At 68.1% G+C, this 130,242-nt stretch overlaps 12 protein-coding genes across 20 annotated transcripts in view; 7 read left to right on the top strand and 5 right to left on the bottom strand.

The window, feature by feature from the left end:
* The window catches only part of RARRES2 (retinoic acid receptor responder 2), a 3,093-nt gene extending 777 nt beyond the window's left edge, over positions 1 to 2,316 (bottom strand). The window contains exons 1-3 of the mRNA XM_051806181.1: positions 2,058 to 2,316; positions 549 to 650; positions 1 to 81 (exon numbers count right to left, since the gene is read on the bottom strand). The exon at positions 1 to 81 is cut by the window's left edge and continues 24 nt beyond it. Coding sequence (XP_051662141.1) covers positions 1 to 81; positions 549 to 650; positions 2,058 to 2,231 — 357 coding nt within the window. The 5' untranslated portion in view covers positions 2,232 to 2,316. The remainder of the gene's footprint in view (positions 82 to 548; positions 651 to 2,057) is intronic.
* A 1,560-nt stretch (positions 2,317 to 3,876) lies between these two features.
* LOC127479316 (zinc finger protein 271-like) lies at positions 3,877 to 10,540 on the top strand. Of its 3 annotated transcripts, none has more exons than XM_051806122.1 (6): positions 3,877 to 4,059; positions 5,028 to 5,231; positions 5,965 to 6,238; positions 6,611 to 6,724; positions 7,475 to 8,131; positions 8,982 to 10,540. In XM_051806122.1, exons 2-6 carry the CDS (start codon positions 5,208 to 5,210, stop codon positions 10,406 to 10,408), a joined length of 2,496 nt encoding a protein of 831 aa, XP_051662082.1. In that variant the 5' UTR covers positions 3,877 to 4,059; positions 5,028 to 5,207; the 3' UTR covers positions 10,409 to 10,540. The 3 variants fall into 3 exon arrangements, with proteins under 3 accessions (XP_051662082.1, XP_051662081.1, XP_051662080.1); XM_051806121.1 differs by having other exon boundaries at positions 6,130 to 6,238; positions 7,475 to 8,981; positions 9,092 to 10,000; XM_051806120.1 differs by lacking the exon at positions 3,877 to 4,059 and having other exon boundaries at positions 5,022 to 5,231; positions 7,475 to 8,981; positions 9,092 to 10,000.
* Positions 10,541 to 12,414: 1,874 nt separating this feature from the next.
* LOC127479317 (S-antigen protein-like) lies at positions 12,415 to 17,079 on the top strand. Its single transcript, XM_051806123.1, has 4 exons — positions 12,415 to 12,442; positions 12,938 to 13,073; positions 13,801 to 13,896; positions 14,104 to 17,079. Exons 1-4 carry the CDS (start codon positions 12,434 to 12,436, stop codon positions 16,305 to 16,307), a joined length of 2,445 nt encoding a protein of 814 aa, XP_051662083.1. The 5' UTR covers positions 12,415 to 12,433; the 3' UTR covers positions 16,308 to 17,079.
* A 9,259-nt stretch (positions 17,080 to 26,338) lies between these two features.
* Positions 26,339 to 31,609, top strand: AOC1 (amine oxidase copper containing 1). Of its 2 annotated transcripts, none has more exons than XM_051806127.1 (5): positions 26,339 to 26,374; positions 27,286 to 28,829; positions 29,357 to 29,645; positions 30,314 to 30,446; positions 30,728 to 31,609. In XM_051806127.1, exons 1-5 carry the CDS (start codon positions 26,355 to 26,357, stop codon positions 31,004 to 31,006), a joined length of 2,265 nt encoding a protein of 754 aa, XP_051662087.1. In that variant the 5' UTR covers positions 26,339 to 26,354; the 3' UTR covers positions 31,007 to 31,609. The 2 variants fall into 2 exon arrangements, with proteins under 2 accessions (XP_051662087.1, XP_051662088.1); XM_051806128.1 differs by lacking the exon at positions 26,339 to 26,374 and adding an exon at positions 26,559 to 26,604.
* Positions 31,610 to 33,199: 1,590 nt separating this feature from the next.
* Positions 33,200 to 59,282, bottom strand: KCNH2 (potassium voltage-gated channel subfamily H member 2). 2 transcript variants are annotated; one of them, XM_051806116.1, is made up of 14 exons: positions 59,168 to 59,282; positions 57,720 to 57,950; positions 54,031 to 54,195; positions 53,193 to 53,690; positions 51,977 to 52,191; positions 41,881 to 42,306; positions 40,744 to 41,131; positions 37,929 to 38,128; positions 36,782 to 37,034; positions 35,509 to 35,702; positions 35,042 to 35,141; positions 34,690 to 34,935; positions 34,156 to 34,333; positions 33,200 to 33,697 (listed from the first exon to the last, which is right to left on the bottom strand). In XM_051806116.1, exons 1-14 carry the CDS (start codon positions 59,241 to 59,243, stop codon positions 33,454 to 33,456), a joined length of 3,414 nt encoding a protein of 1,137 aa, XP_051662076.1. In that variant the 5' UTR covers positions 59,244 to 59,282; the 3' UTR covers positions 33,200 to 33,453. The 2 variants fall into 2 exon arrangements, with proteins under 2 accessions (XP_051662076.1, XP_051662077.1); XM_051806117.1 differs by lacking the exon at positions 59,168 to 59,282 and having other exon boundaries at positions 54,031 to 54,191; positions 57,748 to 57,895.
* Positions 59,283 to 63,004: 3,722 nt separating this feature from the next.
* NOS3 (nitric oxide synthase 3) lies at positions 63,005 to 76,550 on the top strand. Its single transcript, XM_051806112.1, has 26 exons — positions 63,005 to 63,513; positions 64,521 to 64,623; positions 64,994 to 65,142; positions 65,310 to 65,472; positions 65,550 to 65,641; positions 65,711 to 65,852; positions 66,123 to 66,262; positions 66,804 to 66,978; positions 67,404 to 67,505; positions 67,893 to 68,087; positions 68,628 to 68,701; positions 68,786 to 68,930; positions 69,069 to 69,173; positions 69,259 to 69,326; positions 69,417 to 69,533; positions 70,149 to 70,323; positions 70,804 to 70,933; positions 71,456 to 71,534; positions 71,869 to 72,056; positions 73,230 to 73,408; positions 73,682 to 73,892; positions 74,146 to 74,233; positions 74,480 to 74,601; positions 75,010 to 75,158; positions 75,759 to 75,953; positions 76,032 to 76,550. Exons 1-26 carry the CDS (start codon positions 63,116 to 63,118, stop codon positions 76,152 to 76,154), a joined length of 3,807 nt encoding a protein of 1,268 aa, XP_051662072.1. The 5' UTR covers positions 63,005 to 63,115; the 3' UTR covers positions 76,155 to 76,550.
* A 95-nt stretch (positions 76,551 to 76,645) lies between these two features.
* On the bottom strand, positions 76,646 to 85,137 carry ATG9B (autophagy related 9B). Of its 3 annotated transcripts, none has more exons than XM_051806124.1 (15): positions 84,744 to 85,137; positions 83,046 to 83,209; positions 82,732 to 82,775; positions 82,542 to 82,606; positions 82,305 to 82,463; positions 81,752 to 81,893; positions 80,591 to 81,339; positions 80,329 to 80,482; positions 79,684 to 79,863; positions 79,239 to 79,484; positions 78,961 to 79,169; positions 78,190 to 78,292; positions 77,452 to 77,548; positions 77,209 to 77,324; positions 76,646 to 76,913 (listed from the first exon to the last, which is right to left on the bottom strand). In XM_051806124.1, the coding sequence occupies exons 2-14, from the start codon at positions 83,179 to 83,181 to the stop codon at positions 77,224 to 77,226; spliced, it is 2,385 nt and encodes a 794-aa protein (XP_051662084.1). In that variant the 5' UTR covers positions 83,182 to 83,209; positions 84,744 to 85,137; the 3' UTR covers positions 76,646 to 76,913; positions 77,209 to 77,223. The 3 variants fall into 3 exon arrangements, with proteins under 3 accessions (XP_051662084.1, XP_051662085.1, XP_051662086.1); XM_051806125.1 differs by having other exon boundaries at positions 83,046 to 83,184; positions 84,744 to 84,886; XM_051806126.1 differs by lacking the exon at positions 84,744 to 85,137 and adding an exon at positions 83,960 to 84,169 and having other exon boundaries at positions 83,046 to 83,184.
* A 196-nt stretch (positions 85,138 to 85,333) lies between these two features.
* ABCB8 (ATP binding cassette subfamily B member 8) lies at positions 85,334 to 90,706 on the top strand. Its single transcript, XM_051806130.1, is given in 17 exon segments — positions 85,334 to 85,505; positions 86,275 to 86,287; positions 86,289 to 86,582; positions 86,897 to 87,052; positions 87,131 to 87,225; positions 87,297 to 87,402; positions 87,482 to 87,643; positions 87,732 to 87,817; positions 87,889 to 87,986; positions 88,070 to 88,175; positions 88,283 to 88,316; positions 88,402 to 88,538; positions 88,634 to 88,728; positions 88,921 to 89,054; positions 89,136 to 89,283; positions 90,100 to 90,350; positions 90,426 to 90,706. Coding segments are annotated over 17 exon segments (2,073 nt in total). The 5' UTR covers positions 85,334 to 85,428; the 3' UTR covers positions 90,507 to 90,706.
* A 1,164-nt stretch (positions 90,707 to 91,870) lies between these two features.
* ASIC3 (acid sensing ion channel subunit 3) lies at positions 91,871 to 99,457 on the top strand. The gene is made up of 11 exons (XM_051806147.1): positions 91,871 to 92,876; positions 95,143 to 95,293; positions 95,369 to 95,496; positions 96,569 to 96,719; positions 96,799 to 96,855; positions 97,137 to 97,290; positions 98,202 to 98,293; positions 98,380 to 98,459; positions 98,538 to 98,609; positions 98,711 to 98,757; positions 99,312 to 99,457. The coding sequence occupies exons 1-11, from the start codon at positions 92,322 to 92,324 to the stop codon at positions 99,388 to 99,390; spliced, it is 1,566 nt and encodes a 521-aa protein (XP_051662107.1). The 5' UTR covers positions 91,871 to 92,321; the 3' UTR covers positions 99,391 to 99,457.
* Positions 99,458 to 99,802: 345 nt separating this feature from the next.
* CDK5 (cyclin dependent kinase 5) lies at positions 99,803 to 103,098 on the bottom strand. Its single transcript, XM_051806176.1, has 12 exons — positions 102,994 to 103,098; positions 102,802 to 102,890; positions 102,659 to 102,726; positions 102,402 to 102,462; positions 102,240 to 102,296; positions 102,054 to 102,149; positions 101,403 to 101,477; positions 101,182 to 101,278; positions 101,045 to 101,114; positions 100,719 to 100,779; positions 100,570 to 100,650; positions 99,803 to 100,369 (listed from the first exon to the last, which is right to left on the bottom strand). The coding sequence occupies exons 1-12, from the start codon at positions 103,028 to 103,030 to the stop codon at positions 100,283 to 100,285; spliced, it is 879 nt and encodes a 292-aa protein (XP_051662136.1). The 5' UTR covers positions 103,031 to 103,098; the 3' UTR covers positions 99,803 to 100,282.
* A 97-nt stretch (positions 103,099 to 103,195) lies between these two features.
* SLC4A2 (solute carrier family 4 member 2) lies at positions 103,196 to 120,122 on the top strand. 3 transcript variants are annotated; one of them, XM_051806028.1, is made up of 24 exons: positions 103,196 to 103,441; positions 104,226 to 104,280; positions 108,914 to 109,057; positions 112,188 to 112,356; positions 112,460 to 112,695; positions 112,843 to 112,967; positions 113,116 to 113,339; positions 114,070 to 114,206; positions 114,283 to 114,463; positions 114,546 to 114,681; positions 114,814 to 114,997; positions 115,073 to 115,187; positions 115,261 to 115,445; positions 115,888 to 116,101; positions 116,180 to 116,401; positions 116,615 to 116,763; positions 116,894 to 117,088; positions 117,168 to 117,410; positions 117,569 to 117,658; positions 117,919 to 118,085; positions 118,162 to 118,415; positions 118,747 to 118,916; positions 119,200 to 119,373; positions 119,479 to 120,120. In XM_051806028.1, the coding sequence occupies exons 3-24, from the start codon at positions 108,998 to 109,000 to the stop codon at positions 119,557 to 119,559; spliced, it is 3,711 nt and encodes a 1,236-aa protein (XP_051661988.1). In that variant the 5' UTR covers positions 103,196 to 103,441; positions 104,226 to 104,280; positions 108,914 to 108,997; the 3' UTR covers positions 119,560 to 120,120. The 3 variants fall into 3 exon arrangements, with proteins under 3 accessions (XP_051661988.1, XP_051661987.1, XP_051661989.1); XM_051806027.1 differs by lacking the exons at positions 103,196 to 103,441; positions 104,226 to 104,280; positions 108,914 to 109,057 and adding an exon at positions 109,142 to 109,546 and having other exon boundaries at positions 119,479 to 120,122; XM_051806029.1 differs by lacking the exons at positions 103,196 to 103,441; positions 104,226 to 104,280; positions 108,914 to 109,057 and adding an exon at positions 110,831 to 110,945 and having other exon boundaries at positions 119,479 to 120,121.
* Positions 120,123 to 120,150: 28 nt separating this feature from the next.
* FASTK (Fas activated serine/threonine kinase) lies at positions 120,151 to 130,096 on the bottom strand. The gene is made up of 10 exons (XM_051806030.1): positions 129,959 to 130,096; positions 129,022 to 129,625; positions 126,170 to 126,640; positions 125,477 to 125,625; positions 125,064 to 125,280; positions 124,803 to 124,962; positions 124,158 to 124,249; positions 123,239 to 123,857; positions 122,822 to 122,936; positions 120,151 to 120,730 (listed from the first exon to the last, which is right to left on the bottom strand). The coding sequence occupies exons 2-10, from the start codon at positions 129,578 to 129,580 to the stop codon at positions 120,644 to 120,646; spliced, it is 2,469 nt and encodes an 822-aa protein (XP_051661990.1). The 5' UTR covers positions 129,581 to 129,625; positions 129,959 to 130,096; the 3' UTR covers positions 120,151 to 120,643.
* Between the last annotated feature and the right edge of the window lie 146 nt (positions 130,097 to 130,242).

The following is a 130,242-nucleotide window of genomic DNA, read 5'->3' as shown; positions in this document are numbered from 1 at the left end:
GCCGCAGTTGTGGTACTTGTCCAGCACCTTGGGGACGTCGCCGGTGTCGAACTTGTAGCAGGCCAGGCAGGTCGGCTTCCGCTGGGGACACGGTGGGATGTCACCCCCCCTGGGGCATCCCAGCCCCTGGCACCCACCGTTGTCCCCTCTGTCCCACCCTGGCACCCGCAGCAGTGTGGTGGGGGGAACGGGGGGTCCGGGGGACGTCCAGGGACTGTGTCACACCCAGGATGGGGCCCAAGGGAAGGGACACCCTGGGATGTGCCCTAAGGGAGGGGGGACACTCCAGCACGTGGCTCGAGGAATGGGGACACCCCAGGATGTGTCCCAGGGGAGGGGGAATGTTGCCCAAGGGAGGGGGACACCTTGGAATGTGCCCTAAGGGAGGTGGGGGGACACCTGGGATGTGACCCAGGGGAGATGGGGACACTCGCGGGATGTGGCCCAAGGGAGGGGGGACACCCCAGGGTGTGGGCCGTGCACCGAGGGATGGGAGCGCCCTGGGACGTGGCTCAGGGAAGGGGGACGCCCCAGGCCGTGCCCCTCACCCGGTTCTCCACCACGCGGCACTGGCGCTGCGGGCCCCGCTTGCGGCACGAGGTCTGCGCCAGGCCCAGCCGGAGCTGCACGAACGTCCCCGAGGGATCCTCCTGTGGGAACGCGGGGGGAGGCCGTGGCAGGGACCCCAGAGCCCACAGCCTCCCAGGAAATCCAGCCCCCGGGGGAATCCCAAACCCTGGGAGCAACCCAAAGCCCCCAGAGGGACCCCAAATGCCAGGAGGGACCCTGAGCCCCACAGATCCCAACCCCTGGGAGGGACCCCAAACTCCAAAGGGCCCCTGAATCCTGCAGACTCCCAGGGAAATCCAGCCCCGGGAATGACCCCAGGGTGACTCCAAGGTGGGTGAGTGGCCCAAAGGGGGGTGCCCAGAGCTCCTGGCTCTTCCTGGACGTGAGTGGTGCTCCAGGGGCAGCGGGGTGGACCCGGATCCATTAATGAGTAACCGAGCTCAGCCAGGCCCAGCCAGCGGGGCCAATCCCGGGCACTCCAGGACACCCTGGCACCCACTGCCCACCTGTTCCTCCTGGGACACCCCACCCCACTGCCCTGACCCCCTTGTCATTCCCATGGCCATCCTGGATCCCAGTCCCGAACCCTGAAATCCTGGTGCTCATCCCCATCCACCTCCCACTCCCTTGGGGACACTCCAACCCCTTCCCCATTCCCTCTGGGACACCCCAACACCCTCCCATTCCCACGGCCATCCTGGATCCTTAATCCCGGATCCCAATCTCGAATCCCATTGCTCAGCCCCTCAGTGATCCTCTCCACCACCTGCTCCCTCTGGGGCACACCACCACCCTCCCTGTTCCTGTGGCCATCCCAAACCCTGGATCCCGGATCCTGAATGCTGTTACTCACCTGCTCGATGATCCTCTCCACCGACTGCTCCATCCGGGACACCCCAAATACCTCCCCATTCCCTCTGGGATGCCCAACCCTCTCCCCATTCCTTCCAGGACATCCCAACTGCCTCCCCAATCCTCTCCCCATTCCTTCCAGGACATCCCAACTGCCTCCCCAATCCTCTCCCCATTCCTTCCAGGACATCCCAACTGCCTCCCCAACCCTCTCCCCATTCCTTCCAGGACATCCCAACTGTGTCCCCAACCCTCTCCCTGTTCCTTCCAGGACATCCCAACTGTGTCCCCAACCCTCTCCCTGTTCCTTCCAGGACATCCCAACTGTGTCCCCAACCCTCTCCCCATTCCTTCCAGGACATCACAACTGTGTCCCCAACCCTCTCCCCGTTCCTTCCAGGACATCCCAACTGCCTCCCCAACCCTCTCCCTGTTCCTGTGGCCACCCTGAGCCCCAGATCCTAATTCCAATCCCTGCTCCCCCATTCCATGACCCCCCAGCCGCCTGCTCCCTCCTGGACACTCCGTCCCCCTCCCCACTCCCTCTGGGACACTCGACCCCCCCCCCTGGCCCCCTCCCCGTTCCCGTGGCCATCCCAGCCCCGCTCCCGGTCCCGCTGGGTCCCGCCGCTCACCCTCTCGACGAGCCCGTCCAGCTCCCTCTCCCTGAAGAGGAAATGCACGTTGCTGCGCCCGTGGAAATATTCCAGCACGTCCCGGACCACGCGCCGCTGGAGCGGGGACTGCCCCGCGGCCACCGCGGCCACCGCCAGGGCCAGCGGCAGCCACAGGGACACCGGGAGCCTCATCCCGCCGGGAATGGCCTCACCGAGCCGCCGGCCGCTGGCGTCGGGCTGGCATGAGCCGATTTCCTGGGATCTGCCCCCAAATCCGCCCCCGGGACGGCCCCGCGAGTGACCGGGAGGAGGGGCTGGAATGGGATGGGGGAGAGACCCCGGGAATGGCGGCGGGGCCCGCGGGAATCACGGCCTGCCCTCGGGAAAGGGCTCCTGCCCTCGGGAATGGGCTCCTGCCCTCGGGAAAGGGCTCCTGCCCTCGGGAGCGGCTCCTGCTCCCCAGGAACAAACTCCTGCAGCCCCGGGAATGGGCTTCGGCACCCCGGGAACAACCTCCAGCTCCCGGGAATGGCGTCATGCTGGGAATGACATCCCGGGAACCAACTCCAGCCCTCTGGAATGGCTTCATGTCCCACTGGGAATGGCATCCCGCCCCCGGGAGCAACCTCCTGTGCCCCAGAAATAGCTTCGTGTCCCACTGGGAATGGCATCCTGCCCCCGGGAACAAACTCCTGCCCCGGGAAATGGGCTCCACCCCTGGGAACAGGCTCCTGCCCCCCGGGAATGGATTCATGTCCCACTGGGAATGATACTGTGCCTCTGGGAATGTCTCCTGCCCCCAGGAACGGGCTCCTGAACACCAGGAACGGGCACCAGCCCACTGGGAATGGGCTCCTGCCTCTGGGAACAACCTTCTGCCCCCCGGGAATGTCATCACATCCTGCTGGGAATGACATCCTGCCCCCAGGAACAGACTCCTGGCCACTGGGAATGGTGTCATGTCCCTGGGAACAACCTCCTGCCTCCGGGAATGGGCTCCAGCCCCTCGGGAATGGCTCCTGCCCCCGTCCCAAGTGTCCTTGTCCTGGATGTCCCCTCCTGGGAGCAGGAGCGGGGGGATGATGAACGCCAGGAGATGGGGGGGCACCGGGAGAGATGGGGGGTGTCGAGGTGGGGGACACAGAGGGGACCGGGGAACACTGGGAGGACATGGAGAGGCTGAAGGGGTGAGGGGAAGGGACAGGGGGGACACGGAGGGACACAGGGTGGGCACCGGGGGGAGCGGGGGGCACTGGGGGGGCTGAGGAGTCGTGGGGAGACACCGGGGGGGGACAGGGAGGCACAGAGGAGTCACTGGGGGACAACGGGGGACAATGGGGGCACCAGGTGGGCACCAGCAGAACACTGGAATTACTGGGGGGCCACTGGAGGGGCACTGGGGGGCACTGGGGGTGACACTGGGGGGCACTGGGGGTGACACTGGGGGGCACGGGGGGCACTGGAGGAGCACTGAGGGTGACACTGGGGGGCACTGGGGGCACTGGGGGGCACTGGGGGGCACTGGGGGTGACACTGGGGGGCACTGGGGGCACCGGGGGCACTGGGGGTGACACTGGGGGGCACTGGGGGCACCGGGGGCACTGGGGGTGACACTGGGGGGCACTGGGGGCACTGGGGGGCACTGGGGGTGACACTGGGGGGCACTGGGGGGCACTGGGGGGCACTGGGGGTGACACTGGGGGGCACTGGGGGCACCGGGGGCACTGGGGGTGACACTGGGGGGCACTGGTGGTCACCGGGGGGCACTGGGGGGCACTGGGGGCACTGGGGGTGACACTGGGCGTGACACTGGGGGGCACTGGGTGACACTGGGGGGCGGGGTCTCTCCGGCCCCTCCCATCCCGTCGCAGCCCGGTGATGCCGACAGGGGGCGCTGCCCCAGGCCCCGCCCCCGGCCGGGCGCGGCCACGCGGTGGGCGTGTCTTTTCTAGATGACATCATGGACGCGTTAACGTCATCGGACGCGTGACGTCATCGCGTCGCGGGACAGCGGCCGCCCGTGAGTTTCCCTGGGAGGGGGCTCGGGGGGGGGTCACGTGACCCCGGGGACACGAACGGGGGGCTTGGGGGGGGTCGGGGGGGTTCGGTGTGTCAGGGGGTGGTTTTGGGGGTCTCAGGGCGGTCTCGGGGGTGCCGGGGGTGTTTGGGGTCTCAGAGGGGGTCGGGGCGTGTTTTTGGGGGTGTTTGGGGGTCTCGGGGGGACACGCGGGGCAGCGGCGGGTTCGAGGCTCCCGCAGGAGCTGCTGGGGGGGATCCGGGAGCGCTGGTGCTGGGGGGGCCATCCCGAACCCCCCGAGCCCGGGATCGGGGCTGGATCTGCTCCCGGCTCCAGGGGCTGTTCTCGGTTAACGAGTGATTCCATATTTCCGGCTATTCCATATTCCCTGGGGCTATTCCCGGCTGGACAAGGCCGGGCTGTCCCGGGGCTATTCCTGCCTGCCCAGACGAGGCTGTGCCGGGGCCATTCCCAGCTCCCGGGGCCATTCCTGGCAGGACGAGGCTGCATCGGGGCCATTCCCAGCTCCTGGGCTATTCCCGGTTGTCCAGGAGATGCCGTACCGGGGCTGTTCCCGCTCCCGGGGCAATTCCTGACTCGGGGGCTGTTCCCGGCTGGATAAGCCGTTGCCGTGCTGGGGTCATTCCCTGCTCCGGGGCCATTCCCGGCCCCGGGGCCATTCCCGGCCGCCGCTCCCGCAGTCTCCCATCCCCTCCGTCCCATCCCATCCCGAACTACAACTCCCAGCTCTCCCGAGCTCTCTCGGCTCGCAGTCGGATCCGGCCCCGCTCGGCCCTTCCGCGCCCCAAATTCCGGGGGGAGGAGGAGGAGGAGGAGGAGGAGGAGGAGGAGGAGGGGCGGGGGGAGGCCGAGCCCGCTCCGGGGCTGCCGAGCTCCTCGGGCCCGGCTCCCGCTCCCGCTCCCATCCTGTCCCCATCCCCACTCACATTCCCGCTCTCCCGCTCTCCCAGGACCCCGCTGCGGCCATTTGAGCGAGTCGGTGGCGGAAGGAGGCCAGGAAAAGGACGGGAAGAGGCCGGGAAGGGGCTGCGAAAGAGCCCGGGAAGAGGCTGAGGAAGAGCCCGGGAAGAGGCTGAGGAAGAGCCCGGGAAGGAAGCGGGAAGGGGCCGGGAAGGGGCCCCGGGGGAGCGATGTCCGCGGGGGGAGCGCCCCAGGTACGGGGGGATTCCCGGCGGGATCCCCCGCTGCTCCGCCACCCCGGGACTTTTGGGGGGGACGCTGTGGGGGATTCCCGGGCCCGGGACTCCTCCCGTGCTTTTTTTTTCTCAACCCCTGGAACCCCCCGAGAGTTTTTCCGGGAAATCGGCGCTTTGGGAAGTCCCGGAGCGCGGGGCCCCCTCCGGCTCTGCCCTCCACCAGGCTCTGGGGTTGGGAACATGAGAGGAATCCCGGGGGACACGGGGGGGTCAGGGCTTGGGGGTTTCGGTGTCCCTGGAAAAGCAGGATCGGCTCCTCAGGGAAGGTTCCTCCCCCAGTGCGGATCCCGGGGGGGGGCTCAGGGAGGAGGGGGGGTCAGCCCCCAGCTCAGGGGGCAGGAATCTGGTTTGGAGGGACAGGAACCAGGTTTAGGGGCAGGGGTCGGGATGGGGGAACAGGAATCTGCTGGGGGAGCAGGGATCTGGTTGGGGGGGCAGGGATCTGGTTTGGGGAACAGGGATCTGGTTTGGGGAACAGGGGTCTGTGGGGGCTCATCCCTCAGCTCTGGGGGCTCTGCCAAGCCCTGCTTGCTCTGATGGGGTCACAGGCACGGGGCCGCAGCTTCCCTACACTGAGGGAAATTCCAGTGGGTCCCAGTGCTGGGATTTCCTGTGGGAATGAGCCCACCCGGAGCTGGGACCCCCCGAGGGGACGTGGGAGAGTGGGGTGACATCCCTGTTACCCGGGCAGGACATGCTCCAGTGCCGTGGGCTCCATCCTGGAGCGAGGGGCCTGGCCCTGGGATTTGGGATGCAGGAACAAGGGGATGATCCCTGCCTAGGGAAGTGTCCCAAACTGACACAAAGAGGCCCCAAATGGCCCCCAAATGCCGCTGAGCTGCTGCCCCCTCCCCAGCCCGCCCACGCCCTGGATCTGCTCCCGTATTCCCGGCTGAGCCCGGCGCCACGGCCCGGATCCCAGCTGGATGCTGTCGGCGCCGAGATCCCGTCGGATCCCTGCACAGGTGGGTGGTGGGGGGCACGGGCGGGGGACCCTGTGGGACGGGGGTGGGGAATTCTCCGCTCAGAGCTCGGTGCATTTTTGTGGGAGCTTTGAACTGGGCCGATGAAAGTGTTCCGGGGGATTCCCGGGAGTGGGAGAGGCTGCGGGAAGAAACCAGAGCCCAGGAATGGCTCCATCCCACCCCACCTGGAACCTGGTTCTCCAGGAGCGGCTCCATCCCCCGTTCCCAGAGCCCAGTTCTCCCAGGAGCGGCTCAGTCCCACCTTCCCGGTTCTCCCAGTGGCAGCCCCACCCCTGCTCCCGGCTCTCTGGGTGACAGCCGTGTCCCCCGGTCCCCAACCCCGGCTCCCCAGTGACAGCCGTGTCCCCCCAGGGTACCGGTTCTTCAAGCCGGTGGGGTTGTTTGGGATGAAGCCGCCGGAGGAGCCGTTCGGAGCCGCGCGGACGGGCCCGGAGGACTCCAAGGCCCTGGGCAGCCCCTGCGCCGGTGAGTCTGGATCCTCGGGAATGGGGGAGCCTGGGACTGGGGGGAAGGGACGGGCTGGCACCGTGTGAGGACATTTGGGACCTTCAGAGACGCTTTGGGGCCGTTCTGAGCCAGTGTAAGGCAGTTTGGGACTGTTCTGGGTCAGTTTGGAGCCGGTGTGGGGCTGGTTTATGTCCATTTTGGGCCAGTTTTCAGCCATTTTGGAGCCATTTGGTGGCCATTCTGGGCCCGTTTGCAGCCATTTATGACCAATTTATGGCCATTCTAGGCCAGTTTTGGCCAGTTTTGTGGACCAGTTTTTGCCGTTTTGGACCAGTTTATGTCCATTCTCAACCAGTTTTGGCCATTCTGGGCTGGTTTGGGCGGGTTTGGGCCAGTTTTTGTCATCCTGGGCCATTCCGAACCAGGTTGTGCCAGTTTATGGTAATTTAGGGTCAGTTTTGACCAGTCTGGGCCAGGTACTGGCAGTTTTTTGCTGGCACCGGCCCAGCACCACTGTGGGTGAGGGGTGCAGGAGGTTGGGGGGGTGTCACAGGCTGGGGAGTGCAGTGGGTTTTTGGGGGCACTTCGAGGTGTCACAAACTGGGAGCTTCGAGGGGGGTTTGGAGGCTGTTTGGGGGGCCACAGACCACGGTGATTCCATGCTGGGGGTCCCACATGGAGCAGGGGGGCTGGATCCAGGGCCTTCCCACTCGGGACAGCCTGGAATTCCCCGAGGGCCGGGCTGACTCCGGGCTGTCTCCGGTGCAGTGGAGCCCGGGCGGGTGAGCAAGGTGGAGCCCGAGGAGAAGCCCGGGATCGGCGCCGGCTCCCTGGAGCTGTTCCCGGCCGCCGGCAGCAGCTCCGGCCGCTGGTTCCCCGGCGGGCAGCGTGGCCCCGAGCCCCCCCGGGACCCCCCGGCCCCCCGTGCTGGCTGCTGGGGGGCCCAGGGGGGCGTCCCCGGCCCCTTCCGCTGCGGCCAGTGCGGGAAGGGCTTCCGGCAGAAGCAGAGCCTGGTGACGCACGAGCGGATCCACACCGGGGAGAAGCCGTTCCGGTGCGGGGACTGCGGGAAGAGCTTCAGCCAGCGGCCCAACCTGCTCACGCACCGGCGGGTGCACACGGGCGAGCGGCCCTTCCCCTGCGCCCAGTGCGGCAAGAGCTTCTCGCAGAAGGCCAACCTGCTGGCCCACCAGCGCATCCACGGCGCCCACCCCGACGAGGGCAAGGCGCGGGCGCGGCCGGCGCGGGGCTGCGCCGAGGACACGCCCTTCGTGTGCCCCGAGTGCGGGAAGAGCTTCCGGCAGAAGCCCAACCTGATCACGCACCGGCGCATCCACACGGGCGAGCGGCCCTTCTCCTGCTTCCTGTGCGGCCGCAGCTTCAACCAGAAAACCAACCTGGTGACGCACTACCGGGTGCACACAGGTGAGCGGCCCTTCGCCTGCGCCCAGTGCGGGAAGCGCTTCACCCAGAAAACCAACCTGGTCACGCACCAGAGCACCCACACCGACCTGCGCCCCTTCCCCTGCGCCCAGTGCCACAAGTGCTTCAAGGACAAGGTGTCCCTCAAGGCCCACCAGAAGACGCACGTCCCCCGCCAGCGCCGCTGCCTCGCGCGCGGCCCGGCCCCCGCCGCGCCCTTCGGGGCCGCGCCCGCCCTGCTGCCCCCCGCGCCCGCCCCGCAGGACCCCCCCTTCGCCCCGCTCCCGCCCGCCCCGAAGGCCCCCGAGGGCGCCGAGCTGTTCCCCTGCGAAGAGAAGGGCTTCCCCCCCCCGCCCCCGGGTGAGCCCCCCTTCCCCTGCGCCCACTGCGGCGACGGCTTCTGCCCCAAGGTGCCCCTGCTGCGGCCCCCCGAGGCGCCCCCAAACTTCTCCCCCGGCCCCCCCCCTCCTGGGGCCCCCGGGGGCACAGCCGGGGCTGGGGGACGCCACGGCCCCCCCCGAGAAGCCCTTCATCTGCAACCAGTGCGGGAACAGCTTCGGGCTCTGGCTCGCCCTCGTCGCCCACCAGAAGAGCCACGCGGGGCACAAGCCGTGCCCCGGGGCCCCCCCCGAGCCCAGTCCCGGCGCGGAGCTGCCCCCCGGGTCCCCCCCGGCACGGGCGGGCGAGGCCCGGCCCTGGCCGTGCCCCGAGTGCGGGCGCAGCCTGGCGCAGTGCGAGCGGCTGCTGCGGCACGGGCACGGCGCCGGCGGGCGCGGCCCCTTCCGCTGCGACACCTGCGGGAAGCGCTTCAGCCTCAAAACCAACCTGGCCACACACCAGCGCATCCACACAGGTGAGCGCCCCTTCACCTGCGGCGTCTGCGGCCGCCGCTTCAACCAGAAGGGCAACCTGGTGACGCACTACCGGGTGCACACGGGCGAGCGGCCCTTCGCCTGCGCCCAGTGCGGGAAGCGCTTCGCGCAGAAGCCCAACCTGCTGGCCCACCAGAAGACCCACCTGGGCCGCCAGCCCTTCACCTGCCTCGAGTGCCCCAAGCGCTTCAAGAGCAAACTGTCCCTGCGGGTGCACCAGCGGGTGCACGCGGGGCCCCCCGGCACGGCCCCCGGCACCGCCGACCCCGCCGGGGCCCCCTTCCCCTGCGGGCCCTGCGGGGAGGCCTGCGGCGAGCACGGGGGGCCGCCGGCGAACCCGCGCGGGCGGCCCCACTCCTGCCCCGAGCAGCGCCGGGCCTGCGCCGAGCACCACCACCCCTGCCCGGAGCAGCACCGCGCCTGTGCCGAGCAGCTGCACGCCTGCGCCAAGTGCCCCTGCGCCAAGCGGCTGCACCCCTGCCTCGAGCAGCCCCGGCCCTGCGGCGAGCAGCCCCACGCCTGCGAGCGGCCCCACGTCTGCGAGCGGCCCCACGTCTGCGAGCGGCCCCACGGCTGTGCCGAGCAGCTGCACCCCTGTGCCGGGTGTCCCCACGCCTGCGCCGAGCGGCCCCACGCCTGCACCAAGCAGCCCCACGGCTGCGCCGAGCACCCTCACGCCTGCGTGGAGCAGCCCCGCGCCTGCGGCGAGTGCCCCCACGCCTGCGCCGAGCGCGCCCACCCCTGCGAGCAGCCGCTGCCCTGCGCCGAGCAGCCCCAGCCGTGCCCCGAGTGTCCCCACGGCTGCGCCGAGCGGCCGCACGCGTGTGCCGAGTGCGGGAAGCGGTTCCGGCAGAAGGTGAACCTGGCCGTGCACCTGCGCACGCACACGGGGGAGCGCCCCTTCCGCTGCGCCGACTGCGGCAAGGGCTTCAGCCAGAAGGCCCATCTGCTGCGGCACCGCCGCACCCACGGCGCCGGCCTCGCGCCCGCCTGCTCCGCCGGGGACCCGCTGGGCAAGGGCCCCGAGCCCCCGGCCCTGCTGCTGCCCCCCTGCTCCCGCGGGGCCCCCCCGGCCCGGCCCGACAGCCCCTCGGGCGCCGCCGACATCCTCCTGCAGCTCATGCAGGACGAGCACCCCCCGGGCCCCGGAGCCCCCCCGGTGCCCCCGTGCAAGTGCCCGGGGGAGGGTCCGGGCCCCAGGGCGCCGGGGCTGCCCCCCCCGTGCTGCTGTGCCGCCTGCCTGGCCCCCCGCCCCCCCGAGCCCCCCCGGGGGCAGCTCTGGGCCAAGGCCGGGGGCTGCGCGCGGGCCTTCGAGGAGAAGCGCGTGCCGGGAATGCCGGGAACGCCGGGAGCGCCGGAGCAGGAGCACATCGAGGAAAAACCGGCCCCGTGTCCCGGCTGTCTGTAACCCCCCGGGACCCTCACGGCGACGTGCACCAGGATGCACGCTGGGGCCCCTGCCAGGACCCCCACCCCTGCCCCCGCACTGGGACCCTCACTGGGACCTGTCCAGGCCGCCTGTGACCCACAGCAGGACCTGCACTGGGACCTGCCCTGGCTGTCTGGGACCCCCCTGCACTGGGACCCCCACCAGGACCTCCACAGGCAAGGGCTCAGCTCCCACACTCGCCCACGCCGGACCCTGACGAGGACAGAGCCGAGGGGTCGGAGCCGAGGGGTCAGAGCCAGGGTGATCCCTGGCTGGACGTGACGCTGGGACTTGGAGGAGCCTTGGGGGGATTGGATGGGGCAAACCAGAGCCAGACTGGGCCATGGCCCATTTCTGGCTTGGGAAGACACCAAAGGACTGGAGGGGGTGCCACTGGACCTGGATCTGCCATGTTGGCTCAGCCACACAGACTGGGAAGAGCTGGATCCAGTGGCTTAAAAGTTGCATCCACTTGAGGCAGCCATGGGGCGAGAGGGCTCCAGCTGCTTCCAGAACCTTCCAGGCTGTTCCAGACTGGATGGCATTCCACAAGGACATGGTTGGGATGGAAGAGCCAAGCCCTGCCACTGCAGGAGTCTTGAGGCCTTTTCTCCTGTTGGATGACCTGGGATCCCCAGTCCAGCTCCACAGAGAGGAGCTGGGAGAGCACTGGGAAAACAGCCAGGAAAATGGCCTGGAAAGGGTCAGCTCTGCTTCCAGAAGGGACCCGGAGATGCCTCTGGTCCGGGGGGGGCGGGGGGGCAGCTTGTGCTTCTGCTTGCTCTGGATAACTGTGCTTTGGGACTTGATATTGGTGGGGGCTGGGGGGGCTTCCAGGGGCATGGGGGGCATGGGATGCTTGTTGGGCTCTGCTTGGCATCTCTGTGTCCCCCCTGGTGTGACAGAGCCAGTGGCCAGGGGGCTGCAGCCTCGGGCAGAGCTTTGGCCATGGGCACCGGGATCTGCCATTGCTTCATCCCAAAGGGAATAGGATCTTCTGAGGGGACCGACACGGGGCAGCCACCACTGGAGCCCCAGCCGGGCAGGGGGTCCCGCCCCAGCCCTCTTCTTCCCCCAGCTCTGCTCTCTGCAATTCTATTTTTTGAGGTTATTTAAAATAAAAGCTTCTGATGGCTCCAGCAGCTCTGGGTGCTCTGTCCAGGAATGGGGGGACACGGGGGTCTCCCTAGAGCCTCAGTCCCAGCCTGAGTCCCGGCAAAGGCTGTGCCAGCTGCAGCCCCCGGACCGTCACTGTGACAAGGGGCCACCGGGACAGTGACAGTGCCGGGACCCTCCAGCGCGCCCGGTGGCCACCAAACCTCCCCTGGACACCAGGTGGGAGCTCAGGACCAGCGCGGCCACCCAGCCCACCCCGGGGTCACCGTCACATCCGCTGGGGTGGCACTGAACCCCCCGAGCTCCTGGGGACGGACCGGGGGTCTCACACTGAGGGCTGTCGCTGAGGGGACACGCTGGGACACAGACCCCCCCCTGTCCCGGCTGGGGGCACTTGGAGTCCCCCCGGGTGGGTTCTGGGGGGATCGGGCACAGGGGCTGCAGGGGCAGGACCCGGGGGGGCTTTGGTTGTTCCTGCCCTGGTGTGGGACCCTCCAGTGTGGGACCCTCCGGTGTGGGGGCTCCCAGACGCCCGGAGTAGCCGGGCTGGTTTCTCGGGATTTGGGGGGGTGGAAGGTGGTCTTGGAGAGCAGGGGGGTGTCCCCGAGCAGCCCCGCTCGGGGGGTGGCCGATGCTGCCGGGGTGGGCGATCGCGGCCGCCATCGCCCGGGCAGAGCCCCCCAAACCACGCGGGGATCCCCGGCCCGTGGGTGCGGTACCCCACACCCCTCCCGGTGCCCCACACCCCTCCCGGTGCCCCCCGCTGCCGGTGCCCCCCGCTGCCGGTGCCCCCCGCTCCCGGTACCCCACACCCCTCCCGGTGCCCCCCCTCCCGGTGCCGCCCCCAGCCCGGCCCCTTCCGCCGCCGCCATCGGGCCCCGCCCGGACATGCAGAGGGTGAGGGGGGGCCGGGAGCGCCGGGAGGGCTCGGGGGGTCCCCGGGGGTCCCGCTGTCCCTGCGGAGGGGCCGGTCCCGGGATTGGGGGGCTCCGGGGGTCCCCGCGGGGGGGTCAGTGGGGCCGGACAGGGCGGGGCGGTCCCGGCGCCTCCGGGCGCGGGTAACGGGAGGGGGGAGGCGGGCTCGCAGAGACCGGGGGGCGGCACCCGGGGGTCCCCACGGCCCAGGGGTCCCCACGGCCCAGGGTATCCCCACAGCTCCTCCGGGGGGTCCCCACAGCCCCAGGGAGCCCCGGGGGTCCCCACTCCTCCCGGGGTTCCCCACAGCCCTGGCAGTCCCCCCGGGCCCCCTGTGCTGACTGTGGGGGCCGGAGCAGCCCCAGGACAGGACCCTTTGGGTCCCGGGAGGTGCTGCAGTCCTGGGGTGCCCAGCGAGGGGTGCCCAGCGAGGGCTCGGTGCTGCCGGCTCCCCTGAGCCCCCCGCTGTCCCCCCAGGGGGTGCCCCCCGACGCGTCGTTCGAAGAGGTGGCCATTTACTTCTCCCCCGAGGAGTGGGCAGAGCTCCTGCCCTGGCAGCGGGCACTGTACCGAGAGGTCATGGCTGACAACTACGACCTGGTGGCCAGTCTGGGTGAGGGGCCGGGGGGGCACCGGGCTGGGGGTGTCACAGGGCTGGGGGCATGGAGATGGGGGGGTCACAGGGCCGGGGGCATGGCCGGAGGCTGAACCGGGGGTCCGGAGGCTCGGCCGGGGGCAGAGGCTGAGGTGAGGGTCCACAGCCTCAGCCAGGGGTCCGGGGGCTCGGCAGGAGTCCAGGGCTTGGCTGGGGGTCTGGAGGCTGAGCGGGGGGCCCAGGGGCTCAGCCAGGGGTTCAGAGGCTCAGCTGGGGTCTGGGGGCTTGGTCAGGGATCTGGAGGCTGAGCCAGGGGTCTGCATCCCCAGCCCCCTGGCAGAGCCGACCTGCCATCTCTCGATGGGAACAGGGCCGCGAGTGCATCCGCGGCTGTGAGGAATAAAGGCACCAGACAGACACCCCGGCCCTGCTGCCCCACAGCCCCCCATGCGCTGTGCCCTGGCCCCACAGCCCCCACAGCTCCCACAGCCCCCACAGCCCCCAGGGCAGCCCCCACAGCCCCCACAGCTCCCAGGGCAGCCCCCACAGCCCCCACAGCTCCCAGGGCAGCCCCCACAGCCCCCACAGCCCCCAGGGCAGCCCCCACAGCCCCCACAGCCCCCAGGGCAGCCCCCACAGCCCCCACAGCTCCCAGGGCAGCCCCCCGGCCTGGTGGCGGTGACAGTCCCCCAGTGACACTCACCGGGCATTTTGGGGGGCACTGAGGGGTCTCTTTCCTGCACAGGCTCCGTGTCCAAGTTCGCTGCCATGAAGGAGGAGTCGCCCGGGGAGGTCCCCTGTGCTGGGGGGGACAGCAGAACCTCTGACGCCTCCAGCACCGGTGAGTGACTGGGGACATCCTTGGGGACATCCTTGGGGTCGCCCTGGGCTGTCACTGTGCCGTGAGGGGCTGGCCGGGGCCAGAGCCCCTGTCTGACACTCCCCTGGACTGGGTGGGAGTCCCTCCAGCCCCCCGGGTGTCACGGGGGTGGGTGGGGGGCCGACGGTGGGTCTGGGACCCCCTGTGGTGACACCCTTTTCCCAGCAGTTGCCCAGGACGGTTCTGCCAGTGAGGATGATGACGGGGGGCACTGGGAATTGGGGTTCAGTGCCCCCCGCTCCGGCTGGAGCGACACCACCCCGGGGGGCTGGTCCGGGGCCCCCCCTCGGGAGGAGCCGGGGCCGCCCCCGTGTGACGGGCTGGGGCTGAGCTGCGGGGCCGAGCCCCCCGCCCCGGGCCCGCCGTTCGTGTGCGGGACCTGCGGCAAAGCCTTCCGGCACCGCCGCAACCTCCTCACGCACAAGAGGCTGCGCGGGGGGAACCGGGCCCGGCACGGCTGCCCCGAGTGCGGCCGCGCCTTCTGCCTGCGCGGGGACCTGCTGCGGCACCGCGGCTCGCGCCGGGGGCGGCCCGCCTGCCACCAGTGCCCCCAGTGCCCCCAGTGCCCCCAGTGCCCCCAGTGTCCCCAGTGTCCCCAGCGCCACCAGTGTCCCCAGTGTCCCCAGTGTCCCCAGTGCCCCCAGCGCCCCACGGGCGCGGCGGGGCCGTGCGAGGACCGTCCCTTCGTGTGCGGGCGCTGCGGGCGCGGCTTCGCCTGGCGGGAGAGCCTGGAGCTGCACATGCGGGCCCACCCGCCCCCCGAGCGCGCCCACCCCTGCCCCGAGTGCGGCCGCACCTTCCGCAGCCGCGGGCACCTCCGGCTGCACCGCCGGGCACACGCCGGGCACCGGCCCTTCCCCTGCGCCCGCTGCGGCCGCGCCTTCGCCTCGCAGGCCAACCTGAGCACACACCGACGGCTGCGCCGCCGCTGCCGCGACCCCCGAGCACGGGGGAGCAGGGACCCCCAGGGGAGCAGGGACCCCCAGGGGAACAGGGACCCCCAGGGGGAGAGGGACCCCCAGGGAGAGAGGGACCCCCGAGCACAGGGGAACAGGGACCCCCAGGGGAACAGGGACCCCCAGGGAGAGAGGGACCCCCAGGGAGAGAGGGACCCCCAGGGCAACAGGGACCCCCAGGGGAACAGGGACCCCCGAGCACAGGGGAACAGGGACCCCCAGGGAGAGAGGGACCCCCAGGGGGAGAGGGACCCCCGAGCACAGGGGAACAAGGACCCCCAGGGGGAGTGGGACCCCCGAGCACAGGGGAACAGGGACCCCCAGGGAGAGAGGGACCCCCAAGCACAGGGGAACAGGGACCCCCAGGGAGAGAGGGACCCCCACGGAGATGGGAACAGGGACCCCCAGGGGAACAGGGACCCCCAGGGGGAGAGGAACCCCCACAGGGATGGGAACAGAGACCACCCCGAGGATGGGAACAGGGACCCCCAGGGGGAGAGGGACTCTCTCAGGGATGGGAACAGGGACCCTTCTGGGGAGAAGGACCCCCACAGGGATGGGAACGGAGACCCCCAGAGGGAGAGGGTTTCCCCCGGGGATGGGAACATGGATCCCCAGGGGGAGAGGGACCCCCCCGGAGATGGGAACAGGGACCCCCAGGGGGAGAGAGACCCCCGTGGGGATGAGAACAGGGACCCCTCCAGGAATGGGAACGTGGACCCCCAGAGGGAGAGGGACCCCCACGGGGATGGGGAAAGGGACTCTCACGGGGATGGGAAGAGGGACTCCCCTAGGGAGGAGAACAGGGACCCCTGCGAGGAGAGGGAGCCCCACAGGGATGGGAACAAGGACCCCGCCAGGAATGGGAACAGGGACCCCTCTGGGGAGAGGGAGCTCCACGGGGATGGGAACAGGGACCCCCAGGGGGATGGGAACAGGGACCCCCAGGGGGAGAAGGACCCCCACAGGGAGGAGAACGGGGACCCCTTTGGGGAGAGGGAACCCCATGGGGATGGGAACAGGGACCCCCAGGGGGAGAGGGAGACCCCCAGGGATGGGAGCAGGGATCCCCGGGGGGAGAGGGAGACCCCCAGGGATGGGAACAGGGACCCCCGGGGGGAGAGGGAGACCCCCAGGGATGGGAACAGGGACCCCCGGGGGGAGAGGGAGACCCCCAGGGATGGGAACAGGGACCCCCAGGGGGACGGGGACACCCACAGAGAGAGGGACTCCCTTGGGGACCAGGTCACCCGTGGGGACAGGGATCGCCAGGGGGACAAGGACCCCCTTGGGGTTGGTGATGCCTGTGGGGTCAGGGACCCCCTTGGGAACGGGGACCTCCTCAGAGACAAGGATACCCTCAGGGATGGGAACCCCCTCGGGGCGGGGGCTGACCCAGGGGGTGACCAGCAGTAGCCACAGGATGGGATTGTCCCGGTGCTCCCATGAAGGTGATGCCAGTGCCACGGCCCATCCCGGGCACCCCGGAACTGTGAGCACCTGGGGACCCCTGAAACCACCTGGGGGGCTTCTCCGTGTCCCTTTGGGCCTCAGGAACCCCCTGGGATGTGTCTCCGTGTCCCTTTGGGCCTCAGGAACCCCCTGGGATGTGTCTCTGTGTCCCTTTGGACCTCAGGAACCCCCTGGGATGTGTCTCTGTGTCCCTTTGGACCTCAGGAACCCCCTGGGATGTGTCTCTGTGTCCCTTTGGGCCTCAGGAACCCCCTGGGATGTGTCTCTGTGTCCCTTTGGGCCTCAGGAACCCCCTGGGATGTGTCTCTGCGTCCCTTTGGACCTCAGGAACCCCCTGGGATGTGTCTCTGCGTCCCTTTGGACACGGAGACACATCCCAGAGGGATAGATCAAGATACATCAAGGTGTGTCTGGACCTTGATATATCTTCAAACTTTGGGAAATCCCTCTGGGATGTGTCTCCATGTTCCCTTTGGAGTCTGAAGTATCTTCAGACTTTGGGAAATCCCTCTGGGATGTGTCTCCATGTTCCCTTCAGGCCTTGAAGTACCTTCAGACTCTGAAATGTCTCTCCAGGGTGCTTCCCACTTCTTCAAGACCTCGGAAAATCCCCCTGGGACGTGTCTCCATGTTCCCTTTGGGCACTGAAGTGCCTCCAGACCTCGGAATGTCCCTCCAGGGCACTTCCCAGTCCTCCCAGTCCCACCAGTGCCCTGCCCCAGGTCTGTGTTTAAAGCCAGGAGTCTCTTTATGTCTGTTTATTCTGATTATTGTCGTTTATTTATTCTTTTCTATTTTTCTATGTTATTAAATTCTATTTAGGTTATTCCAGCTGTTCTCCTCCTTATTCTAATTCTTCTCCTCGTGTCCCTCCCGCTCCCTCCGGACCCACCAGCACCTACTGGGACGGAGCCCCCCAGTCCTGGGGGTGCTGTGACAGTGGGAGCCACCACGTGTGCCCCCAGTGCCCCCCCCCAATAAATAACCCCCCAAAATTGGGAGGTTAATGTAGAAACGAGTAAAAAATGCAAATGAGGCTCAGGGGGTGGTTTGGGGGCACCTGGGGGGGCACCCACGGACTGGGGGGGCACCTGCAGCCCCACAGCCACCCCCAGTACAGCCCAGTACATATGGGGCAGCCCCAGTACAGCCCAGTACATACAGACCAGCCCCAGTATGGCCCAGTATGGCCTAGTTCACATGGACCAGCCCCAGTACAGCCCAGTACATATGGGGCAGCCCCAGTACAGCCCAGTACATACAGGGCAGCCCCAGTACAGCCCAGTATGGCCCAGTTTACACAGGCCAGCCCCAGTACAGCCCAGTACATACAGACCAGCCCCAGTATGGCCCAATTTCACACAGACCAGCCCCAGTATGGCCCAGTACAGCCCAGTTCACACAAACCAGCCCCAGTACAGCCCAGTACAGCCCAGTTCACACAGACCAGCCCCAGCACAGCCCAGTACAGCCCAGTACAGCCCAGTTCACACAGACCAGCCCCAGCACAGCCCAGTACAGCCCAGTACAGCCCAGTTCACACAGACCAGCCCCAGCACAGCCCAGTACGGCCCAGTTCACACGGCCCAGCCCTGCAGTGATTCCCAGTATGGGAATTCCCTCCCCTCCCAGTAAGCCGGCGGCTGCTCTGCACTGGGAGCACTGGGAGTGTCCCCGAGCTGGATGTCACGAGCAGCAGGACAGATGGTGACATTCCCACAGGAACGGGGACAGACCCCCCCCCTCCATCTGCCCCCGGAGCCGGGAAGGAGGATGGGAATGCACTGGGGAAACTGGGACACCACGGAATCGGGGAAGTGCTGAGGTGGGAAAACTGCAGGACACTCCCCCGAGTCTGCCTGGCCCAGAGACCACCACTGACCGTGTCCCCAAGTGCCACCACTGACCGTGTCCCCAAGTGCCACCACTGACCGTGTCCCCAGGTGCCACATCCCCAGGGCTGCTGAGCCTCCCAGGGCTGGACAACCCTTTTCAGGAGGAATATTCCCAAAATATTCCCAAAATCCCACCTGCAGCCCACCCCCCTGTGCCACCCGAGGCTGTTCCCAGCACTCCCAGCCCAGCGCTGGGAATGTCACCCTGTCACCTCCCTGTCACCTCCCTGCCACCCCCGGCTGTGACAGCACCACGGCCCCGGGGGCTTTTTTGGGCTGTCCCAGTTCCACGTGCCGGGAGCACACGTGGAGGATCCTCGGGAATCCAGGCCGGGAGGACGGGGCACGGCGAGGGAGGTGCCGGACCACGAGTCCTTTGTGCTCCAGGCCTCAGATAAAATCCCAACCTTCCCTCCTCGGTGTTTGCCTTTCAGGTGAAGTCACGAGGCCGGGAGACATTTCCCCAATTAAATCCTGAAACCAGAGCAGAGCTGGGAGCACGGAGGGGGTTGGGATGCTGAGGTGTCCGTCACCCTCCTCCAGCACCCTTGAGGATGCGGATTTTTGGGACCAAACCTCCTTAGTTTTCCATGCCTGGAGCTGAGCTCTGGCAGGATGGGGGGTGGATGTGGCTCATCCCGGGATCTGCAGAGCCTTTGGCACCCGGAGGGCCTCGAGCTGCTGCAAGGGATGGGACTGAGGTCCATAAAGGACATTTCCTCCCATTTTTCCACATCCTCGGGGGTCACACGGTGCCTCTGCCCCCACAGCAGCTTTCCCAAGGGAAATACAATTCCCAAAGCAGCCGGTGTCCCGGGATGCTGGAATTCCACTGGCCCAGGCCTGCTGAGCCCTGGGTCGGATCCCCTGAGCCTGGAACCACCCCAGGGCTGGGAAGGGCCCATCCCTCCCCCCTGGGTTGGTCCAGACTGGGCTGGAACGGGGGGAGGCTCCGGAATCCCTGTGGGCCATCGGGGACATCATCGAGTCAGCAGAGCTGAAGGGTTTGGGAAATTGGAAAAAACAACCCAAATCCCACTAAAATTGGAGTTTTCCACAGAACAGAGTGAAGGGACCTGCAGAGGAGATCCAGTTTTTAGGAATGAAGGGGCAGGATGGGTGTGGTGAGATCCCAATGGATAACGGGATAACGGCGACATCCCCACCAGCTGACAAGGAGGAAACACGAGGATTTTGGGACCCTGTGGGAATTTGGGACCCTGTGGGATTTTGGGACCCTGTGGGATTTTGGGACCCTGTGGGATTTTGGAGCGTGCACATTCCCGGTTCCAACCTGGTTGTCCCCCCTCCTTCCCCATGGACCCTCAGCAGGTTCTGTGCAATTCCAGCAGATTTCCCCCACTGTCCTTGGGCCACTCCAGACAGGGACAATGGTCCCTCTGGAGCCTCTGGCCCAGAGCACCGGGACACTCCAGCTCAGCCTTCGGGTCAGGGCTGGAGAGGATCCCAAACACACAACGTTCCAGCTGGGGAAGAGATCCCGAGGCTCGTGGAGGAGGTGGTTGGAGCCGGATCCTGCTCCTGCTGTCCCTGCTGGGGAGGGCGTTCAGAGGGGGGGTCTCCACGGCCACAGAGAGCTCGGAGAGGAACCCTGAGGAAATCCAAGAATCTTGGAAGGGACTGTGGACTGGCCAGGAGGCCAGAGTTTGGAATGGCACCGGACCAGGAGGTGGCACGTGCTGGAGGGGCCTCTGAGCAGAATTACCGGGAAGGGGGGAGCCACATCCCTGTTCACTGATGGATCCTGTGCGGGGGGACAGAGTCGGGCACGGAGGGAACCCCCCCCGACAAGTTATGGGAATTCCTGAGGGAAAGGGGCAGTGGAGCCAGTGTGCAGGGGAAAAGGGCTCCAGCTGGCCCTGGCCACTCCTGGAGGAGAGAAACGGCCAGACCTTCATCCTGCACTGACCAGGGGTGGGGGGATGGCCTGGGAGGGGGCAGAGAGGGAATAACCGGGAATGTGGGGGGAAAACAGAGGGAATAACCAGGATAAAACCAGAGGGAATAACCAGGATAAAACCAGGGGGAATAAACGGGAATGTGGGGGGAAAACAGAGGGAATAACTGGGAACAAACCAGAGGGAATAAATGGGAATATGGGGGTAAAACAGAGGGAATAACTGGGATAAACCCAGAGGGAAGAACCGGGAGCCCGGGGGGAAAACAGAGGGAATAACCAGGATGAAACCAGAGGGAATAACCAGGATAAAACTAGAGGGAATAACCAGGATAAAACCAGAGGGAATAACCAGGATAAAACCAGAGGGAATAAACGGGAATATGGGGGTAAAACCAGAGGGAATAACTGGGATAAAACCAGAGGGAATAACTGGGAACAAACCAGAGGGAATAACCGGGAACATGGGGGTAAAACAGAGGGAATAACTGGGATAAAACCAGAGGGAATAACCAGGAACATGGGGGTAAAACAGAGGGAATAACCAGGATGAAACCAGAGGGAATAACCAGGAACACGGGGGTAAAGCCCCTGGGCTGGCCCAGGGTGGGAAGGTGTCCCTGCCCGGGGAAGAACCCGCTGGAATATTCCCTGTATCCCCCCCAGCCCCCCACGACAGGAGCCGGGTTTTCCCTGCTGGGAACCGGGACAAAGCTCCTGCAGCGCCCGCTGGAACCACCCGGGAGCAGCGGCTGGGATTTCAAACACCCCCCACCCCGCCTTGGGGGCTCCTGGAACCTCCCTCTGGGTTGTTTCTAAAGGACTTACCCCTGGGCAGTTGTTTTACCTGTAAAACCACCCATCCTGCTCTTTTTCTTTTGGTCTCTAAAACTGCTCATCCCATTTTGGGGGCTCTTAAAAGCTCCTATCCCATTTTTTGGGGGGGCTTTCTAATCCACTTAGCCCGTTTTTTAAAACCACTTGGCCCATTCTGTTGTGACTTTTAAAGTGACTTTTCCTGTTGTTTTTTTTTTTTTTTGGCTTTTAACCAGTTTTGGGGGCATTTTTAAGCCACTTACTACCATTTATTTTTTGGCTTTTAAAATTACTTACCCCGGGGTGGTTTTTCTTTTTTTTTTTTGCTTTTTAAGCCTCTTATCCTGTTCTTCTGGAGCTTTTAAAACCCCTTTTCCCTTTTTTTTTTCAGGGGTTTAAAAATGACTTTTCCCTTTTTTTTTTTTTTTTTTTTTTTTTTTTTGGTGTTTTTTTTGGTTTTTCTTTTATTTTTTTTTATTTTAACCCAACTAATCCCTATTTTTGGGGACTCTTAAAACCACTCGTCCAATTTCTTGTGGTTTTAAAGGCACTGAACCCATTTGGGGGGGGTTTAAAACCGCTCATGCCATTTTTGAAGGGCATTAAAACCACTTATCCCAGTTTTTTGGCTTTTAAAACGATGTCTTGGTGGGTTTTTTTTTTGGCTTTTAAAACCACTCATCCCATTGGGGTTTTTTGCCCTTAAAAAGATTTATCCCAGGGTGGTTTTTTTTTTTTTTTTAATTTTAACCCCACCTTGTCCCATGTTTTGGAACTTTTAGACCCACTTATCCCATTTAGGGGCTCTTAAAACCCTTTACCCCATTTTCTGGGCTTGGAAAATTACTGATCCTGCTTGGTTTGTTTTTTTTTTTTTTTTTTTGCTTTTAAAATTACTGATCCTGGTATTTTTGCCTTTTTTTTTTGTTTTTATTTTAGTCTTTAAAACTGCTCATCCCATTTTTGGGGGCTTTCAAATCCACTCGACCCTTTTTTGGGGCTTTTTAACCCACTTATCCCATTTTTTGGGTCTTTTAAAATGACTTAGCTTAGGGTTTGGGGTTTTTTTTTTTGCTTTTTAACCCACTTATCCCATTCTTTTGGGTCTTTTAAAACCACTTACCTTTTTTTTCTGGGGGGAGGGGTGTTAAAAGTGACTTATCCTGTTTTGTTGGGTTTTATTTCCTTTAATAGCATTTATCCCATTTTTGGGGGACTTTTACATTCACCTGAACCATTCCTTTAGGGCTTTTAAAATTATATATCCCAAGGACTTTTTGGCTTTTAAAACCACTTATCCTCAATTTTAAGGCTTTTAAAATTACTTATCCTGGAGTGTTTGGTTTTTTTTTTTTGCTTTTTAAACCCATTATCCTTTTTTTTCTGAGGAGGGAAAGGGGAGTTTGTGTCCAAAGGGGCTCATCCTGGGAGGGGTTTTTTTGGCTTTTAAAACCACTTGTTCCATTTTTGGAGCTTTTCAAACCACTTCTCCAATTTTTTAATTTGTTTTCCCTCCTCAAGCCACTTATCCCAGTCTTTGGGCCCTGTAAAGCCCCTCATCCCCCTTCTGAAGGGCATTAAACCCACTCAGCCCAGCGGTTTTATTTTTTGGGGGTTTTTTTGTGGGGGGTTTTTTTGGTTGTTTTTGTTTGGTTTTGTTTGTTGGGGGGGGGGGGGTTGTGGGATTTTTTTTTTTGGGCTTGTATCCCAACTTTTGGGACTTTAAAAATATCTTGGGGTTCTTTTTGCTTTTAAAACCACTTATCCCATTTTTTTTAAATTTTAAAACCACTCATTCCAGGGATATTTTCAGATTACAAAACCCCCCTTGTCCCACTTTCTTTTCTTACTTTAAAACTCCCTTATCCCATTTTGGGGCTCTTAAAATCACTTACCCCATTTTCTGGCTTTTCCAATGACTTTTTGTTTTGGTTTGGTTTGGTTTTTTTTTTTGTTTGTTTGTTTGGGGTTTTTTTGGTTTTTTTTTTTGTTTTTATCACCACTTTTCCCATTTTTTTGTGGCTCTAAAACCCCCTTAACCCAGTTTTTGGAACTTTTAAAGCCACATAACCCCCCCCTTTTTTTTTTTTCTTAACCCCCTTGTCCCGTTTTGGGGCTTTCAAAGCTGCTCATCCCCTTTTCGAGGGGCTTTAAACCCCCTGAGCCCAATTGTTTGGCCTTTAAAATGATGTCTTGGTGGGATTTTGGGTGGGGGGAGTTGAGTTGTTTTATTTGTTTGGGGTTTTTTGTGTGGTTTTTTGTGTTTGGGGTTTTTTTTTCCTGCTTTGGTTGTTTTGCTTTTTGTTTGGTTGGGTTTGGGAGGTTTTTTGTGGTTTTTTTTTTGTTTGTTTGGTTTGGTTTAGGTTTTATTTTTTTTTTCCTTTTCTTTTCAAACCACTTCTCCCCCTATTTTTGGCTTTTATTTTTATTTGCTTTCAAAATGACTTTCCCGGGATTTTTGACCTTTAAAACAAATTATCACTCCCCTTTTTTAATTTTATTTTTATTTTTATTTGGCTCTAAAAACCACGTCCCAGTTTTTGGGGCCTTTAAAATTCCTTTCTCTGGGTGTTTGTTTGTTTTTCTTTTAAACCCACTTATCCCATTTTCAGGGCTTTCAAAACCATTTACCCCCTGGGGTTTTTTCCTTTATAAATTATTCATCCCGATTTTTGTGCTTTAAAACCACTTATCCCGATTTTTGGGGCGTTTACTAAACCCACTCATCTCTATTTTTGTCTTTTTAAAGATCTTATCCTCTTTTCTTTCTTTTTTTTTTTTAATCCTGGTTTGATTTTTTTCTTTTTCTTGCATTTAAAACCACTTATCCTTTTTTTTCTTTTTGCTTTAAAAATGATTTATCCTGATGGGTTTTTTTTTTTGTTTTGGTTTGGGTTTTTTTGCTGGTTTGTTTGTTTGTTGTGATTTTTTGTGTGTTTTGGGTTTGGGTTTTTTTTGCTTTGCTTTTTTTTTTGCTTTTAAAACCAATTAATCCATTTTTGGGGGGCTTTTAGAACAGTTTATCCCTTTTTTTTGGCTTTTAGAATGACATATGCTGGGGGATTTTATTCTTTAAAGCTCCTTGTCACATTTTTGGGGCTTTAAAACCCACTTACCCCATTTTTTCCCTTTAAAACCAATTCTCTTGTTTGTTTTTTGGGGTTTTTTTTGGTTCTTTTCAAACTGCTCATCACATTTCTGTGGCTTTTAAAACCACTTGTTCTCTTCTGAGGGGTTTTAAAAACTGCTCATCCCATTTTGGGGGGGCTTTAAAACCACTTGTCCCCTTCGAATTCTTGCTGCCTTTAAAACCACTTACCCAGTTCTTTTGGGGCTTTAAGGACATTGATCCCCTGTTTTTCTTTTGCCTTTAAAAATGACTTTTCCTACTGGGGGAGGTTTTGTGGGTTTTTTGCTTGGTTTTTTGGTTGTTTTTTTCTTTTAAAGATATTTATCCTGCTTTTTAGGGACTCTTGAAACTGCTTTTAATATTCTTTTGCACCTTCAAACCCCATTCATTTTATTTTATTTTATTTTATTTTATTTTATTTTATTTTATTTTATTTTATTTTATTTTATTTTATTTTATTTTATTTTATTTTATTTTATTTTATTTTATTTTATTTATTTATTTTATTTATTTTATTTTATATTATTTTATTTTATTATATATTATTTATTTTATCTTATTTTATTTTATTTTATTTTGTTTTATTTTATTTTGTTTTATTTTATTTTGTATTTATTTATTTATTTATTTATTTATTTATTTATTTATTTATTTTACTTTATGGGTTCTGGCACTTAAATCCACTTGTCCTGTTCTTTGTGGCTCTTAAACCCACTCATCCCATTTTGGGGACCTCTAAAATAACTTATCCTGTGGGTTTTTTGCTTTTAGAACAAGTTATTATTATTTTTTTTTCTTTTAAAACCACTCATCCCAATTTGGGGACTTTTAAAACCTCTTATCCCATTTTTCTGACTTTTAAAATAACTTACCCTGGCATTTTTTTTTTTTTGCTTTTAGAACAAGTTGTTGGTTTTTTTTTTCCTTTTAAAACCACTCATCCCATTTTGGGGGACTTGTAAAATTTCTTATCCCTTATTTTTTCGTCTTTTAAACCCACTTTTCCCATCTCTGGGGGCTCTTAGAACCAATCATCCCACTCTGGGGGCATTTCCCACTTATCCCCCTCTCCGAGGCCTTTAAATCCTCTCACCCCAGTTTGGGGGCTTTAAAAACCACTTATCCCGGGGGTTTTTTTGCTTTAAAAAGCGCTTTTCCAATTTTTTTGTTGGCTCTTAAACCCACTCATCTTATTTTGGGGGGCCTTTCAAAACCACCTGTCCCAGTTTTCTGGCTTTTAAAATGATTTATCCCTGGGCTTTGGGCCTTTGGAACCCCTCATACCATTTGGGGGGCTTTTAAAGCCACTTCTGCATTTTGGGGGGGCTTTAAAAACAGTTTATGACGTTTTTTGGCTTTTAAAATTACTTATCCTGGGTTTTTTTGTTGGGGTTTAAAACGACTCGTCACAATTTCGGGGCCTTTTAAAACCATTTATCCCAACATTTTGGCCTTTAAAATGACTTATCCTGAGGTGTTTTTGGCTTTTAAAACCTCTCGTTCAATTTTTGGGGGCTTTAAAACCCCGTATCCCGTTTTAGGGGCTTTTAAAAGAACTTTTCCCGGGGGTTTTTTGGCTTTTAAAACCCCCCCATCCCACTCCTCGGGCTCGGAAATTCGCTATTTCCGAATTTTGGGATCTGTTCAAACAACTTATCTCGGGTTTTTTTGGCCTTTAAAGATCAATTATCCCTTTTCCTTTTTTCGCTTTTAAATCCATTTATTTCGGGTTTGTGGGGGAGGAGCGGGGGGCGTGACCAGGGGATGGGCGTGGCCAGGGAGGGCGTGGCCGTGGAGAGGCGTGGCCAGGGATGCGTTGCCATGGGAACGGGATGCAGCCGTGGGGGTGGGGGGGCCCAAACCCCCTTTCCGCGTGGATTTCGGGGGTCGGGGCCCCGTTGCCATGGGGATGGGAGGGTCAGGGAGGCGTTGCCATGGAGACGGGAGGCAGCCGTGGGGGTGGGGGGGTCACAAACCCGTTTCCATTTGGATTTTTTTTGGGGGGGCCCCACACCCCCCCTCGAGCCCCCCCCGGCAAATCTGGGAGCCCGCGGTCTCCCGTGGGATATTCCCGGCTCTTATCTCGCCTCATCCCTGGAATTTGATCGCTCGGAGCCCCCCCAGGCGCGGGGGGGCAACGACCGGGCGGTCCCGGAGCTCTCGTGACCCCCCCGGGTGATCATTAACCCGCGGGGGGGCCGGGGGGGCTCCCCGACCCTTCGGTGGGCGCGATGCGGCCGAGGGAGCGCAGGTAGGGGGGCGGGGGGGGGGAACCCCCGGGGGGGACACACATGGGGGTCGCGCTGGTGGCCTCGAATCGGGGCGGGCCCGTGGGAGGGGGCGGGAGGGGGCGGGAACGGGGGCGGTGACCCCCGGGGGGGCGGGCAGGGGGGTCAATGCCCCCGGGGGGCGGGCAGGGGGGGTCAGTGCCCCGGGCCGGGGCAGAGACGGCCCCGCTGCACCGCTGCAGAGCCCGGGCAGGTGAGGGGGGCGCGGGGGGGCCGGGGGTGGTCCCTGCGGGCACTCCTTGGGGGCACGGGGGGGTCTCCCCTTGCCCACCCCGGGGGTTCAGTGCCGGGCTGGGGTTCAACAGCCACCCCGGGGGTGCACGGCCCCCATCCCCGGGCCTGGGGGGCTCTGCAGGGGAGGGGGGGCAGGTTTCCGGGGAATCCCCCCCCCCCGGTGCCCTCGGTTTTCCTGGCGGTCATCTCATGGTGTCCCCACTTGGTCTGGGGTCACCCTGTGGTGTCCCCAGTGTCAGCGGGGTCAGCCCACAGTCCTCCCCATTTTCCTGGGGGTCAGCCCACGATGCCCCCCCAGTGTCCCTGGGAACACCCCCTGGGTTCCACCGGGGTCCTCTGCGGTGTCCCTGGTTTTCCTGGGGGTCACCCAGTGGGGTTCCCAGTTTTCCTGGGGGTCACCCAGTGGGGTTCCCAGTTTTCCTGGGGGTCACCCAGTGGGGTTCCCAGTTTTCCTGGGGGTCACCCAGTGGTCTCCCTGGTTTTCCTGGGGGTCACCCTGTGGTGTCTCTGGTTTTGCTGGGGGTCAGCCCGTGGTTCCCCCAGTTTTGGGGGGCTGCCGGCACTGCCGGCGGTGGCACCGGAGCGGGAGGGCTCGGCTGTCCCCCCCCCAGTGCTGACCCCCCTGTCCCGTGTCCCCCAGGATGTGGTTTCTGGGCGTCCCCTGGGCACTGGCCCTGCTGGTCGGCGCGGCCCCCCCCGGCCCCTCGGCGGCCCCCCTGGACCCCGCGTCCATCTTCTCGGACCTGTCCCCGGGGGAGCTCCGGGCCGTGCGGGCCTTCCTGATGGAGCGGCCGGAGCTGGGCCTGGCGCCGAGCCGGGGGGGCCCCCTGGCCAAGAACTCGCTGTTCCTGGTGGAGCTGCTGCCGCCCCCCAAGCGCGCTGCCCTGCGCTTCCTGGCGCACGGGGGGCCGCGCCCGCGGCGCGAGGCTCGAGCCGTCGTGTTCTTCGGGGCGCAGGCGGAGCCCAACGTCACCGAGCTGGCCGTGGGGCCCCTGCCGCGGCCCGGCTCCTACCGCGCGCTGGGGCCCCGGAGGGGCCGCGCCGTGCCCTTCTGGGCGCGGCCCATGACCCAGCTGGAGTACGAGCTGCTGCACGAGGCGCTCGTGGCCGCCCTGGAGCCGCTGGAGCCGCTGCTGCGCGAGGCCACCGGCTTCGGGCTCCGGAACTGCTCCGCGCGCTGCCTCACCTTCTCCGACGTGGCGCCGCGCGGGCTCGGCCCCGGCGAGCGCCGCACCTGGCTGGTGATCCAGCGCTTCGTCGAGGGCTACTTCCTGCACCCCGTGGGGCTGGAGGTGCTGCTGGACCACCGGGACCCCGACCCGCGGCGCTGGGCCGTGCGGCGGCTCTGGTACGACGGGCGCTACTTCGGCTCCGTGCGGGAGCTGGCCGAGCTCCACGCGCGGGGGGCGCTGGCCCTGGCCCGCCTGCCCGAGCCCCCCGCCCGCCACCTCTTCTCCGGCTACGAGCCCCGCGGGCGCTTCTTCACCGGGACGCCCACCGAGGTGCACGGCGCCAAGGTGTGCGAGCCGCAGGGCCGGCGCTACCGCCTGCGCGGCAACCGGCTGGAGTACGGCGGCTGGAGCCTGGCCTTCCGCCTGCGCTCCTCCGCCGGCCTCCAGCTCTTCGACGTGCGCTTCGGCGGCGAGCGCGTGGCCTACGAGCTGAGCGTGCAGGAGGCCGTCGCCTTCTACGGCGGCCACTCGCCGGCGGCCATGCAGACCAAGTACATGGACGCCGGCTGGGCCATGGGCGCCTCCAGCTTCGAGCTGGCGCGCGGCGTGGACTGCCCCGAGACCGCCACCTTCCTGGACGCCCACCACCTCCTGGACGCCGACGGCCCCGTGCGCTTCAGAAACGCCCTCTGCGTCTTCGAGCTGCCCACCGGGGTCCCCCTGCGCCGCCACTTCGACAACGACTTCCAGGGCGGCTTCCACTTCTACGCGGGGCTGGAGGGGCGGGCGCTGGTGCTCAGGACCACCTCCACCGTCTACAACTACGACTACATCTGGGACTTCCTGCTCTACCCCAACGGCGTCCTGGAGGCCAAGGTCCACGCCACCGGCTACATCCACGCCACCTTCTACACGCCCCAGGGCCGGCGCTACGGCAGCCGCGTGCACAGCCACGTCCTGGGCAACCTCCACACGCACCTCGTGCACTACAAGGTGGACCTGGATGTCGCAGGTGAAGGGCCCCGACAGCTCTCGACACGCCCCGGCCGTGGGGAGGGCGCTGGGAGGGGGAGCTGAGCCCATGGGGTGTTCCAGGGACCAGGGGGCCTTGTCCCTGAGGGGGGTGGTGCCACCTGGACATTACCTGGACCCTCTGGTGATGACCACCCTCAATGGGGTCCCACCCCTCCATGGGAACATCTCTGCAGAGCCTCAGTCTTCCATGGTGGTGGCATCTCCTGGGGCCCCAACCCTCCATGTTGGTGGCATCTCTGGAGGGTCCCAGCCCCCCATGATGGTGGCATCTCCCTGGTTTCCCAGTCCTCCCTGGTGGCATCTCCACTGTGTCCCCCCCTCCGTGGTGGTGGCATCTCCAGGGGGTCCCAGTCCACATCCTTGGTGTCATCCCCACAGCGTCCCACCCCTCCATGCAGCACGTCCGTAGGGTCCCAGCCCTGCGCGGTGACACCTCCGCGGGGTCCCGTCCCCGCCCCGGGGGTCTGTGCCGCCGTGTCCCCCCACCGACCCCCCTCCCCGCAGGCACCGGGAACAGCTTCGAGACGATGGACATTCGCTTCGAGAACATCTCGAACCCCTGGAGCGCGGGGGCCCGCGTGGTGCAGCCGTGGCTGCACCGGGAGCCGCGGCGCCGGGAGCGCGAGGCCGCGCTGCCGCTGGGCCGGGCCCCGCCGCGGTACCTGCTCTTCACCAACCCGCGCCGGCGCAACCGCTGGGGCCACCGCCGCACCTACCGCCTGCAGCTCAGCTCCCACGCCGGGCCCGTCCTGCCCCGCGGCTGGCGCGAGGAGCGCGGCGTCACCTGGGCCAGGTGGGCGCGGGGCCCGTGGGGGGACGGGGCTGCCCCGTGGGCTCTGGCACCCGGCTCCGTGCCGAGTCACCGGCGTCACCCAGTGCTGTGGGCACGGTGCCTTTCCCCCTCACACCTTCCTCTGGTGGCACTTCCCCCTTGGTGACACCTTCCCTCAGTGGTACCTACCCCTGGTAGCACCAGACCTCGATGGCACCTTGCCTCACTGCCACAATCCCCTGGTGGCCCCTTCCCCTGGTGGCACCTTCCCTTGCTGGTACCTGACCCCGGAGCCCCCCGTTCCTGCCGTGGCCCCCAGAGCAGGCAGTGGCCTCGCCCAGGGGCTCTGCGGTCCCAGCCGTGAGTGCCCTGGCTGAGGGGGACCCCGGCCTGCTGCAGTGGGGACGTGTCCAGTGACACCCCCAAGCTTGAGAGCCCCTCAGGAGTCGGGGAACCCCCTGGAAGTGGGGTGTCCCCCGGGGCTGGGTGGACCCTTGAAGCTGGCGAGCACTCAAAGCCGGGGAACCCCCGAGCCCCCTTGCCAACCCCATGTCCCCATAATGTGACTGGGCAGGGGGTGGCACAGCAGGGGGGCCAAGGCAGGGGTGGGAGAGGGATCCCCCGGCTGGGACCCCCCCAGCACGGGTGGGTGCCACGCCCAGGCCGACTCCACCCCCTCACCTGTGCAGGTACCACCTGGCCGTGACGCGGCGCCACGAGAACGAGCCGAGCAGCAGCAGCATCTACAGCCAGAACAACCCCTGGGACCCCCCGGTCACCTTCGAGAGCTTCATCCGTGACAACGAGACCATCGAGGACCAGGTGACACTGGGGGCACAGCGCTGGGGGCACGGGGGGTCCCATCTCCGGGGGGGAGCCCAGCTTTGGGGGCTCCCCGGTTCCAGGGGGATTCCCAGCTCCAGGGTCTCCCCCACTCCCATGGGGTTCCCCAGCTCCAGCGTATCCCCAGCTCCTGAGGGGCTTCCCAGGTCTCAGGGGCTCCCCAGCTCTGGGGGGTCTCCCCAATTCCCACTGGTGTCCCCAGCTCCCGTGGGGGGGTCCACGGTGCCACGGGCCCCGCTGACTGCGCGGTGTCCCCCCAGGACCTGGTGGCCTGGGTGACCGTGGGCTTCCTGCACGTGCCCCACTCCGAGGACGTCCCCAACACGGCCACCCCCGGCAACGCCGTCGGCTTCTTCCTGCGCCCCTTCAACTTCTTCGACGAGGACCCGTCGGTGGCCTCGCGTGCCCCCGTCATCGTGCGCCCGCTGGACCCCCCAGCCTGCTCCCGCCTGCACATCCAGCGCTGGACCCCCCCCAGCCCCGGCGCCTGCGTCCACCCCGAGCCCTTCAGCTACAACGGCACCTACCGCCCGGTGTGACCGGGCACGGGACACCCTCACACCAGCCCTGGGACGGGCCACGGGCCAACACCCCCTCCGAGCCCGGCATCGGCACCACGGGACACCAGGGACACCGGGGACACCGGGGACACTGGGGACACCAGGGACACCGGGGACACTGGGGACACTGGGGACACCAGGGACACCGGGGACACTGGGGACACCGGGGACACCGGGGACACCGGGGACACTGGGACGCTGGGGTGTGGGATGTGTCACTCCATGTCACACGGTGCCATGTGCCAGGCCATCACATGGTGCCACGGTAACGTGTCACACACGTGTCACTTGGTGCCACGCGCGCCGTGCTGGGCTCGGTGAAGGGGATGTCACCTCATCTGACCCCCGCACCGGCACCGTGTGGGACACCAGTGCCTCTGGGACACCAATGCCTCTGGGACACCGTGTGGGACACCGGTGCCTCTGGGACACCGTGGCACGGGGCGTGTCACCCGGTGCCTCACAGTGCCATATTGCACCTGTCGGGCTCAGCAAAGGTGATGCCACCCCCTCCATCGCCACGTGGGACACCAGTGCCACCGGGATGTGTCACACGGTGCCCAGTAAAGGCCATGTCACCTCCTCTGTCCTGTCTCTGCCACCGCCGGGACGCCCCGCCCCGTCCCTGGCTGTCACCTTGTTTGATCGCAGTGACACTCGAGGTCATTGTGTGTCCCCCCCGCGGTTCTGTCCCCTCCCCCGGTGACACACAGAGCCCGGGGGTCTCTGTCCGGTTTATTGGGGACACCTACGGCGGGGGTGACATGCAGGGGTGACACGGGACAAACACGGCACACGCTATGGGGTGGCAGCCCCCCCGCCCCGTGTCCCCCTCCCTGTGCGTGGGGTGCCCACGATGTGACACCCGGCTGTGCGGGGGGAGCGCCCGGGGGGCTCGGGGGGCTCGGGGGGTCCCAGGGGCTCCAAGGGGACACGCAGCCAGGGGAGGGCACACACGTGCCCCCACCCCCCCAGCCGGGACACGGACGGGGACACGCGGGGGGACACACACGGACCCCCCGAGCCTGCCGGTGCTCACACACGTGTGCGGGGGGGCCCGGCAGGGGGTCCCGGGGGGGCACATGGCAGGGACACACAGACACACGGATGGGGGGGCGACACACGTGTCCCGGCACAGCGGGACCCCCGACACACACGTGAGGTGCTGGGGACACACGGGGACACAGCTGTGCACCCCCCCCCGCCGGCCCGGGGGGCCCGGGGGGCTCTAGGAGGAGGAGCAGGAAGAGCAGCAGAGTCCGGCAGTCCGGGGCAGGGGGACCCCGGGGGGGCCGGAGAGCGGGGGGTCCCCGGGGTGTGAACCCCCCGCCGGCACTGGGGCAGTGTCCGTGGGGGGCAGCGGCCGGAGCCCCCCGGCAGGTCAGGGCCCAGGGGTGGGGGCTCCGGGGGTCCCTCGGCTCCAGAAGTCCCACGGCTCCGGGGGTCCCAGCTCCCGGGACAGGGGAGTTCCATGTCCCGGGGTGTGGGGGTCCCACATTCCAGGGTCGGGGGTCCCAGGGCTCTGGAGGTCCCACGTCCTAGGCGTTGGGGGTCCCACATGCTGGGCTCAGGGGTCCTGTGGCTCCATGGATCCCACACGCCGGGGTCCGGGACTTCCAGGGGTCCCAGGTCCCAGGGTGTGGGGGTCTGAGGACTGTGGAGGTCCCAATGTTCCAGGGTCGGGGGTCCCAGGGCTCCGGGGGTCCCACGTTCCAGGGTCAGGGATCCTGTGACTCCAAGGGTCCCAGGTCATGGTGTCCAGGGGTGCCGGGTCTGGGGGTCCCACATTCTGGAATCTGGGGGTCCCGTGGCTCCGGGGGTCCCACGTCCTGGTCTTTGGGGGTCTCACGTGCCGGGGCCCGAGGACTCCAGGGATCCCAGGTCCTGGGGTCCGAGGGCTCCGGGGGTGCCACTTTCCGGGGTCGGGGGTCCCGTGGCTCCGGGGTCCCGCCGTGCCCCGGCGCTCCCATTAGCTGCCGGGGTCGGAGCAGTGTCTCTGGAGCGGGGGGGTCCCCGGGGGGGTCCCCGCGGGGGGGGGCAGCGCCCCGGGCAGCGAACGGCGCCGACTGGGGGGCGGCTCCAGCAGCAGCACCACGTCGGGGGGGTCCGGGGCACGCGGGGGGGGGCGGGACCTGCCGGAACCGGGGAGGGGGAGAGTCGGGGGGGGATCGATCGGGGGACCCACATCCGGCACCAGGAACTCCGGATATCCCCCCACCCAGCACCGGGACCCCCAGTGGGTGACCCCAACCCACAGAAGGGCTGGAGAACACGGTGATGGGCACAGGAGGGGGTTTGCCCCAAATCTGGGGGACTTGGGGTGTTCCCCACTCAGCACCAGGGATTTAGGGCGTCCCCCCAACCCAGCACAGGGCCCACCCGCAGCAGTGGGGAAGGGAAGGGGTACACCCCAAATCTGTGGGGGCTCAGGGGTGACCCCAACCCACAGAGACTGTGACAGTGGGATGCCCCCAGAGCAGGTGCCCCCCAACGCCGGGGTCCCTCACCTGAGTGAGCGGCCGGAGGGGGGTGATGGGCAGGGGGGGCTGCAGCGGCCCCGGGGGGGGCTGGTGGGGGGAGGTCACGGTGCTGTAGGCGGGGGGCACCAACACCTGGCGCTGCAGCAGGTGCACGATGGACGAGATGTCCGTGCTCAGCCTGGATTCCAGCCTGGAATGTCCATGGGGGAGCGTGGCCAGGCCGGGACGAGACGTGGGACCCCCAACCCCAGCCCCCCCCAGCCCCCCAGCATCCCCAGACTCACCCAGCACCTGCCCCTGCACCCCTGTGGGGGGGCACCCTCCATCCCACCGGGTGGTTTAGGCACCTCAGGATGGGGTGGGGATCCCCCATTCCCCCCCTCCTCACTCGGGGCTCTACAGACCCCCCAAAACTCCAGCACCCCCAACCCCATCCCTCCCCCAGCCCCCCTGGACCCGCAGCACCTCCCCCTGCACCTCTGTACCCCCTCAAGGTGTGTCAGAGGGCTCAGGTAGGGCTGGGGGTCCCTCGTTCCTCCCCTTGCACTCAGGGTTCCCCAGACCCCTTTGGGGATGCTCGGGGGGCTCCCTTGGGGTCTCACTGCCCTAAAACCCCCCTCGGGTCACACCTGAACCCCCCAAAATTACCTGTTGAGCTGTTTTTGGAGCAGATCCAAGCGGGATTCCAGGTCGGAGCGCTGGCGGCGGGTCAGAGACGGGCTGGGATTTGGGGGGGCCCCGTGGGAACAACGGGGGAGCTCCTGGTACTGGCGGGCCCGGGTGTCACCCCAAAAACTGAAGATGTTGGAGACCCCCGAGAAGGCGCCTGGAAAAGGTGTGGGGGGTGGGTTTGGGGGGTGAATGGGGTGGGACGCTTAAGGGGGACTGGGAGAAGGATGGGGAGGATGGGGAGAGGGTGTGGGGGCTTTTTGGGGGGGCTGTAGAGCCTTAAACAGGGAGGGGAGGATTGTCCTCCTCCCCCACCATGAGCCCCCCATGCCCTTCTGAGGGGGTGCAGGGGCAGGTGCTGGGGGAGGGCGGGTTTGGATTTTGGGGAGTGTCTGCAGAACCCCCAGTGAGGAGGGGAGGAATGCGGGACCCCCCAGCCCCGGCCTGCAGGACCCCGAGCAGGGAGGGAAGGAACGGGGGACCCTCCACCCCACCCCGAGCCCCCCGACCCACCTGAGAGGGGGTTGCACATGTCGCTGCCCTCGCGCTCCTCGGGCTCGGGGGGGGCCGGGGGGGCACTGCGGAAAGGGGACAGTGCGGTGGCCCCCGGGGGGGGCGCGGGGGGCTCCTCCTCATCGCTGGAGCCGCAGCTGGAGGGGCTGGGGGGGTCCCACTCGGCCGGGCCTCGGGGGGCGCCGGGGGCCTGACCCCCCCCATTGCCCTCCCGCAGCGCCCGGGGCTTCTCGGGGTTGGGGGCGTCTGCGGGGGACGGGGGGGGTCAGGGCCGGGGCCCCGGTGACCCTGGGGTCACCCCTGGGGTCACCCCTGGGGTCCCGGCGCCCGCCCGGCCCCCCCGACCCCCCACCTTTGTCGGGGCGCCGGCGGAAGGACAGTTTGCGGCGCCGGAGCCGGGAGAAGCCGCCGTCCAGCTCGTCGCTGCCCGGGGAGCCGGGGATCATGTTGGTCTGCGGGGACAAGGGGGCACGGTTGGGGCGCTGCGGGACCCCCCCGCTTTGTCAGGAGCCCCCAGCTTGCTCAGGACCCCCCAGGGGTTGCTCAGAGTCCTCAGGGTTGCTCAGGACCCCCAGATCACCTGAGACCCCCCAGATTGCTCAGCCCCCTCTAACTTGCTCAGGACCCCCCCCACATCTGCTCAGGACCTCCTGGTTTGCTCAGGACCCCCACCAGCTTCCTTGGAGCCCCCTTCTTTGTCCAGGACCCCCCAACTTTCTCAGGAACCCCCAGTTTACTTGGACACTCCAGTCGGCTCAGGACCCCATGACTTGCTCAGGACCCCCCACCTGCCCCCCCGTCCCCCCGGTCCCCCCTCACGTCGCGCAGGTTGAAGGTGATCTCGAGGGTGCCCCAGAAGCGGTCGGAGAACTCGGGGTACATGTCGAGCACCTCGAGCAGGTCCTCGCGCAGGATCTTGTGCAGGTCGCAGTAGGTGAGTGCCCGCACGTCCGCCCGCGACTTCCCCGGCCGCGCGTGGAGGTGCAGCGGCTCCCCGAAGGTGTCGTTCTTACCTGGGGGGAGGTCCCGGGAGGTGACTGGGGGGGTCCGCGGGGCTGGGGGGTCCCGGGGGCTCTGGGGGTGCTCGGACTGTCCCAGCCCCACACGCGGGTGCAGCAGCTCCCCAAAGGGGTTTGTGCCTGGCGGGGCACCCCGGGAAAGGGGGGGGTCTCTGGGGGGTCCCGAGAAGGGCAGGGGTGACTCTGGGGTCCCCGAGAAGGGGTGGTCACTGGAGGAGCACCTAGTGGGTGCTGGGGGGGATCCCAGGGGCTCGGGGGTTCAGCAGGTCCCAGCACTGCCCCGGCTGTTGGTCTTACCTGGGGGGGCAGGAGGGGCACTGGGGGGTCCCCGAGAGGGGGGACACCCTGGGAGGTGGAGGGTCACCCCAGGACAATGGGGGTTCACCAGGACGAGCAGGGTCAACGTGGGTTGCCCCCAGCACTGTAGGTCACCCAGGGGGCACCGGGGTTGTGTCCAGCACTGGGGGGTCACTGGGGCTGTACCCTGGGCTGGGGGGACCCCAGGAGGTGAGGGGTTATCTCAGAGGTACTGGGGGGTCCCCAGGAGGTCACCCTGGGGTGCCTCCAGCACAGGGGGTCCCTGGGAGCCTGGGTGTCACCATGGGGACACTCGAGCTGAGCACAGGACCGGGGGGCTATGGGGGGCAGTGGGGGGTCCCCAGGAGGTGGGGTGTCACACAAGGGGCACTAAGGGCTGGGGAGACCCTAGGAAGCATTTGGGGAGGCAGGGGGCCATCCCACGGGGTACTGGGGGGGTCCTCGGGAGGTGGGGGTGTCACCCACGGGGCATTGTGGGACCCACAATGCGAGGGGGTTCCCCGAGGGGCATTGGGGGTTCTCCAGGATTGGGCAAATGCCTCATGGGGCACCGGGGGACCCCGGGGGGGGGGTCACTCGAGGGGCACTGGGGGACCCCAGGCCACAGAGGGTCCCCCATGGGGCACTGTGAGGTGCCCAGGAGGTGGGGGCTCACCCTGGGGGCACCCAGCACTGGGGGCCCCTGAACACGGGGGTTGCCCCGGGGGACGCCCAGGGGACACCGCGGGACCCCCGGGCCGCGTCGGGGGTCTCACCCAGGATGGCGACGACGACGTCCCCGCGCAGGATCTCGATGGAGCCGCGGGAGATGAAGTAGAGCGCGGTGAGCACGTCCCCCGCGTGCACCAGCGTGTCCCCGGGGGGGGCGTGCGTGGTCTTGAACTTCATGGCCAGCGCCCGCAGGCAGCCCTTGGTGGCCCCCCGGAACGGGGCACAGTTCTGCAGCAGGCTGCGGTTCAGGTGCAGGCAGATGTCGGCCTGCAGGCACTCGGGGAACCCCTTCAGCACCTGGGGGGCACAGGGGGCAGGGGGGGTCACAGGGGCACAGGGGGCAGGGGCACAGAGGGTTTGCAGAGGAGGTCACCATGTTCATGGGGATGCTGTTGGTCCAGGACCAGGACTGCTGGAAGCACTTCCCGAGCAATGGGGGGCTGAGGGTCATGGGGGATTTTAGGGGTCCCCGGGAAGTTTTGGGGGTCCGCAGGGGTGTCCTGGGGGGGTTCACTGCATTCATGACAGTGCCACTGCTGTAGGGCTGGGCGTGCTGGAGAGCTCGAGGAGTGAGGGGCCAGGGGCCTGCGGGGGGTGCTGGGGGGCCCTGCTGGGTTTGGGGGGTCCCGGGGGTCTCACCATGTTCATGTCGATGCCGTGGCTGCAGGACCAGGACTGCTGGAAGCACTCCCTGAGGAGTGGGGGCCTGAGGGCCATGGGGGGTTTTAGGGGTCCCATGGAGGTTTTGGGGGCCTGTGGGTTTTGAGGGGTCTCACTGCATTCATGCCAAAGCCATTAGTGCAGGACCAGGTGTGCTGGAAATACTCCTTGAGGAGTGGGGGGCCGGGGTACCATGGGGGGGTTTAGGGGTCCTTTTGGGGGTCCCAAGGGGTCCTGGGGGTCTCACCACGTTCATGTTGAAGCTGCTGGTATAGGACTAGAAATGCTGGAAATACTTGTCGAGGAGTGGGGGGGTTGGGAGGCCATGGGAGTTTTGGGGGGATGCAGTGGGTTATGGGGGTCCACGGTGGGATCTGGGGGTCCTGGGGAGCCATGGGGGCTTGGAGGGGGTGCAATAGGTTACGGGAGTCCAGGGCAGGTTTTGGGGGTCCTTGGGGGATGTGGAGGTTTGGGGGAGATGCGGTGGGTTCCAGGGGTCCGTGGCGGGTTTTGGGGTGCCGGGGGTCTCACCGCGTTCATGTCGATGCCGTTGGTGTAGGACCAGGCGTGCTGGAAATACTCCTCGAGGCGCTGGCGCAGCGGGTTGGGGATCTGGTGGAAGCGGATGAACTCGCGGACGCGCAGCATCTGCGTGTGGTACCGCGCCGTGCCCGAGTACAGCCGCTGGATGATGGCCGACACGTTCCCGAAGATGCTGGCGTACATCAGCGCTGCGGAGGGGGCACGTCAGGGGGGCTGCACCCCAACACCCCCCCACCCTCCACTGCCACCCCCGGGGTCCCCGTGTCCCTGGGTGCGGGCGCTGGATGATGCAGACACGTTCCCAAAGACGCTGGATTACATCGGTGCTGGGGAAGGGGCAGGTCGGGGGGGCCCTGCACCCCCAAACCCCTCCAAACCAACCCCCCCCACTGCTGCCAGGGCTGAGGCTCGGGGTACCTGTTGGCGTGGGGGTCTTCATCATCGCAGGGGTGCCCATTGTCATGGGGAGGCCCATTGTCACCCAGGGCTCCCATCACCACGGGACCCCATTGTCACCATGGGATGCTCATCATCATGGGGGGTGCCCAATGCCATAGGGGTCTCTATCAGCACGGGGTGCCCAATGTCATGGGGTGCCCGTTGCCATTGGGGATCCCCATCATCATGGGGGGTGCCCACCATCCCAGAGTCCCCTTTGTCACAGGAGTGCCCACCAGCACAGGGGGGTGTCCCTCAGCACGGGGCACCCATCACCACCGGGGGTGCCCATCGTCACAGGGGTCCCCATCACCACAGGGCTCCCCACCATCACGGGATCCCCCTCATTGTGAGGGTCCCCATCACCACGAGGGTCCCCATCATCACCAGGGTGCCCACTGTCATTGGGGCCCACATTGTCACAGGACTCCTCATCACCACGGGGGTCCCCATTGTCGTGGGGGTTGCTCAGAGTCACCGGGGTCCCCGTCACCAAGGGACTTCTCAGACCCCCGAGCCCACCCACCCACCAGCACTGCCCATGTCCCCAAGTGCCACATCCACAGGGCTTTGAAACCCCTCCAGGGATGGGGACTCCCCCCCTGCCCTGGGCAGCTGTGCCAGGGCTGGACAGCTGTTTCAGGGAAGAAATTTCCCCAGTATCCAACCTGACCCTCCCCTGGCACAGCCTGAGGCCATTCCCTCCTCCTGTCCCTTGTTCCCTAGAGCAGAGCCCGACCCCCCCCGGCTCCCCCCTCCTGTCAGGGACTTGCAGAGCCAGAAGGTCCCCCCTGAGCCTCCTTTTCTCCAGGCTGAGCCCCCCCAGTTCCCTCAGCCCCTCCTGCTGCTCCAGCCCCTTCCCAGCTCCCTTCCCTTCCCTGGACATGCTCCAGCCCCTCAGTGTCCTGTTGTGAGGGGTCCAGAACTGCCCCCAGGATTCAGGTGGTGCCCAGCACAGGAGATGGTCACTGTCCTGGTCACACTGTGGTGACACAGGCCAGGTGCCCACTCTTGCCCACCTGGGCTCATGTCCAGCCTCTGTCACCAGCACCTCCAGGGTTTTTCCACCTTTCCAGCCACTCTGCCCCACACCTGGACTGTTCCATGGGGCTGGTGTGACCCCAGAGCAGGACCTGGCACTTGGCCTGCCTGATCCTCATGCAGGTGTCCCCAGCCCAGGGATCCCACCTGCCTGGATCCCTCTGTGGAGCCTCCTGCCCCAGCAGAGCCACATCCTACCCACGTGTGTCACCCGTGGACGGGCCGAGGTGCCCTTGGTCCCCTCGGATGGAGCATCGGGGAAGGTGTCACACGCACACGGGTGTGCACACGTGTACAGGTATGCACACACACACAGGTGTGCACACGTGTACAGGTATGCACACGCACACAGGTGTGCACACGTGTACAGGTATGCACACACACACAGGTGTGCTCTCACACACACACACACGTACAGTTGTGTTCTGACACCCACACAGAGATGCTCTCACACACACAGGTGTGCACACACACATGTACAGGTGTGCTCTCACACACACACATGTACAGGTGTGCTCTCACACGCACACGTACAGGTGTGCTCTCACACCCACCCAGAGGTGCTCTCACACACACACAGGGGTGCACACACACATGTACAGGTGTGCTCTCACACACACACACACAGGTGTGCTCACACACACACACATACAGGTGTGCTCTCACACACACACGTACAGGTGTGCTCTCACACACACACACACAGATGTGCACACACACACACATGTACAGGTGTGCTCTCACACACACACCCACCCAGAGGTGCTCTCACCCCCACCCAGAGGTGCTCTCACACACACACAGGTGTGCACACACACATGTACAGGTGTGCTCTCACACACACACATGTACAGGTGTGCTCTCACACACACACACACAGGTGTGCTCTCACACACACACATATAGGTGTGCTCTCACACACACACATATAGGTGTGCTCTCACACACACACATACAGGTGTGCTCTCACACACACACATACAGGTGTGCTCTCACACACACACATATAGGTGTGCTCTCACACACACACATACAGGTGTGCTCTCACACACACACATATAGGTGTGCTCTCACACACACACATATAGGTGTGCTCTCACACACACACATATAGGTGTGCTCTCACACACACACATACAGGTGTGCTCTCACACACACACACGTACAGGTGTGCTCTCACACACACACAGGTGTGCTCTCACACACACACACGTACAGGTGTGCTCTCACACACACACAGGTGTGCTCTCACACACACACACACACAGGTGTGCTCTCACACCCACCCCCACCCAGAGGTGCTCCCACCCCCCCGCTCACTCACATCCGATCAACATGACGCAGATGGAGAAGATCTTCTCGGAGTTGGTGTTGGGGGACACGTTGCCGAAGCCGACGCTGGTGAGGCTGCTGAAGGTGAAGTAGAGGGCGGTGACGTACTTGTCCTTGATGGAGGGCCCTCGCCGGGGGTCGCTGCTGTTGAGGGGCTTGCCGATCTGCTGGCCCAGGGCGTGCAGCCAGCCCGTGCTCTGCCCCTCCACGTTGCCGATGGCGTACCAGATGCAGGCGAGCCAGTGTGCGATGAGGGCGAAGGTGCACATGAGCAGGAAGAGCACGGCCGCCCCGTACTCCGAGTACCGGTCCAGCTTCCGCGCCACCCGCACCAGCCGCAGCAGCCGCGCCGTCTTCAGCAGCCCGATCAGCGTCGTCGTCTGGGGGGGACAGGGGGTCGGTGGGGGCAGGGACACCCCACGGGCACCCGGAAGGGCGAGGGGGGTCCCTGACCTAAGCCAGGCACCTCCGGCCCCCCATCCCCTCTCCCCACATCAGCAGCCCGATCAGAGTCGTCGTCTCAGGGGGTGTGGGGGGAAAGGGGGTTAATGGGGGAGAGATACTCCATGGGCACCCAGAAGGGGGCCCATCCCATCCGCACCAGCAGCCCCATCAGTGTCGTTATCCAGGGGACAACAGTGGGGAGACACCCCACAGAACCACCAAAAGACCAGGGGTCTCTGCCCCAGCCAGGCACCTCCATTCCATGTCTCTCTCCAACAGAGGGAGCCTCAGGTGCCCCGCAGGGCAAAGGTGGCCTGGAGAGGGAGGAAAGGGGACAGTGGTGCCAAAGACCCCCACAGATCCCTGGAAGGCCAAAGGGTGCCCTGGGTCCCTGCCCCAGAGCAGGATCCCTGTCCCCTCTCTCCACAAGAACCCCAGGTGCCCCCGGTGTCCCGGCCCAGAGCAAAGGTGGTTTGCAGAGCAGGACAGGGGGCATGAGGGTGTCCTGGGCTGGGGCACACGTGGGACCCCCAAGCACCAGCCCCTGGGAGGACCTGGCACCCATCCCCGGCCTGGGGGCACAGTAGGACCTCCAAATGCAACCCCCCAGCACCAAAACAGCACCACCCAGCCAGGGCACGGCCCGGCCGGAGCCACCACGTCCCCGTGTCCCCACGTCCGTCACCTCCTCGGAGCCGGAGCCGAAGATGAGCAGGTCGAAGGGGATGGCGGCCACCATGTCGATGAGGAACCAGCCCTTGAAGTAGTGGATGGCGATCTTGGCGGGGTGGCTGACCACCTCCTCGTTGGAGTTGACGTAGGTGGTGCGGAAGTTGATGAGGATGTCGATGATGAACATGATGTCCACGATGAGGTCCACCACGTTGAGGGGGCTGCAGGAGTAGCCGCAGTGGTGCCGCTGGGCCTCCTCGGAGTCGCTGAGCAGGAAGGCGGCCGAGTAGGGCGTGAAGATGGCCGTGTAGATGACGAGCAGCAGGATCAGCCAGTCCCACACGGCCTTGAAGGGGCTGTAGTGCAGGATGGTCCAGCGGTGGATGCGCGGTGCCTGCAGCTTGTACTCGGGGAGTACGTCGGCGCCCAGCGACAGCACCTGGGGGCACGGGGGGGTCAGTGCTGCACCCCCCCACCCCACAGGGCTCCGCTCCCCGGCCCAGGTAGAGGTGGCACTTGGAGATGTGGGTCAGGGGTGGCCTTGGCCACGCTGGGTGAACATTGGGCACGGTGGTGTTAAAATGAACAGTTTTGTAACTCTCTGGGGTGCAGAGGGACCCCAGCGCAGAGGGACCCCCGTGTGAGCCACAAGGGGTGCACGGGGGCCCTGACATGGGTGATGTGGGGTGAAGGGGAGTGGCTGGAGGGCACAGCTGGGACAAAGGTACCCCAACACCAAGTCACCCCACAAACCCCTTCTGCCCCACAGACACTGTCGGGGCACTTTGGGGACACTTCCCACCCCAAACACCCACAGACACGACTCTGTCCTGTGCCCCTCACCCTGTGCCACCCCCCATGCCCCTCAACCCCACTCCCAACATCTCCATCTGGGGGGGGCACAGACCCCCCCCAGCATCTCCATCAGGAGAGCATAAATCCCCCCCCAGCCACCCTCACCATCTCCACTGGAGGGCACAGACCCCCTGTGCCCCCCATTCCCTGTGCAGGACACCTGGCACAGCCCTTGGGTGTGACCCCAGGGGTCCCTGGGCATTCTGGGCGGTCCCTGGGGGGGTCCCTCCCCTCCCTGCCACCACAGAGACTGTCACCATGTGCAGCCCCACAGCTCAGGTGAGAGATGACAGGGGGTGACCCACAGCCCCCCTGCCCTGTGCCCCACAGTGGTCACAGTCCCCCTGCTCCCCACTTCTGCCCCCCCCCGCCCACGCCCACCGCGGGGCTCCCACCCACTGTGGCACTGCAGGGAAGGGAACGGGCACCATCACCCTGCACCCAGTCGGCCCCCCAACCCCGGGGACACCTCTGGGGAGCTGGGGGGGTCTCCTGGGGACCCCCAGTCATGCAGGGCCAGAGCTTTATGCAAGCCCCAAACCTCCCCAGACCAGCGCCGGGGACGCAGCCGGAGCCTCGTGTGGCCACCGCGGGTCACGGTGGGCACAGTGCCCCCCCCGTGCAGCACCACCCCCCAACGCCAGAGCCCGGGCCGCGGTACCGGTACCTTCTCCTCCTGTCCGTGCCCGGTGCCATCGCGGCGCAGCCCCAGGCAGGTGCCACAGAGGGGGACCCCGGGCATGGAGCTGGGGCCGGGGGGGGGGCCCGGACCGGGGCGGCGCGGGGGGGGGAGCCCGGGAACTCCTGGAGCAGCTGCAGGAGCGCGGGCAGCATCCTCGGGGCGGGGGCAGTGGGGGTCAGCTCCCGCCGGCCCGTGGGCACCGGGGACCCCCGTGCCCCGGCCCTGTGCCCATCGCAGTGCCCAGGGACCCCCGGCAGCAGCGGGGACCCTCAGGGGCAGGGGGGGCCCTCAGTGGCAGTGGGGCCCCACGGCATGGCAGGGCCCCCGGTGTGGCAGGGACCCCGGTGTGGCAGGGCCCCCGGCGTGGCAGGGACCCCGGTGTGGCAGGGCCCCCGGTGTGGCGCGCGCTGGCCACGCTCCGCCGGAGTCGACAGGAATTATTGGGGCGGAAATTTTTCCCAGGCTGCTCCGCTGCCGCCGCCACGGCCACGGCCAGGGCTGCCCCCCCCGGCCCCCCCGTCAGCCCCCCCGCCCCCCGGCACACGGTGACACACGGTGACACGCGGTGACACGCGGTGACACGCGGTGACACGCCGGAGGGGTCAGCGTGCGGCGGTGACACGGCGGCGACACCGGCGAGGCTGGGGGTGCCCACGGGCGATGTGGCTCGAGGTGGGACATGTCACACCCCCCCAGGCACCCCAATGGCACGGAGGGGGACAAGGTCAGCCCCGTGGCAGTGAGCAGGGTGTGACGGGGCACACACACGCCACAAACATCACGGGAACACGTCAGGAACACGCCAGGGACATCCCACACCTGCGCCAGCGCGGGGGCACACAGCCAGCCCTGCAGGGAGCAGTGTCACGGGGCACACCCACACCAGGAACATGCCAGGAACACGCCAGGAACAGCCCACACCCCTGCCTGGCATGGAGGGGATACAGTCAGTCCCATGGTGGGGAGCAGGTGCCATGGGGCACGAACATGCTACGAACACGCCGGGAACACACCAGGAACATGCCAGGAAAATGTCCCACCTGCGCGGTGCCCACGGGCCAGGACACGCTTCCTGTCCTGCCAGCTCAGCCCAAACGTGTCCCCTGCTGCCACCACCCCTCCCTGGGTCATAGGGCCAGGGGATGTCCCGGGGGGTGCAGGGGGGCCCTGTCATTTCCATCCCCAGGAGCCTCGGTGGCCTCAGGGGGCAGTGGGTACAGCCACGTCACTGCGGGGACAGCCGCGTGACAACGGGACATGTGGTGACAGCAGGACATGTGGTGACAGCAGTGGGGCAAAAGGTGATGGCACCGGGGTGTGCAGTGACACAGAGTGCCAGGGACACGCGGTGATGGCACCGGGACATGCGGTGACGTGCAGTGATGGCACTGGGACACACAGTGACACACAGTGCCAGGGACACGCGGTGATGGCACCGGGACATGCGGTGACGTGCAGTGATGGCACTGGGACACACAGTGACACAGAGTGCCAGGGACACGCGGTGATGGCACCGGGGTGTGCAGTGACATGCAGTGATGGCGCTGGGACACACAGTGACACAGTGCCAGGGACACGCGGTGATGGCACCGGGGTGTGCAGTGACATGCAGTGATGGTGCTGGGACACACAGTGACACAGTGCCAGGGACACGCGGTGATGGCACCGGGGTGTGCAGTGACATGCAGTGATGGCGCTGGGACACACAGTGACACACAGTGCCAGGGACACGCGGTGATGGCACCGGGACACACGGTGACATGCAGTGATGGCGCTGGGACACACAGTGACACGGTGCCAGGGACACGCGGTGATGGCACCGGGACACACGGTGACGGTGCTGGGACATGCGGTGGCATGTGATGACAGCAGTGGGACACAGGGTGACAGCTCGGGGACACGCGGCAGCTCCTGCGCCACCCGCTGCCCCCCCAGGCGGGGGATCCCCGCTGCCACCGCGTCCCCACGCGCCGTGTGACGGAGGGACGGGGCCACGCGTGGCCTGTCTGTGGGGTGGTCCCAGTTCCCACATCCTTTCCTGAGGTGCTGAGCACCAACACCCACCACGTGTCCCAAATACATCCCCCCAGGGGGGTGGCAGGTGTCACGGGGTCAGGTGAGGTCAGGGGACCCTGGGGACATGGGGGGTAACAGGTACTGTGGGCCACAGCCCCTCAGGTTCCAGTGCCCCAGATGGCAGGGGGGTCCCTGGGGGGGCTGGGGGAGTCCCTGGGAGTGTCCTGCAGAAGAAACCCCAATCCCGGAGCCCCAGATGGCCCCTTTGGCTGCCGTGTGAGTGGGGACAGGGAGGGAAGGGGGGACAGCAGGGGAGGGTGTCGCGGGGGGCCGGGGGGACACCCCAGCTCCAGAGCTCCTCGTGGCCCCCCTAACAACGGTGTGAGTGTGGGTGGGGTGCCGGGGCCAGCAGGGAAGGGGAGGGGGTGGGGGGACACCCCGACCCCGGAGCCGCCGGGCCCCTTTGGCCGTGGCTGTGCCGGGTGGCTGCGGTGTGAGTGGGGGCAGGGGGACCGGGGGGGGACAGGGGGGACAGCGGGGAGGGGGGGCCGGGGGGCGGCTGCAGCCACCAGCCGCTCCTGCCGCTAAATTTATCGCAGCTGCCACGGCAAAGTGGGACAAATCCCGGCCCGCGGCAAAGGGGAGGGCGGGGGGGGGCGACAGTGGGGGGCCCGGGGCCTGCAGAAGCCCTCAAGGTGTGTGGGGGGTCCTGCCGTGCACCAAGGGAGACCCCGGACCAGCTGGGACCCCCCCACTGGGCACCACCGGCCCCTTCCCTGAACCATGGGGCCCCCACGGGTGAGGGGGGGGTGGTGCCCACATCCCACCTGGACACCCCCCCGGGGCCCCCATTTGGGGACCCTCTGGCCCTGCAGGCAGCTGGATGGGGGGGCAGAAGGACCAGGACCCCGACCCAGTCACAGCCCCCCGAAACACACCCCCGACCCCAGCACTTGGTTAACCCCCTCAGGGCAGGTCCATGCCGCTCCGGGGGGGCACAGCCGGGGGGCACATAGTCCTGGTAACCCCTCCCTGAGCCAACCCCCCTGCACACACAGCCGGGGACCCCTCGAGCGTCCCACAAGCCCCAGCCGGGGGACCCCAGTCCAGCAAGGTGGGGACAGCTCCCAGCCCCCCTAGTCTGGGGACAGCCCCCAGCTCCCCCGTGTCCCCCAGCCACGGGGACAGCCCCCCCCGCCGTGCCACGCAGGGCTCAGGGGTGCGTGATCAGGGGCTGGGGACCCCTCCACACAAGTGGGACCCCCCCTCAGTGCGTGGGTCACGACGGGGCCGATACGCGGAGACATCCTGACTCCCCCCGGCGCCCCCCCGCCCCGACACCCGTCACTCACGGTGACACAGATGGCGGCGGCGCCGGTGACACGTTCGGCGACACGCGGTGACACGTCCCGCCCCGGTGACGCGTCCCCGACACCTGCGGTGGCACCGACACCCCCCGCCCCCCGGGACACCCGGCACCGCACCTGCCGCGACCCAGACACCCGGCCCACGGGGCACCCCAAATACCCCCCCCACCCCGCGCGGGGACGGGGGGCACCGACACCCCCTGGGGCAGCCATACCCCCCCCGGCATCCTGATTTACCCCCTGGGGGCATGGCACACCCCTGTCACCTCCTGGGGCATTCCCGAGGGCACCAACAACCCCCAGCACCCCCCAGAAGCCCAACACCCCCTGGCACCCCCACGGCAGAACAGCCCGGCCCTGACGCAGTGGGGACCCCCTGGACCCCCCAACACCCGCTGTGCCAGGTGACCCCAAAACAGACCCCCAACACCTGCCCCATGGACCCTCAACATCCACACCTACACCTGCACTGGCAGGTGCCCCACCTGCCCTGGTGCCCCACACCTGCCCAGGTGCCCCACACCTGCTCAGGTACCCCACACCTGCCCTGGCGCCCCACACCTGCCCAGGTGACCCACACCTGCTCAGGTGCCCCACACCTGCCCAGGTGCCCCACACCTGCCCTGGCGCCCCACACCTGCTCAGGTGCCCCACACCTGCTCAGGTACCCCACAGCAGCACCAGCAGGTCCCCAACAGCCACAGCCCCCCAACTCCTGCACCAGCAGGTACCCAATATTCAGAGACCCCCGACACCCACATGGGCACCCAACACTCGCCCTGGCAGGTGCCCCACACCTGCCCAGGTACCCCACAGCTGCCCAGGTGCCCCACAGCAGCACTGACACAGGCCCTTGCACCCACCCAGCCACCCCAGCAGGTTCCCAGACCCTCTGGACCCCACACACCTGAGCACCAACACCCACCTGCCTCACCGACCCTGGGGGGGCCAGGGGAGACCCTTGGGGACACCCATGGCCAGACAGACACCGACCCCCATGACACCTCGTGACCCCGCAGGTGTCACCCAACGTGGTCACCACTGGCACTGACCACTGGCCAGGTGACACCTGGCTGCAGTGACACCTGGCCCTGGTGAGGACACCCCAACGCAGGGGACACCCCAATAGTGCAGACACCCTGACTCAGGGGACACCCCGATGCAGGGGACACCCCAATAGTGCAGACACCCTAATGCTGTGGGGACCCTCTGGCACTGGGGACATCCCAACCGTGGTGACCCCCCGCCCCGCTGTCCCCCGGGGGTGGCACTGGGGTACTCACGTCGCTGAGCTGGGGCGTGGCGGTGCCCTCGGGACCCCCCGACATGGGCACGGGGGACACGCGGCCGCCCTGGGCAGGCGGCGACAGCGGCACCGCTGCTGGTGGCACCCGTGGCAGGGTGGGGGACGAGCCCTCTGACGGGGTGACGTCCCCAGGGGAGGGGGTGACGTCCCGGAGGGCGGTGCACCCGCCCCAGCACCGACCCCCACCCCGTGACGCTGGCACTGACCCACACCCGCCCCACGGCCACGGGCCACTGGCAAGGGGACGGCCACGGGACCACCCGGGACACAGCGAGGACCACCTGGGACATGGCAGAGACCACCTGGGACACGGTGGGGACCACCTAGGGAGACAGTGAGGATCACCTGGGACATGGCATGGACCACCTGGGTATGTAAGGGACCACCCGGGGACATAATGGGGACCACAACAGCCACGTGCCATCAGCCCTCCCCACGCCACAGCCACGGCCACCATGGCACAGCTGGACACAGCTCTGGGCCCAATCGTGGCACTGGGTGGACATGGGGGCTCCGAGTGGGAGATGCCCCCCAACCCTGGTCACGGGGGGCCCGGGGTGGGTGATGCCCCCCAACCCTGGTCATGGGGTGCCCATGGGGGATGATGCACCCCCAACCCCGGGGGGCATTAGGAGAGCCCCAAACCCTGCCAGACCCCCAGAGACACTCACCACAACCCCTGATGCCCCCCCCCTTAGTGTGGGGGCATCCCTGGGACCCCACACCCACTCACAGCAGGACAAGCCACGGGACCCCCTTCCTCAAGCAGTGGGGACCCCCTGGAGCCCCCGGGCTCCCCAGATGCCCTCACAGCCTTCCAGAGACGTCTGCTGCAGCTGCTGGTGCCACCCCCTGTCAGTGTCCCCCCTCCCAGCGCGACGACATCCCTGAGCCCCGGCACCCACGTGTGGCAGGACGAGTGGCATGCAGGTCCCTTTTCCCACCGGGGGGAGACCCCCTGAAAATCCCGAGACCCCCAAACTCTCCAAAACACCCCTGCCACAACCCCCGGTGCCCCCTCTCTTCGTGTCCCATATCCCAGTGTGGGGACACCCCAGGGACAGTCCCGGCACCCCACGCCCACGCACGGCAGGACAAATCGCAGGAGCCCATTTCCCCCTCAAGAGAGACCCCCCAGGAACCCCCGGCACCCCCCAGAGCCACCCGCCGCGACCCCCGGTGCCTCCCCTGCTCCATCCCTGCAATCCTGGCACGGGGACACCCCGGGACCCCGCGCCCACGCGCAACGCGACGAACCACGGGTCCCCTTCTCCCCGGATCCCCCCGTACCTCCTGTGCCACCAGGCTGGACACCCGGACGGCCCTGCGGACCCGGTCCCGCCGCTCCCCGTCGGAGCGGTCGCCGCTGTCTCGCCGCGCCGGGGCCATGGCCGCGCTCGGGGGTCCCCGCGCCCCCCCGCCGCCCCCGGCCCCGCGCGCGGCAGATGGAGCGGGGCGGGACCCCCCGAGCCCTCCCCGCCGCCCGCCCCCGCCGGGCCCCCCCCGATCTCCCCTCCCCGGCTCCAGCCGCCGCCACTCCCCGGGGGAGGGACCGGCAGCGACCGGGAACGGCCCCGCGGGGAAACTGAGGCACGACGGGGGTCGACCCGGGCGAGGCGGGGCACGGGGGTACCCCGGAACCGCTGTGCCCCCTGCCTGCCCCTCTGCCAGCCCCTGCCCCACTGCCAGATGTCACCTGCAGCCCCGCGCGTCCCAAGGGATCCCCGGCGCGTGACCCGCACGCCCCGTCAGCGGTGGCGCGGGGACTGACGGCGGGGACGGGGACAGTGACGGCGGTGCTGAGCTGGCCGTGGCAGCCTCGGCTGATTCACGGCTCCTGGTGTCCCCATGTCCGCACGCCGCCGGTGTCCCTGGCCGCTGCCCAGCCCTGGCAGTGCCCACGGCTGCGCCCGCCCGGCCCCCCGGGCACCCCCAGCCTGGCCGGATCTGAGGGGCAGCGCCCGCACACACGCGGTGGGTGCCAGAGGGATCGGGGGGTCCCCGGGGTCCCCAGCCCGCCACCGACAGCCAGTGACACCCCCGCCTGGTGGCACCAGCAGGCCCACCACCCTGAGTGGGTCCGGGGTCTCCCAGCCCCATTCTGTCCCCTCCGGGGGTCCCCGCCGGAACGGGCCGGGGGTCCCCAGGAGTTCCTGAGCCATGGGGATGCCACGGCCACCCCGGCCACGCCAGGCCCTGTCACTGTCACCCAGGGCGTGGTGACCTTTCCGGGCGCTTGGCTCCAGCCCCGCGGGTGAGTCACGGTGCCGCTGCCGGGACACGCCGTTCCCCGCCGCCACCGGACCGGGGGTCGCCGTGCCCGAGCCAGGGACACCTCTACGCCCCCACTCCCATGTCCCCCGCGTCCCTGTCCTCGGCTCTGCCCACCTCGGGGAGGACCCCCATCCCATTCCGGGCAGACGCCGGGTGCTCCCCCCAGCACAGTCGGGGCACCCCGAGACCCCCTCCCCAGTGCCGGGGGCAGAGCCCGCCCGGTGACGGTGCCCGTGTCCCCTCGTGGCGACGGCGGGGGCAGGAGGGACCGGGGCGTCACGGGCGGCGCATTTAACCACGGCCACGGACGCGAAGAGGCTCCGTGAGGAACAGGGGGCGCCGGGGGGGGCGGAGTGAAGGGGGTTCTCCTCCCCAGAGGGCCTCCCCCACCCCACCGAGGGTCCCGCGGCTGTTCCAGCACCGGAGCGAGGAGCACCTGGAGCCCCGGCAGCAGGGCCGGGAGCTCCCGGTGGGAACGGGGGTCCCCCAGGGGCTCCCTCACGTGTGCGGGCAGGTGCGGGGCCGGGGGGGTTCGGGGGGGCTCCGGGGGCGTGGGCAGATGCGCCGGGGCAGTTCTGTCCGACGCCAGCTGCCGGGGGCCCCCGGGACAGCCCTGGCGGGGGGGGTTCAGGGACAGGCAGCGGGTCCCCCCCCGTGCAGCGGGTCCCCGGAGCCCCCCGGCCCCCCCAGCTCATTAGCGGGGGGGCAATCAGGGTGTAATTAAGCGGCGCCTCCTGCTCCCGTGGCAGATGGCGGTTACACAACGGGCCACGGATTAGCGGCCGCCGCCAGCACCCGGCACCGGGCAGGCACGGCACCGGGGTGAGGGGTGCCCTGCACCGGGGTGAGGGGTGCCTGGCACCAGGGTGAGGGGTACCCTGCACTGGGCAGGGATGGCACCGGGGTGAGGGGTACCCTGGTCAGGGGGTGTCTGCCGCCTGTGCCCCACTGGGAGACCCCAGGGACCTGATGTACCTTGGGTGGTCTGTCCCAGCCACATGACCCCCACCATGGCACCCACTGGCATCAGAACACTGTGGCCACAACCCCCCTGGCCGGTCTCCCTGAGGGACTCGGTGCCAGAGTGGGGGTACAGTGGCCTCTAATCCTGCCACACTGGCCCCTCTGGCCCCACCAAGGCTGGGGCACTCCAGGGACCCAGTGGTGCCCTTGGCACCAGTACCTACTCCCACTGCCTCCCACTGCACTCCAGCACCTCCCAGTGAGCTCCAGCTCCTACTGGAGCATCCCCTGGGCTCTGGCCATGCCCCCAGCACCACTTGCCCGCCTTGGCATTGCCCGGCCACCTCTGTCACCACCTGGCCACCTCTGGCACTGTCCATCCCCTCTGGGGATGGCACTGCTTGGCCATGTCATCACTGCCCGGCCACCTCCAACATCATTCAGACACCCTGTCACTGCCTGGCCATCTCTGCACCACCTGGTCACCTCTGTCACTGCCTGGTCAACCTCTGTCACCCCCTGGCCCCCTGGCATTGACCAGCCACCTCTGGCATGCCCTGGCCACCACAGCGCCTGGTCACCTCCAGCACCAGCTCGTCACCTTGGCACCGCCCAACCTGCGGGCTGCCCGTCCCTCAGGTCCTACCTGTGTGACCTTCTCGGTGACGTTGTGGGTGCGGTCGCGCAGCTTGGTGGGGGCGATGATGGGGCGGGGGGCCGGGGGCGGGGCCAGGAGCCCCCCAGGCTGCAGGTCCACGAAGTTGAGGGTGATCTGTGGGATGCGGCCGATGGCCCGGAACCGCGCCAGGTCCGAGTCCGACGTGGAGTTGAGCAGAGCGCTGCGCACGGCGGCCACCGCGCCTGCCAGGGGACACGGTCACCGGGGGACACGGACACCGGGGGGACACGGACACCGGGGGACATGGACACCGGGGGGACACGGACACCGGGGGACACGGACACCGGGGGACACAGTCACCGGGGGACACCGTCACCGGGGGACACGGACACCGGGGGGACACGGACACCGGGGGACACGGACACCGGGGGACATGGACACGGGGGGACACGGACACCGGGGGGACACGGACACCGGGGGACACGGACACCAGGGGACACGGACACCGGGGGGACACGGACACCGGGGGGACACGGACACCAGGGGGACACGGTCACCGGGGGGACACGGACACCGGGGGGACACGGTCACCGGGGGGACACGGTCACCGGGGGACACGGACACCGGGGGGACACGGACACCGGGGGACACGGTCACCGGGGGACACGGACACCGGGGGGTCCCACAGTGGGCAGGGCACTGGGGGGACATGGACCCTGGATCCCGGGGTGCATCCCATGGCTCCCCAAGGCTCCTGGGGCAGGGGTCCCACAGCTCCCCACAGATCCCAGGGTTGGGGTCCCACAGCAGGTAAAGCGAGTGGGGAGCCCCAGGGCAAGGGGGCCCCCCCAACCATGTGCCACAGGCCCCCCCCGGGACCTGTGGAGCTGCTCTCAGTTACCCTTAATATCATTATAATTATTGTCCCTTCTCTTAATGAGCTTAAAGAGCTCCAGGGCCAACAAGGTGATTCCCACGGTGATTCCCACGGTGATTCCTGAGGCTCGATGTGGCCGAGGGGGTGGGGGGGGCCTGCAGGATGGTCTGGGGGGGTTCCAATGGTGATAGGGGGGTCGCAGGAGGCAGGATGGGGGTCCCAGGGGTGATGGGGAGTTCCAGCCCCTTGCCAGCGCTCGGGCACTGCCGTGGGGTCCATGGGGAATGGGGGTCACCAGGGTCTCTGGCTGTGGCTGCCCAGTGTCCCCAGCCCCCAGGAGCGTCCCCCGTGCCGGCGGGGCCGTACCGGTGCTGGAGCCGCGGTGCAGGCCGGCGCTGGCGCTGGTGTGGCGGCTGTGGCAGCGCTTGTCCCCGTCACCCTTCATGGCCTCGATGTCATCGACGGACGACGCCCGGCGCAGGCTGCGGAGGCTCTCCCGGGACCGGCGCTCCCGGGACCGGCTCCGGGCCAGGCTGTGGTTGGCGAAGGCCAGCGCCAGGCGCTCGGCCCGCGGGGACGACTGTGTCACCGGCGGCTCGGGGTCCCCCATCAGCGCCGCCTCGTCCTCGGCACGGTCCCCGGCCCCGGGCTCCAGCGAGGACGAGGCATCCTCGGGGCCCGAGTCGCTGCCCGGCAGGGCCGGGTCCATGACCAGCGGGTCCACCACCCCCGGGTCCATGAGCCCCGGGTCCACCACCCCCGGGTCCACCACCACCACGTCCGGCGGCTCCGGTGGCTCCGGGGGCAGCGACTGGCGGCTGCCCGTGAGCGCCAGCAGCTTCAGCCGCAGGGACCGGCTGCGCCCTGGGGAAGGACAGGTCGGGGTCAGGGCTGGGCTCAGGGTCCAGCTCCAATCCCCTCCCCTTGGTGCTGCTTCAGCCCCAGGAACTGGCTGTGCCCTGGTGGGAAAGGACAGGCTGGGGTCAGGGTTGGGGTCGGGCTCTGGGTCAGGGTTTCGCCTCAGGCCCCACCAGTGCTGTCCAGCAGCACCGAGGCACCCTCTGCCCTCACCACGTGCCCTCCAGTGCCCTGTCCCCCCGGGACATGGGGTCAGCAGGACCTGGGGTGACACAGGCCCCTTCCCCACCTGTGGGGACCCGGGGGGGGGGGTGACCCAGGGGTTGGTGTCTCTGTCCCCCTGTACCTGCGGGGCCCCAGGGGGCCGGGGTGACCCAGTGGTTGGTGCTGGGGGCTGGGCCCTCCCCCGGCTCGGGCTCCCTCACGGCCTCGAAGTTGAGGATGAACATGATGACGGCGCCATCCTCGTTCTTCACCGGCACCACGTCCACCAGGCACGGGAAGGAGCTGCCTGCGGGGAGGGGGGTTCAGTGACACGGGGGAACAGCACCCCCCTAGGGGGCACCCCTGCCTGCCCCCCGCCCCGCATACTGGGGGACACTCCCCTGCCCCTCCTGGACACCCGCTCCTGCCCCCCACTCTGCTGGGCAGCCCCTGTCCCTGCTGGGCACCTACTCCTGGCCCCAAACCATCTAAGCACCCCCTCCTGCCCCCCCCCCTCCTGGGGGCACCCCATCCTGAGGGGCACCCCATCCTGGGGGGCACCCCGTCCTGCCCCCCCATCCTGACTCAGCCGGGTGCAGCCCCCCCTGCAGCTGCACCACGGGGGGAGACTGAGGCACGGGAGGGCAGAGGAGGGTGGGGGTGGTCCCCATCCCCCCCCAAACGCTGTAGGTAGGGCCATGCGGGGGAGGCGGGGGCGCGGGGGGGCTCTGGGGGTGTGGGGCGGGTTAAGCCGCTCAGGAGTCGTTAACAGCTGTGGCGTTAATCCGGTGCCACAGCTGGAGGGGGGGCCGGGGCGGTCAGGGCAGCCCGGGGTAATCTCTGTGTGATGGGGATGGGGGGGCATCCTGCCCCCTCCCGCGCCCCTCACCCCGAGGGGACCCCGGGGGGACACACGTGGGTGACGGCACCGGGTCACCCCCACGGTGTTGTCCTCCCTCCGCGTCCCCCCCGCTGGCGCCGGGCCCAGCAGCCTGGCAGGGCGGGTGCCAGCTGGCACCGTGTCCCTGTGCCCGCGGCGGGGGGATTCCCTGCTGCACGTGGGGCCGCGGGCCGGGGGCCAGCACAGGGTGGCACAGGGTGGCCCGGGCCACCGCGGGGTCCCGGCCGAGCCACCGCCGTGGGGGAATTAGTGGCACCAACACGTGGCTGCTGCCACTGTCGGCTTCATCCGCCCCCGCGGGAATCCCGAGGCCCCGAGCCCAGGGACTCTGGCCCCCACTGCCCACAGGGGAGTGGCCCAGGGTGGGGCTATGGGGGCACCAGCGGGGTGGGGGGTGATGGGGGGATCATTAGGGGGACCCTCGTGGTGAGGGTGATGGCAGGACCAATGAGGGGACTCCCGTGGAGGGGACACACACTGCACTGCAATGGAACCCCCCCTGCACATCAACCCCCTGCACCCCAACTGCACCCCTCAGCTCCAGAGCTGCACCCCAAACCCACCCTGTACCCTCCACCTAGCACCCCCTGCATCACTGCCCAGAACGGCCAGGGGGCACCACCGGGACCCCCAAAGTGGGGGGACCCCCCTGCAGTCCCCCAACCTGCACCCCCACCCCTACACCCTACTCTGCACCCCCCGCACCCCCACACACGTAGCCTGGACTGCGACCTGCACCCCCAGACGTGCAGCCAGGACAGGGACACCCCGCTGGCACAGGGGGGACGGCCACGCCCAGAGGTGCCACCTCGTGCCACGGTGACACAGCCCCGATCCAGCTCCTCCGTGCCCTCGGCCGCTCCCGCCCTGCGCCGACACCGGGGCCACGCACGAGGGGACCCCAAAGGCCACGGCGGCAACTGGGGGGCTGTGCGCCCTCCCCGTTCCCTGGGGACACTGCCCGGGGAGCCCGAGGCCCCACGGGTGCCACCACGGGGACACGGGTCCCCCGCGGGCGCCGTGACCTCTCGGCGTCCCCGGCGCCATAAACAACCCGTCGGGAAGACGAATGGCTGCGGCAGCGGCGGCGGCGCGGCGGCTCCACAGCCCCGCCACGGCTCTGCCACGGCACCGGGACCGGGACACGCCGGGGGCTCGGGATGGGGGGTGCGGGAGGGGGGGTGGGGGTCAGCATGACTCCAGGGGCACTGGTGGGGTGGCAGCGGCACGGGGAGCACCGGGAGCACCGGGAATGCCACAGCCCAGCCACAAGGCCGGAGCCGTCGGCAACAGGATCCCTGCCTGCCGTGCCAGGGTGTCTCAGTGCAGCGAGGGGCAGCAATGGGACCCCGTGAGACCTCCCACAGTGGCAGGTGGCACTGGCATTGTGTCATGGAGAGGGGCACCCATGGTGGCACCACCACAGCCCCCAGGGCCAAGACCCACCAAAACAGTCTCCAGGCACAGGGCCTGTCTGTGGGTGCAGGACACCCCAGATCCAGGGGTCCCACACTGCCAGGGGGTCCCACCCCCTGTCCCACAGGGTAGCCAGTCCCCAAGGAGGGTAGTCATGGTGGGGGGCCGCAGAGCACCCCCAGGACCCCCATCACACGTCCCCATGGGCCCAATAGCAGTACCCAAGGCCTGGCAGGGGGTGGGATCCCCACACCCCTCGGGAGGCACAGCTGGGCATGCTGGGAACCCCAGGAAGGCCCCAGGCAGGAGCATGAGCCCCATCCCCATGCCTGGCACGGCTGGTGGCACCACTAGGGTGATTAGTGCCACCCTAATGAGGGCTCAGCACAGGGTGCCGGGGGGCACTCACATGCCACCCGCGCCCCACAGCCCCCGGCACACGCAGTCCAAAGGGCACCGGGGCGTGCCGGGTGTGCCAGGCAGTGCCGTGGTGGCAAGGTGGGGGTCCCAGGGCCGGGAGTAGCACCCCTCCCCCCAGCCCAGCCCCATCAGGGCCCCCAGAGCCACCATGGCTCCCATGGTGCGTGGCCACGCCGGCAGCTGGCACCAGCTTTGTTTACTCCGGCACCGGAACTGGGGCCGCGTGCCCAGAGCTGGGACACACGGCCCTGGCACGAGGCCATGGTGAGGGGCAGCGCCGGCACCGCCAACACGGGGTGCCAGCCCTGGCCTGGGCTCTGGGGGTCACAGCAGCCACCCCCTGGCACAGGGACCCTGGGATGTCACTCTGTCCGGTGACCCCACACCCCAGAAGGACGGTGGAAATGTGACACCGGCTCAGCCCCCGCCACTCCCGTGCCCTTGTCCCTGGCCCAGGTGACACGGTGCCCCCACACAGCCTGTCACCCCTCTGCGGGGGGGCACTGCACGCTGCTCCCACCCCACAACCCCAGCCCCACAGCACACGACTTCCTGGGACCCCAACTGGCTCCCTGGCTGGGAGCCACCGTGGCACTGGGGAGGGCTGCAGAGCCCTGGGGTGCCAGTGCCCCTCGAGAGCTGCCACCAGTGCCAGGCTCCCACCCTGCCGGAAGCCATCGCGGTACTGGGGAGCACTGCGGACCCCCGGGGGTGTCCCAGCCCCTCAGGAGCTACCGGTGTCCCTCGGGAGCCACAAGTGCCAGGCTCCCACCTGTGCCAACACCTCGTGCCACCCATGGCATTGGCAGGTGCTGGACGGGCACGGTGCAGGTCTGCCCCGTGCCCACTGTCCCCCCGTGCCCGGTGCAGCCCCCCAGGGCTCCGTACTGTCCCTGCAACAGAACAGATCCGCACCTCGTGCTCCCACACGTGGTGTCTCCAGCATGGCCCCCCATCCCCGGTTGTCCCCGTGCCCCGGTCCATCCCCAGGTGTCCCCGTGCCGGGTCCCTCCCCGGCTGTCCCCGTGCCGGGTCCCTCCCCGGCTGTCCCGGTGCCGGGTCCCTCCCCGGCTGTCCCCGTGCCGGGTCCGTACCGTCCTTGCGGTAGAAGCAGATCTCCACCTTGCGCTCCTCGGCCCCCAGCAGGGCCTGTGCGATCTGCGCGGCCGCGCGGCGCTGGGTGCGGGGCCCGTGCAGGAAGTCGCAGGTGCTGGGCTGCTGCATCACCTCGGCCCGCGAGTACCCGCAGAGCCGGCAGAACCCCTCGTTGCAGTAGATCACGGCGCAGTTCTCCACCCGCGCGTTCCCGATGATGAACTTGCGGCCTGGGGGGAGAGGGGACACGGGGGGTCAGGACGGAGCACCCCCAGCCTGGCAGCCCACCCGTCCATCCGTCCATCCGTGGCTCTGGGCTCCCCAGGACCAAACACCCTGTGAGTTGCCCCCCCTCCTCCCCAGGGACTCCCTAAGCTGATGGCACCACCACCATGGGGACCCCAGAACTGTGGGGACCACATAACCACAGGGACACTCACCCCCACTGGGACCTGGGAGCCCACAATTGCAGGGACCCAGGGACTCAAAACACTGCAGGGACCCCTCAAGGACCCCACTACCATGAGCACTCAGGGACCCCCACCACTGCAGGGACGTCGTCATCATGGGGACCCCACAATGGCAGGCACCTCATCACAGCAGGGACCCCACAATAGGGACCCCAGAACTGCAGGGACCTCATGTAATGGGGACCCCACAACAGGGACCCCAGAACTGCAGGGATCCCACCACTACAAGGAGCCCACGGCACCCAGCACTGCAGGGACCTCATCACCACGGGGACCCCCAAATCTGCAGAGACCCCTCAAGGACACAACTACCATGGGGACCCCCACCCCAAAGGCAGGGCCTCAGCCAGGCCAGACTCCCCAGCCACAGCCTGTCCCCCAGCACGGTAACACCCCCCAGCCGGGCCCGTGGGGCAGCATCGCCCCGTCACTGCCCCGTTCCCAGGGGGATGCTCAGGGCCTGAGCCCCAAGAGATGCTGGGGACCCCCAGACCCTCCATTCCCACATGTCCCCCTCGTCTCCCTGCACCTGTGGCTGGGCAGCAGGCTGGGGGGGCCATGGGCCAGGTGGGACCCCCAGTCCCACAGCAGCCTGAGCCAGGGGCAGGGTCTCCGTCACCCCTCGGGGACTGGGGGAACCCCTGAGCTGGGGGCTGCCGGGAGCCGGGGCAGGCGGTCCCCCCCAGTTAGGCTTCTCCCCATCACCTCAAACCCACCCGGGGCTGGGGAGTTCCAGGGGCTTCTGGGGGCCAGGGTGGGTAGGGTCCCCCCTCTCCCCGAGCTGGGCTTGTCCCCAGTCACCCCAAACCCACCTGAGACTACCGTCTCCCTGGTCCTCCCATCCCGAGTCCCCCCAGTGTCCCCTAATGCCCCCATCCCGGGTCCCCACCGCCCCGTCCCTCCCACCCCCGGATCCCCCGGCCCCGCCCCTCCCGGGTCCCCCCCCCGGCCCCGGTGCCCCCGAGGGCCCCACTCACTCTGCCCCTCGAACTTGCGGATGATGGTGTCCAGGAAGGTGTTCTGGGGGGCGACGTGCCCCCGCCGCACCGGCATCGCGCCGGGCCCATGGGCAGCGCCGGCGGGGGCGGGGGGGGCCGGGGGGGCCCGGGGGGGGGGGCCCCGCGCCGCGGGGGGTCCCGCTGCCCTTGAGCCAAGGACGGCGGCGCTCCGGGGGGGCGGGGGGGGCCCTCCCCGGCCCGGGGCCGTCGGGCGCGGACCCCGCCCGCCCGGAGCGGGGCCGCGGGGCCGGGGGGGGCCCGGGGGGCCCGGAGGGGGCGGAGGGGCCGGGCCCCCCCCCCGCTCTACCCGCCCGGTGCGCGCCGCGCCATCGGCCTTATTTAGTCACGGAGCGGCCGGGGGGGACCAGCCCCCGCCCCGCGCGCTCGGCGCCGCTCGGGGCGGCTCGGGCAGGCTCGGAACGGCTCGGCTCCGTTCGGAACGGCTCGGCTCGGCCCGGTTCGGCTGAGCTCGGCGGGTTCGGCCCGGCCCGGCCCGGTTCGGCTGAGCTCGGGAGGACTCGGCTGGGTTCGGCGCGGTTCGGCGGGGCTCAGTTCGGCTGGGCTCGGCTCGACCCGGCGCCGTTCGGCTGGGCTCGGGCGGGTTCGGCCGGGCTGGGCTGAGGCTGGGGCGGGCTGTGCTGGGCCGGGCTGGGCCGGGCTGGGCCGGGCTGGGCCGGGCTCTGCTGGGCTGGGTTCAGCTCGGCTCGGCTGTGCTGGGCTCGGCTCGGTTCGGCCCGGCCCGGCCCGGCGGGCGCGGCGGGCGCTGCGTGTTGACAGCCGGGCCCGGGGGCGGGGCCAGCGCGGCCGCAGCCAATGGCCGGGGGGGGCCCGGGGACCCCCCGCCCCGCCCGGCCCGGGGGCGCGAGCGGTGCCAGTGGCCACGCCCACCGACTGACCACGCCCACGGCCCCGCCCACGGTCACCGCGCCCCCCCCCATCGCCCCGGGGACACCCCGGACCCCCCTTCTGCAGCGACACGGGGGGACGCCGGGACCCCAGGACGTGGGGACATGGCGACACGGGGGCACCGGATCACGAGGACACGGGGACACCAAGACACGGGGACTCCGGGATACAGGGCCAGGGAGACAATGGAACACCGGGAGATGGGGACATGGGGTCAGTGGGGCCGCGGCAGAGCCTCCAGGCGCAGCCCCAGCCATGTCCTGTCAGGCCCAATCCTGCCATCCTGGCCCAGCCCAGTCCCCTTCCGAGTCCCAGTCCTTGTCCCAGTCCCAATCCTGATCTAATCCTAATCTCAATTCAATCCTAACTCTAGTTCTAGTCCAATTTAGTCCTGGTCCCACTCGCAGTCCTGTCCAGTCGAAATCCCAGTTCCCACCTAGTCTCTATCCAGTCCAGTTCTGGTCCCAGTCCCAACCTCAGTGTAGTCCTGCCCATCTAGTCCAAACCCCAGTTCCATTTCCACTCCAGTCCAGTCCAGTCCAAGTCCCAGTTCTGGTTCTGCTCCTAGTCCTAGTCCACTCCCAGACCAGTCCAGTCCCTTCCCAGTCCAACCCAATCCCATTCCAGTCCAAGCCCAAATCCAGTCCAATCCTGGTCCCAGACACAAAGATCAGTCCCAGTCCAGTCAGGGTCCCGTCACTGTCACAGTCCAGCCTAATCCCAGTCCCAGTCATGGTGCTGGTCCCAGTCCCAGTCCAGTCTCACTGCAGTGCAGTCCAGTCCTAGTCCCAATCCAGTCCTAATTTCAGTCCTGGTCCAAGTCCAGTCCAGGGCCAAGTCCCTGTGCCAGTTCAGTCCAGTCCCAGACCCAATCATGATGCTGGTCTGGGTGCCGGTCCCAGTTCCTGTTCAGTCCCAGTTCAGTTCCAGTCCCAATCTGAGTTCCAGTCCCAATCTGAGTTCCAGTCCCAATCCCACTTCCAGTCCAGTCCCAGTCCTAATCCCAATCTGTCCCTATCCCAGTTCTAGACCCAATCCCATTCCCAGTCCAGTCCTAGTTCAAATCTCACTCCCAGTCCTATTTCAATCCTACACAGTTAATTCCTGGTTCCAGTCTAGTCCTGGCCCTAGTCCGGTCCCAGTCTCGTTTCATCCGAGTCCAATCCCAGTCCCAGTCCCCTCCCAGTCCCGCCGCCCCCGGGCTCTGTCCCAGGTGCTGAAGCTGTCGCCGGCCTCGGCTCGGCTCCGCCGCTAGGCCGCGACCGCGGGGACCGACTGGACCCGAATGGACCAGCCGGACCCGAATGGACCAACCGGACCCGACTGGACCAGCCGGACCCGAATGGACCAACCGGACCCGAATGGACCAACCGGACCCGAATGGACCGACCGAACCAGCTGGACTGACCGGACTGACCGGAGCCGACCAGACCGACAGGACCGAGCGGCCCCAACGGCTTTGAATGGACCCGAACAGACCCACTGGACCAAACGGACCTGAAAGGACCTGAACGGACCGACCGGACCCAAACGGACCCACCAGACCCCAGTGGACTGGAATGGACCGGCCGGACCAAGCGGAGCTCAGCCGAGCCGGGCGGGGGGGCTGTGGGGCACGGGGGGGCTGTAGGGCTGGGGGACGCTGTGCACTGCAGGGGACACTGTGGGGTACAGGGGAAGGTTGGGAGGGAGGGGGGGTCTGTGGGGCAGGACAAGTTCTGACCCCTCCAGCTCCCCCCTGTCCCAGTCCCCGCCCCCGCAGGCACGACAGCCAATCGGATGGGCGCTCTGCCGTGACGGACAGGCCTGCCCCGCCCCCCGGGGATGGGCAGGGAACACCCTGGGGCCGGGGGGGCAACCCGGGACCCCCCCCCGGGCGGGGTGATCGAACCCCACTCCCCGTTCGGGGCCGGGGCCGCCCCCTCCGTGCCCCCCCCGGCGGTCCCTGGGACGTTGTCCCTGTGGTTCGCCCCCCCCCGCCGTGCCGCGGCCCCCCCGCGCCCCCCGGTCTCCCCCGCCCCGCAGGAAGGAACCGCCTCGCCGGCACCGGGCGCGGTTTCCCGTCGCTGCGGGAGCTGCGGGCCGAGCCCCCCGCGAACCTCCGGCGGGACCCCCCCCCGCCGGGCCCCGGGTGACCCCGCACCCGTCCGCACCCGAACAGCGCTCCTGCCCCGGGGTCCCGCACTCGCGACCCCCCGGGACCCCCGCCCCACTGCGGGGTCACCGCGCGACTCCCCCGCCACAACTGGGGTGACGTCCCCCCACCTCTGCTTCCCAGAGCGCCCCCCAAGGGAGGGTCAGGGGGTGCACCCCCCGTTCGCAGGCTGTCCCACCCCCAGGGGTGTCTATCCGGGGGTCCCCGGGAGCGCCCGGCACGTCAACGGCCGGAACTGGGTGGAAGCGGCGGGAAATGGGGGGGTCCCGCCGGACATCCGCCCCACGGATGGCCCGGGGGGCTGGGAGGGCCCGGGACCCCCCGGAGCACCCAACTACCCGGCACAGAGCACTGGGGGGGGGCACAGCTTCCTGTGGTCGGGATGGGGGTCCCTGCCACCACCATGGCCCCACGAGTGCTGCGTGTGTCCCCCACGGGTGCCATGTCCCCTCCGCTGTCCTATGGGTGCGGTGTCCTCTCTCTGGGTGCCACCACTGTGTCTCCAAGGTGCCAGGCTCCCCCCGGTGCCATATGTGTCCCCAGGTGCCATCTATCCCCCCCAGTGCCATGTCCCCGTGAGCTCCATGTGTGTGCCCCATCTCTGCCGCAGTGCCGTGTCCCCCCAGTGCCGTGTCCCTCCTGGGTGCAATGTGTACCCCCAAGCTGCCATTTACCCTCCCCGGGTGCCACGTGTCCCCCCAGGGCCGTGTGTGCCCCCAAGTGCCACGTATGCCACCCAGTGCCACGCCACCTCCAGTGCTGTGTCCCCTCGGTGCCACGCGGGTCACCCATGGCCCCCCGTGCCATGTCCCCCTCATGGGTGCCATGTCCCCCACTCTGGGTGCCATCGCTGCTTCCCCACGGCCATGTACCGGGGTGCCGGGGGTCACACCGGGTCCAAAGCCCCCCGGTGGGGTCCCCAGTGTGTCCCACACGGTGGTGGCAGGGGCGGGGCGGTGGCGGTGGCTCTGGAGGTGACGGAGGTGGCTCTGGAGGTGACGGAGGTGGCAGTGACGGTGGCGGTGGCGGTGCCCATTGTGCGCGGGGCGGGGGCGTCGCGGCCCCGTCACCACTTCCCCGGGCCGGAGGAAGCGGGAAGCGGCCGCTCCCGGCTCAGAGGGGCCGCGATGGGGAACCTGCCGGGGGTCCTGCCCGGGGCCCCCCGCGCCTGCCCCGGCCTCGGCCTCTGCTCGCGCCCGCGCGGCCCCGCGCCCGAGGACCCTCCTGTCACCGCTGCCATCGCCGCCGTCACCGAGCCCCCCGGGTGGGTGTCCAGGTGGGATGGACGGGGTGGGATGGGACGGGATGGACGGACGGGGCCCCGGGGCATCGGCACCCACCCTGCCGCGGCCCCGAACCCGGACGGGGACCCCCCTCCTGGCTCCCGGGGACATCCCTCGTGGCCGGCGCCCACTGGAGACGTGTCCCCGCTGTGGAGCTGTCCCCGCTGTGGAGGTGTCCCCGACGGGGTGGCCCGCTTGTGTCACCGGGGCAGGACGCGATGCCCACCGGCAGCACAGCCCCGCTCCCACCGCCCGTGGCACCATGCCAGTGTCCCCTGTGCCACGGCGTGGCCCTGGCAGCCCTTGGGACCCGCTGGGGTGCACTGGGACGGGTTGGATTTGGGGATGGGGACATATGGGGAGGGGGTGCATGGGGTCGGGTGAGGATAGAGGCGTGGGGATCCCCAGGAGGTGTGGGGACCCCCAGCCCAGTGGGACAGGGATGGGAACGGGACAGGAGGTGTGTCCCCCCGGTGGCCCGGAGCCCGCTCTGACTCATGGCCATTGTTCACACTCGCACGAGGGCCAGGAACGCCCCGCGCCTCCCCCTCCTCTGACCCCCTCAACTCCTGACCCCTCCGGCTCAGTCCCGTCTCCTGTTCCCCCATCCCCTAGATCCCTCTTCGGCTCAGTCCCCCCATACCCTGACCCCCAAACTGCTGCCCCCCAGTTCGGCACCCCCATCCTCTGACCCGCCCCAGCCCTTACCTCCCAGCCCTTACCCTCCCCCCATCCCCACGGGGCTGAGCCGGGGGCTCAGGACACCCCCAGCAGCAACAGGGGTCGCGGAAGTCCCCACCCCCCCCCCCCCACTTTCCCCCCCTCCCCACCCTCCCCGTGCCCCGGGGGTCGCAGCCCCCTCGGACTAGTCCCCACACCCCGGGGAGGTCCCGGAGTCGGAACCGCGAGAGCCCCCCCGTCCCCTGGGACCCCCGGTTGGCCCACCCGTGCCCGGGCAGGGCTCAGGGGTGTCCCGTGTCCCCCCCAGCCCGGCGCCCGCTCACCCGGCGGAGCCCCCGCGCTTCGCCCGCCTGAAGAACTGGGAGACGGGGAGCATCAGCTACGACACGCTCTGCGCCACCGCGGGGCAGGTGCGGGGCCGGGGGGCGCGGGGGGGCGCGGGGAGGGGGACGGGAGTGGGGCTGGGGGGTGCCAAGATGGGGGGGCGCAGGGATGGGGGCACAGGGATGGAGGTTGGAGGGTGTGGGATGGGGTGCGTGCTGGGGGGCAGATTGGAGGGGCAAAGTGAGGGGGTAGGGTTGGGGGGAGTGCAGGTTTGGGGGTGCAGGGCTGGCGGGGGGTTGTGACGGGGATTCCAGGATGGAGATTTGTCCCGGGGGTGCGGTCTGGGGAGTGCCGGGATGACAGACACGGGCAAGGGGGTGTGGACGGGGATGCTGGGACGGGGGTTCTGTCCCGGGGGTCCAGGCAGGCCCCCGAGTGACACTGTCTCCCCCCCAGGAGCTGCCCTGCTCGGGGCAGCGCTGCCTGGGGTCCCTGGTGCTGCCGCGGCCGCTGCCCAGCCCGACCCCCGAGGGGATGAGACCCCCCGAGGAGCTGCTGGAGCTGGCCAGGGACTTCATCACCCAGTACTACGTGTCCCTGCGGCGGTGAGCAAGGGGGAGTCCCTGCCTCTGGGAGTGCTGAGGGTCCCCCCACAGGGGGGGTGCAGATGCAGAAGCTGTGGGAGGTCTGGGGGTTGTTGGGGTGTCCCTGTGTCTGTGGGGGTGCTGGGGGTGTCCCTGTGTCTCTGAGGGTGCTGAGGGTCCCCCCGCAGGGAGAACTCCCCGGCACACACGCAGCGGCTGCGGGAGGTGGCTGCGGAGATCGAGGCCTCGGGCTCGTACCGGCTGCGGGAGCCCGAGCTGGCCTTCGGAGCCAAGCAGGCGTGGCGGAACGCGGCTCGCTGCGTCGGCCGCATCCAGTGGAACAAGCTCCAGGTGCGACCCCACCCCTGGGACCACGCCCACCACAACCCGTGGGGGCACCGACCACACCCCACCCCGTCCCCCCGCAGGTGTTCGACGCCCGGGACTGCGCAGGGGTGGGGGAGATGTTCAGCCTCCTCTGCTCCCACATCCAGTTCGCCACCAACCGCGGCAACATCCGGTGAGTGCCCTCCCGCCCCCCGCCCCCCGTTGCCAGAGGGGGTCTGTGACGGCCCCCCGACCCCCCCAGGTCTGCCATCACCATCTTCCCGCCGCGGGCACCGGGACGGGGTGATTTCCGCATCTGGAACCCGCAGCTGATCCGCTACGCCGGGTACCGGCAGCCCGACGGCTCCGTGAGGGGCGACCCCGCCAACGTGGACATCACCGAGGTGGGGCACCCCTGGGCCCCCAGACCACCCTCATCCCCCCTCTATCCCCTCTCCATCCCTCCCTTCATCTCCTCCTCCATCGCCTCTCTGTCCTCCCCTCCACATCTCCTCCAAACCCTCTCCATCCCTTCATCCTCACTCCATCCCTTCTCCACCCCCATCTCCTCATGCCCCCTCCATCCTTCCTCATCTCCCGCTCCATCTCCTCCCCAGTTCCTGTGTCCCCAGACTCCCCTGCCTGGTGACCCCCCTGACACTGTCCCCCCCCAGCTCTGCATCCAGCATGGCTGGACCCCCGGGGGGGGCCGCTTCGACGTGCTGCCGCTGCTGCTGCAGGGCCCCGACGAGTCCCCCGAGCTCTTCCCGCTCCCCCCGGAGCTGGTCCTCGAGGTGCCACTCCAGCACCCCACGTGAGTGGGGCTGCGACCCCCCGGGGGCCCCCCTGGCCAGGGGACCCCCTGGGACACCCCTCCGGGCTGAGATCCAACGGGGTCGTTCCTGGAGAGGGGATGGAGGGGATGGAGGGGATGGAGGGGGCATGGAGGTTGGGACCCCCACTGGGGACGTGGGGCTGTCGTGGGGCTGATTCCATCCCTGAGTGGGATACCGGTCTGCTGACCCCCTCCCTGGCTGGGATACTGGGAAACTGCCCCCTTCCCGGGCTGGGATGCTGCGATCCTGGTCCCTTCTGTCACTGGTATACTGGTCTGCTGGTCTCCTTGCACGGGACACCGGGAGCCTGGGCTGCTGACCTCCTCCCGGGCTGGACAGTGGGATATTGGGATGCTGATCCTCTCCCTGACTGGGATACTGGTCTGCTGACTCCCTCCCTGGCTGGGTACTGGGATACTGGGGTGCAGGTGGGATGGAGATTGGGGATCCAGGGTGGGGCCAGCGTGGGGCAGACGTGGGTCCGTGAGGGTCCGGCTGCAGCCCCCCCGTGCCCCCCAGGCTGGAGTGGTTCTCGGAGCTGGGGCTGCGCTGGCACGCGCTGCCAGCCGTGGCCAACCTGCTGCTGGAGATCGGGGGGCTCGAGTTCCCCGCGGCCCCGTTCAACGGCTGGTACATGGGCACCGAGATCGGCTCCCGCAACCTCTGCGACCGCCACCGCTACAACGTGCTGCCCGTGAGACCCCACACCCCCAGCACCCTCTGGGACCCCACCAGAACCTCCCCAGCACCCCCAGCACCGCATTGGGACCCCCCCAGGACCTGACTGGGACCCCCTGGCACAGCCCGGGACCTCACTGGGACCACCCCTGGCACTCCCCAGCACCAAACCGGGACCCTTCTCGGGACCCCCTGGGACACCCCAAGGACTCCCCTGGGAACCTATTGGGAACCTTTGGGACCCCTCACTGGGATACCCCAGGACCCACCAGGACCCTCCAGGATCTCCTCTGGGACCTCCCCTGGAACCCCATTTGGACCCTTGGGCCAAGCTCCCGTGGGACCCCTCTGGGACCCCACAAGGACTCCACTGGCTGACACCCTCCGGCTGAGCCCCCTGCCCGACCCCCCAGTGAGCCCTCCCTCGATTGCCCCCCACAGGAGGTGGCCCAGCGCATGGGGCTGGACACGGGGACCAGCTCCTCCCTCTGGAAGGACCGGGCGGCCGTGGAGGTGAACGTGGCCGTGCTGCACAGCTTCCAGGTGGGACCCCTGCAGGGACCCCCAGTGCCAGGGCAGCTCCCAGAGCCAGAACCCCCCTGTCAGGGCCCCCACACTGCTGGGACCCTGCCCTCGGGACCCCCCACTGCGGCACCAGGGGGACCCCCACACCTCCGTGACACCCCCACCGTGTCACGGGGAACCTCCCACCACCACGATGCTGAGACCCCCACAACTCCCAGACCCCCACACTGTCATGCCAGGGGGGCTCCCACAGCACTGGGACCCCCGTCACCACGTCACACGGACCCCGACACCCCCAGGGCCCCCCCGCTGCCCCACTGCCATGGGGGACACCGTTCCCTCCCAGAGCCCCCAGCCCCTGTCCCTGCGGGTGGCCCAGGTGCCCACTGCCCCCTGTCCCCACAGTTGGCCCAGGTGACCATCGTGGACCACCACGCGGCCACCGAGTCGTTCGTGAAGCACCTGGCAGCGGAGGGGCAGGCACGGGGGGGGTGTCCCGCGGACTGGGCCTGGATCGTGCCCCCCCTCTCGGGCAGCCTCACCCCCGTCTTCCACCAGGAGATGGTCAACTACCAGCTGCGGCCCACCTTCCGCTACCAGGTGGGACCCCTCCCCACAGCCCCTACACCTTCCGCTACCAGGTGGGACCCCTCCCCACAGCCCCTGCCCACCTTCCGCTACCAGGTGGGACCCCTCCCCACAGCCCCTGCACCTTCCACTTCCAGGTGGGACCCCTCCCCACAGCCCCCCCACCCACCTTCCGCTACCAGGTGGGACCCCTCCCCACAGCCCCTGCCCACCTTCCGCTACCAGGTGGGACCCCTCCCCACAGCCCCCAGGACACGCCACAGCACCTCTCGAGCACCCTGTGGGACCCCCACGGCACCAGCTGAGGGTCTCCCTCAGGCCCCTCAGGACTCCTCCAGCCCCCCCATGACCCCCTAAGCTCCCTCTGCCTCCCCAGCCCCCCACACAACCCCATGACCCCCAGTTCCCCCTATGACCCCCAGCCCCCAGCTGGGTCCAACCCCATAGCCCCCTGACCCCTCTGCCCCCCAATCAAAACCCCATGGCCCCTCTGCCCCACAACCAACCCCCCCATGGCCCCTCTGCCCCCCAACCAATCCCTCCCCCCCGCAGCCCGATGCCTGGAAGGTTTACGTGTCCAAAGGCACCACCGTCACACGGAGGAAGACCTTCAAGGAAGTGGCCAAGTAGGTGAATCCCGTGATCCCAGGGATCCCACGGGAATTCCGGGATCCCACGGTGATCTCATTGTGATCCTGGGGACCCCACAGTGCCGTCAAGATCTCGGCCAAGCTGATGGGACAGGTGATGGCGCGGAGGGTGAAGGCCACCATCCTCTACGCCACCGAGACCGGGAAATCCCGGACTTACGCTTGGAATCTGTGCCAGCTCTTCCGACGAGCGTTTGATCCCAAGGTTTGCAAGGAAAAGGCGGGGAATTGGGGCGTCTCCCCTCACCCAAACCCCCTCCCCTTGGCCAAAGGCCAGGGTGAGCGGAGACACCAAGTGAGAGGATCCCATCGTGGAGGGATCCCAATCCTGGATTCCACGAAGGTGCTGTGCATGGACGAGTATGACGTGGTGGCCCTGGAGCACGAGACCCTGGTCCTGGTGGTCACCAGCACGTTTGGGAACGGGGACCCTCCGGAATGTGCCGAGGTTGGGATGGGATTGGGATAGGGATGGGATGGGGATGGGATTGGGAAAGGGTCTGGATTTGGGGTTGACATTCCGTCCCCCCCAGAGCTTCTCCAAGGCACTGATGGAGATGACGTCGCCGTACACCGGCACCTCCCAGGCGGAGCCACCCATGTGAGCACCAGGGGGGCTCGGGGGTCCCTGCTGGGACCAGGGGCTGGGGCAGGACCCCCCCGACCCCCTCTCACCCCCTGACCCCCCCAGGAGCTACAAGCTGCGGTTCAACAGCGTCTCCCAGTCCGACCAGCTCGTGGCCTCCTGGAAGAAGAAGCGTCGGCAGCTGAGCAACACAGACAGCGCCGGGACCCTGGGAGCGCTGCGGTACCGCGGCACGGCGGGGCACGGCGGGGCACGGCAGGGCATGGCAGGGCACGGCGGGGCATGGCAGGGCATGGCAGGGCACGGCGGGGCACGGCGGGGCATGGCAGGGGCATGGCAGGGCATGGCAGGGCACGGCGGGGCATGGCAGGGGCATGGCAGGGCATGGCAGGGCACGGCGGGGCATGCTGGGAGCCCTGCCATGCTGGGGCCATGGGGGTGGGCCCTGGGATGGGCATGGGATCGGCATAGCCACAGATATGGTGACGGGATGGGGACGGGCACCCCACCCCCACCCCGTGTGTCCTCACATTCCCTGAGTATCCCACCCCCTCCTTGGGTGCCCACACCCCCACCATCCCTGCATGCTGAGCATTCCCTGCTCCCCCCCACCCTTGGGTGCCCACCCTATCCCTGAGTACGCCTCGTTCCTAGGTACCCCCCATCCCTGGGCACCTCACATCCCTGGATGCCCCCTATCCCCATCCCTGGGTGTCCCCTGTCTCCTTACCTGGGCACCCCACCATCCCTGGGTCCTCCCAACATCCCTGGGCACCCCACACCGTCACCCCTGGGTGCCCACACCCTGGCTCTGAGGACCCTGTCCCCCTCCCCCAGGTTCGCGGTGTTCGGGTTGGGGTCCCGGGCGTACCCCCATTTCTGCGCCTTCGCACGGGCCGTGGACACGCGGCTGGAGGAGCTGGGGGGGGAGCGGGTGCTGCCCCTGGGCGAGGGCGACGAGCTGTGTGCCCAGGAGGAGTCGTTCCGCACCTGGGCACGCCAGGTGTTCCAGGTACGGGGCTGGGGGACCGGGAGGAGTCATTCCAACCTGGGAACACCTGGTGTTCCAGGTATGGGGCTGGGGGACCGGGAGGAGTCATTCCAACCTGGGAACACCTGGTGTTCCAGGTACGGGGCTGGGGGACCGGGAGGAGTCATTCCAACCTGGGAACACCTGGTGTTCCAGGTACGGGGCTGGGGGACCGGGAGGAGTCACTCCACACCTGGGAACACCTGGTGTTCCAGGTACGGGGCTGGGGGACCGGGAGGAGTCACTCCACACCTGGGAACACCTGGTGTTCCAGGTACGGGGCTGGGGGACCGGGAGGAGTCACTCCACACCTGGGAACACCTGGTGTTCCAGGTATGGGGCTGGGGGACCGGGAGGAGTCACTCCACACCTGGGAACACCTGGTGTTCCAGGTACGGGGGTCTGGGGGGACCCACCAGCCCCCCTCCCTTGGTGCCCACCGTGTCCCCCCCGTGCCCCCAGGCTGCCTGTGAGACCTTCTGCGTGGGGGACGGGCCGGGGGGGGCCGAGGAGCTGTTTGCCCCCCCGCAGGGCTGGAAGCGCCAGAGGCACCGGCTGGTGCCGCAGCCCCAGGCCACTGAGACCCTGGCTGGTACTGACCCCCCAGCACCCCCGGGGCCCCCCACAGCAACAGCCCCCTCCGAGTACCCTGTGGGACCCCCTCACACCCCACAGCTCTGGGGGGTCACCCCACAGCCACCCTCCAGGGACTCCTTCAGCCCCTCCCTGACCTCCCCAGGATCCCTTGGCACCCCCCCAGCCCTCCTGTCACCCCATGACTCCTCAGCCCCCCGTGTCCCCCCTCAACCCTGCAGTCCCCCCAAGTCCCCCCATGTCCCCCCAAACCCCTGTTCTTCCCCAGCTCTCTGTGACTCTCCAGTCCCCCTATGACCCCTCAGCTCCCCATATCCCCCAGCCCCACATGTCTCCCTGTGTCCCTTTGTGTCCCCCCACACATCCCCAGCCCCCCCACACCCTCCAGTGCCCCCCCATGACCAATCAGTTGCCCCATGACCACCAGCCCCCCGTGTCCCCCCAGCTGTCTGTGTCCCTCCCCCGCATCCCCAGCCCCCCGTGTCCCCAGCCCTGCCATGATCCCCCCCGTGCCCCCCAGGACTGTCCCACCTGCACAAGCGCCGGGTGTTCCCCTGCTCGGTGCTGTCTGTGGAGAACCTGCAGAGTGAGGAGTCCAGGTGAGAACCCCCAGACAGTGACACCCAGCTCGGGCCCCCCCCTCCCGGGACCCCCCTACCCTGGGACTCCCCCAACACTCATTCCAGGACCCCCGTTACTGGGAACCTCCATCCCTGGACCCCCATCCCCGCCCTCCCCCAAAACCCTGGGCCCCCCCAACCCTGGGCCCCCTCATCCTCAGGGCCCCCATCCCCGGGACAACCCGATCCCAGAACCCCCCCAACCCCGGGACGCCCCATCTCCAGACCCCCCCGCACCCCACAGCCCCCCATCGCTGGGACTTTCCCCCCCCGTGTTCCACCCCCGCCGCGCTGACCCCCCCGTGCCCCGCAGCCGGCAGACACTGCTGGTGCGGGTGGGCTGCGAGGGGCAGGAGGGGCTGCGGCACCTGCCCGGGGACCACCTGGGCGTGTTCCCCGCCAACCGCGAGGAGCTGGTGAGGGGGGTCCTGGAGCGCGTGGAGGACCCGCCGCCCCCCGAGCAGCCGCTGGGGCTGGAGAGCCGCGACGGGGACCCCGCAGGTACGGGGAGGGGGACACAGAGGGGATGGGGAACCCCGCAGGTATGGGGAGGGGGACACAGAGGGGATGGGGAACCCCGCAGGTATGGGGAGGGGGACACAGAGGGGATGGGGAACCCCGCCGGTACGGGGAGGGGGACACAGAGGGGATGGGGAACCCCGCCGGTACGGGGAGGGGGACACAGAGGGGATGGGGAACCCCGCAGGTACGGGAATGGGGACACAGAGGGGATGGGGGAACCCCGCAGGTACGGGGAGGGGGACACAGAGGGGATGGGGGAACCCCGCAGGTACGGGGAGGGGGACACAGAGGGGATGGGGGAACCCCGCAGGTACGGGGAGGGGGACACAGAGGGGATGGGGGACACCGCAGGTACGGGGAGGGGGACACAGAGGGGATGGAGAACCCCGCAGGTACGGGGAGGGGGACACAGAGGGGATGGGGGACCCCGCAGGTACGGGGAGGGGGACACAGAGGGGATGGGGAACCCCGCAGGTACGGGAATGGGGACACAGAGGGGATGGGGAACCCCGCAGGTACGGGGAGGGGGACACAGAGGGGATGGGGGACACCGCAGGTACGGGGAGGGGGACACAGAGGGGATGGGGGACCCCGCAGGTACGGGAATGGGGACACAGAGGGGATGGGGGAACCCCGCAGGTACGGGGAGGGGGACACAGAGGGGATGGGGGGACACCGCAGGTACGGGGAGGGGGACACAGAGGGGATGGGGGAACCCCGCAGGTACGGGAATGGGGACACAGAGGGGATGGGGAACCCCACCAGTACGGAGCGGGACGGGGGAAGGGGGGGGGACCGGCAGTACAACCGAGACGGGGGGAGACAAGGAGGACCCCGCCGGTACGAGCAGGGGCTGAGGCTTGGGAAGGAGCTGGGAAAGGGTCGGGGAAGGAGAGGAGGAGGAAGGGTAGGGGGAAGGGGCTGGGAAAGAGGAAAGGAGAAAGAGTTGGGGAAGGGGCTGGGAAGGGGGCTGAGGAGGGGGCTGAGGACAGGGAAGAGGAAGGGGCTGGGGTTGAGGAAGGGGCTGGGGAGGAGGAAAAGGAAAAAAGGAAGCGAAGGGTCTGGGGAGGGGCAGGAGGAAGAGGAAGGGGCTGGGGAAGTGGGGGAGGGACAGGACAGGACTGAGCACCCCTTTCCCCTCCCACCCCGCAGGCGGGTCCCCCCCGGGACCACGCTGGGTGCTGCAGCCGCGGCTGCCCCCCTGCACCCTGGCCCAGGCTCTCACCTTCTACCTGGACGTGGCGGCCCCCCCGACCCCGCAGTTCCTGCAGCTCCTGGGCTCGCTGGCGCGGGACCCCGCGGAGCGGGAGCGGCTCCAGCGCCTGGCGCAGGTGAGGGGCGTCCCCCCGGGGACGGGGGCTGGAGGAGCAGGAGGCTGGGATGCTGGGATGTTGGCCCCGTCCACGGCCGGATACTGGGATGCTGGGATGCTGATCCCATCCCCAGCTGGGATACTGGGATGCCACCCTGCCAGGGTGACTGCTGGTCCCTTTGTCTGGGTGCCGGGTGAGTGTCCCAGACCGGGTCCCCGGTGTCCCAGCCGTGTGCCAGGCGCGGGGTCCCAGCCCGTGCCGTGTCCCCGTGTCCCGGCCGTGTGCCCGCAGGACGCGCGGCTGTACGAGGAGTGGAAGTGGTTCCGGTGCCCGACGCTGCCGGAGGTGCTGGCCGAGTTCCCGTCCGTGGCTCTGCCGGCCGCGCTGCTGCTCTCCCAGCTCCCGCTGCTCCAGCCCCGCTACTATTCCATCAGCTCCGCGCCCGGCGCCCACCCGGGCGAGATCCACCTCACCGTGGCCGTCGTCACCTACCACAGCGAGAGTGAGCGGGGACGGGGACGGGCACGGGGCCGGGGGGGCTTCCAGGGCATCTCCAGGGGCCTCGGGGCCCCTCCAGGGTTCCCAAACCATCTCCAGTGTCCGCAGAGCATCTTCAGGTCCTCCGTCCCCCAGCCCCGCCCGGGGAGGGGGGGACAGGGAGGTGTCTCCAGCCCCTCTGCGGGAGGGCTCTCTGGGGGGCTGCCTTTTGGGGTGCCGCCTGCCGCAGCCCCCACAGACCCTCCCGGTCCCCACAGACGGGCAGGGCCCTCTCCACTACGGCGTCTGCTCCACGTGGCTGGCGCGGCTGCAGCCGGGGGACACGGTGCCCGCCTTCATCCGGGGGTAAGGGACTGTCCCCCCGGTCCGCCGGCCTGCGCCCCCTCCTGCTCCCTGCCCGCTCTCCCTGTCGCCCCTCTGCTCCCCTGCCTGTCCCCGCGCTCGTCCCCCTACCTGTCCCTGCCCGCCCCCGCTCCCCCCGACTACATCTCCCGGCATCCCCGAGCAGGGCCGGTCCCGGGGCTCCCCCGGGTCCCGCCGCCGCCCGCTGGGTTGGTCCCGGGCCCCCCCGGTGACACCCTCACCGTGCAGGGCCCCCTCGTTCCGGCTGCCGCCCACCCCCGACACCCCCTGCATCCTCGTGGGCCCCGGCACCGGCGTCGCGCCTTTCCGGAGCTTCTGGCAACACCGGCTGCACCTCCTGCACACCGAGGGTGGGGACAGGGCTGGACACCGGGACCAGGAGAGCACAGGGACAGGGGAGGGCTGGGGACAATGGGACATGGTGGGGGGACAGGTGGATGGGGGACTTGGGGAGGGGATATATGGAGATAGGGACAATGAGGGCATGGGGGACAGGGGAAACGGGGATGGGGGGGACAAGGGGGACACAGGGATGGGGGGCACAGGAACACAAGGTCATGGTGGCACTGGGGTGGGGGACAAGGGGCATGGGGACTCTGAGCATGGTGTTGGGGATGTGGGGACATGGGGAAGGGGGGGGAGGCCCGGGACATGGGGATGGGGTGATGTGGACATGCAGGGACAGGGGGGGAGCAGGGCTGCAGGGTATGGGGACACGGCCCACAGTGTGCAGGGAGCCAGGGACACTGTCCCCACAGGTGTCTCCCTGGGCCCCATGGTGCTGGTGTTTGGGTGCCGCTCGTCTGCCCTGGACCACATCTACTGCGAGGAGATGGAGCAGGCGCGGGAGCAGGGGGCCCTCAGCCAGGTGCTCACGGCCTTCTCCCGCCAGCCCGGCACCCCCAAGGTGTGACAGGGACAGGGGTGGGATGGGAACAGCATGGGGACACACTGGAGTAAGGATGGAGAGGGGGAGGGGGTGTGATGGGGACAGGGATGGGGACAGAAATGGAGGGATCCATGGTCAGGCGCTCACAGCTTTCTCCTGCCAGTCCAGGACCCACAAAGTGTGATAGGACAGGGATGGGACGGGGACGGGATGGGGACAGGGATGGGATGAGGACAGGATGGAGGGGCCCCTCAGCCAAGGTGCTCATGGCCTTCTCCTGCCAGCCTGGGACCTCCAAGGTGGGATGGGGACAGGGACAGGATGGGGACAGGGATGGAGCTGGGGAGGGGACTGTGATGGGGACAAGGACATGGATGAGATGGGGATAGAAATGGAGGGGATGGGGATCAGTGGGTGACACAAGGCCAGGGATGGAAAAGAGGAAGAGAGGGGCCAAGGACACCCACGGGGACAGGGACAGGATGGGGACACAAAGGCACGAAGGGAGGAGGGGCTGGGGAGGGGCATGAGGACAGAGACAGCGCACAGGGGGTGGGGATGGGGACCTGGGGACAGGCTGGGTGGTGCCAGGTGCCATCGGCCCCGCGGTGTCCCCAGACCTACGTGCAGGACGTGCTGCGGGCACAGCTGGCGGCCGAGGTGCACCAGGTGCTGTGCCAGCGCGGGGGCCACATGTACGTGTGCGGGGACGTCACCATGGCCACCGAGGTGCTGCAGACCGTGCAGCACATCCTGGCCCAGGAGGGAGACATGACGCTGGGGCAGGCGGGGGACGTCATCAGCGAGCTGAGGGTAAGGGCTGGGACCCCACGGGGACCCCCCGGGGACCCCCCAGGGGACCCCGTCCCCAGCCTGACCCCCGTCCCGCAGGACAAGAACCGCTACCACGAGGACATCTTCGGGCTGACGTTCCGCACGCAGGAGGTGGCCCTGCGCATCCGCAGCCAGTCCTTCTCCCTGCAGGAGCGGCGCCCGCCGGGCCCGGCGCCCTGAGCGGGGACACGGGGGACACGGGGGACACGGGGACAGGGGGGGCCCTGCGGCTGTGCCCCCCATCCCACCACCCCCCAGTAAAGGTTTTAGTTTTGATACCCCGGCCTGGCACTTTGGCTCCTGCGGTGGCACCGGTGGCTCCGGGAGGGGATGGGTTCTGTGGCACCTCCGAGGTCACCTGTCCACGCTCGGGACATGAGAGGTGGGAACTAGGGGGGTTGAGGGGACACGGCCGTGCTCTGGCCACGAGGAGTGAGGGCACATGGCCAAGGTCCCACGGCTCCGAGGGGTGGGCAACGGTGGGAGGGGGGACACGGCCAGGGCCCTGTGGCCCACACCTGTGCAGCTGCAGGTGAGTGGCCCCACCCCAGCAGCACTCCTGCCACCTGCCCACGCACCCCAGTGTCACCCCCAAACTGCCACGGCCCCGGCCATGGCATCGCCCTCCCAGCTCCCCCCAGCCCACCCCCCAAGCAGACAGGGGGCACAGCCCCTCTGTAAACCTTTATTTCTGCTGGTGCCCCAGGCACCGGGGGAGGCACCAGCCCCGTGCACCCCCCTAAACACAGCACCCAGGGGGGGCCCCTCGCAGCACCCCCAGCCCCACAGCACGGGCACCAGGGACATCCCAAGTGGGGGGCTCCCATGGGCAGAGCCCCCCTGGCAGCACAGTGGGCACGGTGAGCCCCCCACTGCAGCCACCCCATGCCCACGGCAGCTCCCCCGGCACCTCTGGGGGGTCTCGGCACAACCAGGGCCCTGTGGAGGGAATGGGGCATCAGTGGGGATCCCAGAGTGGGGACCCTGGCAACTGGGGACCCTGGCACACGTGGCAGCCAGACCTTGGTGAACCCCAGCCCTGCGGGTCTCTCTGTCCCAATCTGGGGGGTCTCTCTGTCCCCAGCCCTTGGGGTCCCCATGACCCGTCTCCGGGGGTTTTCCATGTCCCGGTCCCAGAAGTCCCCATGTCCCCAGCCCTGGAGTCACCGTGTCCCACCCCAGGGTCTCCCTGTCCCCCGCCCCGAGGGTCCTCAGCCCCCCTGCCCCCACTCACCAGAGCCGGGTCCGGTTACGTCATCGTCATCGTCTCTTCTTCCTCCTCCTCCTCCTCCTCCTCGGCCCACCCGCCCAGCGGCATCTCCCGCAGCTGCGAGGCCCGGGCAGCCGAGCCTGGGGGGCACAGGGCAGGTCAGGATCCCTGGGACCCCCCCGCGGCCCCAGCTCGGGGCTCAGCCCTGCGGGGGGGGTTGAGCAATGTCCCCCGGCCCCCTGAGACCCCCGCACGGGCAGTGCTCACCTGTGGTCACGAAGAGGGGTTTGGGTGTCCCCGTGGTCACCCACCCCCCTGCGGGCTGGGGGCCGGGGCCCTGCGGCTGCTGCTGCTGCTGGTGGAGCTGGGGGGGGCAGGAGGAAGGGTCAGAGCCCCCCAGCATAGCAGAGACCCCCATATTAGTGCTCAGAGCCCCCCCAGAGACAGAGCCCCCCAGCACGGGGGGCAGAGTCCCCCAGAGGCAGCCAGAGCCCCCCAGAACAGCACTGCTCCCCCATATTGGTGGTCAGAGTCCCCTCGGTATTGATGCTCTGAGCCCCCCACCATAGCAGAGCCCCCCATACTGGTACTCTGAGCCCCCCCTCCATATTGGCACTCAGGGCCCCTCCATGACAAGCTGCCTCACCATGGGGCAGTAGGGAAGGGGTTCCCCAGCCCATGACACCCCTGGCCCCTGAAGGGGTGGCAGAAGGGGGACATGGGTGACATTGGCCATGGGGTCTCGTTCCCAGTGCCCCATCTGGCAGTGGCTGTGGGGTCTCCGGCCAAAAACGGGGTGGGGTGGGGTGTCACCCCATGGGGCAATGTGAGGGGGCAGCCTGGAACAGGGTCGGGGACAAGGAGTGGGGGACAGGGACAAGGGATGAAGGACAAGACATGGGACAGGCGCCAGGGCCAGGCAGGCCCCCCCGGGGATGAGGGCAGAGCAGCTGCACAGTGACACTCGGGTGGGCAGGGGGACCCCGGGGGACCCCAGGGACACACCTGGTGCAGGTAGATGGCGTGGAGGCTCATCTCGGCCGAGGCCACCTCAGCCAGCAGCGCCGAGCGGCTCAGGCTGCGCAGCCGCGACTCGCTCAGCGCCGGCCTGGGGGGCCACGGGGGGGGCGATGTGACACCCCCACCACACACCCCGGAACCGTTGTGACAGCCCCCTCCCGACCACGACCACGACGCTCCCCCCGCCTCGACAGGTATGACCCACCACAACACTCCTCCCCGCCACCCCTTTCCCGCCGTGACACCCCCTCCCCACCGTGACACCCCCTCCCCACCGTGACACCCCCTCCCCACCGTGACACCCCCCAGTCACTGTGACACCCCCTCCCCACCGTGACACCCCCTCCCCACCGTGACACCCCCCAGTCACCGTGACACCCCCTCCCCACCGTGACACCCCCCAGTCACTGTGACACCACTCCCTGCCCTGAAAGCCTCTCACGATACCCTCTTCCCTCCATGACACCCCTGAGCCGTGACACCCACCCCGCCACGACACCCCCGTGACATCTCTGAGCCACCGCGACGCCCCGTCCCCACCACGACAGCCCCTCCCCTCCTTGTCATGACGCCCCTTTCCGCCACGACCCCCGTCCCCCACCACAACACACCCTCCCTGCCGCGACACCCCCTTCTTGACGCCTCCTCCCCCCCGGGATGCCCCCTCTTCATCACAACACTCTTCCCCTCCGTGACACCCCTCCCTGCCGCCACACTCCTCCCCAAAGCCCCCTCCCCACGCCCTCCCGTCCCCACCTCTCCTCGGGGCTCAGGTGCTCTCCGGGGCTGTCGGGGGCTCCGCGCCCCTGCCCGGGCAGGGGTGTGCCCGGGGGGGTCCCCAGAGGGGTCCGCAGGGACGCCAGCAGGCTGGCGGTGGCGCTGGCCGTGCTGCAGGGCTGCCCGAAGCGGGGGTCCCGGGCCACCAGCCCGCTGGCCATCAGGACGCTGGCCACCAACCCCTCGGGCTGCGGGGACACGCGTCAGGGGGAGACCCCAAAACACCCCGCAGCCCCCCCCAGACCGCCCCCACTCACCGCCAGGGCCGAGTCCTCGGACAGGAGGGACGCGGGCAGCGGCCCCTCGGCCAGCAGTGGCCGGGCGGGTGGCGCGGTGGCCGCGTCGCGGGTCACCTGCGCGTGCAGGTGGCCGAGGAAGCGGCGGGCGGGCGGCGGCGGCCGCCACCGCGGGTTGCTCAGGGCGAAGCGCATCAGCGACAGCTCCGTCTTCCCGTGCTCCGCTTGGCGCTCCGGGGGGGCCTCCGTGTGACCCCCCGACAGCCACTGCGGGGACAGGGACGTGGGACACCCCGACGCGGGACCCCTCACCCCAATCGCCCACTACGGGGGTCCTCTGTGTGCCCCCCAGACACCCACTGCAGAGACAGGGACACGGGACACCCCGACACGAGTCCCTCTGCCGCGGGACCCCCTCCCCCCGGCCCCCCCCCCGCCCCGGGTCCCCCGAGCCCCCGGGCCCCACCTGGGGGTTGCCGTGGTGCCGCACGTCCAGCTGCGCGAAGGAGCAGATGTCGCCCACCCCCGCCACCTCCACCGTGAAGTTGCGGAAGAAATCCACGATGTCGAGGGCGCGGGGGGGGAACGCGAAGATGAGGATCAGGGGGGTCACGAGGGGGCTCAGCAGCTCCTCCAGGATGAAAACCTGCGTGGGGGACAGGGGAGTCGAGGGGGTCCCAGTAAGGGGGTTCTGGGGTGGGAAGTACTGTGGTGGGAGATCCAGGGTGGGGGTCCCAAGGAGTCGGTCCTGGAGAGGGCAATCGTGACCCACTGGGGAGGGGGGTCTCGGGTGCAAGGGGTCTTAGGGCAGTGGGTCCCAGGGTGGGGGTACTGGAGATGGGGTGTCCTCGGGTGGGAGGGTCCCCGGGTTAAGGGGTCCCAGGGTGGGGGATTCCAAGGCATGGGACGGGGAGTCTTGGGGCAGGAGTGTCCTGGCATGGGAGATCCCAGGGTGGGGGGGTTCTTGGAGAGGGAACTCCCAGTCTGTGGGGTCCTGGGGATGAGGGGTCTCAGGGTGGGGGATCCTGGGGCAGGGATCTCCCAGTCTGTGGGGTCCTGGGGGAAGGGAGTGGCAGAGAGGATGGTCCCGGGGCAGGGGGGCTGCACCCACCGCCTTGTACTGGAAGAGCTGTGCCATCTCCGCGCGCGTCTCGGCGCGGCCGGCGCGGCCCTGCCAGTGCTCGGGCAGGTAATGGACGTGCGCCAGGACCCGCTGCAGCAGCTGCTCGGGGCACCACACCGAGTGCTCGTCAGGGATGAAGGACCTGGTGGTGATAGGCGGGGTCCCACCTGAGCCCCCCTGCCCACCCGGCACGGCACAGAGTGGCACAGAGCCCGGCACACCCACCGCGATCGCCAGTCCCAGCACCCACCTGGCCACGGTGACCACCAGCCCCAGCAGCGTGATGGCCGTCAGGATGTGCTGCACCGTCAGCACGTCCTCGTCGTACACGGTGAGGACGATGAGCACGGCCAGCACGGAGCCGGCGAAGAAGCCGACGTGCCGGGCCAGCACGGCCAGCAGCGGGCTGCTGAACGAGTCCATGTACTTGGTGGCCGGCGCGTGGCCGCGGCTCAGCCGCGCCTGCAGCTCGTGGCCCAGCTCGTTGAAGTGCCGCAGGTAGTGGCGGGCGTAGAGCGACCAGCGGCGCGCGCCCAGGCTGCCCGGCGCCCGCTTCAGCCCCTCGGCGTAGCTGAAGAAGGCGAGGAGCAGGCGCCAGCCCAGCACGCAGGGGCACAGCGCCAGGTTGGCCACCCCCAGCAGCACGGCCGCCCGCGCCAGCCCCCGCGCCAGCGCCCGCCGCGCCCCCGCCCGCTTCACCTGCGGCCGCAGGCTCCAGGTGTTCTGGAAGAGCGCGGCCGGGCCCCGGAACAGCAGCAGCTCCAGGTTGAACTGGAGGCCGCGCGTGAGGAAGACGACGGGGCCGAGCAGCGGGAGGTGGAAGCGCACGGGCAGCAGGGACTTGTTGACCATGGCCACGGTGTAGTTGCGGAAGCGCAGGATGCGGTGGTGGATGTCGAGCTCCGTCAGCTCCCGGCGTGGCACACACAGGGGCTGGCGCCGCTGCAGCGCCAGCAGCCGGGCCTGCACCGACTGCCAGCTGTGGTTACACAGCTCATCCTGGGACAATGACACGGACGTTGGCACTGGCATGGCACGGCGTGGCTCAGCATCGCCTGCCAGCTGTGGTTGCACAGCTCCTCCACTGACAATGGCAGTGATTGGCACTGGCGCTCCATGGCACAGCTCAGCACAGCACGGCAGCACGTGGCACTGCTCAGCACCGTGCAGCACAGCATGGCACAGCCCAGCACCGTGTGATACAGCTCAGCATGGCACAGCCCAGCACCACACAGCACCGGCGTGGTTCAGCATGACATGGCACATCTCAGGACCATGTGTCAATGGCACGGCTCAGCACCACATGGCATGGCTCAGCATGGCACAGCTCAGCGCCACATGTCACCACGTAGCACAGTCCTGACCCCAGCCCACCCCCGGCCCTCCCCAGCCCCTCCAGCCCCCCACTCACAGCAGGGATGCCGAGTGCTCGGATGTAGAAGCTCCGGATCTCCCAGTAGCCCACGAGGCGCCGGAGTGCCGTGACCAGGCGGCACAGCCAGACCATGCCCGCCAGCACCAGCAGGAACAGCAGCCACCCACTGCCACGGAGCCTGTGGGGACACAGATGTCACCAGTGCCACTAGGACCCCCCTGTGGCCACCTGCTGCCATAGAGCCTGCAGGGCCACGGGTGTCACCAGTGCCACCAACTCCCCCATGGTCACCTGCTGTCGGGGAGTCTTTGGGGACACGTGTGTCACCAGTGCCACTGGGACCCCCCACGTTCACGCCAGCAGGCCCAGCAGCCACCTGCTGCCACGGAGCCTGCTAGGGGCACACGTCACCCACAGCACCGGGACCCGACTGGGCCACGCCAGCGGCACTGAGACCCCCACATGGCCACGCCACCAATGCCAGCAGGGACAGCAGCCACCCGCTGGCACACGTGTCCCCTGCAGCACTAGGGCCCCACGTGTCACCCACAGCACCGGAGCCCTGCCCAGCCCCCGTGGCCCTGCCCACCTGCGGGCGCACTGCGGGGCGGGCAGCACGGCGTCGGGCAGCGTCACCTTGGTGTGCTCGGGGACGTGGCTCTGGTTCAGGGCGCGGGTGGCAAACAGGACGTCGTAGTCGACGCAGCACAGCAGGAACGTGCTGAAGGTGACGACGAACAGGAACTGCCTGGGGGGCAGGGGGGTCAGCGAGATCCTCGTGTCAGGTCCACGTGGCACCGTGTGCTGACAACGAGCTGTCACTTACACCAGCTCCAGGACATCTGAGAGCACGACGCAGGCGAAGCCGTTCCTCTGGTGGAAATGGTAGATGTAGGGGGGGGTTAAGGAACCTGTGAGGGTGTGACAGACCCCGCTGTGCCATTCCCCCATTCTCGGGGTCCTCCCATGTCCCTCCATGTTCCCCCACAGTGCCACCAAGGGCTGTGCCAGGATATTTTGGTGAAGAAACTGTCCAGGTCCTTGATGTGGTGCCACGAGTCTGTGAGGGAAACACATGGGGGGTCAGGTGGGAATGGGGTATGGACCCCCCAGCCTGGGACCCCCACCTTGGGAGCCACAAATCCCCACCTGGGACTGCCCCGAGACACACAACCCCCACCTGGGACCCACAAAGCTCCTCACCTGGACTCATAAACCCCCCACCTGGGACCCACAAACCTCCTCACCTGGGACTCATAAACCCCCCACCTGGGACCCCCAGACGGCCCACGGGGACCCCTGGATCCCCTGCCAGGTGGGGCCCCGGTACCTGTTGGGCCCTCGGTGACGTGCAGCAGCAGCTCCTCCTCATCCTCGCCCGGGGGCGAGTCCTCCTCGCAGTCCTCCAGCCGCTGGTATTCCCGGTATTCCGGGTACTCCGGGTCCTTCTCTCCCTGCTCTGCCATCACCTGCGGGGACACCTGTCGGCACCGGCTGCCGCGGTGGGGCGGCCGTGGGGCAGGTTTGGGGCACCGGAAATGCCGCTGAGGTCCCGCAGCGTCACTCGCATGCCCCAAATTCGGGTGGCCTGAGCTGGCCCCGGCCTCGGGCAGGTGACACTACGGGTGACACCGCAGGTGCCACCAGCCTGTCCTGTCCCACCGGCTGAACCAGTGTCAGGGCCTGCCATGACCCCGCGGGGTCCCGTGGGACAGACCCCCCCGCCCAGCCCGAGGGACCCCAATTGACCCCCCCATGCTGTGCTGCCCCCCGCAGTCCGCGTGGGGGGACCCCCCTCCCCATGGGCCCTGTACCCACAGCCCCCACATCCCTCATCTCCACAGACCCCCTCTCCACGGTCCCCTGTACCCACAGACCCCCTTTCAGTGCCAGGGGGCAGCAGCCGGGAGCGGGACCAGCTCAGAGCCAGCCCTCTGTCCCAGTGGCCTCTCAATGCCCTGGGGACCCCCTGCCCGGGAGAGGACGGGACCTCCTGGTGGGGGGCAGGACCCCACACCCTCGGGACAGGACCACCCCCCAGAGCAGGGGAACCCCCAGCCCCCAAGGGGAGGACAGGACTCTAAACCCTTGGAGGGGACCGTCGTCCCCCTGGTGACCCCCTCTCCTCGGCACAGGATGGGACCCCCACCCCTGGAGCAAGACAGGACCCCCAACCGCGGAGCACGGCGGGACCTCCCTCGGCCCCCCCTCCATTACCGCTGCCCCCGCAGCCCCGCGCGTCACCTGCGTCCCCCGCGGTGGCCGCAGCCGGTGTCCGGTCAGGCCGGTGTCCGCAGGTGACACCGTCCGGCCCCTCCTGTCCGGGGTGACTCACGGCGCGGGGCCGCGGCCGCGGGGCTGGTACGGCGGGAGGGACGCGACCCCCACCTGTGCAACACCCCCCGGGACAGCGGCCGCGTCCCCCGGGATCGGGTGTCCCGGAGGGTGACACCGGCACGGCCCGCCCCTGCCCCGCACCGGACGGCCAAAAATACCCGCGGGGCCCGAAAATAGCCCGAGACTGTAAACAGTGGGGGGGCAGGGGAGACCCCCGGGCGGGGGCCGGGCAGCCGGGACCCCCCCGGTGTCAGGGGACAGAGCCCAGGGGACACGGCACCCGGGAGACACGGCGGCCCCAGGCAATGGCCCCGGTGACCCTACCGGGACACAGGTCTGTCCTCGCGGCGGCACCTTGTCCCACGGGGACCCCTGCGACCCCGCGAGGGACGCGGCAGGGTCACACCCCACGGGGACACGTGACCCAAAGGTGACACACGGCTGCCCCGTGGGGACACGGGCGCGGCACGCCGGTGACTCCCGGGAGTGACCCGGACCCCTGGGGTCACACGTGGGGGCTCGGGCACCGCCACATCTGCCCCGCTGTCCTCGTGTCCCCCGGCGTGGGGGTCCCGGGGCGGCGGCCGGGCTGGGGACCCCGGGAAGGAGGGGGGGGTTCCCTTCACCGGGGACAGCGGGGCTCTGCCCCCCCGTCCCCCCGTCCCCGTCCGGTGTCCGCGTCCCGCCTCACCTGGTGGCCGCTCGGTGCTGGCCCGGTCCCCGCCGTGCCGCCGCTGTCCCCGCCGGTGCCGGGCGCTCACGGGGCCCCGCGCCCGCCCCGGGTCCCGCCGCCGGCCATGGCCGCACCGGCAGCGGCCCCGGGGGGCGGAGGGGGGTCCCGGTGCGGGGTCCGAGCTCCGGCGGGGGGTCCCGGTGAGGGTCCGGGGTATCTGGAGGCGGCCCCGAGGAGGGCAGGGGTGCAGGGACCAGGAGCTGGAGGGGTCGGGATGCAGAGCCCGGGGAAGGGCCCGAGGGGCTGGTGCGGGGCCGGTGCTGGTGGGGCCGGAGCAGGGCCCGGGCCGCGGTGTTTGGGGCTCCGCCCGCCCGGGGCCGCCCCAGGACCGCCCCCCCCGCCCCCGGTTCCACCCCGGTCCCTCCCCGTGCCGCCCCCGAGACCGCCCTCCCTCCCGGTGCCGCCCCTTCGCCCGGTCCCTCCCCTGTCCCTCCCCGGTCCCTCCCCGTGCCGCCCCCGGTGCCGCCCCTTCGCCCGGTCAGTCCACGGTCACTCCCCGCTTCCTCCTCGGTGCCTCCCCGGTGCCGCCCCCCGCCCAGTCCCTCCCCGGTTCCGCCCCCGTCCCTCCCCGGTGCCGCCCCTGTCCCTCCCCGGTGCCGCCCCCGTCCCTCCCGGTGCCGCCCCCGTCCCTCCCGGTGCCGCCATGCCGCTGCCGGTGCTGCTGCTGCGGGCGGCGGGCGCTTGGACCCGGCTCCGACCGCCCTCAGCCCCGGGGCGAAGGTACGGCGGGGGACGGGGGGGGTCCCGCGGGGGTCCCGCACTCCCGAATCCCTTGAGTGGGAGGGGAAGGAACCCCAGTTCGCGGTGGACAGAGTCCGGACTTTGGGGTCCCGGGGGAGCAGGGGGGCTGTGGGGGGATCGGGGCTCCCGGGGAGTTCAGGGGTGCGTGGACGTCCCGGGGCAGCGGGGCGGGGGTCGGGGGGGCACGATACAGGGTCAGGTACTGGGGAGCTCCAGAGGGGTCCCGGACTCTTTGCAGTGGGGGGAGCTCGGACTGCAGTCCTGGGGTGTCCCGAGGGGGATCCCAGACTCACAGGTCCCTTGGGACCCCAACTCTTGGTGCGAGGATGGTGAGAGGAACGGGGACTCGGGGATCGTGGTGGGTTTCTCAGGATCCCCGAGGGTCCTGGTGGGCGTCCGGACTCCTGGGTCTCCTCTTGGTGGGGTGTGGTGAGCCTGGACTCTGGGGTTGAGGAGGGTCCTGGAGGGGGCCCTGGACTCCTGGGTCCCTTGGAGGGGGGAACACAACTCTTTGTGGTGGGAGCTGGGACTCTGGGGTCCCGGGGGGTCCCTGGCAGTCCGTGGAGGCTGGGGGGATGTTGGGGCTCCCGGGGCCCCGGAAGCAGGGACATGGGTAGCAGCAGGAGCGGAGTTGGGGTCTCCCCGTGCCGGACAGCCCCAGGCAGTGGGGGGCTGCTGGCCCTGCCGGGGGTCCCCGGGCTCCCTGAGGCTCCCCCCACTGGGACACACTGCTCACTCCTCTCCCCAGTTTCAGGTATGGGGGGGGGCCACCTGGGTCTGGCCAGGCCCCCCCGGCTGCCCCCCCGGCTGCCCCCCACACCCCCTGCCCCCCTGGCCCCCCGGTACCTGCTCCTGGCCGGCTCAGCCACGGGCTGTGTGGTGCTGGGGCTGCTGGGCACGGCCGCACGCTGCCAGGAGGCCACTGTCCCCGCTGGCCCCACGGTCCCTCCCGGTGTCCCCGAGCCCGCAGAGCCCCCCCCGGAGCCCCCCTTCGACTGGCAGCTGTTCTGGACCTTCCTGCGCCCGCAGCTCCTGGCACTCTCCGCCGCCGTCATGGTGAGCAGGGGCGGGTGGGCGGCCACGGTCCCCTCATCCCCACTGTCCCCGTGTCACACCTGTGCTTGGGGGTGGGACACGCTGTCCTGGTGCCACAGCACAACGGCCACTGTCCCTGTGCTGGGCCATGGTGGCCACTGTCCCGTTGCCATGGTATGACACCTGCCATCCTGGTGTCACAGCATGACAGTCACTGTCCCACTGCCACAGCTCTGGGCAGTGGCATTGCACCTGCTGTCCCCATGCCACGGTGTGACAGCCACTGTCCCGGTGCCATGGCCTGACACCCGCTGTCCCTGTCCGTGTCCCCACAGCTGGCGCTGGGCGCGGCCCTGCTCAACGTGCGCATCCCGGTGCTGCTGGGGCAGCTGGTGAATGTGGTGGCCCGGTGTGCCCGCGGGCACGTGCCCACGTACCTGCGGGAGGTACGGCGCCCGGCCCTGCGCCTCCTCGCCGTCTACTGCCTGCAGGTGAGTGCTGACCTCCCTAAAGGGCGGCTGCTGGGGGGCCCGGGGGTGCCCCCGCCCCTCCTGACCCCCCTCCCGCAGGGGCTGCTGACCTTCGGGTACATCGCGCTGCTGGCGCGTGTCGGCGAGCGGGTGGCCGGCGACATGCGCAAGGCGCTCTTCACCACCCTGCTCAGGTAACCGGGGGGGACGGGGGCGAGGGGGAGCGGGGGGAGCAGGGACCCCCCACCCACCGCTCCCCCGGCAGGCAGGACGTGGCCTTCTTTGACGCCACGCGCACGGGGCAGTTGGTGACGCGGCTGACGGCCGACATCCAGGAGTTCAAGTCCTCCTTCAAGCTGGCCATCTCCCAGGTGAGGCCAGGCCTGTCCTAGGTGAGCCCGGCGGCCCCCCGGCCCCCAGACCCCCCACCCACCACGTCCCCCGCCCCAGGGCCTGCGCAGTGGCACCCAGACCGCCGGCTGCTTCGTGTCGCTGTACCTGCTCTCGCCCAAGCTCACGGGGCTCTTGGTCGTGGCGCTGCCGGCGCTGGTGGGCGCCGGGGCCTTCATCGGCGCCTTCCTCCGCAGCCTCTCCCGCCAGGCACAGGAGCAGGTAACCATCTCCCGCCCCCCCAGCCCAGCCCTGCCACCCCCAGGGGCCACAGCTGGGGGTGTCCCCACTGTTCCCCCTCTCCCCGCAGGTGGCCAAGGCCACCGTGGTGGCGGACGAGGCGCTGGGGAATGTGCGGACCGTACGCGCCTTCGCCATGGAGGAGCAGCAAGCGAGGTAAGGGTGGAGGGCTTGGGAGTGGCAAGGGGGAACAGAGGCAGCGGGACCCCAGCCTGTCCCTGCCCCAGGCTGTTCTGTGCCGAGGTGGACCGCTCCGGCCAGCTGAGCGAGCGGCTGGGGCTCGGCATCGCCGCCTTCCAGGGGCTCTCCAACCTGGCACTCAATGGTGAGCGGGGGCCGTGGGATGGGACCTGGGGGGCTGCGGGGCAGGACCCCTTCCAAACACCACCTCTGCCCCCCACCCCACAGGCATCGTACTGGGAACCATCTTCGTCGGCGGCTCCCTGATGGCTGGGGATGAGCTCTCACCAGGTGACCTCATGTCCTTCCTGGTGGCCTCGCAGACGGTGCAAAGGTCAGGGCAGGGCCTGGTGTTACCCCGAGTACCTCCAGCACCCCCCCATTCCCCACAGCCTGCTCTGGCACAGCCCTGAGCACAGCCTCTCCCCTTGTGCACCCCAGGTCCTTGGCCAACATCTCCATCCTGATGGGGCAGGTAGGTGGGGCAGGGGCTCCTGGCACCCTGAGGGCTGGGGGTCTGGTTCTGGGGGTCTGAGGGTGCTCCCACTGCCCCCCCGCAGGTGGTGCGGGGTCTGAGCGCCGGCGCCCGTGTCTTTGAGCTGCTGACACTGGAGCCCCTCGTGCCTCTGCAGGGGGGGGCCTCCATCCCTGCCCACTCCCTGCATGGCCGCATCTGCTTCCACCATGTTTCCTTCAGGTGAGCCCCCTGTGGCCCCCCATGCTGCCCTGCAGGCTGTGGGGCTGGCACCGTGTCCCCGCAGCCCCCACAGCCTCCCTCTCCTCTGCCTACAGTTATCCCACCCGGCCTGGCTACCCGGTCCTGCAGGACTTCAGCCTCACTCTGCCCCCCTGTCAGACTGTGGCCATCGTAGGACCCTCCGGAGGAGGTACCAGCCCACCTAGGACCCTCTGAACCCCCACGTCATAGCCCGGCGGGACCTCAGTGTCCCAGCCCCTCACCTCTCCCTGGGCACGTCCTCCTGCACCCCAGTCCTCTGCTCGGTGCACCCAGTGGGTGCCAGGGACTGGGACCCCTCCAGTGCTGCCAGAGCCGAGGGGCTGAGGGGTCCCCTCCATAGGGAAGTCGACAGTGGCAGCACTGCTGGAGCGGTTCTACGAGCCCACGGCAGGAACCATCACCCTGGACGGGCACGACATTGCCGGCCTGGACCCCTCCTGGCTGCGGGGGCAGGTCATTGGCTTCATCAGCCAGGTGGGGACAGGTGGGAACAGGGGGGACAGGTTGGCTGGCTGTCCCCAGGGCTCAGCACTGAGGCCCCGGGCGCTGCCGCAGGAGCCGGTGCTGTTTGCGACGACCATCATGGAGAACATCCGCTTCGGGAAGCCAGAAGCCTCTGATGCTGAGGTGTACGAGGCTGCCCGGCAGGCCAACGCCGACGGCTTCATCCGCAGCTTCCCCCAGGGCTATGACACCGTTGTGGGTACGGCCGGGGCGGGAGGGGGACGGGCGGGTTGGGACCCTGGCAGGAGTGACCCCGGTCTCATGGCAACACCGTCTGCACGGGAGGGATGGGGTTTGGGTGGGGAGGGTCCCTGGCCCCCGATCCCGTGCTGTCCCCCCATCCTGCAGTGTAGTGTCCCTGTGCTGTCCCCCATGCCGTGGTGTCCCCCGGTGTCCCCCATCCCGCAGTGTCCCTGTGCTGTCCCCCATCCCGCGGTGTCCCCCAGTGTCCCCCATCCCGCAGTGTCCCTGTGCTGTCCCCCATGCCCCCGTGTCCCTGTGCTGTCCCCCATCCCATGGTGTCCCTGTGCTGTCCCCCATCCCGCAGTGTCCCCCAGTGTCCCCCCCATCCTGCAGTGTCCCTGTGCTGTCCCCCATCCCGCAGTGTCCCTGTGCTGTCCCCCATCCCGCGGTGTCCCCCGGTGTCCCCCATCCCGCGGTGTCCCTGTGCTGTCCCCCCATGCCCCCGTGTCCCTGTGCTGTCCCCCCATGCCCCCGTGTCCCTGTGCTGTCCCCCATCCCATGGTGTCCCTGTGCTGTCCCCCATCCCGCGGTGTCCCCCGGTGTCCCCCATCCCGCAGTGTCCCTGTGCTGTCCCCCCATCCCGCAGTGTCCCTGTGCTGTCCCCCATCCCGCAGTGTCCCTGTGCTGTCCCCCCATCCTGCAGTGTCCCTGTGCTGTCCCCCATCCCTTGGTGTCCCTGTGCTGTCCCCCATGCCGTGGTGTCCCCCGGTGTTCCCCATCCCTTGGTGTCCCTGTGCTGTCCCCCATGCCGCGGTGTCCCCGTGTCCGGCAGGCGAGCGGGGCGCGGCACTGTCTGGGGGGCAGAAGCAGCGCATCGCCATCGCCCGCGCGCTGCTCAAGGACCCGGCCGTGCTCATCCTGGACGAGGCCACGAGCGCGCTGGACGCGCAGGCGGAGCGGGCGGTGCAGGAGGCGCTGGACCGGGCGGCCACGGGCCGCACCGTGCTGCTCATCGCCCACCGCCTGAGCACCATCCGCGCCGCCCACCTCATCGCCGTGCTGGCCCGCGGCCGCGTGGCCGAGGTGAGACCAGCGCCGGGGCGGGCGCGGGGCGGTGCGCGGGCACCCGGGGTGACACCGTCTCTGCTGTCCCCGCAGGCGGGGACCCACGAGGAGCTGGTGCGACGGGGGGGGCTCTACGCCGAGCTCATCCGACAGCAGACCAAGGAGGGGTCCTGAGCGAGGGCCCCCCGGCTGCTCCCCAATGAACAAAGGAGGGGTCTTGAGGGGTCCCCCCGCTGTTCCCCAGAGAACAAGGGGGGTGTGCTGAGGGGGTCCCCCCGCTGTTCCCCAGAGAACAAGGGGGGTGTGCTGAGGGGGTCCCCCGCTGTTCCCCAATAAACAGGGACGGAGGGCGGACGGGGACTCTCTGCTCGGTGGGACGCGGTGTGGGATCCTCCGGGCCGCTCTGGGGCGCCCGTGGCACCGGGCGGGGGCTCGGGGGGGCGGGGCCCGCGCCCAGTGACGTTCTCTTAGTGGGCGGGACTGGCGGCGGTGGCCCCGCCCCCTGCCCGGCCGCGCTGCCCACGGGGGTGGGGGGTCCCCTCTGTCCCCCCCCTCGTTGGGATGAACCCCCCCCGACAAGGGGGACCTCTGTGTGGCCTTCTTGGGGTGGGGACCCCCTGCATCACCCCTGGGATGGGGGGACCGCTGCGTGACCCCCCAGGGTTGGGGGGTCCCATGTGTCGCCCGTGGAGTGGGAGACCCCTATGTCACCCTCGGAGTGAGGGAAGGCTGCATCGCCCCCGGGGTGAGGGAGCTCCTGTGTCACCCCTGAGACGAGTGGCCTCTGTGTGACCCCCTGGCCTAGAGAGTCCCATGTGTCACTTCTGGAGTGGGCGACCCCCTGGGTGACCTCTGGGATGGGGAGCCCCCTGTGCGACCCCCGCCGGGGCGGGGCGGTCACGTGTGTCCCCGTCCAGGGGAGGACCCTGTATCATCCTTGGAGTGGAGGAACCCTGGGTCACTCCCCGGGATGCAGGAACCCCGGCATGACCCCGGGATTGGGGGTTACCTCTGTGGGACCACAGGGGCTGGAGGGTCTGCTGTGTCGCCCCTCAGTGTAGGGGACCTCTGTGTCACCTCCCAGGCTGGGGGAACCTCTGTGACCCTCTTGGGCAGGATCAGCCCTGCATGACCCTCCCGAGGTGGGGAGTCTCCGGTGTCAGCCTTAGGATGGGGGACCCCTGTGTCAGCCCCGGAGTGGGGGGACCCTGTGACATCTTTCTGGGGTGAAGGGACGACTGCATCACCCGCCGGCGTGGGGGAACCTCTGCGTGACCCCGGGATGGGGGGACCGCTGTGTGACCCCCGGGGTGGGTTCCCTTGGGCCGCCCGGTGAAGGAGCGCTGCGGATTCCTCCCTTCCCCGGGGGTCTCAGCCCCCCGTACCCCAACGCCGCGGCCGCCGGCGGGGGCGGCGGGTGGAGCCGAGCGGGAGGGGCGGGGGCGGCGGCGGCGGGGGGCGGCGGGGACCGGCGGCGGCGGCGGCTGCGCCGCGGCGGGAGTGGAGCCGGGACCGGGGCTGGAACAGGGACAGGGACAGGGAGCGGGACCGGGACCGGGACCGGGACCGGGGCCAGGGCCAGGGCCGGGCTGGGGCTGGAACCGGGACCGGGGCTGGGGCTGAGATCGGGGCTGCGGCGCGGCGGGAGCAGAGCCGGGGCTGGGACCGGATCCGGGACCGGGATCAGGATCGGGACTGGCACTGGAGCCAGGACCGGATCCGAGACCGGAGCTGGAACTGGGACCTGGGCTGGGGTTGGGGCTGGGACCGGGACTGGGGCTGCGCTGCCGGCGGCCCCGCGGCACCGGTCGGGCAGCGCTGGCACCGGCAGCGCGGGGGAGCGGAGCGGCCGGTCCTGCCCTGCCATCCCCTGCCTTCCTCTGCCCTGCCCACCCTCCTCCTCCGCGCCCTCCCCGCCGGCAGCGCCCTGAGCCCGGCGCGGCGATGGGCTGAGAGTGCCGGGCACGGCGGGGGCCCGGCGGCGGCAGGATGAGGGGGGGCTCGGAGGGCAGCGGGGAGGGCGAGGGGTTCTCGAGCCTGCGGGCCTTCGCCCACAGCTCCTCGCTGCACGGCATCAGCCACGTCTTCGCCTACGGGGCCGTGTCCCTGCGCCGCGTGCTCTGGGGCGGCTTCTTCCTGGGCTCGCTGGGGCTGCTGCTGCTCGTGTGTGCCGAGCGCGTCGCCTACTTCCTCACCTACCCCCACGTCACCAAGCTGGACGAGGTGGCCGCCCGCAACCTCACCTTCCCGGCCATCACCATCTGCAACCTCAACGAGTTCCGCTTCTCCAAAATCACCCGCAACGACATGTACCACGTGGGCGAGCTGCTGGCGCTGCTCAATGAGCGCTACGAGATCAGCAACCCGCAGCTGGCCGAGCCCCACGTCCTGGCTGCCCTGAGGGACAAGGCCAACTTCAAGAACTTCAAGGCGAAACCCTTCAGCATGGCCGAGTTCTACAACCGCACGGGCCACGACCTGGCCGAGATGCTGCTGCAGTGCACCTTCCGTGGCACCGGCTGCACCGCCCGCAACTTCACCGTGGTGAGTGCCCGGAGGGTGGGGCAGGGACCCCCGTGTGTCCCCGGGGCTGTGGAGGGACGTGGGTGTCCTGCCAGGGTTGGCCACCCCTAGGTGAGCTCCTCCTCCCATCTCGATGCACGTGGGCACAGCGAGGATGGGGAGGGGACCCCCGTGTGCCCCCGGGGCTGTGGAAGGACATGGGTGTCCTGCCGGGGTTGGGCATTGGCAGCTGAGCCCCTTCTTCCATCCCACTTTTGCATCTCACCACCCATGGCACCATCAGCCCCTGCCCACCTTCTTGGGCACTGCAGAGGGACCTGGGTGTCCTGCCAAGGTCAGGCACCTGCGGGTGAGCCCCTTCTCTGGTTGGCCGGTGCATCCCCCCGCCCAGAACACCATCAGCCCCTGCCCACCCCTCTGGACGCAGCGGCTGCCAGCCAGGGGTGTCCCTGCTCTGCACGCTGCAGGGGTGCCAGGCGGCTGGGAACGCTGCCCAGGCTGGAGCGGGGCTGTGCTGGGGGCTCTGTGCGGGGTGGGGGCTCTGCTGGCATGCAGGCACCGGGATGGGGTGGTGGTGGGTGCGGGATGCTCACGGGTATGGGGTGCTCACAGCTTTGGGGTGCTCACCTGTACAGGGTGCTCACAGGTACAGCCCCCAGCTCCACTCCCCCGTTCCAGCTCCAGGTACCACCTGGGCACTGCCAGCAGCAGCCGCTGCCCTGGCTGTTGGCACAGAGGCTCCCAGGGGCAGCTCCTCCACACCTGGCACAGGTGGGGGTCCCTGTGAAAGCACTGGCCCCACCACTGCCCCCAGAGCAGGGCAGGGACGGTGGTACTAGCGGGGATCATGGCACATGCATGGCAGGCAGGGACGGTGGGACGGGCAGTGGCGGTGGCACAGGCAGGACAGGCACATCCCTCATACTGCAGCAGTGTGCTGCGGATGCTGGGCAGCCCGTGCCCGCTGTGCCTAGTGTCCATCTCTGTTCCCAGCGATTACTGTCACCTTAATACTCTTAGAGCACCAATTCATTCTCTGGAGCTCAGGGACAAGCTGCCCTTCAGCAGCTCCGTGCCCTCCCCATGGCCCCTGTGCCCCCACACCCTTGGCTGGAGCCACTCTGCCAGTGCCCCTGCAGCAGGACCAGGTGCTGGCGTTGGCTCCCAGGCTCGAGGGGCAGGACATATGGCTGGAGGGCCTAGTCCTGGATTGGGATCCTCTGCCCTGGGCTGTGGCACTGTGCTCTGGCACTGTGTCCCTGCGGCTCGTCCTACCCCATCCTCAGGGTCCCCAAGGTCTCTGGGCAGGTGGCAAAGGCCCAAGGGCCATCAGGGTGGGCTGTGCCCCCTTCTTGCCTCCACCAGGGCCGGCGGGATGGGGCAGGATGGCAGTGCGGGGACATGGGTCCAGGGATGGAACAACAGAGAGTGGGAACAGCAGGTCCCCAGGGTGCAGGGCTGGGGGCCCCTGGGTGACCTGAGTGTGGGAAGCAGGAAGGCTGGAAGTGCCAGGGCCATGTCCCAGTCCCTGTCCCCAGCCATACCCTCCCCAGGCATCCCCATGCCGGGCAGTCGTTGCCATGACACCCGCCCCCCCTTTTCCTCCTTGGGCACCGTGTTACCATGGTGACAGGTCCCCACTTTGGGAGCAGCTCGTTTCCACAGCAACGCCCCCTCCCCCCATGGGACACTGGGAGGGGGCACCCACAGAGGGGGGGATGTGACCCCAGGGGGCTGTATGGCAGGACTGGGGTCCATAGGGCCAGTCCTGGGGCCTCTGGATCACTCTGGGAGCCCTGTCTGTGGATGCCAGTCCCTGAAGGCTCAAGGTCACCCTCAGGTCCCTGGCTGGGGGTGCAGGTCCCCAGGGTTGCTGGGGTGGCTGGCCCAGGACAGGCTCTCAGGTTCTTAGGGGACACGGTGGCCTCTGCTACTGTGACTGAGTCCCAGTCTCCATCACCATCCTGGCTTGTGCCCTCCCTGCTCAAGTGTCCCCACGTGTCCCCTGGAGCCTCACTGAAACCCAATATCCCTGCAGAGTCGCGGCAGCCCAGGCACGGGGCGGGCACTGTCACCGTTCTGGCCTTGTTCTGGGCCCTGGTGGGCTCTGGGATCCTGTCCCGAGGCACTGGGATCCTGCACTGAGTCCTGAGGGGCACTGGGATCCCTTCCCAGGGCACTGGGATCCTGCACTGGCTCCTGAGGGGCACTGGGATCTTGCCCTGTCCTCACAGGGTCCCACAGTGTCACCCAGGGCCCCGTCCCCGTGTCCCCTGTGTCCCCGCAGATCTTCACACGCCTGGGGAAGTGCTACACGTTCAACCCGGGGGGGCCGGGGCGCGAGGTCCTGACCACGCTGCAGGGGGGCTCCGGCAACGGCCTCGAGCTCATGCTCAACGTGCAGCAGGAGGAATATCTGCCTGTCTGGGGGGACACAGGTGAGACCCCCGCCTGTCTGGGGACACAGGTGAGCCCCCCGTGCGGCACCTGACCCCCGCCCCCCTGCCCTGCAGACGAGACGTCGTTCGAGGTGGGGGTGAAGGTGCAGATCCACAGCCAGGAGGAGCCGCCCTTCATCGACCAGCTGGGCTTTGGCGTCGCCCCCGGCTTCCAGACCTTCGTCTCCTGCCAGCAGCAGCGGGTATCCGGGCACGGTGCCCGGGGCTGGGCACGGACCCCGAGGGATCAGGATGGACCCCCAGAGGGCTTGGGATGGGCCCCCAAAGGGCTTGAGACAGCCTGGTGTGGACACGCTGGGACGCCCTGAGGCATAGGGACATCCTGCCATGGGTACCACAGCCATCCCCACAGGGACATCCCGTGCCAAGCGGTGCTGTGGGTACCACAGCCATCCCCACAGGGACATCCCGTGCCAAGCTGTGCCATGAGTACTGTGCCACCACACTGGCCAGGAGCAGCACACGGTGTGGGGCAGCCCCACACCGGGACCACGCGGCCTCTCCACGGGCTCCGGCTCCGGCAGCGACCCCCTGGCTCCTGCGGAACAGCCGCCGGGGGGGTGGCAGCGCCCGGCCCCCGCAGCCAGACACCTAAATTTAGGTGCCTTGGGTGGGTGTCACCACGTGTGCCGGCGCGCGTGGCGCGGGCGGCAGGAGCACGGCGGCAGCAGGAGCGTGGCCCTGGCACCCACGGGTGGGGGTGCTGGGCCCCTCACCAGGCACGATCCCTGCAAGCCCGGCCCCTGTGTGCTCCCAGGTACCACGTGCCAGCCCTCGCCGGCTCCTGCCCTTCCACTGTGGCACCTGGTGCAGGTGACATTGCCTACGACACCCGTCCTGCGCCTGGCAGGGAGGGACAGGGTGGGATGGGAGTGCTGGGGGTGCAGGACCAGGACCCCTCAACACTCACTGGCTGCACAGTGAGCACCGAGGGGAGCATGGGCGGCTGTGCCACCCCCCTGCCTGGCACGTCTGGCTCCCGTGTGCTCCCAATTGCCATGTGCCACCCTTTACTGTGGCACCTGGTAGAGGTGACACTGCCTGCAACACCCGTCCCCGAGGCCAGAAAGGAGGGCACAGGGTAGAAGGGGGGCTCTGGGGTGGCAGGACCTCCCAGCACTGGCTGTGCGGGATAAGCTCTTCCTGCGGTGGGCTGGGAGGTGGCAGCGTGGCCAGGGGCGACAGCAGGGACGACAGCAGGGGTGACACTGGGAACCCCGGGACGCCGTGTTTTCCTTAGCGGGCGCCCGGCAGCTCGTGTACCTGCCCCCCCCGTGGGGGGACTGCAAGGCCACCCCCATCGAGTCCGACTTCTTCACCAACTACAGCCTGACCGCGTGCCGCCTGGACTGCGAGACGCGCTACCTGGCCGAGAACTGCAACTGCCGCATGGTGCACATGCCGGGTGAGCGGGGGGGCGGCCGGGGGGCTGCGGGGGCTGCCGGGACCCCCCCCCGCCCCTGCGACCGCCGCCTCCCCCGCAGGCAACGCCAACGTCTGCACCCCGGAGCAGTACAAGGAGTGTGCTGACCCCGCGCTGGGTATGTACCCCCGGCCCCTCAACGGCCCCGGGCACCCCTGGGACCCCTCGCCCCCGCTGTGCCCCTATTGCTGCGAGTGTGGCTCTGGTGTCCCTGTGCCCTCTGTGCCCCCATCGCCGCAACCGTGGTTCCAGTGCGCCTGTGCCCTCACCAGGGTGGGGGTCACTGCTGTCCCCAGACACGCAGGGCTGGGTTCCCCCCACGTGCCACCAATTCTGTCCCCGAGTGTCCCCCCCCGGCCAGGGGTCCTGGGGCTCCCTGTCCCACCCGTGCCCCCCCAGACTTCCTGGTGACGAAGGACAGCGAGTACTGCGCGTGCCGCACGCCCTGTGCCATGGTGCGCTACGGCAAAGAGCTCTCCATGGTGAAGATCCCCAGCAAGGCCTCGGCCAAGTACCTGGCCAAGAAATTCAACAAGACAGAGCAGTACATCGCGTGAGTGACGCTGCCACCCCTGCCGCCACTACCGTGTCACCCTCTGCCCCGCCAGCGCACCGCGTGGCACAGCGTGACCGTGTGACGTGGCACAGCACAGCCACGCGGCACCCCCAGCATGTGAACTGGTGTGACATGGCACAGCGTGACAGTGTGACATGGCACACAGCATGAACCAGCACGGTGTGATACGGCATCCCCGGGAGCCATGAACTGGCACAGCCCAGAGGGATGTGACATGGCATGGCCACAGGGTGTCCCCAGCACACGGGAACTGGCACAGCACAGTGTCACAGTGTGACATGGCACAGCCACATGGCATCTCCAGCACATGTGAACTGGCCCAGCACGATGTGATGGTGTGATATGGCACATTATGGCCACACCGTGTCCCCCAGCACACGTGCACTGCTGTGACATGGCACAGCCACACAGCGTCCCCAGCACGCGTAAGCTGGCACGGCACAGTGTGATGGTGGGACACAGCATGGCACAGCCACATGGCATCTCCAGAATCCCTGAACTGGCACAGCGCGGCACGGTGTGATGGTGTGACAAGGCATGGCCATACGTCCCCAGCACACGTGAACTGCCCAACATAGCACAGCCTACCCTGTGCAAATATGCCCCAGCAAAGGGAAAAACACGTGGCACTGCATGGCACAGCACAACATGGCATGGCACAGATGGCACTGCATGGCATGACACTACGTGGCACAGCCCAGTATGGCGCAGCATGGCACGGGGCCCCAGACTACAGCCCAGCACATCCTTGTGTCCCCCAGCACCAGGCAGACCCCTCTGCCCATTCCCCTGTGCCCCACGGCACAGTCCAGCCCCCCCCAGCACAGCCTGGCACAGCCCCCCGGCCTCCTGTGCCTGACGCTGTCCCCTCGTCCCGTGTCCCCCAGGGACAATGTGCTGGTCCTGGACATCTTCTTCGAGGCTCTGAACTACGAGATGATCGAGCAGAAGAAGGCGTACGAGGTGGCAGGACTGCTGGGTGAGGGCCGGCGGGGGCGGGTGAGGGTCGGGGGGCCCGGAGGGGCTCCGAGGGGCGTGTCCTCTCTGACACCGCCTCCCGCCCAGGTGACATCGGGGGGCAGATGGGGCTCTTCATCGGCGCCAGCCTCCTCACCATCCTGGAGATCTTCGACTACCTGTACGAGGTGAGGCCCCCCGACACCCTCAACACCCCCTCCGCTCAGGGGTCTCGGGGCCGGGGGCTCTGACCTGCGCCCTCCCAGGTGTTCCGGGACAAACTCCTCAGCCTGTACAAGGAGAAGAAGCGGAGCCCCCGGAGCGACAGCGGCACCCTGGTAACCCCCCGCGCCCCCCGCCCCCGCCCCCGCCCGGGGGGTCGCACCTCATCCCCCTTCCCCGGCTCACCGCTCTCTCGTCCCTCCGTGCGCCCATCCAGGAGCACCCGGCGGTCCCGGGCAGCCCCGCGGCCCCGCGCCCACCCAGGTACACGCGGGGGGGCACCCGAAGCCCCCCGAGGCCGGGGGGCCATTCCCTGCAGAACTCCCATTCTCTGCGGACCCCCCCCATTCCCTGCAGATCCCCCCATCCCCCTACAGACCCCTCATCCCCTGCAGATCCCCCCATCCTGCGTGGACCCCTGCGTTCCCTGCAGATCCCTGACTCCCTGCAGACACTCCCATTCCCTGCAGACGCCTCATCCCCCGTCCTCATCATGGTCTCCAGCACCCTGTCCCGGGGTCCCCTGTCCCCCCCGGAGCCCCTCCAGCCAGGCTGGGACCCCCCAGCTTCTCCTCCGGGACGCAGAGGGGCAGAAGGGAGGGGACTGCTTGGGGACGGGGGTGGGCAGCCTGGCTCCACAGCGGCTGCGTGGGGGAGCCCCAAAGCGGGGAGGCTCCCGGGGCATCCCGGGGGGCACGAGGGGTGGGGGCGAGGCGCTGAGCCCCCCACCTTGGCAGGACACAGGGGGAGGGGAATGGCGGGTGGAAACCGATCCCCCCCGAACCCCCCAGCCCCTCTAACCCCCCGCCCACCCGCAGAGTGCCCGGCCCTCCCTGCGTGGCCCCGCGCCCCGTCTCGGCGTCGCCCCGAACCTGCTACCTCGTCACCCGGCTCTAGGGTCCCCCCGGGACCCGCCGCGGAGCCCAGCCCGCCCCCCCGCCGGCCGGGGGGCTGGGGGGGCACCCCCGGGCCACGGGGCAGCCTCCTGGTCCCCCCCACCCCCTGAGGGGGTGTCGGGGGGCTGGGGGCAAGGGGCCCCCCCAGCCCCGCTCCCGTGACCCTGCATGCGCTGCCTGTGCCCCCCCCGCGCTGGACATGCGACTCCCCCCTGCAGCCCCCCCAAATAAAGAGGTGCCCCAGGCCCCGGCTCCGGGCTGCTGGGGGGGTGGGGGGACACGGCTGCTTCAGGAAAGAGGGGGCAGCACTGAGGGGGTCACAGGGGTGAGTTGGGGGGCAGGGGTTGTTGAGAGAGGTGTCCGTCATGTGGCAGAGGGGGGTCCCTGACACCCCAGGAAGGAGAAGGCGGCACTGGGAGGGGGGGAAAGCTCTTTATGGGGTTCCGAACGCACATCATCCACATACAGCAGTGCCCTAGAAAAAAAATGGGGTCCTCCCCCGCCCCCCCCAGGGGGGCTGTATCCAGAACCCCCCCAGGCAGGGAAGGGGCTGGGGGGGAAGCAGGGACAAGAGGGGTGGGGTCTCACCACCCGCAGGGTCCCCATGCCTGGTCCCAGAGGGTCCTGTCCCTCCACCAGCATCATGGCCCCATGTCCTGGGGGGGGGTCTCATGCCCTGGAGGGGTCCCCTGCCCCCAGGGGGGGTCTGAGTGCCCTCAGTCCCCTCCAGGGCTAGGGGGTTCAGGGGCACCATGCCAGCCCCCTGCAGCTGGGGCAGAACCTAATAAATACTGGGGGGACGCTGCAGTTTGGGGGGGCTGGCATGGGCTGGCTGGGGGGGCTGGGGGCTGCCCTCCCTTGAGGGGGAGGGAGCCAGGGAGGGTTGGGGGGCCCTAGGGCGGGCAGAAGTCAGTGAAGTAGGGGTGCTGCAGGGCCTCCTCTGCCGAGATCCGCTGCACCGGGTTGCACTTGAGCAGGTTCTGGGGGACATGGGGGGGCTGAGGGAGGAGAGCACAGACACCCCCCCATCCACAGCCCCCCCATCCCACTGCCCCCCTCAGGTGGGTGGGGGGCTGCGAGGGGAGAGGGCAGCCACCCCTGGGGAGCCAGAACCCCTGTGGCACGGGCAGGGGGACAGGCAGGGGGGACAGAGGTTGGAGGGGCAGGGGCGGGGTCTCACCTGCAGCAGGTCCCGGCCGGTCGCGTTCAGCTTGGGCACCACGTTGACCAGGGAGGTGGTGGCCGGGTACATGGGGTAGGGCTGGGGACACACAGGTGACCCACGGCCCCCCCGGCACCCCCTCCAGCTCCCCCCGGCCCCCTCCTCACCTTGTAGTCCGGCAGCTTGGCCATGGCCGGCCACTGCTCCTCCGTGGGGGTCCCCAGCAGCGTGGGGATGGTCAAGGGCCACCACGGGGGCACCCGGCACCCGACCCCCCCGACCCCCTGCCCAGCTGAGATGGGTCCCCATGCCCAGGGGTCTCCCTTCCTACAGGGGTCCCCATTCCCACAGGGCTCTCCATTCCCAGGAGGTTCCCCGTTACCAACTGGGGTCCCCATTTCCAAGGGGGATTCCCAGAGGAGGTCCATTCCAGGGGTCCCCATGCCCAGGGATCCCCATTCCGGAGCTCCCCGTTCCCCATTCCCAAGGATATCGGAAGATCCTCTTCAGCTGGTCGTCCACGTCGTTCCCCGGGAAGAGGGGCCGCCCCGCATTGGCCAGTTCTGGGGAGACAGAGGGTGGGGCCCAGGGCTCCTGCAGCCCCCCACACCCCCAGGGCCCCCAACAAACCTGCAAAGATGCACCCAGCTGACCACATGTCGATGGAGGTGGAGTAGAGCTTGGCACCAAAGAGGACATCTGGGGGCCGGTACCACAGAGTGACCACCTGGGAGGGACAGGACCCTCAGACAGGGACAGGACCCTCAGACAGGGACAGGACCCTCAGACAGGGACAGGGACACTCAGAGCACGGGGCAGCCAGTACCCCGAGCCCCCCTCACCCCCCTCACCTCAGCTGAGTAGCAGCGCACAGGGATGCCAAAGGCCCGGGCCAGCCCGAAATCCGCCAGCTTGAGCTCCCCGTTCTGGGGGGGCAGGGGGTCAGTGTGGGGAGCCCCACCTGTGCCGCCCATACCCCAAAGGAGGGTTGTTCTGGTGCCCCCCACACCCCAGGGCAGGCGGTGGCTGCTGCTCTGGCCCCATCATGGGAACACAGGAGACATGGAGCTGCAGCCACGGTCAGACAGGCTCCGGGTGTGACCCCCCAGAGAGACGGACAGACAGACAGCCCCCAGGAGTGACCCACTCAGACAGACAGACAGACAGACAGCCCCTAGCTCCCAGGTGTGACCCCCCAGACAGACAGACAGCCCCCAGCTCCCAGATATGACCCTCCCAGACAGACAGACAGGTCCAGCTCCCAGGTATGACCCTCCCAGACAGACAGACAGCCCCCAGCTCCCAGGTGTGACCCTCCCAGACAGACAGACAGTCCCCAGCTCCCAGGTGTGACCCTCCCAGACAGACAGACAGCCCCCAGCTCCCAGGTGTGACCCTCCCAGACAGACAGACAGGCCCAGCTCCCAGGTGTGACCCCCCAGACAGACAGACAGGCCCAGCTCCCAGGTGTGACCCCCCAGCTGGAGCCCCCCGTGCCCCACCCTGTTGATGAGCAGGTTCTGGGGTTTCAGGTCCCGGTGCAGGACGTTGCGGCTGTGGCAGAAGGCGAGGCCCTTCAGCAGCTGGTACATGAACGACTGTGGGGGACACGGGGGGGTCTGTCAGCCCCCCCAGACTGTGGCACCCCTGTGGGGCCGGGCTGGGACTCTGGGGACCCCCAGACCCACCTTGACGATCTCAGGGTCCAGGTCCCCATTGCAGCTGTCAAAATATTTCTTCAGGTCCTGGGGGGAGCGAAGGGGGGCTGCGTCGGGGGCAGCCAGGAGTGGTGACCCCCGGGGACCCCCCGGGACCCCCACGATCCCCCCATGCCCCTGGCGCTCACTCACTTGGTCACAGAACTCAAAGACCAGCGTCAGCTTCTTGTCGCTGTGCAGGACGTCGTGGAGTCTGCAGGGGGGTGGTCCCTGAGCCCCTCAGCGCCCGGCCCAGCCCGGGGCATCTCGCGCGGCAATCCCTGAGCCCCCACTCCCCTGCCGCAAGGCACCCGGGGGGCAGCCCCCTCCCACCCCCGGGCTGGGTCAGCCCGAGGGAGCAGCCCCCGTGCCGTGACCCCGCAGCCCCCCGCCCGCGGCCGCCCCGGTACCTGACGATGTTCTTGTGCTTGAGCTCCTTGAGCAGGCAGATCTCCCGCAGCGCCGAGCTGGGCACTCCCTGCGGGACATGCCGGGTTGGGGGGCGGGGGGGCCCGGGGGTCCCGGGGGGCCCCAGCCCGGCCCCCCCCCTCACCTCATCATCGTCGTCCAGCCGCACCCGCTTCAGCGCCACGATCTCGTGCGTCTCCCGGTTCTTGGCCTTAAACACGGTCCCGTAGGTGCCTGTGGGGCGCGGGGAGGGGGTCACGGCAGGGCCCCCGCTAGCGATACCGGTCCGGGCCCCGCGGTCCCCGGGCCGCCCCGCACGGCCCCGGCCCGGCCGCACCTTCCCCGATCTTCTCCAGCTTCTCGTATTTCTGCATGGCCGCGATGTCCCGGCGCGGCCCCCCCGACACCGGCCCCGGCCCCGGCCCCGGCCCCTCCCGGCAGCCCCCGCGCGGCCCCGGCCCCTCCCGGCAGCCCCCGCGCGGCCCCGCCCCGCCCCGCCCCGCGCGGCCCCGCCCCCGCCCCGCCCGCCCCGCCCCGGGGTTCCGGGTTCGAGTCCCGGCGCCGCCCGTCTGTTCCCGCCGGTCCCCCCGCCTGCCCTTCCCGCGGCACCGGCTCCGGGCGCGGTCCTTGCGGGGATCCCCTGCGGGCACGGTGTCTGCGTTCGTCGGGGACGGAGCCAGGAGCGGTGCGGACACGCCCGGTGCCGCCCCGCCTCGCCCCGGCGCGCTCCCGCCCCTCCGCCCCGCGGGGACGCGCAGACCCTCCCGGCGCGGCCGGACTGTCCGGTAAGCGGCGGCACCGGGACCGGCACCGAGACCGGCACGGCGAGGGAGGCGGCGGGGCTGGAGGGGCGTGGCACGGCCGGTCCCGTCTCGGTCCCGATCCCGGTCCGCGTCCCGGTCCCGTCCCAGTGCCCCGCCCGCCCGGAGCCGCCCGTCCCCCGCCGGTGCTGTCCCCGCTCCCCACCGCTGTGTCGCGCGCGCTGCTTTCCCTCCGCTCCTCTCCCTCCGCTCCCCTGCCGGCCCTTCCCGTCCCGCCCTGCCCGCTCGCGGCAGCCCCGGTCCCGGTCCCGGTCCCGGTCCCCGTCCCCGTCCTGGCCTCCCCCGCCATGGCAGCCCCGGTCCCGGCTCGGCCGCCGCTCCGCTTCCCCCGCTGCCCCCCCGGAGACCCCTGGCCGCGCTGGGGGGGGTCGCGGGGGCTGTGCCGTGCCCCGCGGCTCCGGATCCCCCAGAACGCGCTCCGTGTACCCCGGCTCCTTCGGCCGGGAGGGAGCACACCCGGCCTCGGGCATCCTGCGGCCCCCCCCGGGACTCCCCGGACCCTTCCCGGATATCCCAAGAGTCCCCGACCCCCCAGGACCCCCCAGCACCCCCAAGGACCTCCATCCTCCCAACCAGTGATGATGCCACTCGGGGCATCGAACCTCGGCCCCTCCCCACCACCACCGGAGCCACGTGCAGGGTGGTCTCAGGTGACCCCAGACCCTGCTCTCGGGGTGACGGTGGGTCTGGGACCCGCGGGAGTGGGAGAGCCAGGACCCTTGACCACTCATCACCCTCTCTCTTGCAGCGAGGCCGCTCCATGCGCTTCCCCCCCGGTGCCTGAGCCCGGCAGCTCTCGGCAGGTGAGAGACGTGTGGCCGGGGAGGGGACCCGGGGTGTGTCCCTGTCACCGGGCTGGAGCCATCCGGAAACAACGGGCTCCCCCGGAGCACAGGGGTCCGAGGGGTCCATGGGCCGGGGAGGGGACTGGGGGTGTGTCCCTGTCACTGGGTTGACGCCAACGACAGTGCTGTCCCGCACCCACCGGCTCGCTTGGAGTGGAGGGTCCGGGGGATCCACGGGACCGGGGGGGACCGGGGTCACCCAGCCAGCTGCTGCCATCCCGCTCCTCCCAGGCAGAGGGGCTGAGGAGTCAGGGGCCTGGGGTGGGGACCGAGGTCACCTATCTGGAGCCCACCCCCCAAATGGCTCCCCCTGAGCAGAGGGGTCCGAAGGGTCCACAGGACCAGGAAGGGGACTGGGATCATCCAGGCAGCTGCCACCGTCCTGCTTCCCCCGGAGAGTGTGAGGGGCCCGGGGGATCAGTGGCTGCACGGCGCCCGCCGGGAGCTGCCATGTGCCGGGTGCCGGGTGGTTCTGCCCCTTGCGAAACCAGCCGGGGTTGAGCAACGCCGGGCACGGCTCCAGCCCGGGGCTCTCCCACGGAGCGTGGGCTCCCACGGCCCCGGAGCGCGCCCTCAGGGAGGGGGGCAGCGTGTCTGGGGGTGGGGAGCAGGCTTTGGGGGACGCGTTGCCTGTGGCTGCCTCCCTTTCCGCGGCTGGAGAGACCCCCGTGACCTCCGATCCGGTGTCAGGAGTTGGGATTGCTCTGTGGTGGAATTATGTTGGCACCTCCCGGTGCTGCGGGGAGGGCTCCGTGCCCCTCCTGTCCCCCCACGGGGGGGCCTCCGGTGGGGACCCCGCTGTCGAGCCCTTCGGGGTCGCTGCACCGCTTCAAGCGGCTGCCAAAAATCCCGGGATTTGATCGTCCTAACGATCCGCTGGCACCGGCGCCTGCGCCTCCCCGCCAGCAGCCCTTCCGCCCGCGCTCCCGGGGGCTCGGGGGCCGGGAGCGGGGCTGGCCTCGTGCCCAGGTAGGGCTGTACCTGGTTTGTCACCTGTCCTGGGTGGGCAGCGACGCTGCAGGAGTCAGAGGGTGACAGGAGCGTCCAAAGGACGGGTTGGGGAACCCTCCTGCCGCCCCTCGTTCACTGGGAAGGGCTGGGGGTGACTCAGGTGCCCCCCTGCCCACGGATGCCATCCCAGCCGGCGGAAGGGAGGGGACCGTGGGAGCCGTGTCCCCGCGGTGTCCCCATCGCAGCCCCCACAGTCACAGCCTGTCATTAGAGGGGACGTGGTGGCCGCAGGGGCCGGGCTGGCTGCCCGAGGGCGCCGCACTGGGGCATTCCAAGGGCGCGAGGCCAAGAGGGTGGGCACAGCCCTCGCCCGAGGTGAGTCCCTGCGCTCATGGAGGGGGTCGTGTCCCCTGTGTCTCCAGAGACGCGCGGGGCAGGAGCGGGGTCGCCACGGGAGCCGCGGCGAGGTGGGGCTGCCCGAGGAGCCGTCGGGACTTGGCACGGCCGATGTTTGGATCCGGGGCCGCTCCACGAACAAAGCCTCGCGCTCCCGCCGCTGCTCCCGCGGCTTGTTTTCCTCCTGAGCCGGTATAAAACTCCCGGCAGCGCTCGGCAGCTCCCGGCACAGCGCGGCTGCTCCGGCCGCGCTCCGGCCGGGCCCCGCGGGCCAAAACCCTGCCGTGCCGCGGGTCCCACGTCGTCCCCGCTGGGGCAGGACCGATCCCGGGAGCCGCGGGAGCCGCGGGAGCCGTGAGCTCACCGGGTCGGCGGGCGATGGGGTGAGTGTGGCCGAGCCCGTGCTGAGCCCGGGGGTGGCATAGCCGGGGTGTCCCCCAGCCCTGCCGCGGGTGATGGTGTGGCTGTCCCTCCAGCCAGACCCCCCACCTCCCCATAGGGGTCCCATTCTGCGGAGACCGAGGGGTCAGTGCCAGTGCACAGGGTTGTGGGGGGCAGCTGTGCCTGTCCTCTCCCAGGACTGGGATGGGGATGGTGGTGGGGACCACTGACGGTGATGGCAAGAGCCTCTCGTGGGGGTCCTGGCCTCTCCAAGGTGGCAGTGAGGTGGCGGGGGGTCCCTGGTGTGTCAGTGACAGTAGTGGTGGCAGTGACACCATGTGGGTGCAGAGCCATGATTCATTTCCAGATCTGGTGGTTTCGAGGTTGTGGGCTGAGGGGTGTGGGGGGGGCAGATATTTTTGGTGTTGGTTTCCAAAGTTTCAGTGCGTGAAGCTCTGCCGGGCAGGAGCCGGTGGTGTCTGGCCCAGCTCCGTCCCACCGTGTCCCCCACGGTGATGAGGGAGTGCTGGCCCACAACCCTCTCTGCCAGGTGGGATCTGGTGGGCACTTGGGGTGCCCGCATCTCCCAGGTGTGTCCTGGAGCAACCAGGTGAGCAGCCAGGTGAGGGGCTGCAGGGGGCTCCCACTCTCAGGGGGGGACAGAGTGCTGGGGCACCCACCAGGCCCCTCTGTTTTGGGGTGCAGGGAACTGGGGGTCTTCTGACTCCCCCATTCCTTGGGAGTGTCCTTGGGCACAGCCTGAGCCATGCTGGGCTTGCCCCAGCCATCCCTCCCACCTGGAAACTGGGAACACCCCGTGCCTGGGGGCCTGCCAGCAGGGGGGCTGTGAGGGACACAACGTGTTCCCTGTCACCACGGGGCCAGCCAAGTGTCACCTCTGGGGCTGGGCAATGTGGCACAGGGGTCACCGTCAGCCTCACCGCTGGTGTGGGCACAAGCGTGGGTGGCACGTGTGTGTGCACTGAGCCCGTGCCAGGGGTCTGCTGGGTGTCATGGTGGTGGCAGGAGACGCGGTGACAGGAGTCACAGCACTGCTGGTGGCAGGGGGGTTCCTGCTGCTCCGGCACGGTGGAGTGGGCAGGGGGGCACTGGCTGCCCTGGGGCTTCCCCACTCCCAGTCCCATCCCTCCTCATGCATCATCGTCCTGCCACGCTCATCCTGCCACCTCAGTGCCAGCGGTGCTGGTGGTCCCGGCTCAGGAGGGGTCCAGGAGCTTGTGGGCCCCGTGGGGTAGCCCCACGGCAGCGCAGGGCCGGGGCCGAGCCCTTTAATCGCCTCAGCGGCTCAGGCAGGCTGGGGCTGGTCCCAGGAATGTGACTCCGGCGGCGCGGGAGTGGCCGTGGCAGCGGCGCTGGGCGCCCATGGCAGCGGCCGGTCATTCCCGGCGTGGCCAGCGCTGGCAGCCGCCCGGGATCGCGGCCCTGCCCCGCTTATCGGGGCGGCCCGGCCTCGCACAAGGGGCCATTGTGCTGGGGGCCGCGCACAGGGCGCGGCTGGTGGCGATGCCAGCGCTGCCACCGTCACGGTCCCGCCGCTGCCACGGCCACGGGCGCACGGCCCGACCCTCCTGCCCCAGAGCAGGGCAAGGTGGTGCCACCACATCCTGGGGTGTTCCCACCGGACCTGTCCCCCCATCCCGGCGTGTCAAAGTGCCCTGGGAGCAGGGTCAGCCGTGGGGCTCCGATCAGGGCTGGCTCCACAGGGGTGGAGCCGCTGGCCGCCCTGGGCCGCTGCCTGTCTGTGACTCAGCCACCCCTGCGGAAAGCAGAAGTGTCCCTCTGGCCCCTGGCTGCCATCACCCTTTCCAGTGAGGTCATGCCCCTGGCTCCCAGGGACTGCATGTCCCCTGTGCCACTGTCCTACCGGGTCTCTGTGGTGGCACCTGGGGGTCAGGGGGCTGGGACCCCCTTTTTGGGCATTATGGTGGGAGCGCGATGTTCCCGAGAACAATCCCAGCGTGTTCCCAAACTAATCCTGAGCTGCCCACAGGATTAAACCCAAAAAGCTGCTTAGCACTGGGAACAGCAATGCCATCCTGCTCCAGCGCCCCAGCACCCACCGAGGTGGTAGCCCAGCACCATGTCTCCCCGGAGGAGGGTCCCATCCGGAATTTGGGGGGGGTTTTGAATGCTGGCGGCGGCTTGGCGGGCGCCCGGGGAGAGCGGCGTGGCAGGGCGGATAATCTGCTCGCTGGAATGTGGATGTGCTGGCTCTGGCCCCGGGAGCGGGGGATTAGGGAGCAGCCGGAGCAGGGTAGCACCGAATTTTGGGAAAAGGTGGGATGTAGGGCCTTGGTGAGGGCTTGAGAAGCCGCGGCTTTGGCAAATGCTGAGATCACGACTCCTCGAGCCTCACTGTGGCCACCGTGCTGGCACCCCAGCAGTGACGGTGACGAGGACGGTGATGCCACCCATGTGAGACGCAGTCATCCGTCACCACCCTCCTCGGTCCCCACCGTCACGTGGGGCCACCTCCCGCAGCAATAAACCCTCACGCCGGTGCCGGAGGGGTCAGCGCGGGGCCCAGGGAGCTGCCGAGGGGCAAGTGTGGGATGAAGTTGGGTTGGGCAGGGGAACTGTGGGGCTTTGGGGGGTCAGGCACTGCTGTGGCCCCCTGGGTCTGGCACCCTGCCCACACCCTGCGGGGTTGGGTGCTTGCCCGGGGTCCCGTTGCCCCGGCTCTGCTCCCCTCCCGGCGTTTGTCTTGGCCACAGCTCTCCCATTCCAACCAGTGGCCAAGACAAACCAGCCTGGAGCCAGCACGGCCCGAGGAGGGGCAGCCCTGGCCCCTGCCCACGGCACTGCCCTGGGGACACCCCCTGAGCCCCCTCTTTCCCCCCAGGTTATGCTGCCCCGACAGCGACCCCTGAGCCCCCGCGAGAAGGAGAAGGGCTAAGCCGACGGTGCCGGGGGCCGTGCCGGCACCATGACCCACTCCCAGGTGTCCTCCGAGCTCCACCACATCGTCTCCACAGCCTTCCAGAGCGTAAGTGCCACTGTGGCGGCGGGCACAGCCCCGCGGCTGGGGGGGCGGGGGGCTGCACCCCCTGATGCTGCCCGGAGGGGTGAGGGGTGGCACAGCACGGCCCCATCACTGGGCTGTGGGGTGCTGGAAGTGCCCCGTGGCACCGCCACATTGCTCAGGCGTGGGCAGGGCTGTGGGGTGCTGGCAGAGCAGCTCAGCCGTGGGGCGGGGCTGTGCCCCACAGCAGCCCCCCAGGGCAGGCCAGGCCAGCTGTGCCGGGGCGGTGAGTGCCCTTGGTGCTGGCGCGGTGCCGGTGCCGTTGGTGCCGCAGCTGTGGCGGTGCCCTCGGTGCCCATGGTGCCAGCGCTGCCCCGGTGTGGGTCCCAGGCTGAGTTAATGATTGACCCCCTGCGCGTCGGGGCTGCCGGTGCCGTTGGCAAGTCCCCGTCGCACACACGTGACCGGGGATGGGACCGGCCCGACCTCATGGAGTTCCTCCGGGGCTCCCCGGTAAGCTGTGGCCTCGGGAGGCCGGCGGAGCCCCCCGTGCAGTGCCCACCCAGGGCACCGTCCCACCCGTGCCGGGGTGATGCCGGGCGCGGGAGCGTGCGCTGCCAGGGTGCAGGATGGAGCCCCGCGGGGCGGGGTCGGGGGTGCTGGGCCGTGGCCAGAGGGGCTCAGAGGCCGTGGGGGATCAAAGGGGTCACGGAGAAGGTGGAAGGTGGGAAGGGCGGGGGGATACAGGTGCAGGACATGCCCTGACGCCGCTGCTGCTGTCACGTGGGGGCCTTGGTGTGCCAGGCTGGTGGGTGTGATGGGGTGGCCTGGGTCACCCCCGGGGCACCCTCGGTCACCCCCATGGGTCACCCCGCTCAGGGGGCTCTGGGGTCACCACACGGTGGGGACATGGACGGGGCACCACGGCTGTGCCCAAATGTGACGTCTGTGCTGAGGGTCTACAGGGGGGTCGGGGCACCGCCCTGGACTGTGGGTGTTCACTTGGGTTGCCCCGGGTGCGTGGGAGACCCCCTTTGCCCGCGGGGGGGTGTCCCCTGCCCCACCTGCCCCCCGTCCCGGTGCCCCCCCCATCCCAGTGCCCCATCCCCACGTCCCCAACCCGGGTCCGGGACAAGCCTCATCCCGGGGTCACTGGGGGGCCGTGGCGAGTTGGGCGGGGGGAGCAACGCTCCTGCCTTACCGGGGTGAGGGGGGATTTACCGAGGAGGGGGGTGCGTGCAGCAGTGGGGGTGTCGGGGCTCCACCGGGGGATCGCTGCGTTCCGGGGGGTGATCTGAGCTCAGCGGGGGGAGCCGGTTGTTCCGGGGATCCCGGGATAGGCGGGGGGGGGGGCTGATGCGTCCCGAAGTGTCGGAGCGTCCCGGGGGCGTCGGAGTTGGTGGGGGGCCGGTGCATCCCGGGGGGATCGGTGCGTCTCGGGGGGCCGGTGCGTGCCGGGGGGGTCGGTGTAACCCGGGGGGGCCGGTGTAACCTGGGGGGGCCGGTGCATGCCGGGAGGGTCGGTGTAACCCGGGGGGGTCGGTGTAACCCGGGGGGGCCGGTGTAACCCGGGGGGGCCGGTGCATGCCAGGGGGGTCGGTGTAACCCGGGGGGGCCGGTGTAACCCGGGGGTGTCGGTGTAACCCGGGGGGGCCGGTGTAACCCGGGGGGGTCGGGTCGGTCGCTCCGGAGCCGCCGCCGGTGCCGCGGTGCCGCCGGTGCCCTCTGCGTTCTCCGTCACCTTGAGGCGGGCGCGGGGCGGCTCCGTCAATATTTGGCGAGGCCGGGACGGAGCCGCCGCCCCCCCGGTTCCCTCCCCGGCCCCCCCCTCCCGGCCCCATCCCCGGCCGGTCCCGCCGCTCCGATAAAGCGCTGCGGGAGCTGCGGCGAGAGCGGCTCCGCCATGACTCAGGTAGGACCGGCCGGGGACGCGCCCCCCGCACCCCCCCGGCGTCCCCCCCGCCCCGCAGCCCCCGCATGTCCCCCCAGCTTTGCACCCCCTGCCTGCCCCCCCGGTCCCGCACTCCCCGCATCCCCGCACCCCTCTGCATCCCCTCGGTCCTGCACTTCCCGCACGTCCCCCCCGCCCCGCATTCCCTCCCGCATCGCCCCCCCCGCATCCCCCTACCCCACCCAGCCCTGCCCCCCAGCCCTGCCCCCCCAGCCCCGCCCCCCTGCCCCCGAGCCCCTCCCCCCGAGCCCACCCGTTGCCCCCCAGCACCCACGGCCGGGGCGCAGCAGCGCCGGGAGGGGCCACAGTGCAGGGGCCCTGCGGGTGCAGGGCTGGGGAGCAGGGGTGGCACGGCACTGGGGGCTGCTGGGGGGAGCACAGCACCAGCGCACAGCGCCGGGGTGGCTGAGGTTGTACCGGGGAGCACAGCACCGGGCATGGCACTGCGGGTGTGTGGGGGGCACGGCATGGGGGCACTGGGGGTGGGGCACAGCACCAGGGCAAGATACTGGGGGTGCTGAGGTTGTTCAGGGGCACAGCACTGGGGGTGCTGGGTTCCAGCTCGTAGGGAGAAGGGAACTGGGGATACCCGGGGGCACAGCACGAGGACATGGCACTGGTGGCGCGCGGCGGGCACGGCACTGGGGCTGTGGTGTTCTGGGGGACTGGGAGTGTGGCACTGGGGTGCTGGGGCATGTGGAGGTTGTGTGGCCTTGGGGATACCCAGGGGTACAGTACTGTGCCGTGGTCTTGGGGGTGCACAGGGGGGCACAGCGCTGGGGATGCTGGGTCCTGGCTGACTGGCGAGCAGGCACTGGGGGTGCACAGGGGTGCATGGCACCAGGACATGGCACTGGGGGTGCACAGGGGTGCATGGCACCAGGACATGGCACTGGGGGTGCTGAGGCACGTGGGCTGGAGGCAACGCTGGAGCACAGTGCTGAGGCTGGGGGTGCGTGGGCTGTGTGGGGTGGGAATGGGGGTGTACGGGGTGTGCTGGGGGTGCATGGGGTCTGTGGGGTGGGAATGATGCAGTGGGCACCCTGTGGGGTCCCTGGGTGCCTTTGGGGACCCCAGAGAGCCCCCTGTCTGGGGTGCCCATCGTGCAGGGGGCCGTGTGACGGGTGTGCTGGGGGCCGGTAGTGTGGTGGCGGCGATGCCAGCGGCACTGAGTGCCTGCTCAGCCCCGGTGCCGGCCCACAGCCCGAGCAGGAGGCACCGGGTGCTGGCTCACCTGTCTTTGGGGAGGAGGAGGAGGAGAAGGACCTGAACAAGGCGCTGGGCGTGGAGCGCTTCGAGGAGATCCTGAGCGACACTCACCCCCGAAACGCTGAGGAGGCCGGACGCAGCTACGGCGAGGAGGACTTTGAGTGTGAGCGGGGTCAAGGGCAGACACGGAGCAGGGAATGGGCAGGGGGCAAGTAGGGAGTGAGGAAGGGGCAGAGAACAGGGCACCAACCTCCCCGTTCCTCCAGACCACCGCCAGTCATCCCTCCACATCCACCACCCGCTCTCCACGCACCTGCCCCCTGATGCCCGCCGCAAAAAGGGCGTCCCAAAAAAGGGCAAGAAGAAGGCCCGGCGTGCCTCCATCCCCGGAGAGACCCCCACGATCGAGGAGGCTGAGGAGGATGAGGATGATGTGTGCGACACGGAGACAGAGCGATCGGCGGAGGAGCTGCGGCAGCCTGGGCCGGCCGAGGCAGTGCAGGTGAGGGCAGTGGGGTAGGGGCAGCGCTGTGCCCCCCTGGCTCGGGATGTCTGGGCACGGCCAGGTCACCACAGGAGCTGGAGCCAGTGTTGCCCACGGCTGGGGGATGTGGCTCCCCACCAGCTGGCTCACCCCCCGCCCCCCCAGTTCTTCCTGCAGGAGGATGAGGTGACCGACCACCGGGCAGAGGAGCCGGTGGCCCCCGCAGCACTGCCCGGTTCCCCCCCAGAGCCCCGGGGGGCCACGACCCCCAAGGATGCCCGGGCAGGCAGGTGAGCTGGGGTCGGGCAACGCTGGGGCTCTCTGGGGATGGGCAGCCTCCTCTGGTCACCCCATGGCAGAGCAGCCCCCTCCAGTCCCTCACAGCAGGGTTGGGGTGCAGAGGGGGGCTCGGTGCTGAGCTGGGCTCCTGACTTGCAGCCCCGATGCGGAGCAGGGGGCTCCAGGGGAGGGGGCAGCCGCCGAGGCCGGGTCCCCAGGTCGCCCCACGCCCAAATCGCAGCCGGGGCACCGGAGCTACAACCTGCACGAGCGGCGGTGCATCGGCAGCATGACGGCTGCCGAGCAGGACCGGTACCAGAAGATGCCGACGGACGAGTCGGAGGCGCAGACGTTGGCCTCGGCAGACCTGGACTACATGAAGAGTGAGTGGGGGCTCCCCGTGCCGGGGGCCGCGCTGGCAGTGACCACGGGCTGGGTGAGCGGGGCCGGAACGGTGGGTCAGGCAGTGCTGGGGGGGCATGGCTGGAAATGGGCGGTCTGGGACAGGGGGTCTGGCACTGCCAGGACGAGGGGCTCTGGGACGGTGGGTCTGGGACAGGGGGTCTGGCAGTGCCAGATCACCCCTTGGCTGCAGCCAAGCCAGGCTGGGGACAAGTGCTGACCCCACTCCCAGCACTGGGCACAGCAGCAGGGGACCCATCCCGGGTGCCAGGTGCCTGTGGAGCACTGCCAGGAGCTGTGCCTGGGGCAGCTGGAGTCAGTGACAGTGATGGCAGTGGCGGTGGCTCCCCTGGGTGCTCGCCAGCCCCTGGGATTCGCAGCTTGGGGACTCTCAGGGTGACAGGTGACACTTTTTCCTCAGAGCTCCCAGGGGAGTGTGGCCATGGCAGAGCCTGTGTGCCAGTGGGCACATGTAGGCCTTGGTGCAGGTGACCCCTGGTGCTGCAGCACTTGCCCCCAGCACTGGGATGACCCTTCTGCCCTGAGATGTCCCAGGCAGGATGTAACAGCTCCACGGCCCCTTGTGTCCCCCCTGCCAGGGCTCAGTGCCCCCCATGCTGGAGCTGTGCCCCCCGTACCAGGGCTTGGAGTGCAGGGCTGTGAGCCCCGCAGGTTGCCCACCCCACACCGTCACTGACCCTTCCCCACCAGGTCACCGCTTTGAGGACGTGCCGGGCGTGCGCCGGCACCTGGTGCGGAAGAGCGCCAAGGCACAGGTGGTCCACGTCAGCAAGGACCACAAGGAGCCCAGCACGCGGCAGCGCAAGCAGGACAGGCAGCCCCACGAGGTGCGGGGTCCTGGGGTGGGGGGCAGGCAGGGACGGGGGTCCCAGGGATCCCGGCGCTGACCTGGCCATGCCACAGGTGTTCGTGGAGCTGAACGAGCTGGTGGTGGACAAGAACCAGGAGCTGCAGTGGAAGGAGACGGCGCGCTGGATCAAGTTTGAGGAGGATGTGGAGGAGGAGACCGACCGCTGGGGCAAACCCCACGTGGCCTCCCTCTCCTTCCGCAGCCTCCTGGAGCTCCGCAAGACCCTGGCCCACGGTAGGGAGCTGGGGTCACCCCGTGGCGCCCGCGGTGAGGGGGGTCCCGTTCCCGCTGGCCTCAGCCCCCTGTCCCTTGCCAGGGGCTGTGCTCCTGGATCTGGACCAGAAGACACTGCCAGGGGTGGCTCACCAGGTGGTGGAGCAGATGGTCATCACAGACCAGATCCGGACCGAGGACCGCGCCAATGTGCTGCGGGCGCTGCTGCTCAAGCACAGGTGGGCACAGGGAGCGTGAACGCAGCCCCCTCCCCTGGGCTCTGCTCCCCAGGCCACAGGGCCGGCGCTGTCCCCAGGATCCTGGTGATGGCTGTACTGTCAGCCACGGACAGACCTGGCTCTGTCCTGCAGCCACCCAAGCGATGAGAAGGAATTCTCCTTCCCGCGGAACATCTCGGCGGGCAGCCTGGGCTCCCTGCTCGTGCACCACCACAGCACCAACCACGTGGCTGAGGGCGCCGAGCCGGCTGTCACCGAGCCCCTCATCGCTGGCCACGCTGCCGAGCACGACACACGTGTGGACGTGGAGCGGGAGGTGGGTGCCACGGCCCCCAGCCCTGCCCGTGCCCTCGGGAGGGGCCTGACCCCAGCCCCCGCTCTGTCCCTGCAGAGGGAGGTCCTCACCCCCACGCCCCCAGCCGGCATCACTCGCTCCAAGTCCAAGCATGAGCTGAAGCTGCTGGAGAAGATCCCGGACAATGCCGAGGCCACGGTGGTGCTTGTGGGTACGGAGGGGTGGGCAGGGCAGGGGGGTGGGGACAGTGTGTTGGGCCCTTGACTGACCTCTGTGCCCCCCAGGCTGTGTGGAGTTCCTGGACCAGCCCACCATGGCCTTTGTGCGGCTGCAGGAGGCCGTGGAGCTGGACGCCGTGCTGGAGGTGCCCGTGCCCGTGCGGTTCCTCTTCGTGCTGCTGGGCCCCAGCAGCACCCACATGGACTATCACGAGATAGGGCGCTCCATCTCCACACTCATGTCTGACAAGGTCCACGGGGCACCGGGGTCCTGCCGGGGCGGGGGGCTCAGGGAGGTGCTGGGACGGGGGGCTCAGGACCATGCTGGGGTGGGGGCTCAGGGCCGGAATGGGATGGGGTGGGAGGCTCAGGTTGTGCTGGGACCAGGGCCTCAGAGCCGTGCCAGGATTGGGGCTGGGTGTCCTGTTGGGGCTGGGGGTCTCAGGGCCGTGCTGGGGCCAGGGACTCAGGACTGTGCTGAGTGGGCATCTCGTGGCTGTGCCAGGATGGAGGTTCAGGGCTGTGCTGGGGCTGTGGGCTGTGGGCTATGGGCTGTGCCAGGATGGGGGTTCAGGGCTGTGCCAGGGTTGGGGGCTCAGGGCTGTGCTGGGGCTGTGGGCTGTGGGCTATGCTGTGCTGTGGTCTCAGGGCTCTGCAGTGCTGTGGGCACTGACCCTACCGTTTCCCCCTCAGCAATTCCATGAGGCCGCATATCTGGCCGACGACCGGCACGACCTGCTGAACGCCATCAACGAGTTCCTGGACTGCAGTGTGGTGCTGCCGCCGAGCGAGGTGCAGGGCGAGGAGCTGCTGCGCAGCGTCGCCCACTTCCAGCGCGAGATGCTGAAGAAGAGGATGGAGCAGGAACGGAGGCTGCTGCTGGAGCCCAAGTCCCCTGAGGAGAAAGGTACCTGGGGCAGGGTTCGGGTGGGGGGTCTCAGCTGTTGGGGTCTCACCGTCCATCCGTCTGTGTGTCTGCCCCCAGCACTGCTGAAGCTGAAGGTGGTGGAGGATGAGGTCGAAGAGGACGACGACCCCCTGAGGCGCACGGGGCGGCCCTTTGGGGGGCTGATCCGGGACGTGCGGCGGAGGTACCCCCACTACCTGAGCGACTTCCGCGACGCGCTGGACCCCCAGTGCATCGCCGCCGTCATCTTCATCTACTTTGCCGCGCTGTCACCAGCTATCACCTTTGGGGGGCTGCTGGGTGAGTGCGGGGGGCGCGGGGGGAGTGGGGGGCTGTGGAGGGCTGTGAGGGGTGGTGGGGTCACGGGGGGCTGCAGAACTGCCGGGTGCTGCCCCGTGTGTGCTGCAGGATGCAGCGGGTCAGGGACCTGGGGCGGGGCCACGTCGCGGGCCGAGAGGCCGGTCCTGCCGAGAGGCCGGTCCTGCCGGTGTGCCTGAGCCTGTCCTGCCGCAGGGGAGAAGACACGGGACCTGATCGGGGTGTCGGAGCTGATCATCTCCACGTCGCTGCAGGGCGTCCTTTTTTGCCTGCTGGGCGCCCAACCCCTGCTTGTCATCGGCTTCTCGGGGCCACTGCTCGTCTTTGAGGAGGCCTTTTTCACGGTGAGGGGGTGGGGGTTGCCCCGGGGCCCAGGGGGACATATCACCCCTGGCCCCACTGCCGGGCCCCTGCCCAGCCCTGTGGCCATCCTGACACTCATCTGTCCATCCGTCTGTCCCCACGGCTCGGCAGTTCTGCACGTCCAACGAGCTGGAGTACCTGGTGGGGCGTGTCTGGATCGGCTTCTGGCTCATCCTCATCGTGCTGGTCATGGTGGCCTTCGAGGGCAGCTTCCTGGTGCGCTTCGTCTCCCGCTTCACCCAGGAGATCTTTGCCTTCCTCATCTCCCTCATCTTCATCTATGAGACCTTCTCCAAGCTGGCCAAGGTGAGCTGGTGGGGCCAGGGACTGCAGGGCGGCTGGGCAGGATGTGGTGCTGAGTGTCCCATCCCGTCCCGTGCTGCAGATCTTCCAGGAGCACCCGCTGCACGGCTGCCTGCCCGCCAACGGCTCGGCCGAGGCCTGGGGCAATGGCAGCGTGGCCACAGCCAACGGCACCGCCCCGGCCACCGGCACTGCCGCCCGTGGCGCTGCCAAGGTCACGGGGCAGCCCAACACGGCGCTGCTCTCGCTCGTGCTCATGGCCGGCACCTTCTTCATCGCCTTCTTCCTGCGCAAGTTCAAGAACAGCCGCTTCTTCCCCGGACGGGTGCGTGGGGCCGTGGGGCGGCTGTGGGGCCGGGCTGAGCTGAGCTGGGGGGAGAGTGGGCTGAGCCAGGGGCCTGGGGGGCTGGAGTGAGCCCAGGGGGACTGGGGTGAATGGGGGGGGGGGGCAGGCAGGAGGCTGAGGTCAGGCCGTTCCCCCAGATCCGGCGGCTCATCGGGGACTTTGGTGTGCCCATCGCCATCCTGGTGATGGTGCTGGTGGACTACAGCATCCAGGACACCTACACACAGGTCAGCACCCACCCACCCCTTGGGCAGGCCCCCCCCCCCTTCTCCTGCAGGGTCCCTGTGCCTTTTCCCTCTGTCCTGGGTGTGGGTCAGTGGCTCCATCTGTCCCCGCTATGGCTGTGCCCACTCAGCTGCCTCCAGCTCCCAGTGTCTTACCTTCCATCTCTCTTCAAGTCCAGCTACTGTGAGGGGTGACTCCGTGCCCCCCCTCGCCCTGGGGGGCACAGCCAGCACCCCCACCCAGTGTCTCTCTCCCCCTGCAGAAGCTGAGCGTGCCCAGCGGGTTCTCGGTCACGGCCCCGGACAAGCGGGGCTGGGTGATCAACCCCCTGGGTGAGCATAGCGACTTCCCCGTGTGGATGATGGTGGCCAGTGGCCTCCCTGCCGTCCTCGTCTTCATCCTCATCTTCATGGAGACCCAGATCACGACGTGAGCACAGCAGGGCTGGGTGGGGTCATCGGTGTGGCCGGGGGAAGCTGTGCCAACCGTCTGCCCTTGTGCCCAGGCTGATCATCAGCAAGAAGGAGCGGATGCTGCAGAAGGGCTCCGGGTTCCACCTCGACCTCCTGCTCATCGTGGCCATGGGTGGCTTCTTTGCACTCTTTGGGCTGCCCTGGCTCGCCGCGGCCACCGTGCGCTCGGTCACCCACGCCAATGCCCTCACCGTCATGAGCAAGGCCGTGGCACCCGGGGACAAGCCCAAGATCCAGGAGGTTAAGGAGCAGCGGGTCACTGGGCTGCTGGTGGCCGTGCTCGTTGGTAGGTCTGGCCCTGGGGGAAGCCGGGATGCTGCGGTGGTGTGAGGGGAGGGGCTGGGGAGCCTGAGGGGGCTGTAGCTGTGCAGGGGCAGTGTGGGCACTGGAGCTGGGGCACCCGAGCCCTGGCCAAATTGTCGTGGCCGTGCTGTTCCCTGTGGGTGCAGGGGCAGTGTGGGCACTGGAGCTGGGGCACCCGAGCCCTGGCCAAATCATCGTGGCCGTGCTGTTCCCTGTGGGTGCAGGAACACGTGATGGGGGCGAGCAGGGAGGGTGGAGCGGGGTGAGGGGGCTATGCTGACCCCCTTGCCCAGGCTGACCCTGCTCTGGCCCAGGGCTGTCCATCGTCATCGGGGACCTGCTGCGGCAGATCCCGCTGGCTGTGCTCTTCGGCATCTTCCTCTACATGGGTGTCACCTCCCTCAACGGCATCCAGTTCTACGAGCGCCTGCAGCTGCTGCTGATGCCCCCCAAGCACCACCCTGATGTCACCTATGTCAAAAAGGTGGGGAGGGGCCCTGGGGAGAGTCACTGGGGGCAGGACCCTTGGCTGGGGCAGCAGCCAGCCGGGGGCACCTCTGGGTGGGGGCACTGGGGCGTCCGCAGGGCAGGCTCTGGCAGAGCCTTGCTTAGGGGGACAGAGGGGGCCAGGGCAGTTCCTCGGGGGCAGCCAGACCCTGGCAGGGCCATGGGCCGTGTTTGGGGTGTGGGGGTACCCCTGGGCAGGCTGTGCCCGTGGTGGGAAGGGCACGAGGAGCCCGGCCCACGCTGACATGTGCCCGTGCCAGGTGCGCACGCTGCGCATGCACCTCTTCACCGGGCTGCAACTGGGCTGCCTGGCCGTGCTCTGGGCCGTCATGTCCACCGTGGCCTCCCTGGCCTTCCCCTTCATCCTCATCCTCACCGTGCCGCTCCGCATGTGCCTGCTCAGCCGCATCTTCACCGACCGGGAGATGAAGTGTGTAAGTGGCCGTGTCTGTCGTCCCTGGGGGGCAGTGGGGGCTGGACCCCCGGGGTGGGCAGGGCCAAGGGGGTCCCTGCTGCCCCTCAGCCGCCGTGTCCCGCAGCTGGACGCGGCTGAGGCCGAGCCCATCCTGGACGAGCGGGAAGGTGTGGACGAGTACAACGAGATGCCGATGCCCGTGTGATGGTGCCAGCGGTGATTCCTGTGGTGGAGGCTGGGCACAGCCAGACGGGGCCGGGGACAGCAGCTTCGTGGCCAGACCCCCACACTCCCTGGGCCCTCGGGGGGCACCTGCCAAAGAGACACCGGCCCCAGGCTTGCCCTGCTGAGGCCCCTGACCCCCCTCACGGTACAGCCCCCTCGGGCACCTCCTGCCCACGGCGTGGGGCAGAGGCCCCTGGCCCCCCAGCAGCGCTGCAGGTCCCCCCACAGCCCCTCACAGCCCCCCAGCTACTGCCCGACACGCAGGTGTCACCTGAGCCCCCGCAGGGGTCATGGAACAGGAACTCAATGGCAATAAACAGCTTTATTCCCAGCGCGGGGCTGAGGCTGGAGGGTGACCCTGTGCCCCCCCATCGAGGGGGGGGCCGGTCCCTGGGGGGCTGCCGGTCCCTGGGGGGCTGCCAGGGAGGGGGCCAGGGCTGCCCTGTGCTGGGCCCAGCCCGGGGGGGGCCGGGGGCCCCCTGCTGCCTTCGACTAATAAAGAGATCAGACTTTGCACACTTTTCACCAGTTTTATTGGAAAGTTCCCCCCTTCCCAAGCTCCCCCCTCCTCCTGGCCCAGGCCCTGGGAACAGCCCCCTCTGCACACCCGCTCCCAGCCCTGCGCGGGGTCTGCTGTAGCCCCCCAGGACCCCCAGCACCCCAGGGAGGGGCCAGGCCCAAACCCCCTCCCGGCAGCTCTTGGGGGCACAGGGACACCCCCAGTGCCGAGGGGAGCCCAGGCCTGGCCCCTGCAGCGACGCTGGGGTGGCAGAGCCACTGCAGGGGGGCCATGAGGGACCTTCCCCCCACCCCCAGCACCAACCCCCCGCACCCCTCAAGTCATACCCCAGCCCCCCATAACGGCAATAAATAATCTCACAGGCCCCCGCCCCCGTGGGAACAGGTGCCCACAGCCTGGGCCCACAGCCCGGCCCCCCAGGACGGGGGGCAGCTCCATATCCCCCTGGCCCCCCAGGATGGGGGGCAGCTCCGTATCCCCCTGCCCAGGGGAAGGGGCTGGCAGCACCCACCTGGCCCCCCACAGCCCCCCCCGGGTCCATCCCTCAGAAGCGCAGCTCCCTCAGCTTCTGCCGCAGGTAGTGCTTGGCCTCCTCGATGCCACTCACCTTCTCCAGCTCCGTGTAGGGCAGCTGTCAGGGGACAGGGACAACGTCAGAGCAGTGACACCAGCTCCAGCCCCACCTGCACCCCCAGCACCACCAGCCCCCAGCCCACTGCAGCTGTGGGTGGTGGTGGGAGGAAGAACAGGATGTGGGACGCTCCCCCTGGGAAGGAGGCCGGCGCAGCTCCTGCCAAGGGGATGGAGGGCACGGGAAGCACGGACAAACCCCCGCTCAGCCCTGGACAGGGTGCAGGGAGGGGCAGGCCCAGGGAGCACCCATGGCCCGTTCCAGCCCCCACTGCAGCCAGGACGAGCCTGGCACACTCGTGAAGGAATCTCGAGCCCTGCTCTCCAGCCTCCATGAGGGGGGAAGGAGTACTGGGAGAACTGGAAGTTCTGCTGGCCTAACAGCCCTGAGAGCACCACCAGCACTCACAGAGCAGGAATGAGGGGCACTGGGACTTGCACTCCAACCACTGGCAAAACAGGGGAGGGATAAAGCATCAGGAAGGCTCTGAGGGCTGGAGCCCCTTGAAATATAGGTGAGAGCTGGGGGTGTTCACCTGGAAAAGAGAAGGCTCCACAGGGAGACCTGAGAGCCCCTTGCAGGGCCTAAAGGGGCTCCAGGAGAGCTGGAGAGGGACTGGGGACAAGGACAAGACAGAATGGCATCCCACTGCCAGAGGGCGGGGATAGATGGGATATTAGGAAGGAATTCTTGGCTGTGAGGGTGGTGAGGCCCTGGCACAGGCTGCCCAGAGAAGCTGTGGCTGCCCCTGGATCCCTGAAAGTGTCCAAGGCCAGGTTGGACACGGCTTGGGGCAATCTGGGATAGTGGAAGGTGTCCCTGCCCATGGCAAAGGGTGACTGGATGAGCTTTAAGGTCCCTTAAGGTGGGTCCCTGCTGTGCTTTCCACAGCCAAGGGCATCCCAGAGAGCCTGTGGCACCAGCTGGAGCCCAGTGGTGGGCATCGGGAAGCCCCCTCAGCGTGATGGGGGCTCGGCCCTGCTGTTGCTCTGGGGCCATGGCCAGCCCTGCCCAAATGCTGCCCAAGGGAGAGCCGGCCCTGCTCCCGGCCGTGCTCCCAGCCCTGCTCCCGGTCGTGCTCCCAGCCCTGCTCCCGGCCCTGCTCCCAGCCCTGCTCCCAGCCCTGCTCCCAGCCCTGCTCCCGGCCCTGCTCCCGGCCCTGCTCCCGGCCGTGCTCCCAGCCCTGGGCAGCTCCCAGGCAATTCCTCAGCAGAGTCACAGGACTCCAGAGCTCTGCACAAACAAGGGGCTCTGGGCTGCTGAGCTGTGGAATGAGGAGGAGCCGGTGCTGGCACGGCCCGGCGGCAGCGGGGGGTGAGGAGCTTTGGGAACGGCTGTGGGACGGCTTTTGGGAATGGCTGTAATTCCGGTCAGCTCTGCCGTGCAGGAGTGAACAGGACCGAGGGCTCATTTCTGAGCCGTTTACCTCAGAAAGATCCATCCTCAGGCTACAACCACCCATAAACAGGCATGTGGGAGCTGCACACCCTAAACCAACACCTGGAGGTTCCTGAGGGAGCTGCAGACACCTGTGAAGGCTGCGCTGGAGCCCGAGGGCTCCTCCAGCCCCAGTGCTCTGCATAGAGCAGCCAGGGCTGGAACCAGGGTGGGCACCAGGGTGGGCAGGGTCCAACCTCCCTCCCTCTCCCCAGCACATGGGATCACGAGTCACAGCACAGGGACCTGTGTGTCCCCACCTGATTTCACCCTGAGCCCTGGCAGCCTATGCTGCCACTGGTCTGCTGGCCTGGGCTGAGCCCCCTCCCCTTCCCCTCCCTCAGGTTCAGATCTCGCTGCTCAGGACTGACTGTCCCTTGTCCCTGCTTTCCATCAGAGCTGGTGTCAGCCTCCAGCCACATGGAAAAAGTCCTGGGTGGGGTGGGGGAGGGCGAGAAGGAGCTGTGAGGATGAGTCATCCCCGTTTCCCCTCATCCCTGCTTCCCCTCACAGGGACTAGCGTGTTTACAGTGGGCATGCCAGCTCTGACCCCGTCCATCCATGGGGATGCCAGCTCCCAACTCCAGGCCCATCAGATGCCAGCTCTGAGCTCTCAGCCCAACACCCACCGTACCCCACGGCCCCAGCGCTCACCTGCACCAGACAGTATCCCAGCAGCCGCAGGTGCCGGTCCCTCATGGCGCGGGATCCCACCAGGATGTCGGAGTTCTGGCAGTAGTGCCACTTGTCATTGACCGACAGCACCACCCTGCACAGGGGACAGCAGGGATGGCGGTGTCACCCCACATCACAGCATCACCCCACGTCCCAGCGCCACCCCACCCCACAGACCCTGCTCCCCACAACCACGACGGATGAAGGGCAGCACTCCAAGCCCCCACAGACCCTGCTGGTGGTAGGGCCAGCTGTTCCCAGCACCCCGGGGCGGTGGGGACGGGGGTCTGTAGGTGCCCCACAGTGCTGGGGCCAAGTGCCGCAGGGGGCAGGAGCCGAAGGCAGTGCCAGGGCGGCAGTGCCAGAAGGGACCGGGCACAGGGCCCCCCGCTGTACCTCTGGATCTCCTCGGTGCCCTGTGGCCCCTCGCCCGGGCCCCGCTTGGGGCTGGGCCGGCACGGCGAGGGCGGGGGGCCGGCATCGTCACCGGCGGGGGGGCTCCGCTCCTCGGGGTCCTCCTGGGCCTGCTCCCCCTGGAAGCAGCCGTGCTCGTGGCCAGGGCGGCCGGCGGCCTCCTCCTCCTCCAGGATCTTGCCGATGGGGAACTGGAAGAGGGAGGCGGCGGAGGCGCGGGGGGAGCAGTCGGGGGTGCCCGGCGGTGGAGCCGAGAGGCACTCGGAGGGGCTGCTGAGCGTGGAGCTGCCCGGGCTGCCCAGGGATGGCTCCTTGCTCAGCCCACAGTAATAGTCCGAGGGGGGCTGGAAGCAGGGGCCCCCCAGGGCCGGGCAGAGCGCGGGCAGGAACCGCCCGGCCCGGCCGCTCTCCCGGGGGCCTGGGGGGCTGCTGGGCGTCTCTGGAGCAAACGGGGCAAAGTCCTGCAAGTCCGAGGTGAGGGCCAGGACGCTGGAGCGCAGGGACATGGCGGCAGGGGACGTGGCTCGGGGAGCCTTGGAAGCCGCCGGAACGCGGGAGAGAGGCAGCACTGTGCCCGAACGGTTTATCCACAGCAGGAAATCTGTGGAGAGGCAACAGGGATCAGTGAGCCTTTGGGAACCCCTGACTTAGGGAACATGGGTTCAGGGCCCCTGTGGCCCAGCTGGGACTCTGTGCCAGGGAACAGAGGCACAGGAAACCCCCCCTTCCTGTGGCGGGAGGACTCAAGGAGCTTCCTCCCAAAGTGCCACAGAAGGCAGCAATAGAGGGAAGGGGGTGACAGAAACAGCCAGGACTTGTTCTACCCTAAATAACCTCCCAGATCAGGCCCTGACACACCCCTCCCAGCTGGCAGCCCCTTCCCCAGGGCCCAGGGGGTTACCTGTGCAGTACCCCGGGGGCAGCACCTCGTCCTGTCGGTAGCACTCCTCCCCCACCAGCTGCCGCAGTGCCTCGGCCACCAGCCCCTTGTAGCTGTGAGAAGAGGGGACAGTCAGGGGGGCACTGTGGGGGCTGTGTCCCCAAACACAGCTGACACGTCCTCCTGCCAAGCACATCCACGCAGAGACGGGAACCCCCGGGAGCAGGAAGCAAAGAACAGGAGCTTTGGGTTCTGTTGTTGGGGGGCGAGAGGGGTCAGGCCCTGGCTCCTTCTGCAGAAAAGCTCCTCCAGAAACCACAACACTATAGGCCTCCAAAAGGGCTCCCCAGGCCTGGCACCACTGCCCAGGGCAGGGGAGAGTGCCCAGCTCTGGAGGGATTTAACAGCTGTGTGGATGTTGCACTTGGGGACACGTCAGCGGTGGCCTTGGCAGTGCTGGAGGATGGGTGGGCTCAGGGTTCTCAGAGGCTTTTTCCAACCCAAACAACTCTACAATTCAAAATGATCCTGTGATTCTACACAGCTCCCCCACAGGCCTCAGAGCTGCTGCGGGGCCTTTCCCCCGGCACCATCTGTGATCCTGCCGGGGCAGGTCACGGACCCCCGTCCCCAGAGAGGACCGGTGGAGGGGCACTGCCCCCTCACCTGTACTTCCTGTTGGCCTCGTCGGCGGTCAGGGCGTGCTCGAACATGAGGACGCGGTACCGCGGGTCGAGCCGGGGGCCGCTGTACTCCCGGAACTCCAGCTCCACCGCCGCGTCCAGCAGCGACAGGTACCGGCGCACGATCAGCGCGTAGGGGCTGCCTGGGGGGGAGCAGGATGGAGCCCACCGGGACGGGCACCCCCCACCCATCCCCGCCCCAGCCCTCCGCCAGCTGGGAGCCCCCAGCAAAGGCCCCACGTACTCATGACGTTGGTGATGAAGGCTGGGGAGAAGACCTGGTGCAGGACGGTCTGGGGGAAGTGGCTGAGCTGGAACATGGACATGAGGATGTTGACGGTGGCCAGCGGTGAGCTGCCAGCCTTCTGCTCCAGGATGGCCTCCAGCTTGGGGAAGAGCTCCCCATGGTTGGAGGGGCGGTAGTTCATCCGGCTGAAGGGGAACACCAGCTTCTGGATCACCTGTGGCAGGAGGAGAGGGCATGGGGTCGGGGAGGTACGAGGGACAGGCCGGGGCCAGCTGCCCAGCGCTGGGCAGAGATGGGAGCTCAGAGCCTGCCAGGGTCAGGGCATGACCCCAATCCCCTGGGACACCCCACTGTGCTGGGGAGAAGGGCCACGGCTCCCCCAGCCCAGGTGTGCCCAGCGAGGAGCTCACCTTGCTGTCCAGCTGCTCCCCGCGCTTCAGCAGGAAGTTGGCGATGGTGTCGAGCAGCCGCGGCTCGCGCAGCCGGTGCCGCGCCACGTACTTGGCGATGAGGGCCATGGTGTAGGGGGTGAGGTTCTCCGCCTTCCGGGGCAGCCACTCTGCCAACGCAGCGCGGGCACTGTCACGGGGCTGCCTCTGCCCCCACCACGGGCCCAGGGCAGGCAAGGGGAACAGGACCGGACAGCAGCACCAGCCCTCCCAAAACCCAGACAGCTCCCAAAAACCCTCAGGTATGGGCCAGGTGAGAGGCTCAGGCAGATTCCTGTCATGAACAGCCAAAGCACAGCTGGAGCACAGCAGGAGCATGCACAGGGTGGAGCCCTTCTGTAAAATCCCACTGAAATTCCACTGTACCCAGCCTGGAGGCACGGTGGGAAACCAGACCCTGGAGAAACGGGGGGTCCCACCCCTCTGGAAGGGCTGAGCTGGGCAGTTGGTGACAGAGTGGCCATGACACCTCCTCCTGCTCCACCCCTGGAGCCCAGCAGGGCCCCAGCCAGGGATTTCACCACCCCAATGTCCCCGGGGCCCAGGAAGGCAAGGTTGCAGAGCCAGAGCCCTCCATACCCCCCGCTCAGCCAGAGCCCTGTGTCCCCTGTGCGGGCAGCAGCAATGCCGGGAGCCCAGCCGGGCACCCCTCACCTGCCATGCTGCGGATGAAGCGCTCCTGTCGGTTCTCGTAGAAGAGCTGGGAGCTGAAGATGGCCTCCAGGGCCTTGTTGTTGGCCTCCTGGGCGCACAGGGCCAGCATCTCGTCCAGCAGCGCCAGCTCGTGCTCCCGCATGGCGCTCACCTGGCCCAGCGTGTGCCGCACCAGCCGCAGGATCTTGCGGTTGTTGATGAGCTGCTGGTCGGAGGCCGCGTGGCCCTGCAGCGCCTGCGCCCGCAGCCGGTAGTAGGAGAGGAGCAGGAAGAGGGTCTGCGGGTGCCGCTCCTTCTCCAGGTGCCGCTCCAGGCTGCTGAGGCAGGACTCGACCAGGGGGTGCGGGCTGGAGGGGTGCAGCCGCATCACGCTGCTGAACACCATCGACACGTCCTTCTGGTTGAAGCGGCCCAGGCGGCTGCGGGACTCGTCCTCCAGCACCCGCACGAGCGGCGACTCCCCGGGCAGCCCTGCAGGGGCACGGGCACGGGTCAGACACTGGGCACGGATCAGCGCCACAGACAGCTCAGTTCACACCTCAGCCCCACAGCACAACCGCCTCCGGAGCTCAGGCACGAGGCCACCGCCGGGGCAGGACGGATGTGCCGCGTCAGTGACCAAACCAAGTAGCAGAAGGGGAAGGGAAGGCAAAGCCTGGCTGGAACATCAGCACACCCGCACCATGGAAAACACCACGTGGAGCTATGGGGTCGTTCCCACCACCCCACCGGAACGGGAGCCCTGCGGCTCACCCGCATGAGAGAGCTTCATTTCCTAAGTCTAAAACATCTTCAGGACAAATAAGTCATAGAATCCCAAAATTCCAGAATGGTTTGAGTTGGAAGGGATCTTAAATCCCATCCAGTTCCTCACTCTGCCAAGGGCAGGGACACCTTCCACAAGACCAGGTTGCTTCAAGCCCTGTCCAACCCGGCCTTGAACAATTCCAGGGCTGGGGCAGCCACAGCTACTCTGGGCAACCAAAAAATTCACCTCAAAAAGTTCTTTAAAAAAAGTTGTGGTTGGAAAACAACTGAGACTTCTCACGTGACCAGACTAAACCCTGTTTGTTCCGGCAGAGACTAATCCTTTGGCTTTTCTGACCTTCTCCCATTTCCCGGCTCAGCTTTAGCCTGTCCGACCTGGCTCCCAGGGAAACACTTCCCTGCAGCTCGGGAGCGTTATCCAGCCCTCGGCTGTCAGGAGGGATCTCCTCAGCAGAGGCACAGAGTGCTGGGAGGCCCCAGAGCCCCCCGTCCCCCCCGAGGCTGAGCTGGCACGGGCAGTACAGGGCGAGTCACTGTGGGTTATCGTTAACCACAACTCAGGAGGAGGAACGTGCAGAATTGGTCTGAGCAGCTGCTTTGTTCTGTAAAAAGGCCTCAAAAGGGGCTTGGAGTTTGTGTTAATGAGGGGTGAGAACCAAGTGGGGGGAACAGCAGAGCTGGGCAGCCCGGCACGGGGTCTCGGCAAGGGCAGCCCCGGCTCAGCGTCAACAAACACCCGGCGCCGCCGGCTCGAGGGGGAAGAAAAGCACCGGCAGCCCTCCCCCGCCAGGGGCTCGAGTTACTGCGGCAACCCCGGCCGGGCAGCTCCGCCAAGCCCCGGCCCGAGGGGGCGGCCGGGGACGGGAACGAGAACGGCTGGGGGGAGCCGCAGACGGAGGGCAGGCACCCGCCAGATCATGGAATTCTGTAATGGCTGGGGTTGGAAGGGATCTTGAAGATCATCCTGTTCCACCCCCTGCCACGGGCAGGAACACCTTCCACGGGCAGGGACACCTTCCACTAGCCCAGGTTGCTCCAAGCCCCGTCCAGCCTGGCCTTGGACACTTCCAGGGATCCAGGGGCAGCCACAGCTTCTCTGGGCAACCTGGGCCAGGGCCTCCCCACCCTCCCAGCCAGGAATTCCTTCCCAAGATCCCATCTAACCCTGCCCTCTGGCAGTGAGAAACCATTCCCCCATGTCCTGTCCCTCCATCCCTTGAGCCAAGTCCCTCTCCAGCTCTCCTGGAGCCCCTTTAGGCATTGGAAGGGGCTCTCAGGTCTCCCTGGATCCTTCTCTTCTCCAGGGGAACCCCCCCAGCTCTCCCAGCCTGGCTCCAGAGCAGAGGGGCTCCAGCCTGGCAGCATCTCCAGGGCCTCCGCTGGACTTGCTCCAGGAGCTCCACGTCCTCCTGCTGTTGTTCCCTGGAGCTGGAGGCAGTTCTGCAGGTGAGGTCTCACCTGAGTGGGTCAGGATTCCCCCCGGCCCTCCTGCCCACTCCTCTTTTACACAGACCCCAATCCCCTCCTTGTGACAGGAGAACGTGCAGGGTCTTCTGTGCCCAGTGAAGGAGGAACCCCTGGCACACAGCCCCAGCTCTGTAATATCCAGAGGCAGCTGCACAGGAACCCAAACACCTCAAACATTCTTCCCTGCAGAGGTGACATAGGGCTTGTGACATAGCCCTGGTGACATAGGGTTTGTGCCCTGGAAGGGTTCAGTCAAGGCTGAAACCTCAGTGCTCAGGTGTTTCAGGGCCTGGAACTGGGCTCCAGGAGCAGCTGATCCACACTGGCCAGGCAGTGCTGCCCAGCGTCCTGGCTCCCGCCGGCTCCAGCACTGATTCCTGGGGCAGCCAGGGGCACCCTGCTCTCCTGCCCCTCAAGCAGAACCCTCAGAGCAGGGTGCCCCAGGGCAGTGCTGCCCCCTGAGCAGAGCCCTCCCTGAGGGGCATCCAGCCCTCCTGCCCCCCCAAACAGAGCAGAACTGGTCTGAGCAGTCCGTGCCCCTCGAAGGGCACAGCTCCAGGTGCCACACACCCAGCTGGTCCCAGGCCCCGGTGCCGTCCCGCCCCGGGGTGGCTCACCCAGCGCAGCCGCCGCGTACAGGCAGTTGACGATGCTGAAGTTGTCGAACTTGGCGCAGCCGCTGACGATGGCCTGGCACAGCGCGTGGAACTCGGGCTGCTCCAGCACCTGCCCCGCGGGCCCATGCCCGGCCCCGGCCCCCGCGGGCGGCCCCGGCTGCTGCTGCAGGAGCTGGCCCAGCTTGTGCAGCGCGATGGGGTAGTGGCTGGCCGACACCTTGCCTGGGTTCTGTGTGACCCAGCGCAGCACCTCGCCCACGCTGCGCGAGCGCTCGATCAGCCGCTTCATGGTGAAGAAGGTGTCGTAGCTCATCTTCTCGTGGATGAAGTTCCAGCTCTTCCTCTTGCCGTGGGCCCGGCCCCGGCCGCCGTCCGGGGGCACGGGGGGCAGCAGCCCATGGCCGTAGGGGTCCAGGGGCAGCAGCAGCCGCGGCCTGGCCTTGCCGGCGCAGCAGCAGGCGGGGAACATCGCGGCGCCGCGGCGCTCACGGGCAGCCGGGCCCCGCGGGCCCGCCCGGGTCAGAGCGCGCAGCCATGGGCACAGCAGCGGGCACAGCATGGCGGGGGCGGCGCGGCGCGGGGGGCTCCGCGGCTCCGGGGGACCCTGCGGAACAGCGGGGGTGCGGGCAGTGAGGGGGGCTGCGGGACGGCCGGGGCCGGCGGGGGCACAGGGACCGCCCCACCCACGGGGACCCCCGACCTGTCAGGGTCCCCCCATCCACAGAGACCTCCACCCGCACGAGCCCCTGGCACCGGGACCTCGGCCCTGCCCGGGTCCCCGTCCCGCCCAGCGCCGCGGTCCCGAGATCCCCGGCCCGGCCGGTGTCCCCCGGCCCACAGCCCTCTCCCGGGCACACACCGACCCCCGGGCGGCGACGGGCCCGCCGCGGCCCCCGGGGGGCCTCCCCGCTCCCCCCCAGCCCCGTCCCGTCCGTACATGGCGCTGGCGGCCGCTCGGTCCCGCCGCTCAGCGCTGCGGGGCCCCGGACGCGGACCGGGAGCGCGGCCCCGCCGCCATCTTCGCGGCCCCGCCCCGCGCGCGAACCTTCCGGGGCGGGGCCGGCGCGCGCCGTATGCAAATCACCCCTGAGCCCCAACCAATGAGGGAGCGCGCCGCGAAGGGGCTGCCGGCGCAGGCGCGCTGCGGTCCTGCGGAGCGCGTGGCTGGACGCGCAGGCCCCGCCCCCTCCCGGAGCCCCGCCCCCCGGTCCCGGTGCCCCC

The sequence above is a fragment of the Manacus candei genome, unplaced genomic scaffold (genome assembly GCF_025592945.1).
Source record: "Manacus candei isolate 608988 ecotype Guabito, Panama unplaced genomic scaffold, ASM2559294v1 h1tg000066l, whole genome shotgun sequence".
Lineage (NCBI taxonomy): Eukaryota > Metazoa > Chordata > Aves > Passeriformes > Pipridae > Manacus > Manacus candei.
This window is presented reverse-complemented; position numbering and strand designations above follow the sequence as displayed.

Bases quoted from the DNA above. Each gene is read 5' to 3' on its own strand.
- LOC127479316 (XM_051806120.1), top strand. From the start codon at position 5,208: ATGTCCGCGGGGGGAGCGCCCCAG. The intron at 6,239-6,610 runs GTGGGTGGTGGG...GTGTCCCCCCAG, and splicing joins CCCGTCGGATCCCTGCACAG to GGTACCGGTTCTTCAAGCCG. The intron at 8,982-9,091 runs GTGAGCGCCCCT...GCCTGCGCCCAG, and splicing joins ACACCAGCGCATCCACACAG to TGCGGGAAGCGCTTCGCGCA.
- LOC127479317 (XM_051806123.1), top strand. The intron at 13,074-13,800 runs GTGAGGGGCCGG...TTTCCTGCACAG, and splicing joins CGACCTGGTGGCCAGTCTGG to GCTCCGTGTCCAAGTTCGCT. The intron at 13,897-14,103 runs GTGAGTGACTGG...TTTTCCCAGCAG, and splicing joins CTCTGACGCCTCCAGCACCG to TTGCCCAGGACGGTTCTGCC.
- CDK5 (XM_051806176.1), bottom strand. From the start codon at position 103,030: ATGCAGAAATACGAGAAGCTGGAGAAGATCGGGGAAG. The intron at 102,727-102,801 runs GTGAGGGGGGGG...CATGTCCCGCAG, and splicing joins GGCTGGACGACGATGATGAG to GGAGTGCCCAGCTCGGCGCT. The intron at 100,651-100,718 runs GTGAGGAGGGGG...GTGTGTCCCCAG, and splicing joins CCAAGCTGCCGGACTACAAG to CCCTACCCCATGTACCCGGC.
- FASTK (XM_051806030.1), bottom strand. From the start codon at position 129,580: ATGCTGTGCCCGCTGCTGTGCCCATGGCTGCGCGCTCTGACCCGGGCG. The intron at 125,281-125,476 runs GTGAGCTCCTCG...CTCCTGCCACAG, and splicing joins GGGAGCAGCTGGACAGCAAG to GTGATCCAGAAGCTGGTGTT. The intron at 124,250-124,802 runs GTGAGGGGGCAG...CTCTTCTCACAG, and splicing joins GAGGCCAACAGGAAGTACAG to CTACAAGGGGCTGGTGGCCG.
- AOC1 (XM_051806127.1), top strand. From the start codon at position 26,355: ATGCGGCCGAGGGAGCGCAG. The intron at 28,830-29,356 runs GTGAAGGGCCCC...CCCTCCCCGCAG, and splicing joins GGTGGACCTGGATGTCGCAG to GCACCGGGAACAGCTTCGAG. The intron at 29,646-30,313 runs GTGGGCGCGGGG...TCACCTGTGCAG, and splicing joins CGCGGCGTCACCTGGGCCAG to GTACCACCTGGCCGTGACGC.
- NOS3 (XM_051806112.1), top strand. From the start codon at position 63,116: ATGTACCGGGGTGCCGGGGGTCACACCGGGTCCAAAGCCCCCCGGTGG. The intron at 68,931-69,068 runs GTTTGCAAGGAA...GATTCCACGAAG, and splicing joins GACGAGCGTTTGATCCCAAG to GTGCTGTGCATGGACGAGTA. The intron at 70,324-70,803 runs GTACGGGGCTGG...CCGTGCCCCCAG, and splicing joins GGGCACGCCAGGTGTTCCAG to GCTGCCTGTGAGACCTTCTG.
- ATG9B (XM_051806124.1), bottom strand. From the start codon at position 83,181: ATGGCAGAGCAGGGAGAGAAGGACCCGGAGTACCCGGAATACCGGGAA. The intron at 79,864-80,328 runs GTGGGTGCAGCC...TCCCCCACGCAG, and splicing joins AGCTCTTCCAGTACAAGGCG to GTTTTCATCCTGGAGGAGCT. The intron at 79,485-79,683 runs GTGGGGCCCGGG...CTGTCCCCGCAG, and splicing joins GGCACCACGGCAACCCCCAG to TGGCTGTCGGGGGGTCACAC.
- SLC4A2 (XM_051806027.1), top strand. From the start codon at position 109,391: ATGGTGCCAGCGCTGCCCCGGTGTGGGTCCCAGGCTGAGTTAATGATT. The intron at 115,188-115,260 runs GTACGGAGGGGT...TGTGCCCCCCAG, and splicing joins GGCCACGGTGGTGCTTGTGG to GCTGTGTGGAGTTCCTGGAC. The intron at 116,102-116,179 runs GTACCTGGGGCA...GTCTGCCCCCAG, and splicing joins CAAGTCCCCTGAGGAGAAAG to CACTGCTGAAGCTGAAGGTG.
- ASIC3 (XM_051806147.1), top strand. From the start codon at position 92,322: ATGAGGGGGGGCTCGGAGGGCAGCGGGGAGGGCGAGGGGTTCTCGAGC. The intron at 92,877-95,142 runs GTGAGTGCCCGG...GTGTCCCCGCAG, and splicing joins CCGCCCGCAACTTCACCGTG to ATCTTCACACGCCTGGGGAA. The intron at 98,460-98,537 runs GTGAGGCCCCCC...GCGCCCTCCCAG, and splicing joins TCTTCGACTACCTGTACGAG to GTGTTCCGGGACAAACTCCT.
- KCNH2 (XM_051806116.1), bottom strand. From the start codon at position 59,243: ATGCCGGTGCGGCGGGGGCACGTCGCCCCCCAGAACACCTTCCTGGAC. The intron at 52,192-53,192 runs GTACGGCCCCGC...GTCCCCTGGCAG, and splicing joins GCACCGCGGCTCCAGCACCG to GCGCGGTGGCCGCCGTGCGC. The intron at 35,142-35,508 runs GTGAGGGGGGAC...TTGTCCCCGCAG, and splicing joins TCACCTTCAACCTGCGCGAC to ACCAACATGATCCCCGGCTC.